Source organism: Argiope bruennichi, chromosome X1, assembly GCF_947563725.1.
Source record: "Argiope bruennichi chromosome X1, qqArgBrue1.1, whole genome shotgun sequence".
Lineage (NCBI taxonomy): Eukaryota > Metazoa > Arthropoda > Arachnida > Araneae > Araneidae > Argiope > Argiope bruennichi.
The window spans coordinates 59,537,282-59,681,460 of NC_079162.1; the positions used below are offsets into that span (position 1 = coordinate 59,537,282).

Here is a 144,179-nt window from a genome sequence, read left to right on the forward strand (position 1 = left end):
TTATTTTATTAAAAGTTGTTAAAAATCGTTTTATTTTTTCCCTGAAAATATTTTTTAAAGCTTAAAATTAAATTAATCGTTAAAACTTTTTAAAGTTTTGATGATTTTTTTTATTGTAGTCACAATTAATACATGTATTTTATAAGACAACATATAATTGCTTACTTCTCAAATTACTTATGAACTTTCAAATAAAATATTAATGTATTTAATATAAAATTTAAACTTTACACCAACTAATTCTGTTGATAAAAAAGAATTACTTTCACAGCTTGTTTTTTCACATTAAGAATTGTTTTCATTTAATATATTAGTAATTCATACAATTTAATAAACTATCTTTTATTATATCTGATTTCACATTTCAATGCATTTATAATTAATTTCAATTCAATCTGCGCAAACAGTAAAAGAAAACACAAACAAAAAAAATCACACTATTTGAATCATAACATTTTATTTTCAGAGAGACAATAACAAAATACATTTTGTTTTCCAACTTTATTATAAATTTCACACAGACAAATAAAAAGTATAATATTAAATAAAGTTAAAATACAAACTTACAAATAAAAGTTAATTACAATATTAAAAGAAACAGTTGTGGTAAAAGTCAATAATGAGATTTAAAATCAACAGAAACATTCATTCATCCAAAATAAATAGTTCAATATTATGTTAATATATCTAAAATAATTATTAATATCTAAAATAATTATTTATACTACCATTGAAGTAATACAATATTCTACATGAATTAATCAATTGATTTTACAAGGTATGAAGAATTGATTGAAAAACAGTAACTTTTCATTACTTTCTTTTTTTTTTTTTTTTTTTTTTTGATATTTTGTAAAAGTTGCGTCCATTTATAATTAAAGACTGAGTATAACTAATAATATTTAATAATAATAATAAATATAAATTGTTTTATATATAATCTGATGATTTATAGATAAACAAATAAAAACTACATTTTCTAAATCTATATGAGCATGCAATTCATTTTGTTTTACAACTATATCTAACTTTTTTACATAATATTTTAGAACAAAATATAAATTTAATTTGCTTTAATCTACAGTCATGATATATATAATTCAAAAGTAAGTTTTATTATTTATTAGATGATTTTAAACTCTTTTTATAAGAGCATAATAACAATAAATTACTCAAGTACTTTGTAAGATTTTGGTGATAATTATTAGACATTTCTAAAAAATTTACCTTTTACACTCCAGTGGTATTTGAATAAGTTCTCCTGTACTGGTATCAAACGCTTCTCTTGAAAATGTTTAGCACAGACCTACATATATGAAATAAATATTAGGCCTAAGTCAGATTTTAAAAAATATGTATGAAGTATAATCAAAAAGACACAGAAACAAAACATTTTAAATATTAAGAACAAATAAAAAAAGATTATGAGAAGTAACAATAAAACAAAACAAAAATTTTATTTAGCTCAAGCAAACAATACCAAAGTAATTGGAAGCATAAGCAACTAAATGTAGAGCAAACAAAAATGACAGAAGATAAATGGAAGTTATACATAATTTTAAATGTTTCGCAGTTCAAAAGAATTATTTAACTAAAAACTGTACCAAAAAAAAAAAAAAAATCAAACTTACCTTACTATATTTAGTTGGCACGAAATTGCCCCGCTTTATTGCAGAGATCCATGCTCTTCTAGTGTTTTCATCGCTTGGAAACGAAAATACAGAAACATTGGGGCTATTTTTTGTGTAATTACTTTTACAATTGGGAACACAGCACGCACTATGCATCTTTATTACGATAAATTAAAATTAATATGAAAAAAGATCAGAAAACTTTTAAACAAAGACAATAATACATTACCCGTACTTCACTACGACAACGACTAACGTGACTAACCGCACCCTTTTACACCACTTGTCTTCAGAATTTTCTACAGAATTCATCCAACCTCATGACGTCACGCGCTGAAAGCGCTGGGAGGCCTTGTATTACGAAGGTCGTGAACAGACATCCCACTCGTGTGCTTCTGTTGACTAAGCGTCAATTACGCCTACAGTGGGCCAGGGAACACTGAGACTGGACATGGATAAGTGGAAGAGAGTTTTCTGGTCGGATGAACAATGGATGGTAGTGCCAGGGGTCTATCCATCGTCTTCCCGGCGAACAGTTACTCTCCTCATGTACAGCACATCATACACAGGCTGGTCGTGGCGGTATTATGCTTTGGGACGTTCTCATGACAGACTTTGGGACCTGAAGTTATGGTAGAACAGACCATGAAAGCTGCGGATTACCTGAATCTAATTGCAGATCAGATGTACCTATACACGATGGTTGTCTTCCATGCTGGAAATGAAATCTTCCAGCAGGACAAAGCTGCCTGTCATAAGGGTCGAATTGTGTTTGCGTGGTTCGAGGAGCATAATGACAAATTCTAGTTAATGTCCTAGCTACCTAATTCACCGGATTTTAATCCGATAGAGCACATTTGGGATTTCATGGAAAGGAGGCTCAGAGATCAAACACTATCCTGTCGGAATATCTTGACATTGCGTGACCGCAGCAAAAACATTTGATACAACCTGTCTCCAGTCATTTACCAAGGACTTGTGGCATCCATGCTAAGGCGAGTTGCAGCTGTTTTGAAGGTCAGAAGTGGTGGAAAACGTTATTAAGTAGATGGTCATAATGTTTTGTTCTTCAGTATATGTTCCACCCTTACAAAAAAGCTTTTTTTGCTTACGTGTTTACGATTGCTGATTCAATATAATAGAATTCCGGATAGAAACTGTTTTCAGTATAAGATTAAAATGTATATTCTATATAGGATGGCGCGGATTTACATATAACTGCCAATAAATATTTCTTCAAGACAAAAATACACTATATTATATAGGAAAAAGATAAAAACAATTAAAAGTTTGCTGTAATTAAAAGTACAGTTAAATGATAACCTGAATGAAAATAACCAATAGTATTTAAGCAATTAATATGAAAATAGAATAATTCATCAATTTGTTTTTCAAAATTTAAGTTGAGTAAAAAATTATGACGAATTTTTAGGATCAATCATTGCATGCAATATAAAATCTTTGAAAATAGGAAGTTCGAAATACTTTTTTTTTATGCAGAGTTGGAGATGATTGTTATAAGCCTTTAGAACTCGGTACAGTTTCAAAATATATATATTTTTTTTCCCTGCTATGTATAATGAATTAGAAAGTTCTTTAATGGTACATAAAACTTAAATAATTCTTTTTAAAGATAGATTAAATGATATTTTAAAATGAGCTTAAAATTAAATGTTTCGAAAGAATTTCCTTTGGAACAGAATAAATATGTATAATTTCGGTAAAAGGATAATAGACCGGAAAAAATGAATATTAGTTACTTACTATAAAACAATGCATCCTCGTCAGGATCGCATTGTTTACGTAAAATACAAAGCAATTACAGATTTAAAAACAATTTTAGAACGTACAAAATGAAATTTATTTAAAATTCTCTGTAATTGATTGTCATATACTGTTAAAATTTTCACATTTAACAGTTGAATTCTTAATATGTTTCAAAAACAGAATTTTTTTCTTTTTTTTTTTTTTGCCACAAACATTTTAAAAGCTTTAAATTCAAGAAATTCTGGGCAAAAACCTTAGTTTTACAGATCATCGTAGTTTAACTAAATTATTTAAGGAAAATTTTTTTGTTTTCACAGTTTATTTAATGGGCGTTTGTTAAAACGGGATTTTGTAATCAATTTTTTTTATTCCATTCCTAATGTGTTAGAATTTTGTACTCGTGTGCATTCTCAATGGTAATAAACTATTTCAATATTCTCAGAATTTCATTGTCAATTAAGTTTTGATTCCATACAAATGACTGAATTTAAGGAAAAAAACTTCCTTTAATAGTTGGTACTATTGAAAATAGTAAATTATAAATTAAAAGTAAAAAATAATTTAAAATTAGATTGTATTTTTGCTAGATTAATAAAAGTGTGTATAAAAAAATATTTTTATTCATATTGAAGCAAATTTGTTTCTGAAATTTTACTAAACCAATCAAAGTAATGTTGAATATAAAAACTAATTTAATTAAAATTATATCTTACTAAAATAATCAGTAAGTTCAAATTAATTAATAATTACAGAAAAATTCAATATTGTCTAAGTCACAATGCAGATAATCACGCATAGTTGAAGTTTTGATAATGGCCCTAAGAACTTAATGCCAAGACAGCCCAACTGGCGAATCACATATGAAAATCACACCTTTGAACCCTAGGAACGGGACTGTTACATTCAACTAAGTGGCATAAGGTCTAGAAGTGTGCACTTTGGCAAGTTGTTCACAGTGATGGAAACCAGAAAAGAAAGAAAGAAAGAAAAAATATTCACAGAGGAAAAAATTCAATATTAATAAAAGAAAAAAACTTTTATTAAAACACATTTCCTACTTCATATTTTAATAAGTGTTTTTTTTTAATAAAAACTTCCGTTTTTTACTACAAAGTAACGACATTCAAGATATAATCACTTTTCCAAATAGAGAAAGTTCTAAAATAAATAAATGAAATTAAAAAAAATAATTAATTTGAATACAAAACTTCTGTTATTAATCTGTTAGAAATTTGTTTCAAAAAAATATGTACAATACTGCATGAAATGCACTTCCATGTACAAAAACTCGCCATAACTTCTTTGTAAATGCATACAAATTTTTAAATAATATAAAAGAAAACAATATTTTCTTTCTACAAATTATATATCAATGGAAAAAAATATCTGAAATTAAAGTCATTTAGACAGTAAATGACATTTAAGAGTAGGATATCATGATTTAAAAATGTTATCAGTATTCTGCTTTCTAATGTTCACTATATTGGGAGACGTGTTTATTTGAAACTTGTACAAAAAAATCATTGTAATAAATAGAATAAAGAATACATGAAATAAGCTTGATAATATCATCATAAAACTGAAATAGCAGTTTTAGATTGAATATTACAATGGCAAATCTGAGATTGTTGCACAATGGAAATTTTACAAAACCAAGTAATATATCTATTTTTTTTATTTTTATTTTTTTTGTCAATAAGATTTTCAATATTATATATATACATATAATGTAAACACATACATTTTTTAAGCAGTTTCATGGCCGAAGAGAGAAGACACTTTTGTAATTTTAAAACTTCGTTTTATTCCATCCCGGGAGGTATAATTCATGTACAAGCAAGCAGCGACGAGGTACGTCATCTACAGCACGACACAACAGTGAAAAGAGACTGAAATATTTTTCCCGGTAGTTTGATACTATGAGATTCTAATAGGGTTTTCTTTACACATATCGATTTAGGTAAGGGGAATATAGGTATCTTTTAAAAGAATTCGCTCTGCTTGAAAATTTTTTATTCCTTCACTCGGAGTGTGGGAACTTGTCGATTTCAGCAGTTTTACAGAGCTTCTGTAGCATTAATTAAATAAAAAAGGTGGAATTGGGTCAGGAAATGAGAGAACATTTTAGAATTAAGTTAATATGGGTTAAATTAAGATAAAAATTAGGAAATTAATTAGGATTTAATTTAGAGTATCATTACACACACACACACACACATAAAGATACCTCTTAATTTAATTTAAATTTTAAACTGGCCCATGTTAGTTCATTCCAAAATTTTCTCTTATTTCTTTATCCAAATCCTTCTTATTTATTTAATTACTTCTAACACGCGCTCTACAGAATTACTGACTCCTCTGTTTTCCATGTCACGAGAGACGGGACAATAATCCCGAACACCTACGCATTGCTTTCAAAGATACTTAAGATTCCCTTTCCTAAGTCCACATGTGTCAGAAAAATATTTATCAGGGTCTCAAAGAACGAATGAAAATAATTAATGAGATAAACTCTATTAATAACAAAGATAAAGAAGTGAATGTCAGCACTCTGCAGACTTGACTGCTTGTGACCACAAGCAATCAAACTTAACACATATATACTTTGGAGGGTAAAAATATGGTTTTTTTTAAAATTTTATTAAAAATTAAATGAAATTTAGCAATTTTTCCGAGATAATTTCGAAAATATAATAGCATAAAATAATTTACATCATTTTCAAATTAAAAAAAATATATAATTTTTAATGATACCAATTTTTTTTTCTGTATAGCTTTATTTCCAATTTTAATTCCTTTTAAAAATGTTTTAAGCATATTTTACAATACATTTCATTGCTGCTACGAATATTTTTTTTTTTTTATCACTGTTGATGATCAAGACACGTTAGGCTTAATTTTCAATACTGAGTAGAATAAAAAATTTTTGAGATGTTGTTATACATTACAATTAAGGTATCAATACTTCAATATCAAGCAATGGTGAAAAATTTTTTAAGCACCCTTATTTTTAAATAGTACCTTTTCTTATAATATAAGTGGGTGTATGAAGACATAGGCAGAAAATTAGGTAAATGTACATTACAATGAGCAATTTACTGTAAGAATTTTAAAATACTATGTTATATGAGTATAAAAATTTAAAGATAAAAACATCTTGTGTGGAAGCCATTAATGGCATAGTTACACAAAACATTTTTTTGAAATTTTTAGAAACCATTAATCCAGGCTGACACACTAGTTGCCAAAAACAGATAGTATAAAATGCATGAAGATCCGAAAATACAAGGATGAATTTTTGAAAAGTTTCTTCAGATGAGAAAAATGGTGTATATACAAATTATGAAGTCAGCTAAGAACATCTTATACAATGATTTTGTATTAAAAAAATAAGTAAATGTTACATGATTTTAATGAAAACTATTAAAATCAATATAATTTAAAACTGCACTAAATGAACTAGATAAAACACCATGAATTGCAAGAAAAAATATATACAATATCAAATCTTTGTAATCAGATGAAAATTATAACAAAAGTCATGCATTAACAGACTTTAAAGAGATTATTGGTTAATTTTGGTTTCAAGGAGTCGACATATCTCCAAAGTAAAACAGAGGAAAGTTTTCAATAAAGGCCAAATATTCCATGTTTTTATTTGACAAGCCAGACATATCTTCTTCATATATGAAACCAAATTGTGTAGTTGAAAAATTACACAAAATTTTGCCAGCAGGATTAAAATCAGGATTCATTTGGGTTACATAAAATGAAGGCTCTTCTGAGATTTGAGATGTTTCCGATACTTGACTGTCGAGACTCAATTTCCGTTTATAATATTCACACATCATTTCACACTCCAAGTCCATATAGCCATATTTGGTGTTAAATATAAGATGCTTTCCAGCTAAGAGTTTTTCAAATTTACTTTTTCTTTCTTTCAACTTATCATATTCTCCACTGAGGCAAAAACACAATTCTTTTCCAAAAAACTTGTAACAAGTAGTATAAAAAAGGTACAAATTATTCTCGTTAGATATTTCTTCTACAAATGAATAATTTTCAATAATATTTTCAAATGTAATTTGAACAGCTCTTAAAAGTTGAAAATACAAAGTACATTTTGGATCATCATGTATATCGTTTACAGCTACAGCATGAATCTTTTCAAAATATTCAGGTAAACAGGCTTCAATCATTGTTATTCCAAGAGATGTTATAATATTTAGAATCATACTGAAAATATGATAAGCGTCTTCGCCCTCATGCATATTTAAAAGCTCATCAAATCCTGCTACAATAAGAACAAGATAAGACTTATGTAATTCAGCAAACCTAATGATAGCTTCTGTACACAAATCCAAAATACTTGGCGCAAAATCTTTCCATATACATGTACGTTGTAAACAATTTATTAAGTATTCAGCCATTTGCTCTTTTCCATAAGTTGATCCTGGCTCAAAATTGAATTGAATTTTACGATAAGGATGGTCAAGAAGAGCCAAAATTAAATGTATGGCTTGATAAGGATACCGACAGCCAGTATCACTCGCAATAAAATCTATAATTGAAGGTATCATCGAATTGATTGCCAAATCATGTCTCAAATGAAAAGCAAATAAATCAAAGTTCGCACATACAGCTTGCTTCGCAATATTAAGTTGTATTCTTTCACTTATAAACTCAACCCTTTCCTCAATAATGTCGACATCATCTTCGTCTTCAGCAAATGCACCATCCACAAATTTAGGTGAACACAATTTTTCACACAATGAAGGAACAGCAACAAGTCTGAAAAGGTTTAAACCTAAATTCTCATCAGGCTTCAGATTATCTGTTGAGATTTTGCAAGAAGTGTCCACATCTTCTTTAGTCTTAGATTCGGGCTTAAACATTCTTTTATACACCATTCTTAATTTTGCCTTTCGATTCGAAAGTTCATTCTAAAGAGAAAAAAGAAAATTCATATTATAACTTTAAAAAATTAATTAAATAGTTCCTTAATAATTTCTTCACCAAAACACCTACTAAAAAATTTGGTAAAAGTAACATCTTAAAAAACTAACTTCAGAATACAATAATTCATGAATAAAATTTTAAAACTTTCTATGAAATCTATACAAAAGGAATTTCAAAATGCAATTTAAGTCCTTCTGTATAAATAAACTTATCAAAATATTAGACACTGACACCTAACTACATTCATGCCCATATATTACAGATTATGCCAGCTAAGGAAAATAAAGATTCAGAAACACAACAAAAGTGACTTAATCATAAAGCCCATTTATTAAACAAAGATAATGAACAAAAAACATAGTGCATGCATGATAACATTCATAAAAACTATGATTTTTGTTCTCTGGAGCAATTACAAAAAAATATCTCCCTTACAAAAACTTAACTTTACATGGTTGGCATGATGGTTAATACATTGTTATGTCTCTCAGAGGATGAAATACAGTCCGTATATTGCCATCATACTGAGTATCACATTATGAAACTAATCTCGGGAAGATTAATCCATTAAGCAAGCAATATTCTGAAGTTCCAGTACATATGTAGGAGGTGGTTGACAGGCTGCAACTTGTGGGCCAATTATACCCCACACCCCACACATACTTTATCGCATTCAAGTCGAGCGAGAATGTTGGCTATTCCATACGGATAACATCTTCAGATTGAAGGTATTCGTTTATGATGTTTGCAAGGTAAGGACGGGCGTTGTCATCCATAAACATAAATTTTGCGCCCATGGCACCCCTAAACAAACGTACATGCTGCTCCAGAATGATGTTTTGATAAATTTGGCCAGTCATGGTTCCGATTTGAACATGCAGGTCTGTTCTTGAGCCCAATATAATTCCACACCAAAAGAGAAATCCTGCACCACTGTAATGATGTTCTCTTGATGATAACAGGTACCTAGGTTCTTCATATGAAAGTTCAACATGAATCAGACTGCAAGCTAAACCTGAACTCGCTGTAAAACATCACACAAGCCCACTGTGACGATGTCCACATTGCATGTTCTCTATTCCAGGCTGACGACAGTGAGTTACCGTGAGCGGAAAACATCTGACAGGCCTGCGAGCATATATCAATATTTTCCAAACGTTTGAATACGGTTTGCCTTGAAACTGTCGTACCTGTGGCTAAAGACAGTTCACGAAATAGGTCTCACGCTGTGCTCCAACTGCTTCTTTTGACAGTTACTGTTACATACTGGTCGTTATTCGGCATCGCAACTCGGGGGCGACCTGTACTGTAACGTCTACTGATATTCAAAACATCTTGAAATCGTTGCCAAAGCCCAGGACGATTCCAAGTTTCTCGTATATTTCCATTTGAGTATGCCCATATCCCAGATGGTCGAAAATTCCACCATGTAAAAAATCATCTACATGCATTTTCTGTGGTTACGGCCCACAGCAGCTTACAGGATTCTTGTGAACAATTTTACTTGTTTGCCACCATTCCTTATATACCCCTCTCTCACATTCTCGTCATTGTTATGTGCTATAGAATCATCTGGTGGCATCCTGCAATTTTCATATTATTCTTCAAGATGTATGTGATAATTCTACAGGTGAATTTTTTATTTTAGAGTTCGATTTCCTTGTAATTCTAAATTATGTTTAATTATTTATGAACATCAGTATATTTTATACATGCACATATTTATTTTCTAAGAACTTCGAATTTTATTTTAAATAAATGAAAAATATCAGTATATCAACCTTTGTCCTCGAGGCCGTTTTCGCGTGAAGGAATAGCAACTCGAGAAGTTATGTAGCGCTCTTAGTGAATTTCTTACCTCTAACTTAAACTGATTACACATACAATTTAGCTCATAAAACTTTTATATTCACACACTTAATTAATCTTTAAATCAACGCGCGATATTTCAAATGTACCCTGAGTTTTTAAAAAGGAACAATAGTTATCGCCGCGCATCGAATTTCGCACCAAACAAAGTGGTGAGCGAGAGTCACCTCTCAAGTTGCAGCATTAAATCATGTGGTGAGTGAGTCACCTTTCGAGGGCAAAGGGTTAAAACATGATATTAAAAGTTTCAATTTCTTCACTTAAGCAATAAATGCAAATCATTAAATAAAAGATATATATTTTAACCTCCCCAAAACCGTTAAGTGGTAAAAAATAAAGTTGCCCTTCAGAGGACAGTGAAAAGCATGTTTTTTATAAATTTAATGTACAAGGGGTGTTCACATGAAAAGGTACGAAACGACACTGTGGGTATAAATGAAGACTTAAATCAAAGTATAAACCATAGGCCTGAGCACAACGAATCCAACGATTGATTAACGAGCCGAAGTATTCCTTGTTTCCAAAATTCCTGTGGCCGTGACACACAGCGACTTTGAGTGTGACACACAGCGTCCTTGAGTTCGCCGTCCAAGTTGAAGCACTTCCCTATCAGATGTTTATTCAGGGGGAATAAACACATGAAAATCGCAGGGCGACATGTCCAGGCTATAGGGCGGATGATCGAGCTGCTCCCACTTGAACTTCGCCAGTTCCGCGTGTGTAACCACGACCCCCGTTAGACAAGGCCGGAAAACTTACGTCACAGAAAGTAATGACGTCGCTTCGAGAGGTTACACGAGTGGGTGCGAATTGGGGGACCGAGGGAGGAATTTCACCCTCTTCAAGTTTACTGATAAGAAACGAACTCTTTTCCTCCCACGCCATGTTTTAGCCAGTGGCCCTCCTGTGTTTGAGTAGACAGGAAGCGACATTTCTTATTTGCAAGAAAAATCATTTGGATTACTAAAAATAAGGAATAGAAATGCCTTTGATCTGTTGTGTTCCAAACTGTAATGGAAATTACAGGAATGGCCCAAGAGTAAGTGTTTTTGCCTTTCCTAAAAATGAAGAGCTTAAAAAGAAATGGTTAAGTGTCATACATCGTGAAGGATTTTATCCGACGCAGCATAGTAGGGTAAGCTTATTTAATTATTTTAAACTAATGCTTAATGTTTCTAAATGAAAAATCATTTATTCTCACATTAGAAATTTAACAGCTCAGTAATATCCATTATTCGTGATTTTAATGAAGTGCATTATGAAAAGAATTATTTTATAAAATGCTGTAATACAGGTAATAATGTCTGTAATTATTGTCAATAATAATTATAATATTTGCCGTAATTATGTTTACATGCTTTATTTACTATTATATCTATAATTACGTTTATATAGGTAAATTTTATTATATAACATAACGATAAAAGCATGAGAGTAAACAATAATAATTATATATTGTTTTATGTTGTATATTTGTTACTGTATTTAAATTAAACATTAAAGGAAGTCAATATTTACGAATAATTTCCTTTACTGTAGGTCTGTGAATTACATTTAAAAAAATGACATTGAAAGAGAAACTAGTCTATTTGATTCGAAGTCAGGAAAATTATTAAGTGCCCCTCTTAAATATCCGAGACTAGTGATTGGAGCAATTCCATATATTTATCATGTAATAACCTTTCATTTCGTGGAAACCATGAAAATAATAGAAACTTCTAATAATAGAAATTTTTGTATGTTTAATCGAATAATTCAGTAAATACAAACTGTGCTAATAAATCATATAAACAGAATTAAAAATTCGAAAATTAGAATTGGGCATCATTTAGCACTGCGATCAAATGAACAAAATATTCCTGCATTATGAAATGAAATCCTTAGCAAAATTAAAGTCTATTCAAAATCATCCAAGTACAGCAGTAACCAAATGGAATATAATCTTGATTTTTCCCCATTAAGAACAAACGCACTTCAGTCATTATTAGGTATGAAAATATTGAAGAGAAAAGATTAAATATAAATGCGTCGTTTATAGGGGTTATTAAAGTAATCATTGTGACTGGAGAAGGATTAGCAAAACCTCTGTTGAAAAGATTAAGTGAGCTGGATTTAAATATTATGAATTGTAGAGGATATGCGTAAGGCAAAGATAGCAACACGAAACGGAAGTACAAAGTTTTGCAATTTAGAATAGTTGCTCTAAATCCACATGCAATTTATATGTCTTGCACATCATACTTTTTAAATTTATTAATTTGTGATACCATTTCCAGCAATATATATTGTAATTTTTTTTTTGGATATTACAACTTCTATATGCTTTTTTATACCCTTTGGGAAGCCAGAATGGATTCAGTTAAAGCAATGTATACACAGTTTGAAAAAATTTGTAATGTCCTAGAAGAATTTATTGAGGTAAATAGAGATAGTACAGTGGTATGCGAAGTAAAAATATTGGAATCAATAAAAGAAATGCCATTTATTTTATACTTAATAGTATAGTTTTCAATATTGCCCAAAATTAACACTACCAATGAACTATTTAAACTAAAAACAGTTGTTTTTTTATTCGGCTTTTAAATTGATCAGTAAAATTAAAACTGAAGTTCAAAATTTAAGTACAAAATTCAACACATTTTTAGATGAATCAAAAGTGATAGAATGCAATTTGAATAATTCAGAAAATTTTCTTAAAACACGAATTTGAAAAAGAAAAAGATCATATTCCGAAATAAAAGAAGATGAAGTTAAAGAATTTGGGTATTGAAAATATCACAGCAATTGATACTGTTATTGTACAGAGAGAAGGTAGATTTAAAAATGTGTCAATTTAATCACTAATATAAAAAATTTCAAATTAAATTCAGCAAATTAAAAGTAAGGAAGAAGTGTAGTTGGTCAAGGCGTGAAGAAGCTTACAAGCATTTGCTATACAAATCATCGAAAAAAAAATGGTGATTTTTCTAAAGTAATTAAAAGCAAAAACAAGTTCATTTAACAAATATACACGCAATAGCATTATATATAATGTTTGTAATTTTTTTTTTTTACTTTAAAAAAAATTGCGGCTCCAAATGGTTTCTTGCACCCAATCTCTTTTATATTTAAGGCCGGCTCTGATTATAATTCAGAACTTCTGTACCTTATGTGAATAAGAAATTTTGAAATTTTCTAATCAAAAATATTTCGCAACAGATATAATTTTTAATGATGTAGTGAATGAAGAAGAAGTACATCATTATGGCAAAGGCATTTCAGGACATAAACCGGAAAATGTTTATAGATTGGCAATCTGGTCTGCAGTCAATGCATTATTGAATAATTACATGATAGTTTGAAAAGCTCTTCTAAAACCGGAAAGGAAAGAAAATTTGATAAATTTAGTAAAGATATTTCTAACAAAGTAATGATAAAATATATAGTTAAATAAGAAAGCTCTTCTAATGTTTCAAAGATTTATTGGATATTTTTTTGAATAGAATACTGTTTCGTGAAATATTGTTTTTATTGCTTTCTTGGAGTTGACGCCACGGCAAATATTCATAAAACCATTATTGTATGGAATTGTTTTGAAATTAATCAACAAAAGCATTGCAAATATATTTTTTATATTATAATTTAAAAATTTATGTACCATATATGAAGAAGACATTTTGAAATTTTCTAATCAAAAATATTTTACAACAGATATAATTTTTAATGATGTAGTGAATGAAGAAAATAGTTTTAAATCTAAGGGAGATACACCTACTGGGAAACCTGCCCTGCACTTAATGCAAAAAAGGTAATGCATACCAAGCACCGTACCTCCAGGGTGATGTGGAAAGCGGCTGCATTTTAATTATTAATGAATTCTACAATATATGTGTGTTGAATTGCATGATATGGAAGTGTATGAAATGATATTAACAAGTGAAAAGTAATTTCTCTTCACTCTCTAGCGCGCAGAGACTTGACGTTAAGGGAATGGAGTGTGCCGTCTCGTCGTGACGTCACGGAAACCCGCAGAGGCCTTGTCTATCGGGGGTTGTGGTGTAACCCTGGAGACGTGTGGACGAGAGTTATCATGAAGCAGAACCACACTCCGTGAGTAGCCCCGGTCTTTTGTCCTTGATGGACCTGCGTAGTCTTCGGAGTGTCTCACAGTACACATCGGATTTAATGGTTCTTCCGTGCTCGCCATCCTGTCTTCACATGCACTGCCACGTCAATTGGACGGCGCTCTTTATAAGAGCCTCTGCTCTCTTCTGCACATGCTCCGAACAACGCCGGAGACTCCAATCGAATCCCTAGATGTCTCGCTACATTCTCCCTTAGCGGCATAGGCAAATATGTTAATGGTTACGTTGTTACGCTGTTTCGTACCTTTTCATTTGAACACCCCTTGTATAATCACATACAAATTTCAAACATTGAAGAGGAAGCAATTCTTTTTACTATTTTAAGAACCAAAATGAACACATACCGTTTTCTCATATCCGCATTTAGTAGTTCTTTCGCTCTCTTGCGCTTTATCTGTAGTCGCATTTTCAGAATCTTTAAATACCATAAAGGTTTTAAAACAGCTGCTATATCTCCTTTCTACAAGGTTATGATGAGGAACTTCCTTTAAAAATAAAAAATAAAAAGGATAAAAAGTTTAATGTCTTTCCATTTTTATTGCTATAAATTAATATACATAAAAACCAAGTGAAAAATGTTATTAAAGAGATGCCAAGTTAGTCAATCTCATATATATATATATATATATTGAAGAGAACAAAATTTACTTCATCAAAAATTATTTTCATACCCTAAGTTACAAACACTGTTATTCATGTATAAATAAATAAACTAAATTATAATTTGAATAAAGAATGTTTTCAAAATATATTCTTAAACCAACTAGAACAAAAACAGCCCTATAAAAAGGATATTTTACAATAAAATAAATTTGAAAGAGTACTGAAATTCAATAAACAAATGTTAATGTACAGTAATTAAAAAAAATTAATAAAAAAAAGCTCTAATATATATTTAAATCTGAACATACACTAAGAATAGGACGAATACGGAATTCTTTCTTTTCTGGTTCATATTTCTTCTTTGCATATTTTTCGAGATCAAATTCTATACGGCCCTTTTCATCTACAGATGCAAACTCCCTCATACGTGGACCGATGTCATCAAGAGTATACCGAGTTAGGTCTGTATAACTAATATCCTATTAAGATAAAAAATGCATGAACAATGTGAATTTCAAGCAATATATCAGGAAGTTAAAAGAATAAAAGAAACTAAACTATACAAAGCAAATTTCATCAATATAGCATAAAAATATACATACATCATCCAAATTCCAGAAAAATTAAGATATGTTTATCAAATCAACACTTAGCAAGTTAGATAGCTACTTGCAACATTCATACAGTTTTGAGACTGATTTAACAAACTTTACTATTAGTTAAAATTTCTTTCATCAAGGAATCATAATAAAGTGATAAGTTACCAAACATGATCCATACAAAGGTTATGTATCTTAATTCATTATTTTATATACCATATTTTTAAGGGATGTGATTAATTTGTCCTGAATATTCCCCCTCCCTCTCTCTAAAAAAGTTGAAAAATTACATAATTTCTTATATTTATGTATGCATATTAATGATAAGCATCTGTTGTTTGGTTTTCATCATTAGCCAGGCATTTGACAGTATAATATTTTCAATTTCTATATCTTCAAGCACTTATTCCCTTCCATTACCTAAGAGAATCAACTCTCATGGTAGTAAAGTCTTAACCTACGGTTGTAGAATCTTTTGATGATAATCCCAGGAAAGCAAAATCTGAGCATGAGTTGGAGCTATAGACTCAATTTTCAAACTTCACCACATTTAAATAAAAGCAAGTTTGCATTAACGTAGTAATATAACACACTTAGAAACAGTCACATATTTCTGGAATTTACATTATATCTCAATCAACAATAACAGATTGCAATATGCTGGATAATACAAAAAACAATAATAACAATATGCAGATAAAATCCAAAAGAATACAAAACAAATAGTACAAACTTAGAGGAATAAAAATAAAAATTACACTTACATGATTAACCCTTTACCTAAATATGAATTTAAAAGTATGCAGAAATTATATAAATCAAACACGTTTTTATAAAAGTAGTAGAATATACAGGGTATATTCTACTATTTTATAATACTATTTATACTATTATAAAAGTAGTAGAATATAAATGAATATCCCAAATTTTTAGATCTGTTAAAGGAAAACAAAAAGTACAGCCTTGTTGTTCATCAGAAATCAAAACTAATGAAAGTTTAAATTCAACACAGTTGTAAATGTTCAATTTGAGCCCCTCTTGAAAAGCAAAGGATATTGAAGCAGTATGCTAATTCATCTCCAAATTTTTTCTGCATGCCTGGTTTGAAGTTTTGAAAGGATGCACACATGAGTGCAAGGCAATATTTGATTTTAATAGGGCTACCTCAAACAGTAAGTGTTTATTTCACCGCTACCAAGTGACGTTGACGAACTTAAAACATGGATATATGTAGGCTTTCAAAATGTCACAAAGATTCTGAAAAAGTATGGGATGAGCTAACGTATCACTTTGATATTATTCATATTTTTGGATGGGCTTACAATGAACACTTTTAACTGTGTTGAATTAACTTTTAACTGTTATTTTTAATTACCGACGAACAGCAAAGTTGGGATATTCGTTTATAATTACCCTGTACTTTTCAAACAAAAACTTTAAAATGAATTCATAACATCTTTAACAAATAGTCTAGAGACAAGAAAAAAAAATGTTGCTTAAGCGATCCTCCAATACATATCCAAATTACAAACTCTGAGGGCTTGTAATTCTACTAAATATTTGTTTAAAAATTTAGAAGGACTCAGGACTTTTCTTTTTTTAAAAAGTTACTTTAAAATGTGAAAGAGGTTTTGTTACATGAAAACAATGGATAAAAATACACTCAAATAAATAAAAATTGGCAAATCTTAACCAATACACAAACATTTAGAAAAAGTAGAAACATGAAAATAATTTATATGTGAAATGAAAATATCATGTTCAATTAAAATATATGTTTAGAACTGATTAAGGGTCAACAACTCTAGAATCATGGGAAGGTTTAAAATTTTCAACCCTTCTTCCAATGCTCTAATGTAGAGTTCTGCTAATACAATGTTCAGTTATTTACATGTTTAAAGTGCTTTGTCACAAAAGAATAAGGATTGGTGATAATTTTAAATATTGTTATTTCATTGGAAAATTTGGCAAAGTGGCCACGCGTCTCACAGCTTGAGTGATTGGCGTGAGCTTTTACTTCAAAGAAACCACCTGCCATCAAAAATTTGTCTCCAGTTTTAAAGATGAAACATCAAAACACCCATTGTAAAAAGTTGAATCATTTGAAATATTAATTTTTACAAAATCTATTTGTCTAATCTACCTGTTCATATCCCTCAACCCAAATTTACAATTTTGCTAGATATTAGAATCATCATATATTTCCTTATGTTTAAAGCTTTTACTTTCTTGCAATCATAGTTATTATTTTTCTTTTTCATTTTTTAGCAAAGAAATGAATGAAACTTCTTTAAACTAATAATATATTCATTACATTCAGTTTCATAAAAAAAATTCAATGATAACTGAAATTACAAATAAAACGAAACTAATAATAAAGTATAAACAAAATGATCACATTACAGAAAATGCTAGATATGCAAACTTATAGTCAAATAATAAATTTGCAAATATTACCAGAAAAAAAAAAATAGGTTAACAGTCAAGCTCTGATTTAACGAACTCCTATTTATCGAATTTTTCTTTTTCCCCTATTAAACTGAAAACAAAAATCCTAATTTAATGAATAATAAATATGTTGTCCCGGCGGCGCTCACGGCATTCCTAAACTCAGCCAATAAGAAGCCCCCTGGTTCGCGCCGGCAGAATCCTGTAAATTTCGGTCATGTAAAAAACGTTCGTGAAGAATGTAAAACGACCCAGCCATTCGTTAAGTTCTTCATTAAATTCATTTGTTACGATATAGAATGTAATTCTTGAAGTATGATTCATTTGTTTAGTATTAATCTCAAACGGACTTTCCCCTAGGACCCATGAGAGATATTTGCGTAATCCGTTTAGTAGAGGCCTGTTTTTCAAGCCATTTAGAGTTACATGTCTCTACATAAATCCCGTAGCAACAAATTATTTCAACAGATGAAAAAAAAAAAAAAATTAGTAATTAATAATTTTTTTTGTTAGTTTGGGTAAGAAAAATATCGGATTGATTTTCAAATGACTTCAGTAACCTAGAGTATTTCAATACTGTGGAAGAGTGCCGCCAACCGAGTGGCGAATTCTGACTGGTCATTTACTGCCCGTGCACTTTGGTAAAATTCCCCGTACAATTAACATGCAAGGCGAAAGAAGCTGCTGAAAATCAGCCATATTATATATATATATATAATTAAAGATATGTATCATTTGGAAACCTTGATAATTTCATAAAGAAATGTTCCCTATTTGAATTTTATCCTAAAAAATTCTCTAAAAATACTGATTTATTTTGCTTTCTTCATGATTTTATCCACGAAAACTACAGAATTGGCCGAAAACGTAATCAGAACGTTAATTGCAGAAAGATATTATTGATATCCCCGAAATATTTTTTTTTTTTTAACTACTTCTACTCGCCATTTTTTTTGTATTGATTTTACCATTGCTAAACGCGTTATTTTAAAAGTTGTTAATAACGGCCATGTGATTGAAAGTTTGGCGTTGCATTTTTATCGCCATTCGCCAATGTTTACTTTTGTTGTTTAAACTCATGGCTCTTGTTTCCTTAAAAATGAAACAGACTTTAAATGTTTTTCTGAATATCGTTTGAAATTTTATTTTTCTTATTTAGATTGATGTTATTTCATAATAGTAATTAATCTGTTTAATTTTGCCTGCTTTAAGATGTCGCTTTGTACTTATCTTAAAAGACGGTCAACTAAGACTAAAAAAAAAAGTAATTTTCTTCTGTTACCTCGCAAAAGAATTTCCTGCATAATTGCTAAATGTATTAATTGATTCTATGCAGTTTCAACTTATATGACCCCCCCCCCTCCTCCGAAAAATGAGCAAAAAGTTAGTAAAAAGTAAATTTGTTTTAAAAAAGGCTCTACAACATCGATTTTTTTGTATTATAATTCAACTTAATTAGCTCTGGGGGTGGGAGGATTAAGTCCTAAAAATTTCAAATTTCGATTTTTTTTTGTTGTTGTTGTTTTACAAAACAAAAGTATTTATTAGAAGCAGAATTAAAGGAAATGAAACTTCTCACACAAACATAATAGGATAGCATCATCCATATAATGTAGATACCCACACTTTAAAATGATTATAAATTTTAGAGTAGCCTTAAAACCCTTGTATCCTATTTATTATTATTATTATTTGTTTGTTTTGTTTCAACACTCGATTTACGAAATAACATCCGCAAGAACATATTAATTAAAGCATGAAATAATGCTAAAACTCAACAGATATAGAAATTCTTGAAATGATTACAAAAAAGTAATAGCAAATAAAAATAAGTAATTTATTTTTGAATGAGTTCACAAATCATCAAGAAATGATGTCAATACCTTTCAAGAAAATATAAGTATATTTCTTTGAACTCTTCATAAATACTTTAAAATGTGGGGGAAAATCGCCTTTACAATGTTTTTACAAAATTTCATAATATTAGAGTTCAGAAGACCATATCAAGCCCGCTATGCCGCTCGCAAATGAAACAAATAAAATAAATGCTCAGGATGCCTAATGGGTGATGAAAATCCAGAATGGCAATAGAATTTACTCATGAATTGACGTCACACTTTCACAGAACAATTTCATGAGGAACAGATGAGTAATGAGTCATCACGTGTGCTTCATTTGGATACGACAATGAATTCCGTTCTTATCTCTCTCCAGTCCGAAATGGAGAGAAGTGAAGCGTATTGGATATTTTTTGCAGAATATTTGATTTTTGAAGCATTGCGAGGCAAGGCAGATTGTCAAAAAACGAAAACGTTTCTTGTAGAGTAAAAAGCTCAATATTTCGTACGAATTTGTCAAATGTTGGACCACAAATCGTTTTAGCTGAATACCTTGAAATCTCTATGTCGATTTCAGCTACAATTGTTAAATTGAAAAATCATCTGCAGAAGGGGGTCGAAAATAAGAAAGCAATTGAAAGCCACTTCTCTTTGTTCTTGAATCTGACGTTGTGGAATGGTACAATATTATTCGCACCAAGAATATAACCATTAGTGGGCCTCTGATCAAAGTAAAAGACCTTTAACTTGCCGAAAAGCATAATTTGATAAACTTCTCTGCATTCAATAGCTGGAATAACCATTTTTAGAAAAGATACCATAGTCCAAAAAAAAGTATGCGGAGAATAGGCGCATGTAAATGAAAATGTAGTTAAAGATAGGGAAGAAAAGTAATTCATCCTGATTAAAGAGTTTTCACCATCCAACATTTACAATACAGATGGATTGCTTTATGATTAAAACTGACCAAATACTTTTCTCTGAAATGAAAAATGCTTTGGAGGAAGAAAAGCAAAATGTGGTTTACGGCTTTGTTTGCAGTTAATGTTGACGAAACTGACAAGTCATTTGTGATAAGACCGGTAGTAAAGTCATGATGTTTTAAAAATTTAAAGACATTACTGACAAAATAAGCAGAAAAAAAAAATCTGGATGACTTTTCTCCTATTTACAAATTTTTTGACGTTATTAGCTAAGCTTATGAATTTACAAAAAAATTAAGATTCTTTTTTACATTGGTCAATGTCTTGTACATCCATAAATTTGCCAATTTAAAAAACGTCAAAATCGTGTTTCCCTTTCAATTTGTAAAAGAGCATTTCAGCCACTAGACCTTGGCATCATTCGTTCTGTAAAATTTATTAAAGAAAGTTGCTTATGAGAAAAATTATAGCATCACTGGAAGAAAATAGGGAGAAAAGATGTAAAGTTAATGTTTTGAATGTTCTATATTTTGTGAGACAATCTTGGGACCTAGTTTCTAAAAATACAATTGAAAAATGCTTTCACAAAACGGGACTTCCATGGCAATAAGTAGAAAGAGATGAAGTCATCTTTCTATTTGAGACTTTAGGAGAAGTCATATGGAAAGAAGTTCTTTCTAGGATAGATTTTAATGATTATGTCATGTGATGACGAACTGTCTATCTGTGCAACTGAAATCAATGAAATTGTTCATTTGTCGGAGCCAATAAATAGCAATTCTGATTCAAAAATCCATTATAAAAATAAACTTACTTTTTCTGAGGCCTTAAATGGTTTGGAAACTGTGAAAACATACCTAATGTAGCAGGATATAAATAACGCAGTATTTTTTTCTCTCCATAAAATCGAAAAAGAACTTTTTCAAGTCAGAAGTTAAGTTAATTGCCAACGATTACACAGTATATACTTCAGAATTTCAAATTTAGTGAGTAATTATTCGATGTATTTTTAGCTGCTCAATAAAAAGCATATAATTTCTAATTATGGATATTTTTGTGTCATTTCATATTAGTTCTGTTTCATAAAGAAAGTGCAGATTTTTTTTATTTTGAACTCCGATATTATGAATAACACCCTATTTAATGAATAAAATATTCTGTTCCAATAAATTCAATCAATCGGGGTCTGACAGTATAAGCACAGTGATAAAGACTGATGCATCTACTTTGGTGATCTAAAAAGGTATATTACTACTGTTAAATCCTTTCAAATAGTTCCCAATCTTTATTTCTACTTATATCTCTATACCAATACCTTTATTACTAGGCATCTGCATTTCATTTAGATTATCCCTCCAGACAATGAAATTTTTATTAATAATTGTAACCACCTTTGGCAACCAGTCGATTCACCAAAATTAATTTTCCATGAAAACTTCAGTTAAATTTTTTTTTTTATTATGTTTTAACAGTTTGCACAGAAAAATATTTTTAAACTTCAAATTTTAATAGACATATAACTCATGCTATTTTAAAGGCCTTACACCATTACTTCTATTCATTGTGCTTTGCATTTCCCCAAATTTCTGTCATTATCTTTATGCCTACAATTACATTACAAGAAAGAATAATAGTATTTAAAAATGAGCTCAGTTTAAAATTGTATAGCCGTTGCCAGATTCGAAAATTTAAACTTAATTTAAAGTACAATAAAGTTTGAAATGTTTTATTAAAATCATATCTTAAACTGAAACCTATTCAACAAGGAAAAGTAAGCCAAATCTCCATGATCATCAACAATGGAAGAAAATCCAGGATGAAATAGTAGCAGTAAAAATAAAAACGATTTGATGAAAACAATGAAATGCTTAGTTGTAAAATGTGCTTAAAATATTTTTTTATTTCATTGAAAAAAACTATGAAGTTAAAAATTGGCAGAACTAAAAAAACCTTTTTAAAAAAATTAAAAGATGTTAAAATAATATTTATGCTACGACATTGTAAAAATTTATAAAGAAAAAACGTCAAGTAAACATTTCGAAAAAATCACCTCAAGGTGTACATTTTCACCTTCCATAGCGCGCGCGCGCACGCGCACGCGCACACACACACACACACACACACACACACACACACACACACACACACACACACACACACACACACACACACACAATCTGTTATCATTACAGATGATGAAAGCTGTAGTTAGCTTAAGAGTTAAACAAGTAGAATCAGCTTAACATTTGTTGAATTTTTAGTTTATTTCAACTTTTTTTAAAAAAAAATTATAGAATTATTTTCATGTCCTAACAAAATAAATAAAGTACTGAAATAAATTCACCTTAACCTCTGACGAAAAATAACAATTACTCACTGTACTAATCAGTTATTGAAATAGTAGACAGTTTCAATATTATCTGGAAATTAGTTGTTTGTACTGAATTTTATAAATTAGGTTCAAATCAAAATAGTCATAATATCTAACACAGCATTAAGACTAATGTAATATTTGCTGTTAATGTTTGCATAAGGTAAGTATTTCTTTCTAGAAGTTCTGTATTCATAAATGCATTACTTTAAGAATAAGTTCTTGGTACTCCTCTTGCACTCTAACTCGGTAGACTTCTTGATTTGACTTTTTCATACAAACTTGGGGCATTTGTTTTAATCAAGAAATTAAAAGCAATTTTTTTAGCTTTAATTTAATTGAGCAAAACAAGGCTATTATAATTCAGAACAATTTGTGAAATTAGTGTTGCTATTCCTGCTTTGAAATTATATTATTCTTAAGAAAACTCCATGCCTACTCGGGCACTGCAAAATCTCTCCCATAAAAAAAGGATAGTTTCGGATTTCTATGTCTCTAAACACTCAATTATTGTTTCTCGCAAATTATCTACAGGGTCCTAGATCCCTTTAGCTAATTAACCACAGCTGTTCACCTAAGTAAGGGGGAAGAATCATGTTTATATCTCACAAACATTACAAGGACATTCAGTTTATTTAATTCAATTCAGTTATCCATTCAATATTTATTCAGTTCATCTCTGCTTCATTTGTTGCTCACCAAATGTTTGCTTTATATATAATGAAAGTCTCATGTTGCTAAAGAGATAAAAACCAATTAATCGGCACTACATTTGTACATCACTATTTTGAGATTCAAATAATCACTTGTGATTATTTAAGCTTCAAACACTACATACACATGCAATACATTTCAGAATAATTTTTTGGGGAAATTTTAATTAAATCTTAGTTACTTTAAATTTAAATAGAATGTTAAGAATTTGTTATTAACAACTTCCGAAAGATTTATTGCAAAAACGTATCTAGCAGTACCACAGTGATACGACATATATTAATCATAGGATTGCTAGATAATAAAAGCACTGGGACAGTGGAGGTTCATTTGAAATTAAATATATACTAGCCGCCTTTGGCGACCAGCCAGTTCGCCAATCTTAATACTCGTTAAAATTTTAATAATTAAATATTTTATGTAAATCCTATTTTAATAGCTTCTTCATCAAAATGTTTTAAAGCGTCAAATTTTGATAGTCATATAAGTCATTCATAATATTATAAAGGCCTTCAGCCATAACGTAATATGTATTTCTCTAATTTTCTGTTAGCTCCCATAGAATTTATGCTTTAAATTAAAGTGGAAATGGTTAAATTACAATTAATATAAGAAAATTTTTTACTGAAACGAAGCATTTTTTAATATGAGTACTGAAAACAGAGTCACTAAGTATTTAAACCTTATGGGCACTAAAGAATATCTTTCTTAATTTATGTAATATCTCAAGAAGTTTTCTACAAAATTTTCTAAGATTCATCATGAACAAATCAATTAATTAACAATGTTTAGTTAGTCGGTGTTAGTCAACACAAAAAAATATTTTCATACATCCGTGCATTTCCTTTCCTACGAATATTGTAATGAACTTTTTCTCCATTTATTTCCTCCAATGAAATCAATATTTCAAATCTACGCATTTTATTAAGTTACAATATTATGATTTTTTGTGAAAATAAAAGAAATCTCGTAGATAAAAATGAGATTTATATCCATCTACCGACCAATCAGGAATTATCCATTTCAGACCGTTGCTTTCATGCACTTCATTTTTGAACAATTCAAGCGATTTTCACAGGTTGTATTTACAAGTTATTTCATTGCAAATGAATTTCAAAAGATGGATACACAACAAAATAAAAGAAGAAAAAATTCTAGAATACATATTTTTTAAACTTCAACAGAGTTTAAAACACGTAACTGAAAAATAAGGTTTTTGTTTCATTACAATTATAAAAATAAATGCAACAAAATTTAAAATGTTGATTTAAAATAAAATAAATTATAGATGTTAATGAATCTGAAAGGGTTTTGCCAGTTTTTAAAGGGGGAGAAGGGGGCGTGCTTTATTTAAAGGTTCTTATACTCTGGTCATAACAGTTGGATGGCAGAAAAGTGGTTTAAAATAACATCACATAGTAAAAACGTTGTGCAATATCAGAGATATCAAAGCTTGGTTAATAGATATAAAATATATGTAAGGAAAAAAAATAGAAAAATAAAGAGAATCATGAATTTTTACATTATAGAATTAATAGATAAGGAACGGGTCAGAGAATCATTTTGGTGTGGTAAAGCAGCAAATTATTGATGGTCTAGTCACAGATGACTCATTAGGGTCTCCTGAAGTTAAAATCTTCTTAGAATTTGCAACTTTATTTTTTATCAAAAAAAGGGAAAAAATTAGCAATCACAAACAACTTTTAATAAAACCAAAAACTAATATTTTCAGGAATTATCAATTTTTTGAGCATGATAAAATTTTTAATTACAATTGCCTTGTAGTAACTCGAAGGAAAGTAAATTAATTCATTTGAAATATGTATTTTAATTCAGCGTATTTTTGTACGTTTTACTTCAATATATTTCATTAAGTATGTGAAATTAAATCGTCTTCACTGTTGCTACAATTATTTCAACCAAAATTGTTTTTCCCTTGTTGATATCAAGATATGATCCAAGTTATTTTTTTAATGTTGAGTATGTTTAAGCAGTTTGCTTTTATTAAAAGTTTTATTACACCTTAAATAAGATTCAACTGCAGAATTAAGCATTGGTGGAAAATTTTTAAAGTTCATCCATTTTTAAAAACCACTATTAATGCCTTAAAAGGTGCATTAGAATTAATTTTCTTATTGGATACAGTTTTCAATGGCATCTCATCAAGAGCAAACTTTCATCCATAATATAAAATAACTTTAATAAAAAAAACTCTCTTGCATTTTATTAATTAACAGTTGTTTTTATATTATATATTTTACTTTTTGGTCATTATTATTAGATACATTAAGAAGTTCACCTTTAAATCTTCCATGAAGGGATATAACTTTAGTAAAATAGACTTGAAGATCAAAAATAGAAGAGTATAATTTACAGAGATTATTTCTTTACAGTATAGCAAATAATAAAAAGCAAGGCTTAAAATACTTTTTTCACAGACTATTGCCGATATATATTCTGCAAGAAGGACAGCGGTTTCAAGAGTGATAAATTAACCTTTTGGAACTCAAACTTATAAGTTTGAACCAAGATTAAAAGAAATATTCAGAACATCCTTTCGAAATTCATTTGTGTCTTGTTGAATGTATGCTCCTTTAAGCAAGGGAAAATATGCTCCTTTCCAAAGCAGGACAATCTGCTTGGCACATGTTCTATGTAACCCATCTTGTAACATAAATTTTCCCCGAAAAAAACTGCTTTCGTCAGATGTAACACTTCTCATTGTGACACAGATTGAACATCTTTTAATATTAAAGTTACCAACATTTTACTGATTGATTTGACCGTAGAATTTCTATTAACAATACATACAAATTGGAAGACTACTTTCACATAGAGAAACATGAACCTTCTTACACAAGACACAAATACTAACAATAAAACTGAACTGATTCTTGTGAAATGTGTTTTTAAACTCTATACAAACATTTTCATTTAAGACTTCTATAATGATAGAAAATAATTGCCAAATTACACTTATTTTTATCACTTTACAAATTATTTCTGATGAAATATTTTTAACAATATTCAATTTAAAAAAAAAATCTTTTGTAAAAATTAAACAGATTTTCTTCAAAACTGTATGTGTTATATTTATTATTGTTAGAAATTGTATTATTGTTATTGTTGTTCTAGAAGGTATTTAAAAATATTTATATACTTCCGTTTTTCTGCAGCTACATTGTACATACAAAACAGAGTCGCCTACTGTAGTCTGTGTATTTTCTGTAGGCGGTTCAAGGTCTCATTTTCTACCTCGTTATTGGTTGTCTGGTACCAGTAACGCGGTAGAAAATGTCACCTTGAGCCGCCTACAGAAAATACACAGACTATAGGTAGAACATTTATAATGGTATTCATTCATTTTAATATTTAAAGAATGCATGTAAATCAGTTCTCATTGTTCCATAACATTAAGTTATAACAAGTGCAAACAGTTAGAAATTGTATCAAACTTTAATCGAGGCCGTGCGCGAAAAAGACAAGAGCGCTACCTAGAGGAGGCCATAAACATGAGAAATTTAGCTGCTGTGACGTCACAGCGTAAAGCCTTCGTTTGAGTGCTTGCGATTGGAATGCGCGCGTGATTTAAAGAAATACATATCGAAATTCCGGTGTATTCTTGGATTAACTCATTCTAAAGTAAGTTTTTTAAATTTATGTTAGTTCCATACAAAAATATAATCTAGTTATATTTTAGAGTTAACTTTGATTGCAATATTTTTAGATATAAAGTTGTTCTTGTATTTACTCACGTGGTGACAAGTCTAATTTGATGCTTTAATTGTTGATTATATTATCTCTACATTATCGTTTATTTAATTATGTAATTTAAGCATTTCTTAGGTTCTTCTAAAGCTTAGAAATTTCAATAGCTTCTTTTAAATGTAAGCATTTCATAATGGTTAGAAATTAATGTTACGTTCCGAGATCGGCTAAGCCTAAAGTACGGAAAAAATCAACTCGCTTGTGCGGGCCGAGCAAAACGAAATTGTTCGGCTGAAAATTAACGGACTTTTTCTCTTTTTGTAAAGTATACATAATTTTTTAAATTCAATTGTGGACAAAAGAAAATAATAGGTTTTCGGACGAAATCGCAAGAAAATTATTCAGAAACGCAGTTATTTTTTAAACATACAGAATGACGAATTTTAATTTGAAATAGTTTAATGAAATATTTCCTATATTATTTTTATTACAGGCAATAATTTAAATTTGTCGAGATCCTTGAACTTAATGCTAATTTAGCTTTTTTAATTTTAGTTAGCTTTAATCTTACATTTTTTGTAGAACCTGTGCCCCATTATTAAGAATGACCAGCTTAGAGCTAAAAATTTGAAAAGAAAACTGTCAACTTTTTCTTAGTAGGATAAACTTTAGGATATTAATCTTTTAGCAAACGAAGGAAATAGACCTACTGGGGAACCCACCTTCGCTTAATATTTCTGAAAAGGGGTAGTGCATCTAGAAACAGTACCCCCTGGGTGATGTGGAAAGCTGTTTCTAACAATTTAATTAGAAATTTATGTAAATAAAATTAAATAATTTATCGTTTTTGTATATTTTTTCTAAAACACTGGATTATCCAACATCAGAATTTCCTGCTTTGAATTAATCTTTTTAAAATTGATTTTTTAATGAAATATAAGTTTTTTGCATATGCTATTTTATGAATATGAAAAAAAAAAATGTTTTTCGGTTTCTGGTACTTTTTCTCTAAACAATGGGTGATCTTCTATCAAAATTCATTTCTTGCAATTGAAATTTGTGTCAAAGCCTCTTTAAAAGTTTTTTTTATTTTACTTGAACTATTTTTTTCAAATATCTATTTTAATTAATCGTCGATGTAAAAAATTCATTCAGTAATAAGTAAATGCCAAAAACTTTGTACTTCTGTTGTGTTTCTGTAAATGCGATTTGATTTGAAAGGAAACTTATGGATTTAAAGATACAAATCCCCTATTCATTTCAAAGGTCTTCTTAATCCGCAAGAAAATAAATGCTTAATTAAAGAGGTTTTATGAATTCTTAGTTTTTACTGGCTATTCATTCCGAGGTTAGTTTGAATCCGTAAAAAAAGATAGAAAAATTTCTATCGAAAGACGTAATAGTTAGTTTCTGCATAGGAATAGCGTTTCCTAAATCACCAACAGAGCTAAGCAGAGGCTTTCGACTGTGACGTCACGAATTCAACCTTTCGGCCTCCTGCATAGCTACTTCTGTTTATCTTTTTCGCGCACGGCCTCGCTTTAATGCAGTTATTTATTTTCAAATTTAATACTGTTTTAATGCAAGAATTTAATTGCACAGTTGCATTTATTCATTCCCTTTTTCAAAGCAATATCAATTCAATATTTTCATTCATCTTCAAATTTTGTTGATCATAAATAAATGCTTCTATAATGATTTTCCATTTTTTAAAATACCATAATAATTTTCCATTTTATTAAATATATTTTCTTTCTTTCAGATGCATAACTTTTTTCAATAGTCTTTATTTTACTATGTAATTTATATCACTTGTGTTCATCGCACCCCTTCGCAAATCACAAAACTTCTTACCGTTAGAAAGTAATTTTTATATATATTTCAAATGTATATTATTATACATTCAAAAAATATATATATATATTTTTTTTTCTATTTTAGCTTGAAAAAGAAAGTTGTTTTTCAGTCTGATCCACAGGAAAAAGACAAAGATGAATTAAGATATGTAAAAAACATTAAACAAAGCTTGTATTAAAATATAATAAAATAAAAAATATTAAACAGTCAAAAAAATCTTAAAAATAACTACTTTTTATCAAGATACTTTAAATAAAACACGTTTACACAAAAAAAGTATAAAAATAATTAAAAACCCTTTTACCAGTGTTCACTCTACACAGTGATAAATAAATAATTATTTTTAAAAGTTTTCAAAATGGCCTTCACTTAAGCATTAAATGCTTGGCAAAAATCTATATAAGTGTAAGCAGTAGTTAAAATAACATTTATAAATAAATATTTGTCTCACTTCATAAATTAGACAAAAATAAATTTTAAAAATTTATGCAAGGATTTTTTTCTTATTTTATTGCATTTTAATAAAAATATTATTAAGTTAATACACACTTTTTTAATATTTCATCAACCAAGTACCCTTTTAAACCCCTTTTTGCAAAATAATCACAATTATTAACCGTTAAGGATCGCTGTAAACATGAACGATTCCTTACCTTTAATAAGAGTAATTGTTTTTGCATGGGAATTAAATTTGCTGTGAAATAATCAAATATTCAAATCACAGCTGAAATTTACAGTTTATGTCATAAATCAATCCCCAAACTGCGAATTCTTATAAAAAACTTTATTTCCTTCCTCGTGAGTTCATTCCTCAAAGTGAAGGGACCACCCAAGTTCAGCGATAACCACAAAATGACCTTAACAAGCAGCTGACCCATCTTGTTAATTACAGTTAAGGGGGAAAGCACTGGTGACTTTCTACATCGGAGCCAGTTTTAAAGCAGTTTGCAGAAAGAAACTTTCTACATCCCAGCCGATTTTCGACAGATGCATTGGAGCGACTTTCTACATTCCTGCTGGTTGAAAAGTTAACCTGTTTTCCCTTTAACATTCCACACTCACTCTTTTATAAATACTAGACTACTGGAGGGATAAAAGTGGTGAACTGCTGGATTATACATGTTATTAAATCTTTTAAAATTAAAAATTAGATCTTTAGCTCACTGCTTTACTTTTAGAACATTTAAACTGAATTTTTAAATTAACTTCAATATTTTTGAGAATTATGATGAAATTTAAACAACTACAATTTTATCGATTTTTCTTTTAAACAAACATTTTTTAAGGAATTTTTTCCCCTCAAAAATAAAAGCATTTTCACTATTTGAATAATGCTGCTGAATAAATTATTATTTTGTGTGTGTGTGCGGTGATTACAGAAGCAGTACATTTAACCACTAGCATTAAAAGCTTTATAAATACTGAATTAAAAAAAAGAAAAAACCTTAACTCTGCCTCACAGTGGTCCACTACATGGAACACTTAAATTTGCTTGCATTTCAAATCACTAAATTTGATTATAAATGGAAAATAATAAAATAAGGTGGTCCAAAACTAGAATGCTGCATTGATCATAATATAATTCAGGATGCCAAGATGGAAAGAGAACATCTGTATCTGTTTTTCTCCCCTTTTGAGGAAAATGAATGCTATTCAAGGAATATTGTGGGGATCAAAATGTTTGGAAAAGTATGACTCTTACTCTGGAGTTCTGAAATTTTTCTTTTACCTTTAGTTCTGATCACCTTTACTTAGAGCAGCACGAATTTGTTTCTTCTGATTTTAAATTTTGTTACTGTTTATTTAATATAATTGCATAAATATTAATTAAATATAATTATAATTTATTTTTTAATGTGAGATAATTGTAATTAATTTTTTATTGTAAATTTACTGTACTGGAAATAGAATAAACAAAATCCCTTTTTTGAGGAGGGAGGTGTAGAATAGCAGATTTCCTTGTCATGCACTGTAAGTCATGCTAAATCTGCTAAACAAGTATAAATTTTTTCATTCACATGCAAAATGTTTCATTTATTTTTGCCTTTCACTGTACAACTCATTTAATCTAACTTTTCAAAGCTCTAGTGGTGCATCACAGTGTTCCAGATGATGGAGCATCTACAGGATCTAAACAGGGAGTGCAATTTTTATGAAATTTTGTTTGCATACTCCATCAGGCTTATAGAAATTGCCTGCAACTTTCAGTTTAAACTTTAAAAGGTTTAATTAATTTTGCTTATTTGTTTTGGAGGTAACAGACAACTGACAATTCAACCTAATTTCACCTTGAGTGAAATATTGAAGTCTTAAATTATTTATTAATCAATTGTGTTAGTTTCAATCTTGCATATTGTATTGTGTTATTACCTCTTTTGATTAAGTTTTACATATAATATGGAAATAGATTATTTTATTAAATTTATTTCTAAATGCAGATTTTATTTATTTATTATTTTTTTAAATACAATAGTTATAACATGTAATTCTGGCTGAAATAGTCATAAGATAAAGGTGATCGTTTTATTACAACCAAAAATATATCCCCAAGGTTTTTTTTTTTTTTTTAGTTCCACGTCTTGCAAGAAATAAATATACATATGAGAAGGGGTGGGGCAAGCATGAATCACATTTTTAATTCATTAGATTTTAAGGGAACAAATGAGATATTTCATACACATTTGCAAATCTTTTGAAACCCAATTTCTCATTGTAACACAAAAAATTTTGATATATATTTCTTCCAATATTTTAAGTATTATCTTCTTTCAAGAACTAACTGCATGTTAAGTATTTTTTCAGAAGATTATTGAAAGATTTCAGATATTTTATCATATTAGAAAAGGAAAAACTATAACTTACATGTCTTTTACCTCGCACTTTTCCAGCTTTCTGGGATGTATGCCTCTCAACCATAAGGTCGAAGAAATCCGAGTTATCAACTAACATACTGTCACATGATCCAGGTGCCAAACGATAGTTCTATTGATATAGAAAATTCAAATCAGTCACACTTATCTACACTGCTGGTATATAAAAATTTATTGAAAAACCATATTTTAAATATCACTGATCTATATTAATAAACTGATTAACATAGATTTAATTCACGACAAAAACCTAGATGAAAATAAGAAATTTGCATGAACTTCTAAAGTGTAGACTCAAAGTTGGTTTTAAAATTTGCTTGGATTAATTTTTTGTAATTCAGAAATATATAAAACATAAATTAAATTGCTTAATTTCTGTTATTGAAATTAATTGTATCTTTTCACATTCAGCTTTACTGACAGTGATCCAAGTAAATGTATAAAAATATGACAGAATATCAAAGATGAAATAAACTAAAAACAATTTATATTAATTAAATTTAAAAAATTCAACAAAAAATTGTGCTGTAAAATGTTGCATTATATTACATTATATAATTCCATCATTATCATCATGACAAAATGAAATTTTCCCAGTTATTGAATATTTTTTTAAATAAGAAAGTTATTTTTAACATACTTCATAATGCCTTAACACATTTTTTTTTCAATTACCATTAGTATTAATGTATTTTAAGGCATATAACAATATATATTTTGCTACAGCAGGCAAGTCATATTTTATAATTGCAATTGATATCAATAATTAGCAAAGCAAACTTTCATGTCTTCTTTGCAATTTTTTTCATAATAGAGAAATGTGACAACATAATCATTGCAAATGCCTTTCAAGTAGTGGAAAAAACTTTCATAAACATTTTAAAAGTAGAGTCTATTAAGTTATAATTTGACACATTGTCTCTAAGAAAAGAGATTAAATTATTTAAAGACAGCAAGACAATACTAGGAACTTGAAAAATAACCAGACGGGTTCAGCTAAAAATCTCACTACTTCATTCAATGCCTCTAAGGAGCTTCCATTGGTATTTATGTATTACCACATGCTATAGGTAAATTTTTAGCTTAGCCATAAACCACTAACTTTAGACTTAATTACATTTAACTGTTGAACATATTAAATAGAATAACATGACAATCCTTGATGATTTATTTGATCATTATTCACTATTTGCAATAAACATGACAACTTAGGTGATAAAATGATGACATGCAATTAAAACAAAAATATAATCATTCTTTTTTGCTTAAAAGGTTTCTTTTTTCAGTTATCTTTGTTTTTAATTGAAAAGTTGCATGTGCCTTGAAGTTCATTCCTTCGTGTCAGAACAATTAAATATGCAAGATTATTTAAAATAGATGCCTTAATTACAAATAGCTATAACTTCCTTGAAAACAAAGATAGACTGCAAAAATTTGAACACTATACAGAAAAAAGTTTCATGTTTTGTTGAGTAGGCAATAATTGCTCTATGCATTTTAACTTGATCAGAAAAACAGAAACCAAACAGTTGTTTATGCTATACCATACTGTAAACGTTAGTAGCCATTGCATTCTCTATGTGCATCATCAATAACTTCATTATTGTTGTTACTGATTTATGACATGTACACCAATAACTTAACTTTTGATAATGTAAATCTCCCCTCCTTTTTATCTTTCTACTCTCTTTTCAATTATCAATATCATTACTGTTATATAAAATTTTCCTTATCACTTTTGTATTCAATCTTCATAATGTAATATTAATATTGCATATATTAAAATTTTTTCTTTTCTTCTTTCCTTTTAAATATTGTAATGTTCGAAGGTTACAAACCATCGAGTTTGCACACTCTGTCTACCTTCATACATATCATTTATTTAACTGTATCAAGTTAAAACTCCATCCATAACAAAATACAGTTAAAAATAGAATTTACAGATTAATATGCAACTTCCTATGATAATTAGAATTCATTATAATAATGAAATAGATTTTTTAAAACTATTTTTTAAGAAAGATTAACCATTTAGCATCAATTGACTAGAAAACTACAGCCCTAGTAAAAAAAAAAAAAAAAAAGTTTGAAAAATTCAACTGAAAAAAAGGGACAAATGGTTATGTTTTCCCAAGAAACAATAATAATTGACATGTTAAATAATGACATATGAATATAAAGTTGATTACCGATTGTAAAGACCTGCCCAATAATTTTAAACAACAGAATTAAAATTTTATCCAAAAAATATTTATGGTTGAAACATTTTAAAAGTAAGAATAACTTTCCCAGGTATCAATGGGATGAAATCTGATCTCAAAATTTTAATCAAATTCAAATAATAAATTTTATAATTAATTTAAAATTGAATTTTGAAATACATTTTACATAAACATTTTTCTAGAATAATTAATATATTAATAAGTTAATTGAAATTCCAAAATACATTAGATATTTATCTTATTACTAGATTTATTATTTTAAACTGGAAAAAAATGTTTGAAAATGAACGTCCAAAATAAAAATTTTTATCTAGTGTATACATTAACTATTTTAGCCATCTTAACTCAACAGAATTTCATGATGGCATTTGATAACATACAGAGATTGTTGTTGATGGCACATTCAAAATAAACATTCATAGCACTATAAAGTATGAAAATTCCAAAGCTTCAAATAATCAAAGAACACATTAGGTTAGGTAGGCATGTTTCTATTTCAAATTAATCTGATTTGATTTTGAAAAGAAAGTGATTTCACATCATATTTACTCCTTTATGTTTCATTCATGAGCACTTTAAGATTTCAATATTAGAAGCAAGTTACCCAACCCATTCAACAAATATAATTGAATTCAAATGAAATATCATTAATTGTAAAGGAAGGATTCAGACTAGAATCAAAACTAGTAAACTTAAGAGAAAATAAAATAAGAAACATCTTAATCATACAACACAAATAAAATAATCTAAGAGTATTATTTAGCTAATATTTTGAGAGTTTTTGATTATTTGGCATGATTTGATAGATACTGGCAAAAAAAAAAAAAAAAAATGTACCATTTTCTTTCGTTTTCCCATGAAAAATATGTTGGCTAACAGTCAAGCACTTTAGTCATTGAATGTTTATGGAAGCATGTCTTAAATATAATACTGTTTAACAAGTAAAACAACAGTATTATCAAAATTTTCATGAAATATTTTTATACTTTCGTTTTATAACACCAAGCCCCAAATAAATATTTTATCAAGATATAAATGTCAATTAGAAGCTGTGAACATTCAATAAAAAAAAAAAGGCAAGAAAGCTAGCTAATGTTTCAAACTCACCTTCACAGGAAGAACATCCGGAACAAGCATTTTAGTAATACCAGATGAAGAAGATTCTGGATTGACAGATGAGCCGCCTTCGGCCATTTTTATACAATTCCGATAATTAAACTGAAAAAAAAGAGAAGACATAGAAAAATACTGCGCATTTCCAATAGTTCTTAATGAATAAGTAGTTTTTTAAAAGCATGAGACATAAAAATCGATTCTTAAGTACTTTCTTTTAATAATTATTACCTGATTAATAGGTATCAAGCAGTGTTTACATTGGGTAACGTTAACTGGAGGACGTATTGGAGGATCAAGTTAGGTTTCAATTAGTGCCTGTAGACGGCGCAAGCAGTCTACAGCCACCTATAGGCGCTAACAAGAACTATCCGGATTCCAGGATTAGCTGCAATAGGGGTTATAAGATTTGGCAAATAAGCATATTTGTGGCGAGTTATGCCAATCTTTTTCATTCCTATTACGCGATTTTGTTTTTTATTTTATTTTGCCAAAACTTTGAATCATCAAACTGTTTTGTTTCTGATACGTTAATCCTTTTATTAATAAATAAGGTCTGCTTTCTTCATATATCCGACCGACAGTCGTCCACACTCAACCTTATGTATTCCAAAAATGTGCTTCATTTTTGGCGTGTAAATAAATGTTCACCTTTTGGCGCAAAAAAGCTTTTCCGTAAGCAACCATACATCTATTCCCCCATTTCCATCATTACCGGAATGAAACCCATCCTCCAGTGCTACCTCCAGTTCCCCTCTACAGATTCTAATGCTTCCTTCCCCCTTTGAACTTCTAATGGGGGTTCAAGCGTCCTCCGGTTAACGTGTCTGGCTAGAACATTCGGCCAGCTAATTCAGCTGAGTTCAGTTCAGTTTGGTAGTGCTTTGAGATTTGTGCTTGCCATTCATTATCTCCATTTTTCCCTCTACCTATTAAATGATGCAGTGTTGAGTAGAGATGCATAATCCACGATTTTTTAAATAACAAATAATTTTGTATTGTTATTTTTAAATATTCGTTCCAAATATCTGTTATTTCAATCATATTATTAATTAAAAATTATAAATTATTATTAAATATAAAATTTATTAATTGTAATTAATACTTAATTTACTATTTTAAGTAACGTGTGATTGAATTAATTTATCTATTTCAGTTTACTTTTTAATTTTTTTCAAAACTATTAATTTAGTTTATTTATTGGAGTAAACCATTTCTGAAAAGTTCAATTTTTAAAAAAGTAATTTCTTTAAAATGTTCACTTTAGTTCTATATTTTGACAATAGATGGCGAATGCAGAGTGAAAGGAATGTATGCCTTTACAGAGTCATGTCACAGTCAATTAAAAATTGTCTTCATGCGAATATCGGAAACTCAAGCGGAGCGGTGACTTCACAATTATGAACATGTGATGAATAGCATATAAGCCAGTTAACAACTCTTCTGCCCGGACGATCGGGTTGGTATAATAGTTTAGTTACTGGACTACTAACCACAAGGTCTCAGGTTCTATCCTAGCACATCACATATCGCTTCAAACACTTTCCTGTAATAGCTTCACTCTCAGTGATATGCGATTCAATGATACGATTCTTCTACGATAATTCTTTTCAACCCATTCACAGATTGCATAATTGAATTCTTGTTTGAGAGCTTCAAGTAGACAGATCGTATCGATTGTTACTTTCTATCGTGATCCAAGACCTTTAGTCGAAATATCACCTGTAATATCATGTCAAGGATATGAACCACACCCCTTTTTGAAAAGTATTGATCACTGGTATTTGTGATTTTTTGATATTGGCTACGTAATAACCGCTCTTAAAATATTCGTCATCCCTAGTGTTGAGAAGAAGCTTGACCAATATCAGCATAGATAGAGATGCAAAATCCACGATTTTTTTAATCACAAATAATTTTGCTATTGTTATTTTTAAATATTTGTTCAATATTTTGATTTTTTTTCAAATCTATTTATTCAATTTATTTATTGGAGTAAGGCATTTTCTAAAAAAGCTGAATTAAAAAAAAAAAAAAGGTCACTTCTTTAAAATTTTCACTTCAGTTCTATATTTTGCCAATAGATGGCGCTTGCAGAATGAATACCATTAAAATCTGTTTCGTCTGAAATATTTACACAGAAATATAATAAAAATACAAAATATTTACAAATTTGTAAGAGTATCGATATTTGATAAATACTAAAGCATATAAGAATAATTTTAGATTACAAGTATATTTAAAACCAGTGAATAATTCTGAATTTTATTTTTTTTATTAATCTACAAGTAATTATGAGATTTGACATAATAGATTATGTCATAAATCCTAAATATATACTTAAAATGAAAGAATATATTGATATTGGTGATATAAGATTTTAAATGTGAAATTTGCGTTATAAGTAAAATAACCAGAAAAGCTCATCTTAATGTTGCCATATGTCAAAGTTCAGAAATTCTTGAAACCTGATTCATTCGGTGGTATAAACTATTTTACGGCATTGGTGGACGACTTTTCTGGCATGTATTTTAGTTATTTCTTACAAAGTAAAAAGGATGCATTTGATATATTTTCTCCTTTTAAAATTAAATATGAAAATCTAATTGGTAAAGGAATTAGAAAATTAAGAATTGACAATGGCCTAGAATTTGTAAATGAGCAGTTTGATATCTATCGTTCTAATTCAGGTATATTTCTTGCTACGGGGAAAAAATTCCATTTCATACAATAGTGAGAGTAACGGTATAGTTGAAAAAGCAAACTATATCCTTCTAGAAAGAGCTAGATCATTGCTGAATGTAATTAAACTCCTATTAAAATTTTGGGGTGGAGCTATTTATTGCAGTTCGTGGGTGTCTAATCTAACACCATGTAAAGGAAAAGAAAAGAAAGAAAGAAAAAAAACCCTTGAAATTTGGACAGGTAAAGAGAACGAAATTAGATCATCTTAAAAACTTGGTTGCGCGACTTATGTTCACATTCCGGATGTAATGAGAAATAAATTTGAAGTCCGGGAAGACATGGTATAATAGGATACGCTAGAGAAAGAACGGGTTATCGAATTTATGATATTAAAAACAGAAAAATAAGCGTGGAAAGACCAGTTACATTCAACGAATCTTTAAAAGGTAGTAACTATTTAGGAAAAAATGTAAGTGGATACGTGGAATATTGATTGTTGCCAGAAACTTTTTCAGGAAGAAACGAGATTAATTAAAAAAAATAAAGTGTCTCACTCGGTAATTCTTGACGTATCTGCAGCGAGTGAGAGTAATATCTCAACTCCATATAAGACTCTCACACTCCATCAGCCAAAGGGAGGTATGGTGGATGAAAACCAACTTCGTTTTTATTGAGTTGAAGAGTAATGATGTAAATCAATTCACACTTAGGCGGTTGAAAAGGCTCAAATCTAAGCAAATGTCAGCTAATATAACTCATAAAATTCCGAATACCTATATAGAAGTAATAAATAGTACTTAATAGAAAAAATGGGAAATGGTAATGAAAAATGAAATGGATTCCTTAAGTGAACACAAAGTTTGGGAAATAGTAGAGAATGCTGCAAAAACAAAATTAATAAACAGCAAATGGGTATATTCTTTAAAGCAAGATAACTTCGGTGAAATAAGAAATAAATCAAGACTTGTTGCAATTGGTGTTAATCAGATAAAATGTAAGGATTATACAGTCATATTCTCCTATTGTAAATATAGAATCTTTTCAATTGCTAATTGCACTTGAATCAAAATTAAATTTTGCTTAATTCTTTAATGCAAAAGCTATATATTTGCATACAAATCTACAAGAAACTGATTATACGTTACATCGGTTATGAATAACTAATTCGAAAAGGAAAAAGTTTGTAGACATTATTTATAGTTTATCACAATCGGGTAGAAATTGATGTCCGCTTATAAAAAGTGAATGAAAAATTTAGATTAATGCAATTGGCTTCTATCAATTGTGTTCTCATTAGGAATGACGATCGAAATTACCTTACATCATGTATGTAGGCTATTTATGTATTAATGATGAAATGAGTTATGAAAATGCAATTAAAATTAAAAGTGTATTTGAAATGCATGAGAATAAAACTGGTAAGTTTATAAGTATGGAAATTGTAAAACAAGAAAACGGTATCAGTTTGTCACAATCTGAATATATTGATTCATTTTTGATTAAACATAATATAAAAAAAATGCAAGTGTCCAAACTCCTATTGTAAAAGGAAAAAAATAAATTTTCCTTCTAAAAAAATGAACAGATTGATATTAATTAGCAAACATTTATATTTTGCTAATAGAACGCACCCTGATATATGATTTGTAACAACTTATATTTCACAGTTTAACCATAAACCAGAAAAGAGGCATTATAATTTAGCTAAAAGAGTTTTTTGAGATATTTGAGGGGTGCAAAAGATAAATTGTTTTATGAAACAAATTTGGTCTTCTGAATGCTAGTTGAGGGAATGCAGAAAAAAGTTAATCATTTTCTGGTGGAGGATTTTTTCTATGCAATTAAATAATTTCCAGAAAATGAAATAAAGAATGTTAGTCTCTTAAGAGAGAGTGTTAGTCTTTTAACATGTGAAGTAGAGTTATATGCAATTTCCGAAATTTGTAAAGATATTAATTGCATTATAAATTTATTATCCGAGCTGAAATATAAACAATATATAAAAGATGATGAAGCCTTAAACTCAGATAGTCATGCAACAATTAAGTAGATTAAATGCTTCAGACCTTCATATAAATCAAGGCATGATGAATTTATGTTTTCATTTTGTGAAAGATTTATTGGAATACAATGTAGTTACAATAGAATATTGCTAATGTGATTTTACTATTTGTAATTTTTATTTTCATTTAATTATTTTATTTGTATTTTTTATTCTTTGTATAGTTAATCATACAATAAATATTAATTAATGCTGAACATAGATGGCGCAGTATGCTCTAAACCATATGTATATTTGGAATGTGAGTGAAGCGCACTTAAGCTTTTCTACTTTTATTGTAAACACTTCAACTTGAGAGTTGCTGTGAAACTGGTGCAAGGAGGAACCGCTCGCTCTTTGTTAGCGGCAAATTCTTCATTTAAATATATATATATATATATTATATATTACCTTATATATGTGTGATCATCATCCATGTATGTCGTTATATATGCGTGTGTGCGAAAATAAATAAGAAAAAGACAAGAAAGCACCTTTCCTTGGATTAAACACACACACCCAGCTATAGATTGGAGGCAGCAACGAGATGTCAGCATGAGAAAAAGTTAAGTTTCTTTCATTTTTTTGTTCTTATTATTGTTTATTAGTTTTTGATTTTTTTAAAGTAAAGAACAGATTAATAAGAAGATATCTCGAATTGCGAGCGAACTTAATTTTTCTTTATTTTCTGTTTCGTTTCGCAAACGATTTGTTCTTTAATTTCTTCTCAACATAGACGATCCGAAAAAATATAAAGAACACATAAGGCAAATTAAAATCACAAGAGGCAAGGTTAAGGCCTCCTTGACTAGAGTGGAAAATACTGCAGACGATTTAGAATCAAAGAATGAAGTAGTGATTCGTTTTCAGATTGGATTCAGAATTAACTGTTGAGGATTCTGAAATCGAGGAATTCGAAAATTGATATTTTCCCTTGAAATTAAAGTTTCAAAATAAAATTGATGTTTTTAATACATCTCAATCTACTTCCACTGAAACACAGAATTCTTCAATTAGTGTTCAATAAAATTCGAATTTTCGTTTACAAAAACTTAGTATACCAGTGTTTTTTTGGTAAATTTGAAGATTGGATGAACTTTAACGATTTATTTGTATCCACAGTTCAATCGCAAATTTCACTAAGCAGTAGTCAAAACTTTCAATATTTAAATGGCTTGCTGTAAGATGAGCACGCTTCTTTGATTAAACACATACAGTTGTCCAATGACTCCTATGAACAAGCATGGGAAAAATTAATGGACAGGTATGATAAAAAGAAGAAAATCATTCATGCATTGATTAAAACATTTATGGAACAAAAAGGTATCTCTCAAGCCAATTCAATGAATTTGAGAAGTATAGTTGACACGAGTGATGAGGTTTTGAGAGGGTTAGGTGAATCTTTAGGAGAAGAGGCATCTAGCAGAGATCCATGGCTGATTCATTTGTTATTGCAAAAATTAGATCCTGAAACAAGAAGACTTTGGTCTGTGAAAACTTCAGAAATAGAATTTCAGGGTCGATTTGTTGTAAGATTACCTGTTTATAAGGACATTAATCAGTTAGGAGATAGAAAGGGAATGACTGTTTCCGGGCTTCCAGCAATGAAAAAAAAAAAAAAAAAAAAAAAAAATTGACTTAGAATTTGAAAGGGAAAACAAGGGTTTTATGAGTGAGTATGAAGAATTGGGGCATATGTCACTTAATAAAGATTTTGATTCTTCTAAACCGGAATACTTTCTCCCCCATCATACTGTGAAAAAAAAAAAGACAGTATTACAATCAAACTTCGAGTTGTGTTTGATGGATCCTGCAAACCGCCTAACTCTAATTCGTTGAATTCAGTTTTAGGGGTAGGACAAATATTGCAACCAGATATTTTTAATATTCTTGTCAGATTCAGACTAAATAAAATTGCTTTCACTTCCGATATAAAGCAAACGTATAGACAAATTTTAATTGATACAAAAGATCAAAATTTGCAAAAAATAATGTGGAGAGATTCACCTGATTCCACTATTAAGGAATACAAACTTTCTACTGTAACTTATGGAATTTCATCCGCTCCATTTTTAGCTACTAGAATAGGCTTGGATTCTTAAATTATAAATTCTGAAATATCTAAAATAATTCAAAATTCCTTTTATATGGATGATTTGATGGCTGGAGCAAAATCTAATGAAGAAGCAATCGCATTAATTCAAAAATTGTCGGAAATTCTAGATGTCCGAGGATTTCGCTTAAGAAAGTGGCGTTCCAATTCTCCATATGTCTTAAATAATTTAGCTGAAAGTCTATGCGCTAATGAATCCAGTGTGGAAATCCATCCCGAAAACTGTTCTAAAACTCTTGGATTTAATTGGGACTCTTTTACTGATTGCTTTGTTTTTAAAATTGACTTTGAGAATGAAATCACCAAAAGATCTTTTCTATCACAATCAGCAAGGCTATTTGATCCTTTGGGTTTTCTTTCACCTTGCACAATATTAATAACATTTTTTTTTATCGGCAGTTATGGTTGCTGAAACTTGATTGGGTCAGTGCCTTACTGGAAAATTTTGCAGATAAGTAGCATTAATTCAAAAAGGAATTTCAGCAAATGTGTCGCATTTCTATTCTGAGATGGCTTCAAATTGCAGAAAAGGAAATTACTCTTCATAGCTTTTCGGATGCGTCGGAATCAGCATATGCCTGTGTAATTTATGCGGTTCAATGAACTGATAATGGTGTTACTAAAGACACTATTTTAGCAGCTAAAAGCAAAGTAGCTCCACTCAAGCCTGTATCCATTCCACGGCTAGAGTTAAATGGAGGTCACCTGTTAGCACGATTATTTTCTGTTTTAATTAATACTTTTCATGATCATGTTATAAATTTATGTGCTTGGACAGATTCCCAAGTTGTTCTTTCCTGGTTGTCTTCACTTCCTCGGAATTGGAAGCCCTTTATTGTCAACATGATTTCATAGATCTTGGACCTCATACCTCCAAATAGATGGAGGTATGTGCCGTCTAAGGAAAAACCAGCAGATATGTGTTTTTGTTTAGTTATATTAACGTCCCGATTTAAGCTACACTAGGGCTATTTTGGGACGGACCTCGTAATTTTGAGCCGCGGTCAGATGACGAGGACACCTGAGCTAGCACCCCCTCTCCACACCACGCCACACAAGCGGGAGGACTTTTGGCCCTGACGGATTTAAAGTGCAACAGATCCCCTTACACGACGGTTCTTCGGTGGAATCGGGTCTCGAACCTGAAACCCTACGCCTCACGAGCTGAGACCTTACCACCGGGCCACCGCAGCCCCCCAATAGATATGGGATCCAGAGGTTTGTCTCCTAAGGATCTGCCAGACTGTCGCCTATGGTGGAAAGGCCCTCCTTTCCTATCATAATCAGAGGCTGATTGGCCAAAACAACCAACATTCAAGGAAGAAAGCTGCATATGTATTTGCTGTAATTTTGAAAAATGATTTAAAAGATTTATTAACTGAAAAATATTCGTCATTTACTAAGTTAATTAATGTATCATGTTTTTGTATTAGATTTATAAATAATCGTAAGCTGGTAAAGTTAATAAGAATTCTACTCGTATAATTGAACCTTTAACTACAAAGGACAGAATTTTTGCTCGTAATATTATTGTAACATATGTTCAAAATGTATTTTTTGATGCTGAAATTAATTGTATAAAGTCAAACCAACCAATGCCAAAGAAAATCCACTATCAGCACTTTGTCCATTCATTGATAAGGACGGGTTACTCAGAATGGGAGGGCATCTTCAAAATGCATCTTTGCAATATAATGCAAAACATCCTATCATATTACCTAACCAGAATAAATTATGTGTTCTAATTCTACAATATTTTCGTATTTTAAATTTTCATGCATTTGGTAATTTGTTAATAGGTATTTTGCGCCAAACATTTTGGATATTAAATGTTAAAAGAATAGTTAAAAAATGTGTATTAAATTGTATTGTAAGTTGCAGATTTAAGAAGTAATATGTAAAAAAAAAAAAAAAAAAAAAAAATGGAAGATCTTCCTGAGGGACGAGTGACTCTCAATAGACCATTTTGTGTCTGTGGTATTGATTATGCAGGTCCAATTTCTATATTGAAGCACGGAGGCAGAGGAGCCAAAACAACGAAAGGTTATATTATTGTATTTGTAAGCTTTACTACGAAGGATTTGGGAACTGATTACACATACGAGGCCTTTATCGCTGCATTGAAACGTTTTTGCTCAAGAAGGAGCACACCTAAACATATTCATTCGGACAATGGAACTAATTTTTTAGGAGTTAAAAGGAAGTGCAAAGATTTATACCAACATTTATCTAAAATTAATCTAGATCAAAAGGTTTCCTATTTTCTTGCTCAATAGGAAAATGCATGGCACACCATCCCTCTTTTGAATCCGCATTTTGGTGGACTCTGGGAAGCTGGTGTAAAATCTGTAAAATTTCACTTAAAGCGAGTTTTAGAAAATTCAAACTTAACATTTGAAGAACTTAATACATTATTAATTCAAATAGAGACGATATCAAATTCCAGTTAGTTTAGATAATGATGACGTAAACAACTTAAATGTTCTAACACCATCTCATTTTATAATTGGAGATGTAATTACTAGTCTTTCTGAGACACTGGAAATGTCTACACTTTCATTGAAGAAAAGCTGGGATATTGTCCAAAAAATGAAATTAAATTTTTTGGAAAAGATGGCATATGGATTATTTGAGCTCGTTACAAAATAGGAGAAAATGGAAAGATTGTTATCCAAACATTAAAATCAGTGATATTGCAATTATTAAAGAATACAATATTCCCCTAGCAATATGTCCTCTTGGTAAGGTTGTGGTTACACATCCTGGTAAGAATGGACCATAAGTATTATTACTTTAAAAAATTTGAAAGGGCTTTTTAAAAGTTAACTTTGTATATTATCTGTGCATCCAGAATGACTTCTTGATGGGTGGGAGTTTATTTATGTGATTTTATCATTTATGATTTTTGTTTACATTTAATTATTTTATTTGTATTTTTTATTCTTTGTATAGTTATTCATATAGTAAATATTAATTAATACTGAACATAGATGGCGCAGTATGCTCTAACCCATATGTATATTTGAAATGTGAGTGAAGCGCACTTAAGCTATTATTGTAAACACTTCAACTTGAGAGTTGCTGTGAAACTGATGCAAGAAGGCACCGCTCGCTCTTTGTTAGCGGCAATTCTTCATTTAAACATATATATTGTGTTACCCTATATATGTTTGATCAACGTCCATGTGTGTTATTATATATGTGTGCGAGCGGAAATGAGAAAATAAATAAAAAGGAAGCATTTTTCCTTGGATCAAACAAATATGATCAAACTGAAATATTAATTGCAGATTTTCTTATAAAGGCTGTTAATGATGAAAAGTTAAAATATTCCAATGAAAATAATTCATTGATTTCTAAATTTTGTTATAATTATGTTTTGTGAGTATAATATTGTAATTATTTGAAAAATGTATTATTTGTAGGGAAGTGAGCTAACGACTTTTCTGTAACTATTTTTCTATTTTTGCGCAGATGAATATCTATGTGATTACTTCCTCAATTCCAATCACTTGCACACTGCGAATACATGAAGATGGAGTTATGTGCTTATAATACTGAACTGAAAATGCTATGCGATCTTTTATTCGCTTTCCATAAGTATTTGTACATGTGTAATAAATGCACTGTCTAAAAGAACCATGACAAGATCTTGTTGAAAGACAACAATATTCAAATCCATCTACAATCTGACTTTACAATGTTTTCATCTTCAGCTGAAAAAGAAGCTGATAAAAAAAAAATCAAAGTTACTGGAGAGAAATTTTACTATCTACTCAGAAAAGCTTCATCTCTCTTCCAGTATTGCGATTTCATGTTGTCTTTTTTTTTTTTCTGTTGAGTATATGCATTTACATATACTTTTTTTTTTTCAGTAGAGCTTTTCACTCACATAAGTATTGTCTTGCGCATAGAACAAATAACCAGGGGTGTTTGTGGGACCCCAAAAAATCCCCGGAAACTTTTACGGACTTACTACCGACATTTTGCAGTTTCGAGAAGGGGGGGGGAGAGAAATGAAAAATTACGATTATTAAGTATTGAATGACCTAATTATAAAAGTTCAATGAATTACTTTTTTTGCAAAATTAAGACCTTTGAACCCAGGTCACGTGATCGCACATCTGGTCGAACGAAGTCTCTCCCTTTTTTTTCTGCCGCGCCTACTTGCCGAAAAGAATCCAGAAGAGAATGTCCGAGAACCGGGGGAATGAGTCATAACTCGCAATAAGGAAAGAACAAAAAAGAAGTTTTTTCCCCCCTTTTCACGCATTATCACTGCCTTTGGAGAAAGGAAAAATTTTCACCACACACACTGACCTTGCGCTTTCTGCTTTCAAAGCAAACAAAATTACCCAGATCAAAATAAATAATTCATTATTATTCCTACTTCCTTTTGAACGATGATCCCCGGAATTTCCGGGTATCGAAGTTCAAAATCCCCGGAATTCCGGGGTTTCCCCGGAGCACAAACACCCCTGAATAACGTTAAAAACTGGCTTTAAAACCATTTTCCATTGCAGAAATAATTTTCTAGACGAAAATAGAAAAATTATCGTAAATAATGTACATAACTAAGAAAAGTGCACATTCTTTTTGGATACAAAACAATTTTTTCGAGATTTTACTAAAAATTGCGGAAAATCTGAAAGGAGGGGACATCACAAATTTTGTAATCCCAATATTATTCTAAGCCATCTTATTGAAATGGATTGAAAAAGTTTCGACTAATTTCAAGGAACATATTTTATGAAGAATATCGAATATAACGGTCTGATACATAGTCTGAGGTTGCATTATTCACTCAGAATAATACGCAATAAATTTTAATGAATACAAGATCTTAATGTAAAATGCATTTTTATTGAAAAATATCGCCGCCTACCAATAGATATAAAAACCATAAATTACTATTTCGTTTTAGAATTTGAAGCCTACAAATAGGAAGATTACCAAAATTTTCACCTTCAAGATTTCGAGGAATATACATATTTTAGAGTTTCCTTTAATCCTCTCCCCACGAAATACTGGGAATTATGCTGTATATTATGTATATAAAAATAATCCAAAAACCGAATCAAAAAGAGAAATGAAATTCCGTAAGAGGTCTTTTAATACTCAAAATTTGGAGCTGTATCAAACTTTGAGTGAAATCCATCAAAAGGAATTTAATTCTCTCAACACATGATCTGATAGTCATATAAAAATGAAAGAAAAAAAATTATTGATTTTTTGACTAGAAATTAAAATAAAAGACTATACGAGTAGAATACATTTTAAGTAATCTTCATTACTGTGTCAAATAATTTTATATTTTTTTTAACATATGAATTTATTTCAATTTAAACTTTTAGTGAAGGTTCTCCATGCTCAGCTGCAATAATTTAAATTCTTATAAACGACAGTAAATGCTGTAGAAAAATAGCAGAGGGCATTAATTTTGAAGTCCATAGAAATCAGTCATTCTTAAGAGAAAAATCTCATAATTTTTTTATTAGATTTGTATACTTTCAAATTATCAAAATTTTTCAAAAAATATATAAATATTTAATCACAATTTGTGTTCGAAATTCCTATCTTCACTTCGAATCTTTGCTGTTTAATAATAACTATTTAAAATCTGTTTCGCATATGTAAAATTTCTAGTGTTACACTGTAAAAGTTACTTCTACAAGCAATTTTTACAGCGTAACATTCACTAGACAGATTGCAAAAATAAGACAAAAAGCACAAAACACAAGTATATAAGGCCATAATGCAGTATTAATAAAACTGAAATCTAAAAATTCACTTGTTAGTCAAACTGCTTATCTAATGCACAATTCCTTTGTCGGTCGAAAGCAGATTTTTTAGATTCTTAATAATATTTGGGTATCGTTATAAATGATTTTTGCAGGTAAAAAAACTGTCAGGAACAGATTATATAAGATTTAAATAGTTAAGTTTAGGTTAGGTAACAATAAGGTGGATAAACACTAAAGGTTATGAATTTTTTAAACAGCTATAAAAAGTGCATTTTGCTAAAATTTCAGCTACCCAAGAATGAACTAGCATAACGTTATTTTATAAACTATATCACTAAAAAGGAGATTTTTTCAAAAAAATATTTTCCTCCAAATGTCTTAAAATGAAAATTTAAACAAGAAATGCCATATTCAGTAAGGAAAATTACTTTTATTAACACAGGTATAAATATAATGAGGCTAAATGACAAAATGTTTAGTTTATAATATAGATATATAATCACAGACGGCATACAATGTGAAATAGCTTTTTTCCTTTTTTTCATAAAAGGAGTTGAAAATGACTAGTCATATATATGGTACAAAATAGCTAATAAGAGGATTAGGAGAAAAAAAAGTAGCTGATATATAGATATATAGTAATATAGATATATAATCACAGACGACATACAATGCAAAATAGCTTTTTTCCTCTTTTTCATAAAAGGAGTTGAAAATGACTAGTCATATATATGGTACAAAATAGCTAATTAGAGGATTAGGAGAAAAAAAAAGTAGCTGATAAGTGGAAAACAGTAGTATTGTTCAATAATTAATATATTTTTAAATGCAAAAAATAACACTTTCACAAAATAAAAATACTTTGCGTTTGAGTACAATGAAACTGAATAAAAGTTAAGGCACATGGAATATGTTTGAGTAAATATTTTTAAAATCCTAATACATTTCAATGAAATGCACTGTAAAGAACTGAAAAAATACAAGGTGCTTTACTTCAAAATGGAAGCAACATATAAATTTAATTTTTAAAGAAAATCTCATAAAAAGAATGGCAATATTTTATACATAGAATTAAAAATAATCAGGAAAAAATAAGCAGTTTATTCGTTTCAAAGACTAGATTATTTGTAGTATAGCAACCGTTTGCTTCAGTTATTTGTACTAACAAACATTCCAAGAGAAACGTTTTGTCCTAAGTTACTACTATAATAAATGATAACACATGTTAAAACAATAAAACAGAAGTAATAGCACTTAATACTTTCTAATGACTAAATAAATCAGGTAAACAGTCCATCACAGTAGTATAAAAATTAGTGAGCATGGGTAAAAAATGGCTTCTTAAAATGAGATCAATAGGATTCATATTACAATGGCAAAATATGTTAAAAAATTTTATAATGAACTTTTTAAAAAGTTATCTCAGATCATAAATATGTTTTTATAAAAATCTTATTCTTGAGGACCGACTTTAAATCACAACAATCATAAGGACTCTACCATACTAGATGAAATCGGAACAGGTTACCTAGAAAATAAATATATATTGAAATAAGAATGCTGTGTATCAAACAGTAAACAAATGAATTCTATTTTATAATTGAATAGAAACTAAATTTTGATTAAAAAGGACTGTGAAAGATAATCATTACAAGACAGTTTTTATATCACACTGTAGATATGATATAGACATGACACAAACTTTGAAAAAAAGAGCTGAACTTTATAAATACTGCGTATTTACCAAACATAATCACAGAGAAATAAAGCAAGTTCGAATAATTGAATAAATTTCTACAAAGTGCTTGAGATATTAAAAATATTGTAGAATTATTAATTACCAATATAGAAAGCACTCACGTATGCTTGTAGCTGCATCAAAATTCAATAAAAATTTTATAGTTTGCCAATTTTTCAAAATGTTTTGCAACACTAAACTACATTTTGTAGGACGCAGAATTTCTACATAATGACCAATGATTTGAAGTTATTTTTATCTTTAGATAAGGTCTTACTAATGTATTGTAAACATCTTCTACATGCGATTCTTTGTTTTTATATAATCAGTTACTGCACCAAATCTTTTGTTATAAACAAAGTTATTGCAGAGAAAGCAAAACACTTTTCTACTGATATCAACTTTTTTATATTTTATCCAATACAGATACATTAGCTACCTGTCCCCCGATTTTTTTTTCTAGCCAGTTACATAGAAATTTATTTTTTATTTTTATCAATGATCGGCAATCTCGCTTTATCGCAAATGAAAATTGCCACCCTGATGTAAATAAAAAAAACTAGTAAAAATGATATCGAAATAACTAAAAAAGCAAAAGCATCTTTTAAAGATTGCAAAAGTAAAAACGGCTCTTTTTATGGTGACAATCTTTTTCTTTTACGCTCAATATCATACAGATTATATTTCGTTCTATTTTGATTGTTGATGTGCAGATTGTAATTTCCCGAATTCCTCGCATCCCCTGTTGGAAGCAATCAGGCCAATTTTGGCGCAATTAATACACCCTGGCATTTCAATCTTTTCTTTTATTTCACATGCATTTGTTTCGTGATTAAACATCTCGGGGTGATATTACAATTTTGAGCTGTACGGTGAAAAAGATTACAGCGGTAGTACAAGTTGATCGTATTTCTTCCACTGTAGGATTCTAAAGTTATACTTAGGCAGTATAACCTTAGAACTACAATCCAATCCTTAGATGAGCTAAGTTAAAAATTTCTTCTGCCTTTCCATTTCTATTTAGTTCAACCACGAAAAATAGTAATGATCTTGTTCTTATTTGAATGATTATATATATATATTAAAGCTGTTTGATATGTCCTGGATGTCATGTTCGAGGGGGAATTCCTTAATGACATCTTTAAGAGGTCTTCTGCTCTTAAGGGTGATTATGCAGTAATTGTATCCCTGCTATTTAGAAAAGGTTTGTATTGACTGATTTTGCTCTTCTGAGTTTTGCTATACAAACACGTACTCTGAAATCTCCTTTATATGCCATCCAACAAACAGATTTCTCAGTCGTACCAGGAATTGTCGAAGACTGTATTTACGCCAACCTGCATGGTGGTCATAATATTTTTAATTTGGCTGGGTGTTTTGATTCACTCAAATTAAAGAGTGCATTTCAAATTGAAACTGAAACAGAAGTCCTATCATTTAATGAAAATAGAATTCGTTTACGCATAGACTTTTAAAATTACGTTAGATTATGGCATAGCATCAACAGTGAAGTTTTCTAATGTATGCCAACATTTTGAGAGCGATTTTATCAAATGAAATCCAGAATACGACGACAGCAAAAGATTCCCCACCCCCTTCGATATATGTTTTCTCGAAAACATGTAAGTGGTGGACGAATCAAAAGAGAATGGCTTGGGAACTTTCAGCCAACAAAAAATGCATAGTTTTTCATGCGTACTGTTTAGTAAAGTTCAAAACCGAACTCAGTTTTCAAGTGGATTTCACAACTGGAAAAATGCAAAGCAGGGAATCTAATTACATGAAGATAGTGTACTGCACTGAGCGTATGTTTGGACACTAATCACTAGATGCAGAAATCAATGGTTAATCGTCAATTCAATGGAATTACTATTCAACAAATAACGGGATGGATTAAGTTTTAAGAAAATATGGTGTCAGTCATGAAATATCTTTCATTACATGGATTAACATTTCGCGGTGATAATAAACTTCTTCGTTCGCAACATATTGACAATTATTTAGGAATTTTAGAGTTAAGCGCAGAATATGATCCTTTTCTTAGTTCTCATTTAGTCAAATATGGTAATGAAGATAAAAGGAAAACCATCATATTCTTTAACAATTTGCGAAAAATAATTGACACAATGGAAAATAAGGTTTTTAAAAAAATACCGTGAAGGAAATCTCGACGGCAAATGCTTTTCATTAAATGGCAATTCGACAACAGATATACAGGGTGTCCCATAAATATTGGGACAAACTTTAAGGGGAGACAGGGGACATCACAAGGATTCAGATTTGCATAGCAACCCGTGGTCCGAAATGCCTTCCTTCGGCGCTAGATGGCGTTTAAGAAAGCAGACATGTAATCCCTCAGTCATTTGAGCTGCAATCGCCCGCAAAAGAGGATGGAACGTTTTACGAACACGGAGCTGGCAGACATGCATCTGATTTATGGATTGGCAGACCCTCTTCTGCTTTTGTGCCGTGCTGCGAACGGACGTGCCTTGTGCCTCCCAGGATAGAAATAAAACAAAATTAAAAATTCAAAGTTTTCTTCTCTGTATTCGACCACGACTCTGCTTCAAAAATTATGATTTTTATATATATATATATATATATATATATATATTGAAAACTGCATAATTTGTATAGCAAGATTTAATTCACAAATAAACTTGCAAGAGATGTGACTTTTACAGTGCACTGACCTTTTATAAATATTCTAAAAATTATTCTAAAAAATTCTTGAAAAAAAAATTGCAGAATGAATTTGAGAACATTTGATATTTAATACCGACATAACCAGGCAAGTATGGAAACAGTAAAGAAAGATTAGGAAAAATACCAATATTTTAAATTAATTATGTATATGTGAATGCAAAAGCCATTTGATGAAATTCAAAACAATACTGTCAATCACACAAATTTATTAAATCAACATGAAACATATGAATCATTATGCTATACTTACATAAATGGAAATCAATGGGACTTCAATCAACTTTTGTCACATTCTTTATGTTCAATGACCGCAGCACATTGGTAGTTCTTTCTTTACGCTGCAAAGAAAGAAATATTTCAAATAAAACACTATTTTTGTCAAGTTATAAGATTGAGTAAACAAAATCTTAAAATACTCAGTATAATCAATAATACAAAGTAGTTAATTATTTTTTTTCTTAAGCAATGTAAAGATTTTCTAAGAAGGGATAAAATATCCAATTTTGAAATGGAAAAAAACACCATTGTAAGAGAATAAAATATGAATTGTTAAAATACACTAAAGAGTGATTTCAAACAAAACGTAAATACAAAATTGAAAAATTACAAAATAAAGAAAAAAGTTAACTAAGCAATTCATTAAATAATTTAATAAGCAATCAAGTTCATGTGAAATTTTGAAATGTACATTATAAGTGATCAAAATGAAACCATGTTCGAAATTCTAACTATCATTATCATATTAGACTTAACTTTAGAACTTTACAGTAATACACAAAATCAAAAACATACCTCTGATTTTAAAACTTGCATAGATTCAAACTGAGCCTTCTGAATGTTTACCGAAACCCATTTAGGAACATCAGATATAGAGTATGCTAAAATCATCTTTGTAGCTATAATGATATGCTGAAAGACACGTTAATAAAATATCTCAAGCGATTGATTTGAAAAGCAATAAAAAAATTTTATTCAAAGTTTTTGAATACGAATTAAATGAAATAGAGACATTTCATATTAAATGCAAAGCATCTGAAGTTATAACCGGCAGTATGAAAAAGACTATAAAGATAAAAAACAAATACGATTCAAGAGAAATCACACCCAAATCACCATCAAAAGTAATTTTGCTATTACCATTTTAGTATAACTACGTCAACAACTTTTATTTGGGCCAATAACTTCAATTGTTTTAAACTAAATCAGAATGTAATGAATAGGTAAGAAATTAGAAGAAATTTGGAAGTACAGAAATTAAGCAAGTTTTTAAAATTAGGATCAATAATATAATTTGAACATGGAATTGTCTAAGTAGAAATCATATGCGAAACGTAGGTTTTAATTATAAGGCCGTACTGCATCAATTAACATTATTTACTACAGAAAGTTACATTTAGAGAGTATCAAGCAATAATAAAAGTTTTCTTCTAGAAATTTTGGAAAATTCCCGGGAAAAAAGAAATTCACTGAATGTTTAAGCATTGTTATACTATGAGCAAAAATTATAAACAGTGGCAAATTTTATATATTTATTGATTAGGAACTGCTTATTTTATATTAAACTAGCCGCATTTGGCAACCAGCCGGTTCGCCAATATTAATGCTCGCTAAAATATTAATAATTAAATATTTTATGTAATTCCTACTTTAATAGCTTCTTCATCAAAATATTTTAAAGCTTCAAATTTTGATAATCATATAATTCAATCACAATATTATAAAGGCCTTCAGTCATAACGCAATATGTATCTCGCTAATTTTCTGTTAGCTCCCGTAGAATTTATACTTTAAATTAAAGTGGAAACGATTAATCTGCAATTAATATAATAATATGTTTTACTGAAACAAAGTATTTTTTTGTAATATGATTACTGAAAACAGTCACTGAGCGTTTAAACTTTATGAGCACTAAAGAATATCTTTCTTAATTTATGTAATATTTCAAGAATTTGTCAACAAAATTTTCTCAGATTCATCAGTAGCAGATCGATTAATTAACAATGTTTAATTTTAAATGCATCAAACGTTAAGAAAATAAAACGAATAGTTTAAAATAATCGGTTGAAAACAGGTTAAAAAAACTACTTAAAAGCACACAACTAACCTAAAAATAAGTTAAATCAAGTTCGAATCCGTTGAAAATAGTTATCATCAATCAGAACACAATGCGCATGCGTGAATTTTCAACGCTAGTTGGGGTAATGCTATGCAGATTAGAAATTTTAATTTCCTTTATTCTGTTTTATTTTAATTCAAAAGTACTTCAGAATGAATCTGAAAGATCGATTAATTAACAATGTTTAATTTTAAATGCATCAAACACTAAGAAAATAAACAGAATCGTTTGAAATAATCGGCTGAAAATATGTTAAGCCTATCCTTGTTAGCGTGGGGAAAAAAAATTGAAGCCTTACTCATTTGGCAGTAGGGAAATGAATTTTTTTTGGCGGGAAAGTTAGTCCTTAATTAATAATTAAAAAAGGGACAACAGGTGCACATTCCCGACCTCCACGGTATGCATGAGCCAAATTTGGTAGCTGTAAGTCGGACGATCTGGTCTGTAGAGCGCCAACACACACACACACACACACACACACACACACACACACACACACACACACACACACACACACACACACACACACACACACACACACACACACACACACACACACACACACACACACACACACACACACACACACACACACACACACACACACACACACACACACACACACACACACACACTGAGTTTTATATAAGCATAGACAAGGAGATTTCTTCATTAAAATCAAAACTAACTAGCACAAATAGATTTTAAAACTTTCGATTTGGAAGAATTACATTCTATCACTATTAGAGCGTTTTAAAAACATCACTTTTGAAAAAGAAAGAAAATATTAATCGAAAACTCCAGAAATCGTTTGCGAAATATGCAAGAAAAGAAATCAGAATCACTTGGAAGATAAGTAATCTATGATTAGAGTGAACTGCATTTGAAACCAACAGTATATTATTAATGAAATTTTACCATTTGTAACTTCAGATTTTCATGCTTCAAATAAAGGCAACTAAGCCACTCTCTTAAGTTTTTAAAGATATTTTTTCTCATTTTTCAAATATCATACAATTAAAATACACACATACATTTAAACTGATAGATACTGTTAAATATATTTATTTTAACTAATGGCAAACTTATTAAGTAGAAAATTAATATATGACAAAATTGCATCACTTTTATTTTACTTTACACAGAAGAATTTCTAGTATATTACGCACAAACATATTTTACAAATGTTCCTGAACATGGTGATATATTAAACACATTCTTTTGAAGTTGTTGCGTCAAGACAAACTTAAAAATGACCGGAAAATAAAAGGACCAATTTTTATTGAACTATCTGCAAAATAAACCTATTGCAGATATGAAACAGCGAAGTTAAAAATTTAATATAATAGAACGCATTAAAAGTTTACCAAAAATATCTACTGACAGTAAATCAGACAGGGCTAAAACTAACACCGAATCACTGAGGAGGTAAATTATATAGTTCTATATTGGTATTTTATTAAAAAAAATGGAAAAAGCAACTTTGTTAACTTTATTTCTAATTTTAACTTTCAAACAGAAAAAAATATTCATCTAATTAGAAACAAAGTTTATTTCTAATTAAATCTATACTTATATAAAGCTCAATATGTGTGTGTGTGTTGGCGCTCTACAGGCCAGACCGTTTGACCTACAGCTACCAAATTTAGTACATGTATACCTTGGAGGTCGGGCATGTACACCTGGGGTCCCTTTTTTGAATTTTTAATTAGAATTTTAATTATTAATTAAAAACTTATTTTCCCACCAAAAAAAAATCTTTTAATTTTCCCCACCGCAAAATGTGTAAGGCTTCAGTTTTTTCCCTCCACGCTAATGAGGCTAAGCTGAAGATTTTTCGGTCGATTATTTCAAATGATTTTGTTTATTTTCTTAATGTTTGATGCATTTAAAATTAAACATTGTTAATTAATCGATATTTCAGATTCATTCTGAAGTACTATTGAATTAAAATAAAACAGAATAAAGGAAATTAAAATTTCTAATCTGCATAGCGTTACCCCAACTAGCGTTGAAAATTCAAACCTTCGCATTGTGTTCTGATTGTTGACAACCATTATCAACGGATGCGGACCTGATTTAAATTATATTTAGGTTAGTTGCATGCTTTTGTAATTAAATTGTATTTATATTAGTTATAAATTTTTTGTATATGCTTATAGTTTTAAGTACATCGTTTAAGTTGTTTTTGTAAACCTGTTTTCGACCGATTATTTTAAACGATTCGTTTTATTTTCTTAGTGTTTGATGCATTTAAAATTAAACATTGTTAATTAACCGATCTCGTCATGATGAATCTGAGAAAATTTTGTTGACAAATTCTTAAAATATTACATAAATTAAGAAAGATATCCTTTAGTGCCCATAAAGTTTAAAAGCTCAGTGACTGGTATTAGTAATCATATTACAAACAAACATTTTTTTTCAGTAAAAAATATTATTATATTAATTGCAGATTAATCCTTTCCACTTTAATTTAAAGTATAAATTCTACGGGAGCTAACAGAAAATTAGAGAGATACATATTGCGTTATGACTGAAGGCCTTTATAATATTATGAGTGAATTATATGACTATCAAAATTTGAACCTTTAAAATATTTTGATGTAGAAGCTATTAAAATAGAAATTGCATAAAATATTTAATTATTAAAATTTTGACGAACATTAAGATTGGCAAACCGAAAGGCGGCTAGTAAAAAAAAGGGATACACGCGAAAGCATCGATGACTAATAAGATCAAATCAACCTTGTTATAAGATGGTATCATTATACAAATCGGTTTGGATTCAAGACTTTTAAGCGAAGAAAGGGATCATCAGAAAGTATTACGGAAAAAGGCATTAATCAGGACAGCGTTCTGTGAGAATCCAAGTGTATAAATGAACCGATAATGTTGAATATTTACATTATTTACTATTTCAAAGGATAAACAGTTTGGTACTGAACCATTAGACGTGCAAGTGCAATACTGCAGATTTCTTAACTGCACTAGAAACTTTCCAATTATTTGTCCCAGTCATCAACACTATTAGTTGTGTTTAACATCTTGATTACCGTAGGATCACCGGTGACTTTCGTGCTCATATTATATTGTAAGGAATTCATCGCTGCTATCAATGTGTTTATACCACTCTCCTATTATAATCTGAAATTTGAATAATTCTTTACCAAAGCAGCAAAAGAGAAAAATAAGGTTTTAAAGGAAAATGCTAAAAATTTTAATTATTCTTTGGCACTTTTTGAATCAATGAGTTGGACGAAATGTGTGTGTGTGTATTATATATATATGGAGTTGGACGAAATATATATATATCAACTATAAGTTATTAATATATATATATCAATTATAAGTTACTTTTTAATTCAAAATATTTATCTTTTTAGAATACTTACTTCAATGGTAACAACAACTAACAACCATGACTGAACAGACATGTTTGGCGCATATGATCTTACCATGGGCGACATACTTATTAAGGCACAGTTGCTGATTACAGCAATAAGGCTTAGAGCTTCAAATGCAACCTAAAGGTGTAACAAAAATTTAATGTGCAAATATATATTCACCAATCCAATTTATGAATTCATTAGTTACAAAATATAAAATTGTGGAAATGAATTAATTATTAACACTCTTGATAAAGGAAATAAGATGCTGCATAACACAATCTACAAAAAATATAAATTAGCACAAAATTATGTAAGTATATTTTTAAATCAAATTCTAGATGATATTATAATTTGTTACTGTAAAAATATTTATTCTTAATCGTAAAAACTTGGTAATTTAACCATTTCTAAGGCTTAAAAGATACTTGCCTTCAAATACAACTATTTTTAAGAGTCTATAATGAGCATTTCTGATAAGAGCTATTATCTCTTAAAAAATTTTAGGATCTACAAAAAAAAATTAATAAACACTTTGAACACATAATGTGGTCTTATTAATAAGATGAATAAATGATCATTTACTGTTATTATTATTGTTTTAAGACAGAAATGTATAAACATATAATGCTATCGAGAAGATTGGCATATGCGCTCGTCAAATTTTTTCGACGAAACAAAAACCACATGCTCCAATTTCTTATTTCAAACAATGACAATAAGTCTTATATGTTTAATTATTAACCTTTTTCTATCAAAGTAAATTATTTCTATCCTAAGTTAAATGAATTTGTTTTCCAAATCAATCCCACAAGGGGCACGAGGTTGAAAATTCAGTTCGGGATGAGATTTAATATAAAGATAATATACAGGGTGTCTATAAATGATGGACCCGATTTTAAAAAATCATATTTTCAAAAGTTCTCGACGGAATAAAATAATTAATGCTAAAAAATAACGAGAAAAGCACGAAGTTTTTTTTTTGTTACCAACAGAAAGTATTTTTTACCTTATAAATGTTCGATATGGGACCCTTTTGTCACACGGCATACGTCCAATCGATAATCTAGTTCATTCCACACATTTTGTAACATGTTTCTGGTAATGTTTTGTAATGCTGCAGAAATGCATTGTTTCAATTCTGGGAGTGTTTTCGGCATTGGCTGTACGAAAACACGGTCTTTCACGTAACCCCATAGAAAGAAATCGCATGGGGTTAGGTCAGGAGATCTTGGTGGCCATGTTAATAACGTTAAATCATCGTCACCCGCACGGCCTATCCATCTTTGTGGAAGCACATTGTTTAAGTAACTACGAACCGTCAAAGACCAATGAGGAGGTGCTCCATCTTGTTGGAAGATAAAATCGGGACTGTCCTCAAGCAGTTGCGGAAATAACCAAATTTCCAGCATGTCGAGATAATTGTCACCTATGACAGTTTTTTCATCGAAGAAAAAAGGCCCATAAATTTTTTCACATGACATTGCACAAAAAACGTTTACTTTGGGTGAATCTCTCATAAACTGTTGAAATTGATGAGGATTTTCACTTCCCCACACTCTCACATTGTGACGATTAACATGTCCTGATAAATGGAATGTCGATTCATCTGAAAATACCAATTTTTTGGCAAAATTTGGATTTTGTAATTCCATTAGCATGCATTCACAAAAGTCTAATCGACACACTTTATCATTCTCTGTTATTTGTTGCAGCAACTGTAAACGATACGGTTTAAACTGTAATTTTGTACGCAAAACTTTCCATACCGTTTGATGTGGCATTCCTAATTCTCGGCCGTCAACTCTCGTCGACTTCCGCGGGCTGCGAACAAAACTCTCCCTCACCTTCTCCACTGCGTCGTTCGTAAGGCTTGGCCGGCCGCTGCTTTTCTATTTGCACAAGCAACCTGTTTCTTTAAACTGCTTATACCATCGCAAAATGCTTTTGTTAGTTGGTGATTCTTTACCGTATTGAATTCTAAAAGCACGTTGAACAGTAGTAGTCGAAAAAACCCTTGCGTACTCCAACACACAAAAACTCTTCTCACTCAATGTCGCCATTTTGGGCTTCTTACTCTCAGCGATCGTAAATGTGCTGCCATCTGTTAGTAACAAAAAAAAAAAAAAAAAAACTTCGTGCCTTTCTTGTTATTTTTACGCATTAATTATTTTATTCGGTAGAGAACTTTTGAAAATATGATTTTTTAAAATCGGGTCCATCATTTATAGACACCCTGTACATTTAGAATGCTGATTCACGAAAATATTAAAGCACAATGGCCAATCAGTTTCGGGAAAATTGTTCTCAAACTTTCTGCATAGCTTATATACTAATAAAGTGTTACTGTTGTCAAGGTGAGAATAGTATAGAGGTTAAGACGTTGGCTTAGCAAACGGGAGATCCGAGTTCGATCCTGGACTAGCATTTTTTGCTTTTTTAATTCGTTTTTTTTTTCTAATTTATTTTAAATTAATATATTTTTTTTTCATTTTTTTATGCAAAAATAAATATTATTACAATTTAGTTTTTAGAAAAAAAAAAATAATTAGAAGTATGAATACATTTTTTTAAATATTCAGAATTACTTAAATGAAAATAACATTTAAAAAATTGTTTCAGTTAATATGATACTAACATTTATATTGGAAAATAAATGTATTTTCTCTTAATACTTAAATTATAATTAAAAAAAAATTAAGATATGAATGAGTTTTTTTTTTTTTAAAAATATTTAAATAAAATTACAGACAGTTTCAATTAATATGCAATTAATATCAATCAAAAATGCATGTTTTAAAAATAAGTACTAAATTATAATTTTATTTTTAAGCAGGAAAAATAATTGCATATATAAATTAAATGATGATAAATGTTAATTGAATTACTGGTATCATAAAAATATTTTATTAATTTTTTTATTACATAAAGAGACATGATGTTAATTATCATAAAAGCATTTCAAACAAGATAGATATATTTTGAGATCTTGAAAAATTCATAAATAATGATTATTCACAAAAGAAACCTTAAAAGAATCGATAAAAAAAAAGTTCATTTACCTTCAGAAAATATTTTTCTTCAGAAAACTGTGCAGCGTACAAAGCATATCGTATGTTACTACAAATTTTGAACCTTCTGCCTATGCATTCCAAAACTTAAAACCTGCTTTCTACTTTTTCTTTTCGATTATTAACACTTTGAGTGTTTGCGGATATATTTTTATTTATTTCAGCTGCTCTCTTTAATTCCCAATATAAATACCGCTTCGTTGAGTGCTATGCACCGGCGCCCCACTTTTGAGTTGGCCCTAATATGATGAAAAACTAAAATAATGTTCTGAACAATAATAGCACTAACACATATTGAAAGTATACATACTAAGTTGTTTCTATGTGGCTGAGGGTTTTTTGACGTCCTTAACAAAAAAGACGAAATAAAAGTAGCCACGTATTATACTATCCAAATGGATTGTACTCCTGATACTTATCAGAAGGAACAGACTTTAGTCATTATTAGGTATGCAGAGAGAAGATTAAGTATAAATGAGTCATATAAATGGTTTATTGAAGTAATTGATGTGATTGGAAAAGGACTAGCAAAAATTATTGAAAAGAATGTGAGCTTTATTTAGATATTATTAATTGCCAAGGGCAGACAATAATTATAGCAACATGAAAGGGAAATATAAAGGTGTACAATAAAGAATAATTGCTCTAAACCCTCATGCAATTTATGTGCTTTGCATATCATACTCTTTTAATTTATTAATTTGTGATGCCGCTTCCAGCAGTATATATTGTAATTTTTTTTGGATATTGCAACGTTTATATTCCTTATTTTCTGCATCTGCAAAAAGATAGGAATTTCTACCAAGTATTTAAACATTATCCTGAAATCAGTATGCGACACTCGTTCGATAAAAGCAAATGGTTCAGTTAAAGTTACAATTTGAACAAACTTGTAATGCCCTAAAAGAATATATTGATGCAAATAACAATAATGTAATGGTATCTGAAACTAAAATTCAATTCAATAAAATAAATGCTATTTATTTTATGTTTAATAGTATGGTTTGCAATATTTTCCAAAATTAACACTATCAATAGACTATTTTAAGCAAAAACAATTTTTCTTGAATCGGCTTTTAATTTAGTCGATAAAATTAAAACTGAAATTCAAAATTTAAGAATAAATTGTAACATATTTTTAGACGAACCAAAGTATTAGCGCGTAATTTGAATCGTTCAGAAAACGAATTCGAAAAAGATTATAATATGAAATAGCTGAAGATAAAGTTACAGAAAACCCTGCACAGAATGTTATTTTTAAATATTATAATTGATACTCTTATTGTACAGACAGATGATAGATTTAAAAGTATATCAAACATTAGATCTGATCTCAAATTAGTCACTAATATAAAACGTTCGGAAAACATGAATGATAATGTTTTAAAAATATTTTTCTAAAGTTTTATAGCAAAGACATAGATGAAAAATTAATCCAGGAAACTTATTTGCTACGGGATTTGAAAGAAAATGATGTAAATATCCCACAAAACATATTGCAATACATACTAAATTATTATAACGAGTTATTTCTAAATATATTAACTGTTTTTAAACTATTCTTTATATTGACAGTTATTATAGTAAATGCTGGGTGCTCTTTCAGCAAAATAAAACTAATAAAGAATTGTCTTCGTTCATGCTTGGGTGCAGAACGTTTAGATGCACTTGCTATACTAAGCATCGAAAAAGAAAATGCAAAATATTGTATCTTTTTCTGAAGTAATTAATGTATTTATACAGAAACAAAATCACGAATTAAATAAACATGCATTAGTAATATATGCTTTCGTGTCTTGTCTTTTTTCTTCTTTTTTACTTTACAAAAAATTTAGGGCCCCAAATGGTTTCTTGCACCCAAGCCCCTTATAGAGAAGGCCGGCTCTGCATAATACTACTTACTACCAAAAAAATATTTAAATATACCATTACTAGAAAAAAAATCTCTTTCAGGGTTCTTTTAAAAATATTCCCTTAAAAGACCTTCTAAGGTTAAATTATAATTTATTACCAACTTAGGAAAAAGATACTGAACCTGCCAAACACCAATTCCTTTCACTGGTCTTGCTTGTGGTCTTTGGTAAGCATAACATAATTTGAATCCATCTACCCATACTTCTAATAAATTGTTTAAAAGAGCCAACAAAGCAGCGAGTGGAAATACAGAAGAAAACAAAAACACATAGCCAAACTGTGTAAATACTTCCAGATAATCATCATATGTTCCCTAAAAATAAAAGGCTCGTATAGGTGCAAAGTAATCATTAAAAAAGATGAATAGGCTAATGTGTAAATTTTTTGAATTCACTATTTTAATCTAATTTAAGCATTATACGAATAACAAGTACAATCCTCCGAATACTCCAATCAAACAAAGTAATCAAGAAATACAGCTATACAGATACACCAATTTTTTAGAGGCACTACAAAATTTTAAAATAATTATTTGAAAATTTAACAGTTAAAATATATCACTCAATTAAATAAAAATTTAAAGATTTCAGAAATAATCACATCAATAAAATTTAAGATATTTCTCTGTGAAAAAAAGTGAAAGAAAATAAAGACCTACATTAATATATAAAGCAGAAATTAGTTTAACTGGTAGATTGAAACTATTTAACAATTCAAATACCATTTTTTATATTTATGATCTAATATATTTTCATACAATTAGAAAAAAAGAAAGAAAATAATAATTACTTCATAAGACCACATATCTCGCTGATCTAAAATAGATCTCATCGTTGGTGAAATGTCAGATGAAGATCTAGCTCGCCACATCCGACGAAATTTCTGAATTAAAAATGGCAAAACTGCTTCTTGAAATTGATTGAAAAGTTGATTCACAACCATCATTATCAATATTTGCTGAAATTTGCAGAAGGAAAAGAGTTTAGGGAAGGGGGAAAAAAAAGTGCCACAAGCATATCTATTATTATGAAAAATATTCTATACAAAAAGCCAAAAAAAGTAAGAAAAAAAAAAAAATCTAAAATTTAAGACAACTTTAAAAGACACTAATTTGAAGATATGCAACAATCATGACAAGTAAAATGGCACTTTAGCTGACTTACGGTTTTCAGCATATCCAGATCTTGTTGATAGAAGGCAATGTATCCCATAGCAATGAAGTTATTCACAAATTCAAACTAAAAGAAAATAAAAGTATATTTGATATAAAAAATGAATTAGGGAATAAAGATGACTGAATAGCTCAGAATTTTCCTTCATTACAGCAACTTCGTCTTTGAAAGTACGAACCTTTAACAAACATACAATTATAAAAATTAACGTATTTTTAATAACGTTAATAGAATAGAAGTAAAGAAATGTAAATAACTGACTGAAGCATGTTTAACAACTTATTCTGAAAAGTTTGGACAAACGTTTGATGGCGTTGTTAAAAAAATCCGATAAAAAAGCAATAATAAGACATTCACATCAGAGTAAAAATTAGGAAAAAGGATTCCAACAGAGTATGCAAATGACAAGAAGTTTCATCAAAATAAACCCACACCATATTTTATAGAAATAACTATTAAATAATCATTTGAGTTTTAGACTGCAGCTATACATAGCAGAGATCAAAGAAAAAATCAATCGATTATTATTTCGGTTTTGATGAATCATGGATGATATATTTATATAATAATTATACCTTAGCAGTAAATTTTCTTGTATATCAATTAAAAATATATAGAGGTTAATTTCTTATCCTAACACATACCCACACTAAAAGAAACAAGGCACAACGAAGGTTGAACATAAAAGGAAATATTAATTTCTTCATTAAATAGCCATTTCTTTCTATCATCAAATATGAAAATATCAATTTCAAAAATTTCAATGTAAAAATCATGTAACAGTAAAATGCAGACGTTTATTAAATTAAATTAATAATAATTAAAACGAATGAAATTTCTCATGTAATATTCTAAAATCCAATTCTAGTCTAAATTAATCATATTGGATAGAATGAAAATGAATTAAAACATAGAGAGAGACATAATCATAAAAACTAAATATTATGGTGAAACATTACACAGCAAAAGGACACTAAGACACAAAATATCTAATGTTAATGCTTAAATACATGATCTGAGATATTTCCCCCCTTGTATTGTGATGCTCCTCCTTTTGATTTTCCCTTTCACATTTATGAAACCTAAAACATAATTTTAAGTAGATTTACACAACTATATCAAAAACCATTCAACTGTTAGGCATGTAGACAGTAAGCTCAGCAAGGGTATATTTAGAAGAATAAATACCATTTACGGAATTTAAAACAACTAATTGTTGAATGATACAGATTAAAATTTACAAATGAAAGAGGATTTCGAAAATAATGTATTAAGAAGCTGAAGCACATGTTAAACAGTGATGTGCTTTATATATTTTTCAAAATAATCTTAGGTTAATGATTACAGAACAAATAATTCTTATTTTAGAAATTCTGTCTTTATTTTTACAAGCTACTGATGCTGTGGAATTATATAGAACTATCGAGCTATTAGGCATTTAAATTAACTTCTTCAGTAACACTAATTAAATCATCAACTGAAGAGAAAATAAACTAATACACAATTTTTAAAAAATTAATTCTGAATTATATATTTTTTTCTGCAAAATAAATGCCATTAAAGACGAGATTATTTTTTCCGAACCAATGAGATATAATTTCAAGTTTGGTCTGGTTGTGTTTTACGGCGCGAATAATTTTTGGTCATTTTGTGTGATATGCATGAATTATTTTCCCTTATAAAAAATATTACTTGCCCAAAACCTTCATTCCTCAATGAAGTTCAAATAAGATTTTGAATACAATCTTCTAAGATGATATTTTTCAATACTCACCGAATGATTGAATTTGCGAAAAGCACGGCTTGCGTTTCAAGCCTGGAAGCTGTGAACATGGAACCTTTTTAAAACAGTAGAAATAGTAGTTGAATCCAATACTTCCAATTTTAATCATTAGGATAATTAGAATTGGATTGCATGATCTTTCCCATGGATAACTGATAATCTGTGACAACATTCCAACTGATGATATATAGCAACTTGAATTCCAAGATCTTACAGATGAATTTGCATCAGGAAATTTCATTAGCCATGGTCCAAGAGGTCATACTTGCCTCAACACAGAGCATTTGAAGCGCGCTCTAATCAATTTCTTTACTGATTGTACTTAAAATATCAACCTAAAAGGAAGATTCTGAGTGAAATGGTTTATGCGTTCATCCCTTTTAAAGCATGATCTCAATTCGTACAGTAAGACCATTTGTTCCCTGGAGGTTGTAAGCAGATGTTTTAAAAGAAATTAGAAAACAAATAAAATTATTGTAACTGCTTTAATTATTAACTATACTTTAATTATTACTATAATTTTATAATAATTTCTTACATTGGTGCATAATATTAACTTAACAGCACTTATAAATTTAATTTTAAATTCAGACAAGATTCAATTTAAATATCTTGCAAATTCAGTTGGTGTAATTATTTTACAAATAGGAAAGTTGACTCACCAGTAAAAGCTTAATAATCCTATGGTTATCAAAAGATTCTTGGGTCTTGTGATTTTCTGAAAATATTACAAGAAATACATTACATTACAAGAAAAATGGTTAAGACACAGATGTACACTACTAATATATAGATGTGTATCAGAAAGTTAAAAATTATGTTTTTTATGACTGTCATTTTTAATAGTGTATCAAAAGTAATTTATATGATGACACTGATTTATATGATACACTATTAAAAATAAGTGTAAGTTATCTTACAAAAAAGCATAAATAAAATTTTAATGGAATATAAGCATAGTAAAAAAACTGCAAAATTATTCTTTAGATGAAAAAATGGCTCATTTTATTATGCATTTCAATATTAACCATAATATGATGCAATAGCACAGTACTTATACAGATAATTAATTCATGATATAAATGAAATCAGAACTCAATGAAAAGTTATTAAAATGGTTGCTTGCAAACACTAAGATACAGTTTGTTTGAGAATGAATATAATTTTTTAAGACTGGTATTTTAAAAAGTGTATCAGTAATAATTTGCATTATTTTTATGATCGTGTTGGGAAAGCTAATTTCTATAATTTGTTTTGCCCATCTTTTCACTAATTTCTATATGACCCGCACAGAACTCAAGAAATACTAACATAGTAATTTTAAAGCAATTAAAATATTATATTTATAGGAAAAAACTGCATTTAAAGAAAAACATAGCTTTAAGAAATGCAGCCATAACATTATTCAGCACATTGATATTAAAGAATTTATTTTAAGAAGTGCTATTTAGAGTTTTTACTGACTTCTGTAAACAAATAATATTGCCAAATTCTCCCCCTTTTTTTAGGCCCGCTCATACCAAAAATGCGCCCATTCTTACTTTATGTTGATTTAATTTTTAAACTGATTCGTCTAATTTTAATGGTTATATATGACCATGACAAAGAAGAGCAAAGAAAGAAAGATTATAGAGTTTCATTCAGTTGTTTTTCTTCTGGGGCAGCAAAAGAAAATACAAAAGAGGGCGAAAGAGACGAAACGCAATTTTATATTTTCTTTCCTGGGAAAAAATCGATATCTGTTTATAAATGTTCTGAATTGTAAGTTTTAAAGCAATGGATGATAAATATCTTCATAATAGCAATTGTAACATGCAAAATACTCATTTGAAGCATAAAGGCACCAAGTACTATTACAGCTAAATCTATGTAATATTATGAAAAATTAAAATTCTTTATATCGCAACCAGGAAAAATGAGTCAAAAGCAGTTCAAAATTTCAAGTACTTATTATTTATATTGTCCCCCCTCCTTTAATCACATAAAAACTTTTGATTTTAAGCATTTCCTATTTGAAACATCGATATTTACAACATTTGATTTCAAAAAATTATAATTTGAATGCAGATAAGACATAAGGAAAGAATAGAAATTACCATCTTTAACAATGAAACGATACAAAACATTTAATCACTTACCCCATTCAGTCAAAATATTAGCCAGATACCCATACATAAAATTCATTATATAAACTATAATGGCGTAACATATTCCTGGTGACTGAGTCATTACCAAACCGTGAAAAGTTGCACTATCATACTCTTGATACATACATTCTTCAACTTGGAAATAAAAAAGCATTACAACGACTGCAAGAACGAGACAAACACCGATTATTGGAAGAGAGACACAATAAACCTGAAAGAAGCAAATACATGTACTTTGAAACATTTACTATTAAAATATTCATGAATAGATATAACAATAAAATAATAATGAAGGAAAAGTATATTTTAATGTATAGGGTGCCAATATTTAAAGTTCTACAAAATTAATGACAGATAATAAAAATGTTCCAAATATGCCCATCGAAGGGCGTATTATCGTAGCAACCCGCAGTACACATGCGGATTATTTTCAACATGTAGTAGAATTTGTCATAACACCTACAAACATTTGTAAAGAACTTGTTCCGGACACTGATGCAGGATTGAAAGCTTGGAGCTCCCTTCCTATATTTCTCCGCTACAATATCAGCAGAAATGTCCGCTACTATCTCAGCAGAAACGCATTTTTTTTTCCCTTCATCCCCCAGGGTCCGCAACAACGTTTCTTTCATTTTCCTCACCATTTTTTGAAGTCCTTAAGCTGTCAGCGAACCTAACTCGATATCTATTCTAACCGAAATTTCCACAGAGAAGCAGAAAGCAATGTTGCGATAAAACCAATCAAACTAACAAAGCGTGATTTCAAGCCCATGCGGAATGGCAAGTACTCTGAAAGCAAGTTCTACGGGAATGTCTCTAAGTTTCATAACAAATGGGTCATGTCGAAAAAAATCCTTTGTGTCCTCTGATGACCTTATTTAAAATAAGTTTTTTTAAAAAAAAAATCCCTGATTTGTTTTTTCCATCATTCACACTTTTATGATAAATGGTTAAAGCTGTAGGCAATGCTAAACGGGGAAAATTTAATTATGGACCCTGCATAATTTACCTACTCTTTTTATTATATTATCTTTCAAAGTAATAAAATTGAAAAAATTAAACATGGTATATACTAGCATTAAGAAGTAGTTAGGTTTGATTTAAGACCATTAATATTAAAGAAAGATTTATTTTGGGAAGGGTTTCTGAAATTTCTTTACAGCGGTCAGATGACTCTCCATTCTCCTTAGTCATACCAACATGAGAATGTTTGATTCACAAGAACATACATTTCTTTTAAAGATCGTGAAGCCAGTAAAAGATCCATGGTAAAATCGGACCTCGATTCTGACCCAGCAACCAAAATTTACCAATAGCTACCGCAGCTTTCATTACACAAAATAAAAATATCTAAATTAAGTATAGCATCAACAGGAATAATACATTACATGCAATTTCCAAAGTACAATGATTAAGGCTTAAAAATAATTAAGTATCGACTAAATAATATTAGATATCGGATATCGATGTATTTCAGCTTTTCATTTCTCAAAACTGAAGATTCCTCGTTTCACCTACGCATAGCAGTATTTCTATCTTTTTTTGTTGGAAAATAAGCTATCAAATAAAGTAACTGTTAATGATAAAACTCAAAAAGCACGGCCTATTTTTTAAAATGATAGTTAAATTTGCATTGAACAAACTATTTTTAATAAGGTTAAAACTTTATATTACAAGGTTAGATCACATGCAATGAATAAAAAAACAACATTACAAGTATTTGTCAATAAAATGCTTTCAAATTACTTGAAACAATTTATTTTAACATAATGATGAAAATTACAATACTTTTACAAAACAGTGGATGATTTTGTGAGTAAACCATTTTACATAAATTCTAACAATATTTCGTATTAATTAAACTAATTAATAATTTTTTTACTTAAAATTTACTATAAAAATTAAAATTATAAAACTTTATTTTTGGTATATTGTTATCGTATGATTATTTTGTATATTACCTATTCTTTTCATACTATATACAATTGTGTTCAAATATTTTGTAGATTTTAATGAAAAGAATTGAACGAAATGTGAAACTACTGCTTCGAAAACAAAGATGCTAATCTTGTACATCGAATACATAAGTGTATTCTTATGTGTAGGTGGAGATAGTCGAGGAACAGGCTTTATAAGCGTGCATGCCAAAAGCCGCATTTCGTCCGCTAGCAAACCTCGCCTACCTTTTTTTTTCCCCAACAATCGATTAAATTAAAATTTAAATAGTAAAAATGAGTAACCACGAAACTTTTGATGACGAAATGAGGCGGCGAATTCCAGGTAGACTAGAAGCAGGCCAGTCTCAAATCTAGATTTATAGAGAATTCAATTTAACACCCAGCGTCGTGTCCAGCTTATGGAAGCAGTTTCAGGATAACGGATACAGAAAGCTTCGGAAAGGCCGTCCAAGAGCTACGATGGCCAGAAAAGAATGCTATTTGTCCACTACAGCTAGGCATAACATGAATGCAGCAGCTCCTTAACCCTCTCGTGAGTTGATGAGGCCACAGGAACTCAAGTTTCAAGGGTGATTGTTTCCAGAAGACTTCATGAAAGAAGGTTGTTTACAAGAAGACCTGTTGTTTGCTCAGTTCTGCAAACAGGAGAGTTCGTTTAAAATGGTGCAGAGATCATACACATTGGAATATGGATCAATAAGCGACAATTCTCTTCACTGATGAGTCCTGGTTCAGCCGAATCAGTGATTCTCGCCGTACTTTCATATGGAGAGAACTAGGGACCCGCTACCTGCCCTCCAATATCTGTGCAGACATCATTTTGGATGACCGCCCATGTTTTTGGAAAAGGTACTGCGACTGGTGTGAGGTATAGGGATGACGTCTTGAAGCCCTATGTTTAACTTTTAAGGGATACAGATGGTCCAGATTTCATTTTAATGGATGACAAAGCGAGGTCACATAGAGTTAATCTGGTCGACGAATTTCTGAAAAATGAGGATATTCGCCGAATGGATTCGCCTGCCAGATCTCCAGACCTAAACCCTATACAGTACGCCAGGGCAGTAGGGGGCAGAGCAGGGAGCGCAACTGCAATTCGCAACCCTCCCTCCGAGAACCATCCAGGCTCTGAAAACAATGGGACCAAATTGCACAGGATTTGAAAACTTTATTTCCAGAATGAAATTCCGGTGCTAGGCCTGTATATCTGTAAGAGGGGACCATACCCCCCATTAATTCATTTTTTGTCCTATTCAACAACCGTTGTTACCTTCCGACTCCAAAGACTGTTACCGCGAGATCATGCGTGTGTATTATAAATGTTGAATGGTAATTTTTAGTAATATATTAAAATAAGTACAACTCAAATATCATTAAATTCTGGAGTAGTACTCTGACTTACGACTTCTAATCGACCAAATTTGAAAATTCTGTTATTGTTGAACACATGTATTTATAAGAGAATCATCGCTACTGCATAAAATCACAAGTGAAGTTTATTAAGCTTTTCACGACAGTGTTTTGCTCCTCTAAAATGCTGCTCCTGGAAGTCGCACATTGTAAGTATACACAATTCATTCCTCAGTTTCAATTCTTATTCCTGGGATACACATCTTCGCAAATTTCTTCCAGAAAATGTCGGCTGACAAACTGCATTTGAAATGCTGACTAAAACTGGTATTTATTTATCTGGTTGCTTTGTGGGCAGCGATTGTAATTAGCTTTAAGAGTGAATGAGTCAAGGGAAAGTCTAGGATAGTTTTGCAAACTGCTTCCTTCTTGACCTACTTTAGACTGCAAAAATACTCTACTATTAATATACGAGTAAATAGAACAACCTTAAAAAAAATTAAAAAAAAAACATTACCGAAGTATTAATTTATGATAGACAAAGATGGAATGCAATCAAATACTTTTTTGTGATATTTTAATGACATTTTTTGAATTAAAATGATTTTGGATAATTCCATTCAATCAAAATTAGAAGAATTTGACAAAAGCAACCACTGAGGATGTTTTTCAGACCCAGAAATTCACATCCGGGTCAAGATCCATAATTATAATAATCCTAATGTAGGTACACGTTTCACACATTTTGCCATTGCCATTACCTTCCTAAAATAATGCCCCATTCATGCATCGTTACCATAGCAGTAAATGTCATATTTTTAGAGAATATCGAATATTACAACACAGGTAACGAAAGATTTATAACTCAGACAAACTGGATCAGCAATAATTTTTATTTGTAAGACATTATTTCACTGATTTGTTACTACAGCATTTACTTCTTTTTAAGTGAATTATAACTGTGTAAATAATATATATTTTTTAAAACAGAGGTTAATAATAATATAAAACAGAAACCGCATAAATAAGCAATCAGCTATGAATATTTTGTTAAGCTGCAAGAAAAAAAAATGAAAGCAATTTTGTAAAGTTAAATTAGCATCAATTTGTATCGAAAGAATAAAATGATTAATAATAATAATAATAAAAAAAAAGTTTAGAAACTTGCACACACAAAGCATGTGGTAATAAATAAAAATTTAAGCAGGATGAAAGCAACAGTAAACACAAAAATAACAGCAGTCAGATTGTTCCGATTCTAACAATCTGAACTAATGCACAGACTCATCACATGCCACTATGGTAAGCAACTTAAAAAAACGTACCTATTCTCCATTTTTCAGGCTCAGCTAGCATGCATATTAATTTGTATATTCTGAAATTCACAAATTATACTAATAAGGTTTTAGTTAAAAAGACAAATAGTTTTTATATTTGATTTTATAGCAAGAGTTAACCTGATCAGATATTTCAATTTATTTTACTTTAAAAGTCATTTCATTCCAACAAGATTTTAATCTACACGCTCTAAACTTCTTGGGCATTATCTAGAGAGTTTAAGTCTCATTTTGTCGCAGTTTCTCTAGATAATGAAATACACAGCGAAAAGTTAACTAAATATATATAAACTGCGAAAGTATATATATATATATATATATATATATATATATATATATAGAGAGAGAGAGAGAGAGAGAGACGATTATATAAGTGGCAAGTCATAAAAATATTTTTTTATGCTAGGTATTATTGATTTTTGGAATATTAATTTGTTAACAGTCCAAATACTAAATATTTTTCTATAAATGAAAACCATCCAAATTTCGAAAAAACCTACATTGGCTTATTTCAGAATTAATTATATATATATAAGACCAGTTAAATACATCTTTAAATAACTGACTCATTAAAGGAGGGAAAAAGATACACAGACTACTATTAGTAAGTTCAATAGTATCCTAATAATAATAAAAAAATTCCTACACAGTATTGACCTACTATATTATATAATACTATTACAAAAGGAAAAATCTCTAAAATGGTGGTCAAGCTCTGAGAGAGGGAGGGGAATGGGGTTTTGGAAATATGTGTACTAGCAAAAAAATCAAAGAAACAGAAAGTCACGAGCAAAATCAAATGCAAAAACTTTCAGACAAGAAGGAGATATCCGAATGTATAAAATAATCATGTTATTTAGTTCTGAATTTTTTAAAAATAGATAACTTCATGTTACTTAAAACAGAAACGAAAATGCGAAATAGTTTGACATTTTCAAATCTTCATTTTCACTTATTGATAGATAGCAAACATTACGGTATTGTGAAACTTGTCTTGAAAGCTTATAAAAATATAAAGGTACAAAAACATTGTTTGATCGGACAAATATCTGCATAATTGTTTAGGGATATTTAATTGCATCAAATAAAAATCTAGAGATGCCAAACAGCTGGAAAAAACGGAAACTACATAAAAAAATAATTTTATAAACCGAATCGGACCTATTTTTTGCATGCACTATATTAGATTTATTTTAAAACTAGCATATATTTATTTTGTATTATCTTTTTCAAAATTAATGCAAAGCTGTTGTAATTTCAAAATTGTACCATGTTTTAAAATTACAAATTACTAGTATCGAAATTATAGTCTTCAATTTATCTTGGTGATTAATCCCCGGCGAATGGTGCAACTGCCGAGTTCAACTGAATGGAAATTAAAACTGCCGCAGGTGGCATTCTCCCTCTCAGGTCAGAATAAAGTATAACTAAGACTAAATCCATGCTTTGATCTGATACACAGTTTGTTTCAAACTTATCAGTTTCTGCAATGCTTTAAACATAAAAGAAAAGAAAAGAAAAAAAAAAAAAAAAAAAAACCCGACTTTGAACATACTTTTAAAATGGTATAAGTCCAAAAGTCCACTCTATGCCTTATCTCAAAACTTATCGGTTTGTTTATTTCGTAACATTTGCCTTTTTTTTTCTTTCTGATAGTACATGAACATAAAAAAATGTATATTACTATGAATTTGTAATACAGCTTTTCTTGCAATAATAACATTGTCACTGAAAATAGAGATTTACAGATCTTCTCAATAGCTGCCAAGTCAATGACCATTGACTTTGCTATCAAACGTGGAACAAAAAATGTTCTATGAAATATAGGAATTTTGAGGATATCTCTATTAAGAATCGAGATAATTCAAGTAAACCCTACACCTTGTCACGGAGACTATATAAGCGAAGACACTCATAACAGTAGAGTGGAGTCTCTTTTTAGAGTGTCGATCACGGAGCGAGCACTCTAGCTATGCACTCTGAGCAATGTCGCTTTTTCTAATTAGTAACTCTGTCTCCTTTTGTTGTGAGTTTCTACAAGTTCTGTTTTTTGTATACGTTTCGGGGCACTTTTGCTGGAAGTACTTAGTGTTTCGTTGGGGAATAAAGAATAATTTTCTATTACCCAACGTGTCATATTTCTTTCACTGTACAATTTTAATAACAATATTAAGCCTTCTATTATTCACACTCTGTAATCGCAGTAAGTATGAGAAACATTTTTCGTAGTCTCCGATGCACGCGGCGATAGGATTTGAAACCACGGGCTATGAGGTCGCATTTGAGAGCAGAGCTAAGAGAAAATAAGGAGTGGCGGAAAGTTCTTTCCACAGCTGCTTTGGGAACAGCCCTTCTTTATCATAAGGAAAATCACAACAGACTGTTCCTTTTACTTTTCTCCTTTCTCATCATCTAACCTATTTCGCTTTAACATTCGGCGAACAAAATGCTGACAGTCTGGCATTCCTGTACTAAAACTTTTGTCTTCACTTGTCTTTAAACATATAATTATATGAATAAAACTACTTTACGTAACAGGGTGAAATAAATGTACAATAGCGATTTTTTTTTTTTTTTTTGAATTGAAAACGTGGATAACGATTTACCAAACATGTACTTGTGGTTTTTCGATGCGCTTGCTTAAAATGTAGTTCTTAATTCAAATAGATTGAAAATTCATTAAATGTTGCTTATTTAATTAAGTTAAAATGTAAAAAAAAGTATCTTGTACAGAATTTTCGTTCAATAAAAGTAAACAGCATTTTCTCGTTTGCAGAGTGATATAGTCATCAAAAATTATTTCGATGAATTAGTAAGTTTCACAAACATTATTGACCATTTAGAAATCCTTTTTTTTTGGGGGGGGGGATTACATGCGCTTATTTTTCTCTGAACACTATAAATCAAGAACGCTTCAAGGTAGGTGAATTAAAACTTTTATATGATTTTTAAACCAAAATGGTAATTTTTCAGCAAAATTAATCGACATTTATTTAAAAGAAGCCTGTCTGTCAATGTGTATGTGAGCACGAAATGCAGCAAGATAAATGTTATTCAGCATTTATTTTTAAAAGAAATTTAGATCTATATCAAATTCTGGGCCAAATTTATCAAAGAATGGATTGTTTGTCTATTCCAGGGGTGTTTGTGGGACCCCAAAAAATCCCCTGAAACTTTTACGGACTTACTACCGGCATTTTGGAGTTTCGAGAAGGGGGGAGGGGAGAAATGAAAAATTACAGTTATGAAGTATTGAATGACCTAATTATAAAAGTTCAATGAATTACTTTTTTTGCAAAATTAATAACCATAAACTTTCAAACATATAAACTACTACATTTTATGCAAATATTTTAAATTACCTGAATTAATTCTTTTAAAAAAAATTATCTAATTTCTGCTGCTTTTTTTTTTTATTTTCTGATGTTTGTGGGCTTGTCTTTCTTTTGTGGTGAACTTCATAATTGCAGGAAGGTTGACTTTTATTTTCCTCATTTACAGTTGAAGAAATTTCCTCGAGAACTGCACATGCAGAGGTAGAAGCAGTTTGCTTTTCTCCTAATGTAGAAGGTTTTTCGGAGACTTTTATAGGTGACTCATCTGAAATACATGTTTTTAAGTCCTCTTGATATGTTTTCCAACTTCTGTTCATATTCAGTAAGAGATCTTTGTGAATTGGATCAGTCATTGGATTTTTTGAGCCATATTTTTCACATGAGGTTTCTTTAGAAGCCATTAAATCATATTTAATAGTCTGCACTGCATCTAGGGAATCAATCTTAAGAGAGGTTCTATAGTCAGTGACAAGTGTATCCATTAAGTTGAATGCACTTTCCACTAATGGGCCATGGAAGCAGCTAAGGCAGGCTTTGACCAATTTAGCCAATGTAGGATACTTATAATCATTTGTGAAATCATCTTTTAAATTAAAAACTTTAGACCAATATTTATCAATTGTACACTTGACTTGATTTCCACTTTCATCAGATGTGTAGAGTATTTCTTTGGTGTTATCAATATCACTCTGGTGTAACCTTATTTCAGCTTCTACTTTTGACTTTTCATTATCACTAAAAATATGGGACATAAAAGATGATAATATTTCAAAAGCTAATATTGTACTGGTTTTACCTCTTAGCTCTGGATCTAATGCTGTAAAACTAATTAGATATGAATTTTTAAGGGGTAATTTCTCTTTCATATGCTGAAATTTCAAAGTAAAATTCTCTTGCGTACATAAATAAAAAAATATTTCAATAAGCGAAACGAAAAATTTACACGTGCATCAATAAATGAAACGAAAATTTTACACAGCGGAGAAAAAAAAGTTGCGAAGCGATCAATGACAAATAGCTAATACGGCGACAAATCCCCCTTCTCTACTTATTGGCGCCACGCCAGGAGAGATAAGACCTTTGAACCCAGAGTCACGTGATCGCACATCTGGTCGAACGAATTCTCTCCCTTTTTTTTCTGCCGCGCCTACTTGCCGAAAAGAATCCAGAAGAGAATGTCCGAGAACCGGGGGAATGAGTCATAACTCGCAATAAGGAAAGAACAAAAAAGAAGTTTTTCCCCCCTTTTCACGCATTATCACTGCCTTTGGAGAAAGAAAGGAAAAGTTTTCACCACACACACTGACCTTGCGTTTTCGGCTTTCAAAGCAAACAAAATTACCCAGATCAAAATAAATAATTCATTATTATTCCTACTTCCTTTTGAACGACGATCCCCGGAATTTCCGGGTATCGAAGTTCAAAATACCCGGAATTCCGGGGTTTCCCCGGAGCACAAACACCCCTGCTATTCATTCATATGTTAAACATGATAATTCTTAATAGCAAAAAACCAGATGGGTGATTTTCAGATATGATCTTTACAATAAAGTTATAAATGTCTCTAATTTAAAAATATATTCACCAATGGAAAGCCTTTCCACGAGTATTTAAACATGATAACTTCTAAATGCAATTAAAAAGATAAATGACGTTTTATAAATGGTCTTTACATCAAAATCATACATTCTAAAATCAACATGCAAATGGGAAAGCGGTTCAAAGGCATATTTGATTTTCTTTACTACACTATGAAATTAGACACAAAACGCGCCGCATTGTGCAAGCATATGTATAGTTGACACTAGATTGAGAAGAGCTGCTGAGAAAATAACTCACTAAGTATTATCCCTGGATTTTGAGCAGACAAGTTACCATTACATTTCCTATATATTTATAAACATCTTTTAAAGGGAAATATTTTTTGTGCATCGTTTTTCAAATAAAAAAAAAAATGTTGGCTAGTAACTAAAACAAATTGCCACACGAAAAAACCTTCTTCAGCTTTCTAAACATAGAGAAAAACTTCTCAAGATAATGAGACTGTGACCTAAAAAAGGATAATCCCTTTTCTTATAATAAAAATGATTATTTCCGGCTATAATGATTTATACCCATTCTTTCCTTCAGAGCTATTTTGCTAATAACTGCTTTAACAGATGAATATCTATCAATCAAAAAGTGCATTTTTTTTTTTAATTTAAGGAAAATGCAATATAATTTTCTATTCAAAGAGATGTAAATATTTTTAAATATATTTCAAGGTATTTTAGTAGAAATAATCTTCAGCAAAAGGTTGCTTGGGAATGAGAATGAATGCTACTAAATTCTAGTCATAATAAAAGCACGAATAACACATTTTGCACAAATTTATGAAAAAAAAAAAAAAAAAACTCTAGATATATAAAACAAACTTACTTTTAGATGTCTTCTGTAAGCTGGATAAACTGGAACACGTTGTTTAGTTACAGGATCAATGTCCATATGCAATCCCCGAAAGGTAGGATGAAGTTTTGGTATATTTATTAATTTAAGTGTTCCCATAATATATGCTAGCTCATTGCTTTTCCTCTTCCACATCTCAAGAAATAAAGTTACCCATATCATCTTAAATAAGGCAAAGAAAATGTAACAGCGTGAGATATCCATAGAAATCGCAGTTTGAAGTATACCAGCAATAGCAGTTGGCCAAAGGTAAGATGTATAAAAAGAAATAAATGCAAAATAAAACGTAATAGATTCTCCAAAGTAATTTTTAACATCCCCTGAAAAACAAAGAGTAATCGTAAGAAAATTAGAAAACAGAAATATAAGATTTTTGAAATAAAAACGAAGTTAAAAAATGGTCAGTGATTAAAATAATTCAGTTTAAATACTAACAGCTTCAGAAATTATACAATTCACAGAAAATACAGTTTCAAAAAGAAAAATAATGATTTTTTAAATTTATTTCATAAGCACATATTATGAACACATTTAAAGCAACTTTAGTTTCTTTTTAATTAAATAAATAAAAATAATTATTGCAGCAATAATGATTAACAAATCTCTAATTTTGTGGTTTTCTTTGATGTTAAAAACGCATTATTTCCCAGAAATATTAAAAACGCACAAAAATAATAAAAGTGCACACACACACACTACAGGGTGGCTACAGAAATTGTGAAAAAAATTTATCTTACTAAATTTACAACATTTCTCCGTCTTAAGGCTACTAATTATATTAATTTCTCGGCTTTTTGTTTGTCTCGGCATGGATGTTAGCTCTCTGTGATGGAAATATTGAAGTCTATTTCGAGAGCAACCAATCCGTTCATCGTATCCTATAATTGAAGAAAATCCTGCTACAAATATCAGAATGGTTTTCATGGAGACTAGAAATTTAGATAAACGTAGATATAACCAAACAATTATAAAAACAGAAGTTGCAGAGATTTGTTGGAGATAATAGCTAACCACCTGCTAATCGGGACATCTGTATTTATCCTGTAGGTGATAGCTGCAAAAATATTTCTCCATTAAACCAATATTGTGATCCCATGGTCTATCCCTTGCTGTTTCCAAGAGGAGAATTAGGTTCAATTTTCGAGTGCACTTTTTGCACTACATTTTTAATTTCCATCATTGTTTCATTATATTTTGAAATATATTGAATCTGAATATATCTGTTGCTAGATTAAAGTGGTTTAGTAGATGGCGAGCGAGCGAAGCGATCCGAGAGGACCTGCATTAGTAGTTCCTGGAGACTGGCGAGCAAAAGCGAGCAGGGGCGGAGCCCCCTAGTAATACATATTTTAGTAAAGATTTAAACAACAACAACAACAACAACAGAAAAAAAAAACCTTAAAAAATGTTGCTTCAAATCTTTTTTCTTTCTTTTTTTTTCACAAATCATAAGATATAACTTGATCTAACAAAAACCTGCTTTTATAAATGAATAAAAGTATTTTTAATTCAATTTACTATTCGAATTATTAATTTCAAAACTAAAAACAACCAGTCTTAATTTAAGTGAATTTTAAAAAAAATGTTATTTCTAGAAAATTTTGAGACTTGCAATTTCTTTTTCAAATCTTAAAAATTTTCTTTTTAAACTGCTTTAAAAATTATTATAATTACTATTATTTGCTTTTAATTCTTCGAGCTGATGCTTTGCTTCCTTTTTTTCTTTCCAAATTCCTTTCGTTTCTTCTCTTTATAGTTGGTTCGTGAATTCCTCAAACTTAAAATCAATTGCTTTGACACTTCAAAATTACTTATTTCATTATTTATTTGAATCTTGTCATAAGCATTTCTTGCAACGAGTGTTTGCTCGTTCATATTCTCCCACCGACAATCTTTATTCATCGAAAATCCTCTCTCAATATTACTGTCACCATTAGAAAGTATTATTATCATTTTTTAACAATGATATGGCATCACAGCAAACGTTTGAGTTGAAAGTAGGTCGAACCACAATTTATTCATACTTTATTTTTTGAAAAGTGATAACCGATGTTTCCACAAGTTTTATTAGGGTTGCTGTTAGCAACATTCGTCAGCTTATCGCTCTTTTTATCCTAATGAAATTCCAGAGTAGCCATATATTTTAAAGAAAGTTGTTCCGAGTTTCTGTAGCTATGATCATTTTACTAACATTAGGCTTCGGATGCAGAGAAATGATAGCGTGATATCAGCGATTTCGCGCATGCTTGCCCCAAAATGTTCTCGTCGGCAATTTGCCCCAATTTTTAGATATTTTTACGAATTTCACTGACTTTTCCCCGATTTTTTCAAATCGATAAAAATCTCTAACTTTTCCTTGATATCCCTGATTTCCCAGTTCTGTAGCCACCCTGTAATAGTCAAAGCATATATTTATTGTATATCTCAGAAATAATAGATAAAGAATATAAGAAATTGTATTACATAATGGAAATGAAGAATAATTCCATGACTGCTGCTTTAGTAAGTCCAACTCAGATGGCTCATGAAGTGGGTACATGTGCGAAATAATTTTAGAATTCTTACAAACTTGAACTAAAATATAGAAATTTATATCAAAAAGTAAAAATAAACATTAACCAACATAACAAAGATAACCAATACAAATTTCAAATGCATCTTATAAAGATAAAGAACTATATTATACAGTGGTGGCTAAAATTGTGGACACTTTTGAAAATCGTTGATGTTTTCTAACTTTGTATGCTTATAGAAAATGTTACATTTCACAAAATGCAAACTCTTAAATATAATTTTAAAGAGAATTTAATGCTGATTTCAATACAAAAAAATTATTTTTACTTTAATATGAATAACAAACACAGTGATGAAGTGGATTGTAATTTCTAACTTTCCTGACCAATCACTGCTCTTATTCTGGTAACCAATAAAATGTTAATAACTGCCAGAAGATGACATGTTTAAAGTTGGAACAGGTCATTATTGTGCTTTTTTCTATAGAAGGAAGACTGTTTTTTATGTAATCAAATCACAAGTAAGAAATTTTGTTAGGCTTTTAATATTTAATAGGAATTATTGTAAATATTTTTAATATTTAGTCATGAAGCAATGCCATCCAATAAAAGAATAGATTAGACACTTTGAAAGAGAACTAAGATTATTGTGTTACATGAATGTGGTCTTTCCAATGCTGAAATTGCAAAACCGGTGGGTGGTTCAGTAACTACATAAGACGTCTGAAAGTTTTGTTTACAATATCAGGAGACAAATTCAATAAAAACCAAGCAGGAAATAGTTGAAAACGGTACACCACATCTATTCATGACAGAAGAATAAAAAGACTAGGTCTCTATGATCAAAGAATATCATCAGAGGCTACCAGAAGTGAATTGAATGATGCTGGCATTTATGTCAGTTCAAGAAAAATCAGGAGAAGATTATTAGATGTTAGACTAACAAGTATTCAACGAAAAATTTACAGCAGTGTATAAAAAGATTACAGTTGGCAAAAGAACACATTAATTGGCCAGATGATCAGTGATTACAAGTTATACGGAGTGATGAAACAAAGATATTGTTATTTGATAGCGATGGCGAAAATAGGTAAGACATAGAATAGGCGAATAGCTACATCCTGACTGCATTCAGGCAACTATGAAGAACTCATTTAGTGTAATGATTTGGTCATGCATGTCAGCAGATGGCATTGGTCTCTTTCATGTTATCGATGAGACATTAAATGCAAGAAAATACATTGACACTATTCTAGAGCCAAAACTTACACCTTCCATCAGTGATCTCTTTCCCATGCAGCAAAAATATCGAAAGTGTGATTTAGTACAAAGAGCATTGAATTGTTATCATGGCCAGTAAACAGTCATAAAACTCAAGATTATTGAGAACTTATGGGATCGTTTGAAAACTCTTTATATATGAAGCGTTCATCAAATAAAAGAGGATTAATTGAGTCTATAATTGTTTCCTGGCATCAAGCAATAACAAAGGAAAAGCTTAAAACTGTCGTCAGCTCAATGAAACATCAGTGTGAAGTTGTAATAAAAGATAAAGGCCACCTTACTAAGCACTGATAACTCACTGCAGTCATCAGCATCTAATGTATCTCGATAATTATTGCCTCTTAACTTTTTTTGTATTGCAAATATTTGAATTTTGCTTTTGGTATTGAAATCAGCATTAAATTCTCTTTCAAATGATATGTAAGTGTTTCCATTTTGTAAAAGGTTTGCATTTTCTATAAGTATAAATAGTTAGAAAACATTAAAATATTCAAAAGTGTCCACAATTTTGGCCATCACTGTATATATATATATATATATTACATTTGATCAAAAAGTTAATGAATTTTATTGAATTGTTTAATACAGCACCAACTTGAAAGCAGTTTATTGTAAATATTTTCCATTAACAAATATTCTCAGTGTAGTTTTTTTTACAGAATTATAACTGCATTACAAATTTATACTATTTTAAAATATATTTTCAAAAGGAACACCATTGAAATGAACACAATTTTCGTTTAAATAGATAATATTCTTAAACATATTTAATATATCAGGTGACATGTTGAAATAAATATCTGTTTATTCTGGCATATTGTAGAATATATGAAGTCATGAAAAAAATTTTAGTTTTCACAAAGTACTTCAATTACAAAAAAAATTTTGAGATTAAAAAAAATCAAACAGCATTAAAATGTAGAAAGCATGCACAAGATAGAGCAAAGTGCAAATAAAACTTCAAAAGATTGTCTTTGGAACCTGATGTTCTAAAATTATTATTCAAGTCTCACAACTGACTTAAGATAAATAAACATACATATATAATTTTGCTTTATTTAATAAACTTTGTAGACTGATACTTTAAATAATTCTATGATATTCATTCAGATACAAATGATAAAATTTATTCATAAATTTCCACCGCTATTAGTAAGTGTAGTATTAAAATAAAGATTATTTACATTATAGTAAGGAACAAGCAAATTAGCGTATTCAAGCGGGAAAAATCATTCAAAAATACACAATACAAATAAATGCACTGTATCTCAAATAACGTTTTTAATTAATTTTTTCATTTCTTCTTCAAAAAATTCAGCAATGACAAACACATTCAATTTTTACTTCCTCGTATATGAAGTATAGAGAAAGTGTTGTATTCACCAAAAAATTCGAACTCGAGATTTCGTCGTATCTACAGTTATAGAATTCTCTGAGTTCCAAAAACACATTTTTGGAATATCTCTCTCTGTGATAAAGATACCTAAAAAACGCTTTGAGCTAAACGGATGAAATTTAGCTGATGACTTTTATGCCAAATTTGTAGATTTTTTATTAAATTTTCTACAGAATTAATTCAAAAGAAGTTTATCTGGCTATTTGTGTACAATAAACTTAACATCTTTAAAAAGCAAAGCGCTAGAAAATAAAAATAATAAACTCGCATCTAAAATATAAATACTAATCATACTTTTAGCCAAAACCAACAAGAGATCGAAAATCTGTCAGTCTGCACTTTCAGAAACATGTAAATGAGATAACACAAAAACACAATGACATCAGATTTTGTGACTACAAGCGTAGTTCTGTGTCAAATTTTAGTTTCAATCAATTGGGAAAAACGTGTCATAAATTCGATTTTCGGATACTATTAATGCATACCAGAAATTAATCGCTAAGGATCACACAATAGATAGAATAAAAATGCTGAATTCAGGCCAAAGGTAATATTTTGTAACTACTGTAAGCTAATGCCACCCAAGGCGTTCTCTAGGATGGCATCTTTATTAGAGAGTATGCAAAAAAGTTTTGGGTGACACTTCCGCTGGCTGTTAGAAATACATTCTGAGAATAAGAAAATCACAAATACAAGAAATGTTCAGAATTCTTCCAAGAAAATCATTTTCGATAATAAGTGGGCGTAATTTTTTTACTTATTAAATGTTTTCAAAGAATATTAGAAAACAATAATACTGATAAAAATTACTTTGTTCAGAACAGTGCTTAATATTAACACAACACTAAATGACTCTTCCTCATATCCAACATAAAGGGTGAATAATTTAATTCATTTTGACAAAAATACTGGTAAAAAAACTACAGTCGTCAATGTAGGTATAGTAAAATAGATATGAGCTATAATATAAAGTGTCCGTTAGCCGAAATTTCAAAAATGACAGTCCTAACTCGAAAACCGTTTAAAATGTGGCAAAATTTTCAATTAAAAATTTGTTGCGTATCAATGATTTCATAAGAAAAAAAGGCATTATGCTTTACTCCTCTGTTTTCCGAAATATCTGAAACCACACAAAACAACTGATTTTCGCAAAGCATATACAATCAAGGAAACTATCTAAAAAATAAATAATAAAAAAATAATTACATATCATTATTTTATAGCAGCAGTATCAGAGCTCTAGTGTGGTGCAGAAGTTCGGAAAGGGCATTCCAGCTAAGTCTTACTTAACTGACCATGGTACAAAATATTGAAATCCAAACTAAAATACTTTTAACGGAACAACGTGGCTTCTATACGAAACATTAATGTAACTTTACTAAACCAATACCAGGCGAGTATAGCAAATTTGCTGCTGTTTCTCAACTTGAATCGAAGAAGGAATAGTAGAAAACCTTGATATGAATCTTTATATTCACTAGCGCATATTTAGAAAGAACAAAATAAGTAAATATATGTAAGAGAAATATAAGAAAACAAGAGCGTGTCATTGTACAGAGGCCTCAGTTGAAAATTGGTAATGAAAAAATTCAAGAGAATCCGGAAGTTCTTTTCTGCAAGATCGCTCAGATGAAGAAGTTAGATGCTGAGTAGAAGGGTTACTTTTTGTATGACTTAGCACTTTATCTATTGGTACTTTTCAATGAATGTGGCACGAGAAAAGTTTTAAATTCGTATTTTACGATATATTCATCCCAATAATTCATAATATGGTGCAGCCTACGTTATCGATGATGGATTCCTCCTAAACTATGTAATTTGGAAGTAACTGATAAGACTTTTTTAAAAAAAAGGAATTCTACATAAATGCGTTGTATACAAAACCAAAATGCAACAAAGTTGGTTTTGATGGATACCTAGAAGTTTTAATGAAAAGAACTAAATCATCGGTATGTCTTAGAGGTGCTAAGATATACATGCACCGGAGGTAATTTTCATTGAGCTGGAAACAGTGACCATGCCCCAGAGCAATTTCTCGTATGCGATTGTAACAAAGAAAAGCCTATATTTAAGCTGAATAAGGGCCCATCACAGGGCTAAAAGTTAAGGAAGTCCCCGAATGAGAAGGAAAAATGTATCGATTTTTCTTTAATTATTTAAGAAAAATTGAAGCATTAAATTTCCCAAAAGATATTCAGATTTTTCTGTTTCACGACAATTATTTATTGCTAATTAAATAAAAAAATTATACCTGAAATTACACCGTTAACTAATCAAATTACAAAACCTCAAATAAGTTCGGATATCATATTCTTTTTAACATGATTCAGAAACAAGATACGGTAAATACATCAGCGAGACATTTATCAAAATAATTTTTATTCTATTAAAGCGAATAAAGCTACTTCAATTATTAATAAATTTATCAACCATAACTTGAAAAAAAAAGTGGTTGAGGTGGAAACAATAAAGAGGAGACCCTATTAACATTTGTTTCTCTGGGGTCTTAGTCTCTAGTTACGGCTCCATATTCATTGATAAACTTGAAAAAGAGTACTTTTCATTTGATTGTCATTAGTGCAACTACTGTTGAAGAACAAAAATGCGCATCACTAGCAGAGAAGACATGGATCTCCAAGTCATATTCACAGTATCAGTTTCATTATCTACAATATTTTTTCCCTCCTTCTTGAAACCAGGAATCTCTCTAAAGCAATTGGCAACATTTTCAAAGCATGTAAACGTTCTTCTATATCTTCACGCTTTTAGTAGCTGTGATAAGACCTGCACAATTTAGAGGCAAGAAATGAAGTATGTTCAGTCGATGTTTTGTAATGAAGTAAATTTCTAAGAGAAAACACGCTTAACTAGGTAGTACTGTATGGAGCTAAGAATACCACTGACTTGCCTAATTTTTCGTTTACTAGCAAAATAGCCTGTGAAAACTAATTCCAGTTTCGCTTTACAACCTCCAACACTGGAAACTGTAGATCAACATTGAATATATATGCAGGTTCAGATTAGATTAGACAATGAGATAAATCACTTGAATTAGATTTAGCAAACTAACAAATATGGTTTGGCTCCAATAACCACAATAAAGAACCCTCTCAACCCTCTTGCTTTTCATGGCTAATCCTGCAAATGTGTCAAAGTAGAATCATTTGCAATTGTAGTAAATTAGGGATTAAATGATCTATGACTAATTAACTGCTATGGGCATTCATGCATTATCACTTCTAAAACATTGTAGAGGTTATAACAAAAGACGATGATTATATTAATGAACAAGAGTTTCAGCTGAATGAGAAAGATGAAGATCCCCACGATGCAGAAGAAATGGAAAGTCAAATGATATTACCACTAAATGGTGCATGACTGAATCGATCACAACAAATATTGTTTTCTCACTTTCCCAGTTTTATCTCACTCTTAATTTATTCATATTTTCTTTCGTACTTTGTATATATTTAATATGGAATTATAATACCAACTAAACGAGAGCGATCCAGGGGAAAAGTGTTTCAGGATTCACAGGAATTTCTTCATTACTGATTTTCACTTTGGATTTGAATCTTCGAAGCAATGAAACCAGCCTGTTTTCATACACGTACTGAACTTATTTTGCACATGTTTAATCCTTGAATTCCTAAGATCATTTTAAAACAGGTACGTCAGAATATTGGAATGCCCGAATTTTTCTTTCAAAGATAAGAAAAATTCCCCACCCCCCTCAAAAATCGCAATGACAACAGAGTCCTAAAAGGGTTGTTATATAAAAAAAAAAATCCACTTAACCGATAGCTATTAAGCAAATGCATGCTCGGATACCCTTTCAGTGTTCCTAAGCCTCGTTGCCTCACGGATATGGTAAAAAATCGGCTATTTGACCCACTCTCGTCAATTGCCTGTTACTACGCCTATGGACATCGGTCGGGACCTTTCCACAAACTGTTGGTAGAATAAACAGACATCACATAGGCCTGGATAACCACAAATGAGGGGAATGAAGGCAAAATGCGTCGGACGCAAGGCGCACACGGGCCATGGGATACGAGCTTTAAGTGTCTAACACATTGGGTTAAATTATGAAAGGCGAGCAATTTTTCGTATTATACGAAGGGAATGACGTGCCACTGTAAAAGGCGAGGATACAAGTATTTAATCTGACAACGCCAAAACGAAAGGTTCGTTATAATAATTTTTTATTGCTTCTCAGGAGTTTATTATTTTTTCCCCCCATTTTCGTGGGTTTTTCATTTTCATTTCCGGTTTTGGTTTGTAACAAAGTTAATTGTTACTAACTGTTGTAATAAACAGTACATCTCATTCACTTATACCTTTTATATCATTTTTTCTTATTTTATGTCTTAACTAATCGTCTGAGGCGACCCGCTGTTTCGCCGGGAATAATGATTTGATTTCAGATAACTTGTTTTTTATAACTTCATGTTCATGATTGTGCCAAATTTGTCCGGTATTAAAAATTGTTTTACATATGCTGTGTTCATTGTGTACATGATCCCTTCTAATGGATACCGGCCCTATGAAATCATAGCGCTATTAAAAACGTTAACATCCGCTTCACCTATTTTCTAGTTTTCGCAGTGCTGTAACTTCACCAAACTTTTTTTGTCTTTTAAACTAAACGGATATTAAAGATAATCCTATGTCTTAACTTTTAACATTGAAAGAAAATTGGGTGATTAAACATTTGACGAAACAACGAAAACGGGTTGAATTGTAGGGTAACAATGTAATCTTTTGTTGAATACCAAGCAAAAAGAAAGAAAGAAAAAAAAAGCTAAATATAGGAAAAATTTACAAGACTATTGAATTGTTATCATTAAAAACTAATTTTTAATTTTTTTGTGCTAAGTAAAAAACATCTACTCAATATGTTTTGCAATTTTTTTTTTTTTTTTTTTTTTTTTTTTTTTTTTTTTTTGTGCTGTAATCAGCACATTTCCTTCCATCGAATCTTTCTGGCTTATATATCGAAAATGGTACATTTAGTTAATATCTGAAATATACAAAATACTTTCATAATGTGGTTCACAGTATAAACCCATATGTTTAAAAAATATCATTACTTAATCAAATGACCTAAAAACGAAACTACCATGCATTAAATATTTAGTTATAAAAGGTTCAGGAAATAAATCACCTTGCTTGAAAGAGTTAAATAGTTTTTTTGAAATCTCAAACTATATATAAAGGAAAGGCAACTGAAATTTAGTAAGTTAACAACTGTGAGAAATCAACACAAATAAATATTGAATAAAAACGAATGAAATTTAAATAGTTTTTATTTAGTACAATTAAGACTTGATGGATCTTTAAATCTTTCTTCAATGACCATACAAAGCATTTGGCGTGAATTGTATATCTGAATTCAAAAGGAGGATGATATCCGATTTTTCTCATGTGATGATATAGTAGAAAATGATTGGTTCATTTTCGAAAGAAAAATATTTCGACGGACACTTCCTGACTTGAGTGAAACGAACCGCTACCCATTTCTGTAATCAAAACAAGGCTTTTGACGGACAAAACTAAAGCTTGCACTTGCTCGCCCATCCCAATTTCCCAAGTGTGCTAAGGCTCTTAGAAAACTTTCCTAACCACCAAATCAAACACAGAGAGATTGTCTGTGTCTGTGCAAGCGTCTCGAGTATTCAATCAATCACACTTAACGAAAGGAAGAGGAATTTAGCATTGATTTTAGAGCGACTCGGACGAGCTTCGTAGATTCGTTGAACAAGCATTCGCGGCTTATCCAGTTGATAAGAGTTAATATATCCTTCTAATACCTAGTGAATGAAAGACTTCATGCACCACAACTTTATATTTTCTCATACCTGTTTTTCCATTCAAGTTGAAAACAATAGCAAATTTATAAGCTTGTCAGCTACTGATTTAATAAAGTTAGATTAATACCCCGTTTAGAACCTACAATATATATAAATATATATACAAACAGGATTGCAACGTATTATCTTCCATTGACCTTTATTTTTGCAACCATCGGTCATATAAAAAAGAATTAAATAGTGAAATGAAACAGAAATATAAGATCACATTAGAAAACTGCCTAATGACAGAATTTTTTAGAATACTGCTCAAAAAATTTCATAAGTGGCAGTGAACACCAGAATGTGTGAATGCACTGAGAATTGGGCGCATTGGATCAGTGTTGGAGCAATTTTGTGACAAGCATGGGTGATGCTATGTTTCAGGTAATTCAGAGAGGTTGTCTCAATTGCATGTACCCGTGCCTTTGACATAACCCCAGAATCATAGTATTGTACAAATTAAAACAAACACTGAAAATTGCACATATGTAGTCTGATTACCATAAGTTCACTTACAGGCATGGCATATCAACTTAGCAGAAACTATGTCCTCTTTTAGCTTTAATGATATCATGCACATATTTTGACATGGATATCACTAATTTAGTCGCTCTCCTGAAATCAAATTTTTATGCCATTCTCAATTTTTTTCTTTTTTAACCAGCTCATCTTATGTGCATGTCTCTTCACAATACTCCACAAATTTTCGATGCTGTTTACAACTAGAAAATTAACTGGCTAATCCTTAACAGTTAATTTTTTTCCTTGAATAGAATTAATTATGGTAGGGAGCAAGATCTTTCTGAAACACACTATAACACCATCAGCGAATGTTTATATAAAAGACAAATTTTGTCTCCAAGTACTGAAATTTATTTTTTGGAGTTCACCATTCCCTCAATTGGTACTAAGCTGCCATGTTCACCAGATGTAAAATAATCTCAAATATCTGCTTGTGTGAAAGCTTAACTATTAGATTAAAATGTTCCCTAGTGGTTTTCCAGTACTTCACCTAACAAATGATGATCGAAACCCTTGCATAAAAAAGTATTTTAACACTGAATACATTTCTTTCCCCAATTTTGTGTAGCCCAGGACCGATATCTTCTGACACAGCACAAACATTTCCTCTTCATTGCAGGTGGTAATAGCTGTTTTTGGATTGATGTTCTTACCCTCCTATTTACATAAGTCTTGTCGATGAATCAATGCTCATACCAGCAGTCAATAATTCTCTCTGAAAATCTGTACTTAATTTGTAAGGATGCATTTTACTATTTCGTACAAGATATTTATCTGTCTGAGATGTTGTCTTACATTTGGGTCCACATCCACTTTTTTGTTTTGAAGAAAGAATACCAAACTCGATTCTTTGATTAATAATGTTGGAAACAATGGGTTTTCTACGTGCAGCAGCAATGTACCTCATTGTCAGAAAGGTAATGATTCCGATTTTTCTCCTAGGAGTGATATCTATTTCTTCTTCATAACGTCAGCATCAAATAAATCACACAAGTGATCATTGCTAATAGCAACTGAAACACAACCGACACATAACTACTACACTTGTCATGATTTCGTGTTCAAGGCAGTTTAGGCAAATCTTCTATCTTAACAAAATGCAAATGAATTGATTTCAGGCAGGGAATCCCTGTGGGAGGTCGAATTTTATGAAAAATGAAACTTGTCCCAATTAATTTACACAGTACCGTAGAAGTTCACGGGAGTACAGTTCGGTGAATATAGTGGTCATTCTACCGGACTGAAATATCCGATAGAACATCGATCGAATTCAGTGACCTGATACACACAGAGATTTGCCACTTAATGCGGGAGGGCTCCCTTATATGGAAACAACATTCGGTAAGCGTCTCAATGAGGTAGCTCTTCATACCAATCATCCACCTTGTCTTGTAGTAAGGACAGGCAGTGGTCGCCCTTAATGCCCTGTCACTGAATATGGGTTCAACAATTTGTGTTGCTCAATGTTCATTGAACAGCCTACCTGGTGTGATGCTGTGCGGCCGAAGTAGAGAGTTTTCAGAGCCTGGTAAAGCACACTGTACATATTAACGGTACTATGTCATGTAAACAGTGGTCCACCTGTCCACGGAATATGGAATAATGATGACGGATATTCATGAAATGTTACGAACATGAAATTAACTGAATTAAATCGCCATACGTTGTCATTCAGCATCAAAATCTGCAACAGTACCGAGGGTATTGATGCGCATATGCATGTAACAATCACCAGGCATGCTGACGTGTGTATCCGAGCCTCACTCATTTCCGCGCGCTCAGGTGTGGATTTGCTATAGTACTTCCCTACCTTTTCCGGCATTACTCGCAGTTCGATCTCGTCCATTTGCTTTACCAGGGTCGTGGTACATCAGAGTCGATCTTCCTGAGATGGCGAAGTACAATAATTGTAGTTTGCTCCATTGGGTGTAGGTCCATACGGAAATGTTCATCATAAATCTTCACAGTCGCTATAAATCACTAAAATCCCGGCATACTGCAAGGATGTGTGGCAGGCCAACGCCATAATGATCGCTGACTATAACCCTGAGACAGTAATTGCAGAGTAATAATTGAACAGTAATAATCATTTAACCAAAAAGTTTTGCAATGATCCTATGCCTTTTTATAATACATTTGTACAGAATTTTATTTTAAACACAAATAACCAATATTCCAGATAATAAAAATTTATTGTTCAAATCGAATGCTTTTCCATTTTCTGTCTCAATTCCAAAAACAGAAATTTAACTTCGTTGAGTGGGGAAAAATCATTTCGCGCCGTCTCTCAGAACTTATGTAACGTTTATCACTTTCGATGGTATCAAATTAATTTACTTAGAACATTTTCATAGATTTATATTTTATTTTACACAGACAGACAGAAATGCACCGTTAGGTTCCGAATTCCTTGACAGTGATTGAACATGCGGTTTTGCCAAGTTATTCAGTCAGAAGAGAAAAAAAAATAAAATAGTACTTATTAGTAAAGGAAAATTTACCTGCAATCAAATAATGCAACTTTTTTCTATGCATAATATAAAAATTTCAATTTCTTTAATAAAAATTTAAAAATGCTCTTTCTTTCTATTAATTTTTTTATTGTTTATTGGCATTGAATAATTCGGATATTTTTTGAGTAGCCCATATCTACTTTTGATAGTATATAGGTTAAACTAAATTTGATTAAATTTAATAACTGATTTATTGGTTTAGTAATCGTTAGTAGTTTTTAACAGAGAAGATAAAATGATACCATAACATATTAAATTTTTGTCAATTAGTTTTATTTCAACTTTTCACGATTTGTACATTGTAGTGAAGTGTGATGACCTATAATTAAAGTTAATTAAATTAAAATAAAGCAAAAGATATTTTATTCTAAAGAGGCAATTTAGTTATTTATATTTCAATCAAAGAATATACAATATTATATATATCATGGTTGCCACTCAAAACTGGAAGAAAAAAAAATTCCCTGTGTTTTCCCTGTACGTATATTCAAGATACGAGGAAATGCGCACATAGCACTCATGCTAGTTATAATGCTATGTGATTTTAAGGAGTGGATAAAGCAAGGAAAAGAAGCAACAATTTAATATTATTCGAAATAATAGCATATTAAAAGGAAGTTTAATATATAAAAAAGCATTTCCTCTTTATTTATTATTTAGAAAGACAAAATTTATATATTATGGGGGGCGGGGGATATTACCTCTCATGTTCTTTAATTGCAAGTCATAAAATTAAGGACATGGGTGAAATAAAACACGAAACATTTGTTATCACGATACAAATAATTTAATGATTACATTTTTTATTTATTCCTTTACTATAATGTTCATGTATTTAGGCATCAATTTATGCAACTTCTGCAGACTTCTCAACCATCAATTTCATTGAGCTAACCCGTAACAAATAAAGCATGACATTTTTGTATAGCCAAATCTACATTTTTTAATTATTTCACTATTAGTGAACGTATGTTAAAATATTTCCGACATATCATTGAATGCATAAAAGACAAATGTGACACAACAAGTTTTAATATCCACAAAAGTTCTACTTTAAATTATTGCTCTTAAATTAAAAAAATTTCGAAATTAGCTTATTTTCGGATATTAAATTTGACGCGGATATGACGTGTCATCTTCTGTATTCCTTCTAAAAAACATCAATGATGACTCTTTTGAATTAGCATGAAGTCTTAAATTTCCCTATTTTGACATGACTAATAAGTGCATGTTTTCCTATATTATTTAGGCTTATTATCTTCTTACAAAGCGAGAAACGCAATAAATGGATTTTGCAGAACTTCTCAAGCAAAATCAGGATTTTTTTTTATCCATCTAATTCGTATTAAATACGGATTTTGAGGCGCTCATTGTTTTAAATAAATTCTCTAACCTATTTTGAATAAGCTTACAGTTTCTCAAATAATAAACGCACCATTCAATAAACTCAACTATGTTAGACTAAACACCACTGTGTTGCTTCCGCAGATTGAGTGTTTCTATTTCTGCCAGAGAAATGCATTCTGGTTTTTTACACGTTCTTTTACGCAGTTACAGAAGTCTCGGGCATGCTCATTAGCTGTAACTCAGAAATTTAATGGAAAAAGAACAACTAACTCGCAAATCGAAACTGAACAGATCTATACAGGGAAAAAAAAAAAAGAAAAAAAAAGGAGGAAGTAGAAAAGGGTGAATTTTCACATTACACAATCGCGAAAGGTTTTGTTTCGTTTTCGGAAACTGCGACTACGATTTTTTATTCACGCAATCGTTTCTAGACGGGGAAAAAAAAAAAAAAAAAGAAAAACCCTGAGAAATTTAAAAATTCTCTGAATTTTCCTGGTTTTTATGAAAATTTTCCATTTTTTCTGTTTTTTTTTTTTTTTGTAGTTTTATAAATTCCTAGTGTTTTCCCAGTGGCGTGGTAATCCTGATCTCTCTCTCTCACTATTATATATATATATATATATATATATATATATATATATATATATGTGTGTGTGTGTGTGTGTGTGTGTGTGTGTGTGTGTGTGTGTGTGTGAGATAGAGAGAGAGAGAAAGAAAGGAAGAAAAATTAGTCAAATGATCAATTTTAAATACAAATATTATATATTCTTCGTAAATCTTAATTTTGCATCATATTTTTCTTTACTTTTGATTCATTATTTTTATTTGATTTAATTTATATTTTAATGGGAAATACAGAATATCTTAGATTTAATTGATAAACTGAGATGAAAATATGGTCGTAAAATTAATAATGATTCAAATTGTAAAATATCTAAATGAGGATATGATGTTAGTAATTATTCTGTATAATAAAAGTGTAAAATAACTAATGCACATACTTCATTAGTTTTTAAAAAATTCTAATAACTACATACCAGAAGAGTGACAAAAGTGTTTATTGTGTCTATAGTTCAAAATGATTTATACTGCAGTTTGAGAAAAACTGAATTCACGTATTTTGTATTAAGGTTTAATTTTCATAATAATTAAATGTAAATATTTTAAATCATATTTTACTTTCTATTATTGAAAAATGTCATGTTTTCTTCACCAAATAACAATACGAAAGAATAGTTCAAATAATCCACTGACATATTTTTCTTCCATAGAATTTTTAGCTACCTGCAATTTTAAACATGCCATATTTCTATTTAAACTGGCATTCCATTTTAATGAAACATTCGCAAATTATATACTTAACAGGAGGGTGGAAAAACAGTAATTTGGTCCACATAATTATTTTTTCTTTTTGTAAGGAGACATTACAATGATTTGATTAAAAAAAAAACTGCTTCTTATAGTTGGCAAAATCTAATAAAGAGTAAGCCTAAGACACATAGAAACTGAAATCCATCATTAGTTGGTAAAGTACCCTGATATAACTTTCTCTGTTCTATCCGAGTGAGCGGATGAGGTATATTTCTATGTAATTCCCATAATCTTGATTTGCATGCATGTTATAACCCCGCTTATAATTTGCATTCTGCAGCTATTTATTTTGTTCTTCCCGAGCACTTTTTCATACTCAGGGTGTCGATGATTGGAAGTATACGTCTGCGACTTACGGTTGAAAAAATAAAGATAAGGAAAAATAACACATTGTATCCTATATGCTACACTATATTTATATATAAATTTCACTGCAAATAAAAGAAAATATTTTTGCATAGAAGTCTTTTTTGAAATCTTTAATTGCATGCATCATCCTTTAGAATATTATATATGTATATTGAAAAATCACTGCAGTTTTTAATAAGAGTTAATACTCATAGTTTAATAGCAACTTGCTATAAAATGTCAATTTCTTTCAATCATTTTTAAAACTGAATGTGCTGTTTTCCAGTAATATAGGAAATCTTGAAAAGATTATCTCATTTCATTTTACTTAGAAGCAAAGATTACTTGGTTGGAGAGAAAAAATTTGACGAAGTTATATTGAACTTCAACCAATAATTAAAGCAATAAAACCTTAACATAATCCATCAATTTTTCCCCCCAATTTAAACTCCTTGATTACTGGCCCAGATTGCAAAGGTGCAGTTTTTGTTACTCTTCCAAAGCAGAGAAAGATTACATCAGAATGTTGTTGCCGTTGGAGATAAAAACTTGGCTTAAAACTGTTCCAGAGAAAGATGCTGAAGTTAGTGGCTTATAGGCAATTTTTGTATTGGTAAAAAATAAGGGACTTGGCAAAGAAAAAAAAAAAAAAAAAAAATAAAAATAAAAATAAAAAAATAAAACACGATTTTTTTTTTATTTGATGGTAAAATTATGTATAATTTCTCTCAGTAAAAACAAGTTTGCATCAAATTAAAATGACTGGTCACCAAACTATTTTTGATAATTAGATGAAACTGAAAACACTTTTTGATATAAAAAAAATCTGCCAAAGATATAAAAATATATGCCAATAAGAGGGAGAATTATCATATTTTATTAAATAACCAATCTAAAGTAAGAAATATTTTGAAAACGAAACTAAAACTAAAACGAAATAGTTTCGGAATTGCAACTAAAAAATTATTTTTTTATTCAAACTAAAACCAAAAAAGGAACAGGAAAAACATCATAGCATTTAGAGAGCGCAAAGCAGCTACATCTAAAACACAGATGAATTGAGACAAAAGTAATAAAAATCAAGTTAATAGGAAAATCAAATTTAACCAAATAAAAAAAGAATCCGGCCTGAAGACTTTCTCAAGGATCACCCTCGAGCAGGGATTCAAAAAAAAAAAAAAAAAATTCTGTGAAGGAATGCAGACTAAACAGTCAAATAATGATTCCTCGTGACCCGAAAATCCACTGAAATTAGGCCCAAGAGATATACCATTTTAACAGAAAGGAAAATACAAAACAATAAATTAGAAGAATACATCCACTAATATATATATATATATATATATATATATATATATATATATATATATATATATATATATATATATATATATATATATATATATATATATATATATATATACACACAGAGAATTGAAGATATTTTATACTCTATAAAGTATAAAAGTTATTCATTATATCAGACAAATTTTAATTTTATCTATTGTTTCTCTTGAAAATATTTAGTATCTAAAACATTAGGATATTATATTTTCAAGGATTTGTTTACATTCATAAATACAAAAATTATAATCTAACACTCAGTATATAAAACTTTTACAAGTAATCACTCTAAATTTGCAATCACACATAGATTACTACAGAAAAAGATTTAAGAATGTTAATAATCAAGAATGGATCATTTTAAAATGCAGAATAAATTTAAGATTTTAGCATTTATATATGCATGCTTTTTTTATCTCTTAAATTTTATCCAAAATTTTGCTGCATAAACAAGAGTTAAATGTTATTCCTTTGCATATATTTTGCTAATTTTCAACAGACCTAAATATTTTAACAATCATGAAAGCATTCTTATGTAGTTTTAATTCAAAATTTGCTAACACGGAAAAAAAAAAAAAAAAAACGTGCTGTATCTTATTTTAAACGTTCGGCAGACAGTAACATCACCCCCCCTTAAGAATGGCGTGCATACTTAGACAGTTACTGAATTAAATAATAATGTACTAACAAGGAAGAGAAAACTTACGAATAGACTGTCCAGGATGAAGCGTGATGTCTGGATAACCAATAAGTTCTTTCATCTCCATGGATCTTATTCCTATTATTATTTCATAAATAATCCTTTGTTTTTCAGCAGTAGTCAATAAGTTATCAAATGTCATACCTTGAATAGAATAAATTAATACATGCTGTATTTTTAATAAGATAAAATACACAATGATTATACTTAAAACAAAAATAAAAACTTATCACACACACACACTCTCTCTCTAAAAAATTTGATGACTATTGCAATGCTCACACTCCAAGTGAAGGGATAAAAATATCTAATGCTAATGGCATTCCTTTAAAAGATACTAGATTCCCTTTCCTGAATCAACACATGTCAAAGAAATTTCTAAATGGATCTCGAAGTAAAAACACTAAGGGGAAAATTTCTCACACTCTCAATCTTTTATGAACAGATGTGTTTCAACTTTGATCCCCATGTACAATCCATGCTTCCCAGTAAAAAAATAAATTGAAGTTATTTCCAAATATGTCTTCTTTTCGGCCACTCATCTGCAAAACTGTTACATACTCACATGTAACATAGCATTAGCAATTTTTTAGAGCACATGTTAGATATAATTAAACAAAAGAATGGGATTTGGATCAGGAAACAAGAAATTTTTTTAGAATAAAATACCATAAGCTAATTTAAGGTAAATGACAGGAAATTAAGATATCATTACCATTTTTTCTCCCACTGCAAGATGGGGAAGTGTGTTGATCACAACTCTATCTTACAGTGAGGTCACTTTTAATATATATTTCAATTTTAACAAATAAGAAGCTAAAACTGAAATGTATATTAAAAATGACACCTAAGTTTTCGTTATTTTTACATTCAGGTAAAAAGTATTTTGAATAAGGAAAATAAAAATATAAAAAATAATATACTCGCAAAAATATGCAAACTTAGATCCATAATAATAGCAAAATATTAATAAATTAAAGGTATAATGTATAGAGGAGTGTTCCGACCATTTTTCTGAAAAAACTCAGTTAATTGTCTTTACTTGGGAAGAAAGGTTATCTATGGCATGTTTGCCTACATTATACTTGAATATATCAGAAAATCTGACTTGCCAAAATTATCTATCAAGAAATAACATAATAAAATATCAACATAATTATAATTTCATATAAAAAGCTTGGAAATGAAAACAATAAACACAATATTCAAAGATTTCCTATTAATTATATCGACATCTGCATAGAGGGAGCTTGGGAATGGATATTTCTTCTTCAAAAATCATTGACAGACAGCACATAACACGAAGCATTGTACATGCAGTGTAACAAAATATAGGATACTCAGGTTGCAGATGTAGCATTCAGCAGCGTGCTGAAGACAACATTCATTCAACGATCATTGTAGCCGAAAGGTAACGAAGAACATGATCCCTCGGGAATATATGGTATGGCTTCGGCTAGGCAGATGCGGATAATCAAAAGTTGGTCCTTCGCCTCAGCGAGTCGTTAAGTCGTCTTTCAAAGAGTGTAAACGCCTTATCTACAGCACCCATCGAAATTTTATTAATCTTTAGATATTCTTAAAGACAGATGACCATCCTGTGGACTTATTTTGTTGTAACAAAATTTTGCAGATAATTGGCCTAAAAGAAGACAAATTTGGAATTTCAGTTCAATTTATTTTTCCACGGGAAGGCAAGATTTGTATATGGGGACCGAAGGGATAACTCAGATCTACTCTATTTCACCCTAATTTGGCAGTATTGTAAAAGGCAGAAAATGTGACGCTCCGCATTGGAAAAGAGTTCCCCATCAATTTTGACTTTAAAATACTAAAAATGCGCAGAAATTTATCAAATAATATCATAGATTACAGAAATCCTTTTTTTTTATTAGTAAGTATTTAAAATTATTCTCAAGTTACAAGTGCTTATCTGTTAAGTATTTTGTAAATAAACCGAACGAATAAAACCAAAAGATTGGCATAATACTTCCATTTTGGCTAGAACCGGTCTTCAAGGTAAAATATTTGGCGCGCTTTTCTTGTACGTCTCCGCCAACTTTGCTTCCTTCAGCTCGCAATTGTTATTATCATCACTCGTACTTTTTTATTCTCGCTTTTTTTACCAGCTGATATTTTTGATACTGTTAATCACATTAGTAGTTATTTGTTTTGATTGTTGAATATTTATTCAATTCATCATTTCTATTCACTTCTAAAATGTCTGAAAAAGTTATCACCGACTGCGCTGTACACACCTTCAAGACGAGTGAAATCAACAAAAAGTGCAGCACGCAGAAACATATTAAATTTTATTCTCGACTCCGAGAAGAAAACCCTCAAGATTCTATCAATCAATCAAATCGTCGATAAAGTTTCCCATCTTACAGATGCTTCGCAAAGAACAGTTTTCCGTTTGAAAAAAGAAATAAAGGCATCCAGTCTTTTAAGAACCCCTGGAAAGAAGCGACCAGGCTCAGTAGGTAAACATTCAAGTCTTGTAAAATATGATGATTTTACATTATCCTGTTTTTGACAAAAAATCCATGCATTTTTTCGTAGAAATGAGATCCCAACATTAGATAAAGTTTTAAAAGATGCTAACGATGATACAGATATCTTTGAAAAACATTAGCCGAACATTAGAATATTGAAAGATTTGGGGGTTTCTTTTGAAAAACGATGAAACGAAATGAAATAACTTTAATGATTTATTAAAATAATGTATCAATAATATTGAACAAAATAATGAAAACAAGGAAAAAATTAATTCTTTGATTCAAAATGATAATATAATAAAGTTAATAAATATTTACTATTTGGTGAAAAATTTGCGAGATAAAGTCTCGCAAGCGATCTGCATTTTTAGTAACCCAGTTCCCCTAACAACGACTGCGATTCGGCATGCCTAGAATATACACTACTGCCATGTTAGGGTGGGACAGATGTGCAATGTACAAATTTTGCCAGATTTTAATGACTCCTTCAGATGCAAGAATCTTCCATTCTATGTCACATTTGGTTTTGTTGTCTACAGTCATTCCCATGCAATGTTTAATTGTCTGTGATGGCACCAATGTGGAAAATGCGGCATCTAAATAAGTTTTCTTTTTTCTGATCTGTTCTGTCATTAGTGACTGGTGTCTTTCCTCTCCATGCATCCATTCATGGTTCCCCCCCCCCTCTTGCCATTCGCAGTGCTGTTTTTTTTTTTATGTGTGCGCAACGTCTCCATTTTTTATGACACAAGTATCTTTCTAACGCTCTTTAGGTTTTTCCCCATGCCCTGAGAAATTAGCGATGAGAAAAATGGGCGTTGCCATTCGAAAATTTCGAGTTTCCGTATCTCTAACCGCAACCGTGAACGTCACTTTCATAATCATTTTCATGCAGTAAAACAAGTCCAAAGATTAATTTTTTTAAAAATAAATATAAATGCTTTACTTTAATTAATGCATTGGATTTCATATATTGTCAAAAATATCTTTAATAAGCATGTCAGATTCAGCATGTATCAAATACATACTTGTCAATTGTTACCATTTAAATTGTAAAATTTTACACCTGCTAATAAATTTCAAAGCAAAATTAATGTATTACCAGGCTTTAAAAAGAGATGCAGATTGCTGATTATAAATTCTCTTCGAACTCCATTTTTATCTTCTTTTGTAATTTCTAACGTTTCAGCACCCTCGAACAATCTACTATGACTAGCTCCTATTTCGACAATTGTACCCTAAAAGGGAAGATTTTTTTAAAAAAAATATTACATTACAAATCAAGAGGTAAAAAATATTCAACCATTAATATCGTAGGGTTTCTTTTCATAATTTTTAAAGGAATTATTAATTTAATAAGTGTTTGTCACAGTTTTAAACAATCATCTTTATTTTACAAATCATCTTTATTTGATCAGCAATAATTTTCATGTGAGCATATATTTTTACTGCAAAAGCTTTTTTTTTTTCAACAGGAAAATTAAAGATAAATATAATTATACTGGTAAAATATCACAGATTGAATCAGTTTACACAAGACTGAGAAGAAATTAATTAGAGAAAATCATATACAAAAAAAAAAAGAGTAAATTTTTATTAAAAAACTACCACAGATAACTATTAAACATTTGACTTATAAATTTTTTACAGATGAAACTCTTTATGAATTCAGTAACACATAGAAAATTTTTTGACTTAATTTATACTCAAAAAGAAACTTTTTAAAACAGTGCCATAATAAATAATAATTCATATTTATTTGTAATGTTTTTATAATAATTTCTAATAAACTTTACATCTGTTGGCATATCTCTGTATTTAAAATTTTTCAAAATTCAATGCCAATATGCCATGAAATTTCAATCTATCATATGTAGGCACAGTTATAAATATTTAGTTTTCTCCAGTAAAAAAAAAAAAAAAAAAAACCCTTAGTTTTTTCAAGATGAACTAACAGAATTATTCATTCTTTAATCATCTGCATCCAGATACGTTGCTATTTTGTAACGATAAGTACAATTTGAACACAAGTGATGACATGTCTTGATTATTTAAAAACAGATAACTCTGGTGGTGGCAAATGGCATCACTAGGCCAGGAAGGGCACAGACAGCATATAAAAACAATGAAATAATATAAATATTTGCATGTTTCATGAAAATAACAAAAAGACCCCCCCCCATACACAAATCGAATAATTTAATAATGAAAATCCCTCCATAAGGTCACCTATACCAGCAAGAAATAAATCATACATAATTTTAATTTTCATTTAGATTTCACACTGATATTATTGAATTGGATATCTAATATTCTTTAGCAACATTTTAGAATGAATAAATACAGAATACAACTCAAAAAGTTTCATAATAAAACCTTTTTTTTCTCTTAAATATTATTTATATCCTGAAATGAGATCAATATTAAAGAAATTTCAGATTAAAAAGGAAAATCCACATTATTTTTTAGAATTTTAATTTGCTTCAAAACATCAAATGCGAGTCATTATATGTTACCATTAACAGATATACACTCAATGATGTTACAAATAAGAAAATTTCACCTCATTTTCTATATGAGAAATTCGAACCAATAATTCACCACCACCCTCACGTTGGGAACGAGAAAGTAAATCTATTATATATCGAATTGTTTCTGAAGAAGCATTATCTTGAAATATTATAATGTAAAGAGCTTTAAATGCATTGTCATCTTCAACATTATCTGACGAAGCATCAGAAGATCTTCTCTGACGCAGCATCTGTGAAAAAGAAAATATGGTTATAAAACATAATATTTCCAACATTCATACATTATCACATAAAGTTAAATGAACTGATGTTTCTTTATTACTAATAAAATATAGAGTAACAGCTGCATCATTAGGAAGATATTGTGACCAATATAAGAACTTATTTCTTATAGTTTCCACTAATTCTTAAATTTACTATTTTCATTTTAAAAGCAACATTTACTTATTTATGAAATATCTTCGTTGAAAAAAAAATATAAATGACTTGTATAAACTCTTGAATACTCATACCATCTTCTGTGTTTCAAAAAATGGTCAAGGTCAGTCTGATTCCATATTTCAAATGGTTCCTGGGTTTCCCTGATGCTTTAATAAAATCTTACATGCTTTCATATTATTAGAAAAATTTAACATCCAAAATAATGATACTTGAGGTAGTAATTTAAATTTAAACAATAAGAAAAGAGATTATGATGGTTCTGCTCTTTTTCTGCATTTTTAATGGCCTTTCTTTTATGAGAAGTTCCTATACTTTCCAGATGCATTTTTAGAAAATTTTCCAAGTACGACAATAGTCTCATAATAACAAATAATACATGCCTGGCGTAAGTTTAAAAGTTTACAGGACATGAAGATTAGACATTCACTTCTACTAAAACGTAATCACTGCAGAAGTTACATTTATTCATTTAAGATAGATATTGCATACTGATCCCTTCTTATTTTAGAAATATGAATGTGTTACTTTTTCAAAGCATGCTGAGCAAATAATAATCGAATGTGTTAGTATAAATATTTCTTGTAAGGTCCAAGAAAAGTATTAAATCTTTCTATTCATCTTCCTCAACAATAATGTTTTGTTGATTTTTTGGGGGGAGGGGGGTTCAGTCTGCAAATCAATTATTTGTTTGAAATTTGATCCAACATAAAATATTTTCCTTGCTAGATCTCTTTCCTAAATCAATGGTTCAAAGACTTTTATGAATTGAGATACCCTTATTGATTCCATATTTTTCCTATGACACAACTGCTTAAGAATTTATATTTTTGTATTTGATATGTAAAAATAGATCAAACATATTTTAAATCCCATAAAAATGTGAAATATAATCAGAGAGATGGATGAACCTGTTAATAACAACACATTTTCTCAGATCGTGGAATTAAGCTGGACATAGATACCTTTATTTCCTTTCCCATAGAGATTTTTGAGAACTAATTAGATTTTATGACAGAAACTGCTAAAAATGCATCTTTGCGTGAATGCAAAATAGAAAATGAATTTACAATTCTGAGTTTTAGCACTTATAAAATTAAATATCTTGCAGCACCCTTGTGTGTACTTTGGGACACAATTCTAAGCAGACAATAATGATAATTTCATAAAAAAAGAGATGGAGGGAATACTGGTTAGGACTTGATCACTAAATAAGCATCTAATTCCTCCCAAATGAGATTAAGTTGTATCAGCCAGTTCTCTGATTCTCTCCCCCCCCCCCACTCCAAGGAGGAATACTTATATCTTCTGTTATCATAATAAAAAAATAAAAAATCATTATTTTTTAAAAATTAATTTTAAAATATAAGAGTGCATCTTCTTCAAACTTTGCTCCATGTTTACTCTTAAACATTTTAACAACTTCAGATGTGTGTGTGTGTGCACACGTTCATGTCTCAAGTAGCATAGTATTGTGAGATATTATATGATATTAATTAATATTCCACAATGATACAATATTGCAAATATTGATCAACGTGATGCAATATTGTACAATATTTGTGTGCTACTAGTGGTGTGTGTGTAAAACACGAGTTTGAGCAATTTCGTGGCTGGAGCGAGAGACCTTTTGAATTTTTGAACATCACCTTTATTCCATCCAGGGAGGCATCATTTATGTAAAAGAAACAATAACGAGCTGGCATCTGTTCACAAGCGATACAAGAGCAAAAGAGAAAGAATTTGCTTAGCCTGACAGATTTTTATCCCTTCACTTGGAGTGTGTCAAAATGTAGACTAAAGCTGTTTTACAAAGCTCGTGTAACATTAATTTAATAAAAACAGTGGAACTGAATCAGGAAATAAAGGAGCATTTTAGAATTAAGTTAATATGGCTTAAATTAAGATAAAAATTAGGAAATTAATTTAGATTTAGAGATATCATTATATATATATATATATATATATATATATATATATATATATATATATTGCAGTGGTGCCGTTTAATACAATTTATTTAGCTTAAGGAGTTCATCTCGCAGCATTTTTCAGATTTGTAAAGATCCCTTCCCCCAAGCAAGATAAAGTTATTTTCTGGTCATCCTATACATAAAAGGGTCTTGACTATTTCTTCCAGTTTTATAGTTTCTGTGTTTCATGGCTTTAAGGAGATCATTTGATCTACAAGAATAGAGCAATACTCTACATAATAAGAAAGATATTTCTCTAAGCATAAACATTTATAAAAGAAGAACCTAAAATGCCAAATATTGTTAGTTTCAAGAAACAGTGAATAAATCTGGAAAACAAGTGGATCATCTTATGACAGATTGAAAACTTTTGTTCTCCCATTTTGTGTAGTTTTATAACAAATCTACACACACATGTATTTTCTGCTATATAAATATTTGGCTAATTAAAAAAAACTTCCAACAATTTTATAATCATTTATTTATAGAGATAATACAAAATGAAACTGATTGCAATTATTTTCGAATGTGAAATAAAACTGAAATTTATTAAATGTCAGTTATTGGTAAAACTATGAATTCTTTTAAAGCTTAAACATTGCAATGTGAATTTCATTTTATTTCTATACTTCTAGGAAATGAATTTTTTATAAACAAAGCATGATTTATGTATAATAGTTTAAGAGTAATTGCTAGTATTTTCTATTTAAAAATGCTCACTTTTTTCCTTGTGTATCATATAGTTTACACTGTTCTTCTATTCCATAGACTAAAGGCATAATAGAATATTTTGATATTAATATATTGTGTACAAAATCGATTATAGTTTTTACTTAACGTAGTTCGAAATTTTGTAACATAAATAAATAGTAACATTTCTTATAATGTTTTTAATGCTCAGCATGCACTTTGAAAATGTAATTTTTTAATGATAATTTCAATTATTTATAATGTATATTGCTTTTAAAAAAATACACTAAGAGTTTAACAAAATCAGAAATTGAATTTAAAAATATATTCTTCCATCCAAAAGTTTTCTAAAATGCAAATAATTATCAAATTTTTAAAATATAATTCAAAAAAGTAAAATTAGATATGGCTTAATTAAATTTTTTTATTCAGGTGCTAATAATCACTTATATGTTAATTCATTCATTATTCATAGAAATCGATATAATAGGTAATTTGTCTATAAAATTACTTCTTAACGCAATATTATAGCTGCGACTATATTACGTTGAAAAGTAAATTGCTTTATTTCTGAAAAGTCTTCACTTCTTTTTCGGCAAACATCATCATAAAGCTTTAAGCTACATGAATTCTTGATTTAGGTCAGCATTCATCATTAAAAATTAGTAGTAGGTAGGAAGAAAAGATATCAATAAATTATAGAATGGGTAAAAAAAAATAAATCGATTCCATCTAGCATAATTCATGGATGAAATTAAGCTTACTCATTCCATATATCTTAAGACTTTCTTTTTTTTTGGGGGGGGGGGGAGGCATCCAAAAGATAGATCTGAAAACTCACCAGTGCCAACCTTACTTTTAAACTTCTGCTGGCAGAAATCTCCTGACCCTATGGCATACACCACATTAGGGAAATGATTTCATGGGCAAATCGAGTATTGCTTAAAAGTTTACTTGTGGGGGAGGGGCAGGAAATCCTAACTTGTCACAGATATAACAGTTATATCAGCCTGTAAACAAAAGTAAAAAATTCTGGTACAGCAGCTGTACCACACATAAGCAAATAGTTAAAAAGATTTTCTAAATTCTAATTAAATTTCTAGCAATGAATTCATATCTTTCAATTTGTAAATATGTTGAAAAATGTGTCATGACAATACTATAACTTACAGGAAAATGAACCCTGGATTTTCATTTGTAAATCATACATGAAGTATTGTTTACTAATTAACTCTCCTAGTACTTGATATTGGCATTTAAAAAATAAAATCTGGCAGATTTTTAAAAAAAGCATTTTTATCATAATTGAAAGAAACTGTTCATACTACACACTAAATATATAAATGTTTATGAAAAATTCCTTATATTAATTTAAAATTATAATTGGTGCATCTGTTAAGTTAATTGTTTTGATTCAGAATGTCAACCAAATTTAAATTAGTTACTAAACTTATTTAAATTTTGCTAAGTAAAAGCAGTAATTTCTTTAAAGAAAAGAAATAAAGAAAATACAAACAAAACCCCCAAGATATCACTGTTGGAGCTAAATTTTAATGCATAAGCAAAATGAACAGCAACAATACAATAGTTTCTGCAGCAACAATACAATAGTTCATGCCCTTATATTTACCTTTTGAAAATGTACTAAATAAAATGGTTTTCTAAAAAATATATGATTTAATTAACATTTATTTTTTAGCTAAGCAAGGAATTTATTCAAATTTTTTTTCATTACTTAGTAAATTAAATTGCTTACTAAATGTAATAACTTAAATAAGCAATTCTTGTATATATAAATTTATTTTGCGCATCTCGTAAATAGTTCCAGCGATTTGGATTAAATTTTATATTTAGATAAGGTTTTGCTTTTTCAGTTTATCTATATAGATGTCTTTCCTGGGGGAAAAAAACCATTTTTTTATCACTAAATATTAACATGTGGCTATTCATGACCTGTATATCAGAGATGGAGTAGTGATTAGGGCTGCAGATTCTCATTTTCGATCCTGCATTTGCAATTCAATTATAATTCGCTTATAACTTTAAACGAATCATAGAATAGGATTTTATTTACGATCTTGCAAAAAACAAAAAAATCTCTAACGAGCAAGGCCTGGTCTCTGAGGTACTATTACAAATATGCAAAAAAATCGATATAGAATTTTTTCTATTAAAACGTGCAATGCTTATATAAAAAAATAAAATAACTATGATTATGATTATAAATACATATTTGAGAAAACTACGCAGTAGAATGTATAAATTATTGGGAATGCTTTGATTCTGAAACTATGCAAATATAATGAAATGCACATGTATATATGATTGGAAGGGAAGGAATAGGAGCAATCATGGGAGTCATTTCATTTATTCACGTACATGAAAAATAAGCCTACTAAGTATAATTATCCTATAATTATAATATCAATCACAGCGAAAAGATCGATACAACCATAAATTGTAAACATCTAAAAAAGTAAAACCCTTGGTAAATAAATATATAAATATGGTATATATAACAGTTCTTTTTAAGTGATTAGAAATTATATATATAACTACATCACATAAGTGAATAACATAAAATAAGCACAGATGGTTCAACTCTTATAATAAGAAGAACCACTATTTGCCTACAAAATGCAAAAGCTTTAAACTATGAAGATAGACTAAATATTTCATGTTCACTTAATAAATATCATGATTGATTTAAATTTGAAACAAAAATTAGCTTATGCAGATTATACAAAAAAAGAAAAGAAAAATCTAAGATCAAAAATATCACTAACCATGTCTTTATTGCTACAAAGTAAAGTCAAATTCTTAATTAAAAAACTTATTTGAAATAGAGTGATCTTTTTTAACAGGGAAGAAATGATTTAAAAATTTGATGAAATAGGTTTGACTTGAATTTCAATAACAAAAACTACTTTTGAAACTCAAAGGAACATTAATTTTTAAAAAAATGCAAAATAATTGAAATTACAATATTATTGAAATGCTGAGATTTTAAATTTTAAGATGGTGAAAAAAATTTTGTGTGATAAGATTTTCAGAAGTTATTGTTGCAACAACCAATTTTCGTTTCACTGATTAAAACTTTTACTAAACTTTTGAAAAAATCATTTAATGCCTATAATGCACCAACAGACAGGCGTACATATACATTTACACTTAGAAAGGTAGTGAGAGGATTTCATTAGATCACTGCCCTTTTTACTAAGCTCTGGAAACATTACGATTCCAGGTGACAAAATGTAAAATATTATCAATTTTAGGCATGTTTTTACACCATTTCCTGCAGTTGGCTGCATCTTGTCAGGTATTTTTGAAAATCCCCCCACATAATGGGAGTTTCTTCCTTTTCCCTAGCTTATCTTAGACTTAAGCACCCCAAACTGCTTCAATATATCTTAATTTGACATTTATAATGGTTTCCATCAATCATGCTTAAACACCTTTAGATTAAGAATGAGCTTTTGGTTAAAGTGAAGATTAGTGTGCCCCCGAGTGTGTCAACAATATGGCAACCCAACGAAACACTCTTCTAGCAACCCTAATGCTGTTTTATTTAATATTTTTTAATGGTCGAGTTCTACATGAACTACAACTATTTTATGAAAAATGTTAAATTAAAAATAATATTGATTACAGATTTTAATTTTGTTCTTTTTATAATTAAAAGTTTTTTACAACTAATAAGACACTGCAATTTTATTTTTAACGTGAATACAAACAGAAAATATGCATTCTTTTCCAATTTTTAATTATCAGAATGCACTTTAAAAAATTGTCGGAATTTTTACTTTATAAAATCGTCTGCATTCTTTGTTTAAAAATCTTCTGCAACGGAATTCTTCGCAGTTCTCGTAATTCTTTTGGTGCTCTAACAGTTGGTTCTCTTGATAATTTGTTGTATCGGAAATTGTGCAAGAATGGATGTCTGGTGAATGGGATAGCATTAAGTATTTTGAATCAGCAGAATGGATGAAGGATGAGTGAAATATATATATATATATATATATATATTTACGAGTTCATGAAGTTAGGAAAGGATGTTTGTATGTACTGTTCCTGTTATCCACACAGTCCTTATGTTCAATGTGCCAGCAAAGCTACTAGATTCCCGCCACTAGCAAAGCGTAGCATATTTTTTTTAAGTTAAAAAATTCTGCCTGGTTCCTTCTTCAGATGCCGATAGACATCGCATGCTCTACATTTTGCTCTTTACACAATAAACCGGTGCAGCTGGCTTGAAAAACTTCTTTGAAATTGTTGATAAGAAGCGATAGTAATCCCAAAGGTTAAAAAAAATTTTAATAAAAATCTCAGATACAAATTAAATAAATCTCAGATTAAAATAAAAATTACACTACTTATCACTAAAGATCATAATTTTACTGCATAAAGTGGTATCCATAACTGTTTCACAGAAGTGTTGGATCAGATTTACTGTACGGTCACCCTTGGCGCGATTTTTTTAGATTGGCGATAAATCTTTCTATATGGCAACCCCCATCCGACCGACAACTAATTATAATAGGGTAATTGCATTAACCCTATTGGTCAACTGGTCAACTGAATGTCCAGACGCCATTATTTAATTTTCGTTTGACCACGTTGCACGTGTGCTTTTTCAATCTTCAGCTCCCGCGTTCTTTTATTTGGATTTTTTTGTGATGGCTGCTGCATGGGGAATGTCTGAGGTAAGTGCGAGAATGTTTGGTGAGAATGATGTTATGTGGTATGATGAGAATGTTAATTTAAGATATTTGTATGGACTAGATAAAGGTAAGGAGACGTTTGAATTTTGTATGAAAGCGGGTTTGATTGCGAATAAATATGAGCGTTGTAAGTGTGGCAAGGACATGAAATTGGTTGAAAGGCATGATATAAGTGATGGTTTTGAATGGAGGTGTAAATCAAAGGTGAAAGGACAAATGCATGACGTCAAAAGGAGTGCGAGAAAGGGTTCTTTTTTTGAATTGAGTAGAATGACATTGAATGAGATTTTAGTTCAGGTATATTTGTGGGTGACTCAGAGTAAGGTTGATTTTAATATGAAAGAAAGTAAATGTTCTTCTAAGACTGTGTGTGACTATCGTTCTTATTGTCGTGAGGTTTGTGTGGTAGAGATGATTGAAAGTAGTATGAAAGTGGGTGGAAGCGGCGTGACTGTTGAGATAGATGAAAGTAAATTTGGAAAACGTAAATTTAATCGGGGAAAACGTGTGGAAGGTAAATGGGTGTTTGGGGGAGTTGAGCGCGAGACGGGCAAATGTTTTATGAAAGTTGTGGATGATAGGACGACTGATTCTTTATTAAGTGTTATAAATGAGTATATTCTTCCGGGTTCGATAATAATTTCAGACTGCTGGAAGAGCTACGATTGCCTTTCTAATGAAGGCTTCGTGCATCTGAAGGTTAACCATAGTGTGAATTTCAAGGACCCGGATACAGGTGCCCACACTAATACCATTGAAGGAACGTGGGGGGCAGTAAAACGCGCCATACCAGCTAGCAAGGCAAAAACACAGCTCGATTACTATCTAGCCGAGTATGTGTGGCGCAAAAAAAACAGGCACATGTGTAACAAGTTCATGGCCTTTGTCGACTCCATCATCCGCATTTACCCTCCTCAAAGAGCCGACAAGGAGCCGGAAGACGGAACATCGTCATCAAAGTGAAGGCGGAGTGAGGTGGAAGGGTGTGAGGAGTCGAGCGATAGCGGCTAATAGGAGAGAGGTATGTTTATTGTTCATTATTAACGATTTCAGCGATTTGTTTCTCGTTTATACAAACTCGTTATACATGTTTATTGTGTTATACATGTTTATTGTTCATTATTAACGATTTCAGCGATTTGGCCGCCATTTCATTTTTTTCCGCAGGCAACATTTTCACTACGCTGTTTTCTTTAAATCTCGTTTATACAAAAAATCGCCATTTTGGCGACTTTTGGCGAGATTTTGAAAAAGTCGCCAAGGGTGACCGTACAGTAAATTTTTACCAAGTGTTTATTTTGTCCGTTATCTTTATTGGCGACTTGGCATCCTTGGCGCAGCAAAGGGGCACACTAAACTTCCCTTTTACCGAGCTTTTAACATTATCACCTGTTTTGAAAATTTCAAAGAAAAGTTTTTTTTTAAAGGACACTTTATTACGTATCAATAGAGTTAAAAGCATTTAAATATAAACTTCGATATTTCGTATAACATAATGGTAAGAATAGTACCATTCGCCAGAAAGTAGAGCAATGAAATGTAACTCAAGATACAACGAATCCATTAATATATATACCATCAGACCACTGTTAACAAATTTGAACAAAAGGAGCAATATCGTAATTAAAATGACTCTTTATGTAAACAGGTGTTATGAACAAAAACGCAATACATGCTCTCAGCTGTTCTCTATTCAGTGAGCGACCAAAGAAAACCTGCGCATGTTTGAGCACCAAATGTTCTCGCAAGTGAAATTTATTTGAAAGATCGAAATTTAAAGAGAGTTTTTGAGATATAAAGAAACTTACTTTTAATTTCGTGCCGGCATGCAAATACCATAAGCTAACAACAAGCTTGTTGGAATTTATTACTTGTTTACAGAAGTCATCCAGCTATTGCCACTCCAATAAAACGTATTTCAAACTCCCGCCTTTTTTATTAATATGTTGTTTGGACGTCCAAATGGCATAGCAAATAAAACATTGAAGGATTGTTTCACTATGCAATTGAGTCATTTGTCTGATGAACTAAGAAGAATACGGGTGAGAAATCGTTGCAATTACATTTTTTTTCAGTGAAGCGATGGTCGGAAAAGATGTGCAGGAAATTCTTCCATTTGATAGTTCATATTCATAATAAAATAAAATATTAAATTTTCACAGATCTCTAAATAGCTGCCTCTGCTACTCTGAATTTAAACTTTGAACATTAATACTTAAATAAAAGACTGAAGTTTATTAAATTAAATCACAAAATTGGTGTATTGGATACACAAGAGCTTCAGTCTAAGAACTTTCAAATTCTACCCAGAAATTAGTGAACAAATAAAAAAATAATAATAAAAAAAAAAAAAATACTTACAAAGAAACACCAAAACTTCGAGGTTGCTTTTTCTTTTTTTTAGGTCTGCCTACTGGCTGATGTTCTGGGTTTTAGTTCTATTATATCAATGGAGATCTCTATTATAAGACTAGCCCTTTAGAGCATTAAGAGCATTTAGAATCTTTTTCATTTTTATGATTTAAAGATGATTTGAAAATGTTATAAGCGATATTTTGATCTCTGTTGAGTGGGATATTTATATAAAATACTTCGAGATTTACATTATGGCTGTTTTAATAAATTTTTTATCGCCTTTTCCAGCGAAATATAAGCTAAACTAAGAATTGCAACTTGCATTTTTAAAAAATCTAAGTTTGAATAAACTTTTTCATTAATTGCAAAAGTGATTAATGGATGTAAAGAATTGTTATAAGACTGCGAATTTGAATTCTCAACTAGGAATAGAAGCCAAATGAATATTACTATTGCAAAAATTGGAAGACTATGAGGGCTGGAAGAGACGGACAGGAAAGTTAACCGTTTGATTGTCATATGCAATTTCAAACATATGTTTGATAATTGGAAAGCATAGGGTTTTTGATTACCTTTTATTTCATAAAATATAAAAATATCTAATCTCTCTCACAGCATAAAATATAAAATACATAAATACATCAATTATCTCTCATTATATGAAATATAAAAAACATCGAATTGCAGTTCCCATTCCAGTATTTACATTGGAATGCTTACACATTTTTATTATTATTCCTGACTTTTGCCAAAAACTTCTCCCAAAGCTTAATATTTTGATTTTTTTTATATAAAGTTTAATTTGTCTTTCTTTAAAATTGATTTTTGGCGATATATATTTGATTAAAAAGCATCTAAAAAGGTCTTTAAAAGATCTTCAAAGTCTTCAGGCCGTATTTCCTTCATTCAAAATTTTGAGAAATAAAACAAAACGTATTAAAAAATTGTCAAATTTTTTGCTAAAAAAAAGTTTTTTTTTTCTTCCAGTAAATAAGTATTTTAATTATTGACGAAAAAAGGAAACAGAGAAAAAAGGTTCCATAAGAATAATGATAGAGCATTCCTCTATTAAGCCAAAATACCCAACAACATTATGACGATATCTGTACGATGTTGGCCGTCATTCAGAATATTGAATATCATAGATATATCATACAATATCTCACTAAAGATTTGTTTTGTTATTTTATTTTCTGTATGGATCTACATAATATGAATATTTTTTACCTACCTAACGCGTATTAATTTTTGAAGCCATGGAAAAATAGAAAAAATGAGTTTCTTCGTTTTCTGTGTGAAAAATTACTCATCCAAGCCGTCCTATGTCAGTAACAGTGGCGGTTCTCTGCACAGGCGTTTGTGGCAGTCAGGTCGCTTTGTGGCTCAAAACGTGGTGGTTCTCAAATTCTATATCGCAGTGCTGAGCTAACGGCCGAAGATTTGCATTGAAAACTTGTTCTTAAAATAGAAAGGAAGAACGGAAATGAAGGGAAAGAAAAGAATCAGACAAAATATTGGAGAAAATAAGCATGAAAGAAAGTGCCAAGGGAAAGCATACGCACACACACACACACACACACACATACACACACACACACACACACAGAGAGAGAGAGATAAACAAATAATTTCAAAAGCAGTGATATTCAGTTACTTAATTATATATATATAAAAAAATTAAAAACACTCGATGAATCAAAACCACTTGTTCAAAATAAACTGTAATATCATTAGCAATATTATATGAATAGAATATTATTACCTCTCTGGTTATCCAGAAAGGAAACTGGCGCACAAGGGTCAAAAATAGAATGCGGTGGAACAGAATTCAGAGGAAGGCACTGGCTCACCCTGGGCTGTCTAGTCAAATATGATGATGAGAATATTATTATTAATCGATAAAGATATGGAATACTTTTTTTTTCACTGTTCCAACACGATTATTCAAATGCTTTTTTCCTGGAACGCAGGGCCGGACTATTAAATAGGTAATGTAAATCACTACATTTAGGTTCCCAGAAATTTTTTGTGGTGCAAGGAAATATTTATTTAACTATTAATTTCGATTTACAATAATATTGTGCTCGAATTCATTCTTATTAGAATTTACTTTCGTTTAAATTTCAGAATATTTTTTTAAGGCTTTATTTAATTTTTTCATATGTGCTTACAGATTTATGGTGTCCAAATTGTTTCAGTTGGTTGACTCATAAATCTGCAATTCCCTGTTATCATAAGATGAAGAAGAAAAAATAACTTCTTTTACAAGAAATGCCAATACCATTACCTTCACGAAAAAAAGGGAGTCTTACATCCCAGTTAGACATTGAACCTCCTTTACCATATGCTGAGGAGATAATATGGCTTTGTAAAAATCTCTGAGCATTTTCATTTCCTGTCCGTCCACATTTTTTATAGGTGACGATTCTCACAGGATATTCGAATTTTTTTTAAAACTGAATTGCAGAAGACATCTAGATTTTGGGTAGCTTTTGAAGTGTAAAGATATATATATGCAGTATTCTAAAATTAAAAATGCAATTTATCTCAGCTATCATACTTTATTAATTTTTATTTCTGAATGATTTAAAGAGAACTCATTGATAGTATATCTTCTGAGTATGTTAAAAAAAAAATTCTGTTAAAAAAAATATTTATCGTAATTTATAACAAAAAACGATAAATAATAATTTAAAAATGAAATAATTATTTTAATTTTGATGCTTGTCATCTACTTGTTTTCACATTAATTTAATATCTTTAAATATAAGAAAGCATTTATGAATTCTTTTTTTAAAAAATTCCATAATAAACAAAAAATATATACTTATTTGAACTCTCCCAGGTTGAAATTTTCGAAAGCACATAAACAAGAAATTTTGCGACATATTATTCTTAGGATTTATTTCCAACACGGGGGGGGGGACCCATTAAAATACATTTCGTGTAATACATTTCATTAAAATATTTATTAAGAAAAAAACTCTCTCGGAGGAGCTTGTAACCTCTGGATAGCGCGACCCCAGGTGGCGGATCGAGGAATGTATCCACTGGATCTTTCTATGACTAGTGGAAGCGAAAGGCAAATTCCGGGGACCAAAAGGCAGAAATCGAACCTCTTTAGGCTCTGGCACCTTTTCCCATGGATATTGCAATATATATAAAGATCACGAATGCTAGTGTTAAACAGAGTTTCGATAGTTTTACGGAACTGAAGCTACTGAAAAATTATTACAGATAGTTGACAAATCAAGAATGTCTGAAATCTCTGGCTGTTATGGTCAATAAATGTGATGTATTAGAAAAAAATTGATTTCCAAGACATTTTAACAGAATATGTATAAAACAAATTGAAGAAATTGAATATGAAACTGTACAGCACGCGATAGAAGAGATAGAAATATAAAATTTGAATTGTTTCATAATTTTTTTAAATAAAACTGTTTTTATTTTTAAAAATTTCCAATCCTACAATTAAACTCTTAACTGTAGATTCTTAAAAACTCTTAAACTCTTTTATTGAAAACTACTTAAGTAAATCAACACTTTTAAAAGTAAATAATTTATTTCATTAAATAACTTAAAATTATTTTTTAATAATAATAAATTTAACAATTAATTTAAAATAAATTAAGTAATAATTAGTTTAAGTTAGGTAATAAAAGTAATTTAATCATTTTTAAAATGCATTTTTACTAAAAAATTAACATATAAATTGAACATACAAATATGAAACTGAATAGAAAATACCATGTACTCTTTTGGACAAAGAACGTCTACGCTGGTTATTCCAGTGCGAAGTTCGGAAGGAATATAAATAGGAATATTTTCCCTTGATGTTTCTAGGTTTTGAAATAAAACTCTTTAATGTTCATAAAAAATTTGGAGATTTATATACTCAATACAAAATTTAAAGTGAATAAGGTACATTTTTAAAAACTTAAATAAAGTAAAGCAACAATAATGTGTTAAGAATAAGTTTTCAATTTTTTTTTCTGTTTGAAAAAAAAAAATTTGAATGCTTGATGATTGTTTTTGCCATTCTATTTAGAAAATACTAAAACACAGAATGAAATCACTACCACTTTATGCTTTTTTACCATCAAATTTTCTTGTTTGAATAAAACATAACGATAAATGACAGTAACTTTACATACTCACACACATTCACACCCACATTCTATCAGCAAACCATTTAAACACTTATTATTGCTCACAATTACAACTGTGTAAATCAAAATGTATTAGGGTGTCACATAAGTTTCTTTCCTATTTCTAATATGAAATGAATACACAATATTTACTGTTGAAGATATTATTTATTTTGTTATATAAGAACCCTTTTGCTCTATTACCTTCTAAGGAGGCATCATTATTCCTTCTTTCCAAAATTGTTGTGTTTTGGAAATGAAATAACACACACACACACACACACACACACACACACACACACACACACACACACACACACACACACACACACACACACACACACACACACACACACACACACACAGAAACGTATAACCCCCAGCATCCACCCCCCTCCCCACACACAGTGTTTATAATACCCCTTCAAGAAAAAAGTTGCTGAACATTATATCTCCTACTGTTTCAATTTAATAAACAATTTTAACTTATTAATAAAACTTATTTCTTAAAAATGTGATTTACCTTACGTATATATATAGTTTTATTGTTTCATTTAAGTTTATTTTTAAAAGGTACTTTAAAAAATAGACTTAAAAACGTGATGTGATGAACATAGACTTTTCTTTATTTAAAATTTTGTACCAAGAGAGAGAGAGAGAATATTATGAAACGACTGTGGAAGATTTCAATGATTTGTTTGGTCTAGAACATTCAAGATAGAATATTTTTTTTCGTAATTGTAGGTGCACAATCACGTTTCCCTGAAAGTAGCAACAAATGCTGGCAGTCACAAATTGCTTGTTAAGTACTTGATTGGTGAATGTTTCAGAAGCACAGAGCATGTTACTATTTCTTTTCGAACTCTAAACGAGACTTTTTCTTTGTGTAGGTGGAACCTTCTTTCGATTTATGATGCACGAAAATTTTCCATTAATACTAAAGTAGAAGACCTTTTTTTATCCACTTCGCAAAGATAATTATATTCTTGGGAAGTTACATAGCTTTGCTACATATGAATAGTCTATCTACATTTACGCAGACTTAGAAAAGAGAATGATACAATATTTTTAATATTAAAAATAAAGTTCCTTTTGAGCAAAAAAAAAAAAAAAAAAAAAAAAAAACGATAATAAAAGGATATTATATTGTTTTGTCTTTTTTGACCATTTTGTGATAAAACAATCACTGTTGAAATCAAAATTTTTCAAACGTTATTAGCGATTTACTCTAGGAAAAGCTCGAGTTTTTTCTTTCACAGACTTATACCAGAATATTAGAGGAAAAGCCCATAAAACAAAAAAATCATGATTTCCAGAATTTTTTTTCTGCATGAAGATTGTTTTTATAAAACCAATTTCATGCGAATGTTTATCAAAGATTATAGCATGAATTTTCTTAGAATAGCATCAAAAATATTACGCATTCTATTAAAATAAAATATTCTTGCTCATTAAAAAAATACACTATGTGGCCAAAAGTATCTAGACACTTTCGGTTTTACGCATTTTTTCCGAATATCTCTAGAAAGGCTGATCAAATAGTCTTTGATCTTCGACCGTGTAAAAAATGAATTTTAGCTGGCATTTCATCTTGACGATTCGGTCACGGAAACGTTTAGGGAACCGACCAGAAATTAAGGAAGGGGGAAAAAATCGGTTTACCTATTTACACAGAAACCAAATATTAATTTGAAAATTTTAAGTTTTTTTTTTTTTTTTTTTTTTTTTTTTTTTTTTTTTTTTTTAATATTTGCTTTAGTTAATACTTCCATGCATCTTAAAAATGTATCATGTATGTTTGGAAGAAATAAAAATGTCCTTTCTTTAAGAAATCTCAATATTTTCTCAACCTTTTTGCTCATAAAATGCATAATTTCTAACTAATTTATTCACAAAAATGTGACAAAGTATGATTAAAGCATGTATTGAAATCTTAAGCGATTTCTTTGCATATTCGGAACATTTTTACTAAATAAATTTTAATTGCACATGTGCGAACACACGCACACACATGCAAACACGCCAACATCACATTTGCAAAGTCGTATACAAAAGGATATAGGGATAGACTAACTATGAATTCAATTAATCTTGCAGTTTTGTCATCATTTAAACCGGAGGTTCCCAAATTTTTTTTTCTCGTTGACCACTTTCAAAGTTTTACTATTTTCGGTAGACCCCCTGCTGCTGCATTTCTACTGTATTCCCAAAACTCCTAAAAAATATCACCCTAAATTGGGGTTGTTAAGAAGAAAAAAAAAGTAGCACATTTTCTTGTGTCCTATTTATTAAAATAATACTTGTGGTTATACAAAATTATAAACATTTATTATTGCAAACAATCAACAATTGACAAAAAATCAACAATGAACTCTGAAATGTAAATCAACAATAAAAAATAGTCATACTTTTAATGATGTACTTGAGGAATTGACAACAAATTATCAATATTCGGCTTCAATTTTATAAGAAGCAATCTCAAATCTCCCCATTCTGTGAGGTTCAATCTGCTCCTTTTTTTGTTTACAGGTTGGTAACGGCACTAAAACTTCTTTCGACAAGATATGACGAGGGAAACGCTATCAAAAATTTTCTCGCAATTTCCCACAGCCCAGGGCATTTTTCGCGAATTTCTACCTTCAGCCAAAATGTTTGATAGCCTTTTTTAAATTTAACCTTCAGTTCCACGTTGGTGCAGAGCTCAAGTAGCTCCTCTTGTAAATACCACATTCGCCTCTTCCGTTTCATCAAATGGGGTTATGATCTATGGTGGTATTTCCATCGTCAGAATATCTTCAAATGTATTTTTGAAGTCATCATGCAGGGTATTTAAATGTTGAGCGTATGTCTGAATATCCTCATCAAGACATTCTATCTCTGACAAGTGCGGAAACTGGGATAATTCGAGCCGACTAATATTTTGCTTCATTAATTTCAATTTACCAAGAAAAGCCGAAATTACACCCTTTGTTTTTATTAAATTAAGGCTGTCCCCTTGTAACTGCAAGTTAACGTCATTGAATTTTATGAACAAATCTGTTAAGTACGCAATGTTCGCTTTATATTTGATCAGATTTTCTTTTAAATCTGGTTCTTTAGTTTCCAGACACTCTATCACTGATTTGAAAAGTGAGTAAAATCTCGATAAGCTTGCACCTTTCGATAACCAGCGTACTTCAGTATGTAAGAGCAGTCGTTGGAAATCTTCATCATTTTCATCGCACAATAGTTCAAATAAACGGGTATTCAAAGCATTGCTTCTTATTTTATTAACTGCGTTCATCACAAATTGAAGCGATTGGTTCAATCTATCACTTAAATTTTTCGCTACAAGGTGTTGTCGGTGGATGACACAGTGAATTGCAATTAGTCCTGGTATTATTCTTTTAAGATGGCTTATAAACCCACGATATCGCCCGAACATGGCAGGAGCTCCATCTGCTGCCACCGAAATATTGTTTGTAAATGGAATAGATTTTTCTGTAAAAAAATCACTCAGGACATTGGATATCAATTCGCCTTTAGTGTCCGACTTCAAAGTTTTTGCGGATAGCAGCTCTTCATTAATTTCTTCGTCCATAACAAATCGAACATATGCCAATAACAATGCTTCATTACCAGGCAAAGTAGACTCGTCCAACTGAATAGAAAAATGAGTGGTTTGCCGATAATTAAAAAAGAAGCTTTCTATATCAGAGCTCATTTCATCAATACAATTTCGGCATTCGTATTTATACTAAGGTAGATTGCAAGCACAGCTCAAGTCGCATTTCATCCCTCCAGGTCTAAACAAGCATCCCGGACGAGCGGGCGCACGGGCGGCACTTTGCAAGTCTCGACATGTGGTGTACACTTGTACTATTATCTATTGTTCTATTCAATTCTGTGTTTGAACTGAGTCTCGAATATTTTTGAGTACCTACCTAGTGAATGATGCTATCTGCCTACGTTGATAGGTAAATCCAAGCCAAAATTTTTGTTCTTTATTATGAAAACCAGAAAATTTTTCGTGGACCCCCACTTACAACTTGTGAACCCCTATTTTCTTTTCACGTCTACGTGGACCCCCGTGTGGTCTCCTATGGACCCCTGGGGGTCCACCTGGACCAGTTTGGGAACCTATGATTTAAACTGAGATAAAATGATTTTCAATTCATTATTCTATCGGAAAAATGAGAAATGATAAAACAGCCTCGTTTCATAACTCGATGATCAGCAGTCTGCTTCCTCTTCCCCAAACTTCGATATTACATCAACGAAAGGAAGTTACGAAGTACACTAGGACCGAGTGTAGGCTAAATTTTTTAGAGGAACAGAATCTGAAATCTGTGCTTCTCCTGTTCTAAATCAAAGACAAGTGACACCATCTCAATGAATATTTCAAGATATTACACTTCTTTATTACGTCTAAGTCTATGAATGGAATTTAATTTCAAACACAATTTTATCTAAAACGTTTCATGGAATAATTAACTACACTTGTTAAAGTAAGTATTTGCATATTAGTGTTTGTTTAATGTACCTCCTGAAAATTTGTAGGCGCTTTACATGATAGATTATTAGACCAAGAGCTACCTAATTCCGTGCAGATATATTTTGGAAGATAGGATTGCGAACCTTGACGAGGCTTTTTGAAATTTTAACCAATTAAAAATTAACCGAAATTCTCAAGTTTTCCCTCCATAACTTGAGAAATATTGTTGTACAAAAGTAATTTTTATATTGTTTTAAAGTTGAAAAAATATCTTTCCAATTTATTTGTTGTGTCATTTTTTCTGAATATTGAAATTTTTTAAAATTATTTTTTGCATAATCTTCCAAATATATGTTTCATTGTTACAATAAAATTCGAACTTTCATTATTTTTATCAGATGTTTAACAGCGTAATTTTCTTCCTTTGTTTAAGAGGATTGTGTACTTTATTATACATTTTTGTGAATTTTTCACTTCGAGTTATGAATTTTTTTTTTGTATATGTCTTACAATAGAAATACGTTAAATACTTTTTAAAAATCTTTTTAAAATAAAACGTATTGTTTTTAAAAAATCAAAAACCATATGATTTTAAGATTTCAAAATGCTCCTGGTGATGAAAATTTTAATTTTCTTCTATTATTTTTCCTTTTTATCTATATAACAATATTTGGCACAAAATGGTTATGATTTTGCTATTCCAATTAAAAGTTAATTTTTTAGAAATATTTTTATGGAGACGTACATATTGTTCATAAGAATTTTGTGTTTTTATGAACAAAACTAATTTTTAACTATCTAAAAGAATTCAAAACATGCAATGCATATCAAGTTTTCTTTTAATGTTTAACCAGAATCTTTATTATGAATTTTATGCAATTTCCTGAAAATTTAAGACATTTGGAACATTTTAAAGTATTCCAATGTAACTAGATCATCATTTTGTGAAAAGCTCATGAAAAATATTATTCCTCTATGCACTTCAAGCATTCATTTTATTGAACAATACATTCCATAATGCTATTTTATTTGAATATAAACATATACTTTGGTGACGAAACAATAAAAAAGGAATTGCATATTTTCGTCATTTTTTACTAATTTTAAAATTCACCATCTCCTTACAGCAATGAAAGAAAAATTCTATTTATTATCTGTGTAGTTTACACGAGGAATGAAAAAGGGAAGTTACAGTACAGTAAAAAATAAAAGAGAAATAAAGCAAACAGAGATATTTTCAACAGAGCTATAATGTTATGAGATCGAAATCCATCAGGAAAGATCATTTATAAAATAAATAGATTAAGAGTAAAAATAACACGGCTAACTAACAGATCGCCAAAAGCAAGTAATAATTTTATAAAACCTGCTCATAATTTCACAGTTTTTAACTAACCGCTTTTAAACTTGTCGGCACAAGTGCTGTATTTTATATCTCTTTCAAAATTTTATGAGGTTAAAAAAGAGAGAGTCTGGTATTATAGGATAATATTTTTTCCCTTGATCTCTATTTGCTCATATGATAATTTGAACTATAAAATGCGTAGCTCATTATTTTTATAAGGAGAGATTTATTTAAAGCTCAGAAGCTTTAAAGTTGCGATTCAAGCAGTTTTTTCTTCCGAGTCATTGACGACGACCTCATTGTTTCTGTTTCAGTGCGTTCGATTCTCGCGTCTTTGGCTCCCCCCCCCCCTTTTTGAGTACCTTTAAACCGCAAACCATGCACATAAAACGATATCATACGGCTTCTTTAGAAGAAAAATATAAGACTAATTCACACTTTATTATAGCTCGATTGAATGTAGAAACGTAGTTTCAACTCATTCTATTAACAGAAGTGATAAATTGAAATATGATTAGCTCAACTGAAAATTAAAGAATGAACTTTTAATTTATTTCTAATAACAAAAATGAAAAAAAGATACTTAAAAACAAGACATCAGTAGTCCACTGAAAATACCAAAATAAAATCTCAAAAACATGCAGTGGTGGAAAAAATATTCTAAGTAGATTGGAATTCAAAATACATTGCATTTAAAATAATTTTTTTAATTTTTAAGTATTGTTGATAATTTTTTACATCATATTTATTAAAGATTAATTTTCTTATAATATTGTTTTGAAAACATCTCCACATATTTGATGAAAAAAATTATTTTCTACCGTTTAGCATACTAAAAAAGAGTGTTCTTATAAATTCATATATTTTTATTATTTTCTATTTCTTTAATCTTTATTATGTTTCGCATTTCATTATTATTCATTTTTTTTCAGCCTCGAGTTTAATCTTTAGTTAAAATTACTATCAGATGGCATTTCTGATATGAATTCTAAACTCAATTAAAATTCATCAATTTACTGAAAATTATAAAATATTACATTTCTTTAGGGAAATCATAACTGCACAAAATTTCTGAACTATATTCCATAAGAAACTGTAAAATGCATTACAAAACTATCAAGAAACAAGTCAAGTAAAATAAAAGCAACTAATAAAAAGAAACACATCTCTGCGAAATTTGAAATGATTTTGTAAATTTTTAACTGACCAAATATTCAGATTTTTAAAATTTGGTCTCTAACAGTAAATGACTAATGAGGCTGTGAAAGTATAATTTCTTCCATAAATTTGTGATTTGTTTAAAAATGATGTAAAAAAAAAAAAAAAAAAGAAGGAAATAGAATTTTCGAAATTTTATTTGTGTTGTCACTTTTAATGTTGTTACCATTGTAATACAGCTAAAAACTAAATGACTAAGAATGATAGAAGAAAGGAGCAAAATAAACCGAATAAAACTGAAATAACGAATGACCCCCCCCCCCAAATAAAACTCTGAATAAAATATAGAATCTAACAGAATAGAATAGAACAGCCAAATATAGCTGAAATATGAGAACAATTTTAACGCCAAAAGAAATGATCTAAATATAACTATGTAAATTTAAAAATTAAGCATTATAAATGAAAAAAACCAAAAAGTATTAAAGAAAAACGTATTAGTGAAGATTATGATGGATGTTAATTAAGTAATATAATTTAAATCTTAATTAATTTTCGAATTTTTATCTTAAATTAACCTATGGAGCTACATTCTAAAATATTCTCTTATTCCCTGATCGAAATCCTAATTTTTATTTACCTATTTCTAACACGCGCTCTAGAAAATTAATGACTATTGCCGAGTGAAGGGATAAAAATCCCTAGCATCAACGCATTCCTTTTAAAGATACCTAAGATTCCCTTTTCTAAGTCTACACATGTCAAAGAAATCTCTATCTGAATCTCATAGTAAAATCACTGAACTGAAAAATTTCTATCCCTATTTTGTTTTTGTGTCACGATGTAGACTGACACATCATCTGATCAAGTCTTCCCTGTGCATAATATGCCTCCTATGTAAAATAAATTTCAAAAGCTGCAATTGATAATAAATTAATAAATAATAGTAAAATAAATTTCAAAGCAAAAATTTCTTAAATTGATTGCTTTTAATTGTAGACCTAATGTTCTATATTTCTTCAAAACAAGACGAAAGATGCCGTTCTCTTTTTTAATACCTACGAAAAAAAAGCAATTCACTTTTCTCTTCCACATTTGTCCATCCTCGCTGACTGGGAATCTTCATTAATCTAGGTGTAGGGGCATGCAGTGGCGTTAAAGTTCCTAGACTTTCCTTGAAGATTTCAAAATAAAGAGCAATGTTATGGGTACACTTCTTTTTGGTTAATCTCACTTTTTAAATACTTTCTTGATTTGAGCTATTTAATGCTTGTAAAGATGGAATTTTGTAGTAGAATTTCCATTCACTACCTCATATGCTAGGGGTCTGAAATTTTGCACATTTAAGTATTCTCGATGACAATATATTACTTTATTATTTTTAGAGCTTATTTATCAACTAATAATTGATTAAATTAAATTCGATTTCCAATCAGTACTGCCAAGTACTAATGAGTTTAATAGATCTCAAAATTGAAATGTAAAAATAAAGAAAATAAAAAAAAATCTGCTGTTCAGTTTATTCTTGATGGCAATATATTACTTCATTATTTTTAGAGCTTATTTATCAACTAATAATTGATTAATTAAATTTCGATTTCCAATCAGTACCGCCAAGTGCTAGTGAGTTTAATAGATCTCAAAATTAAAATGTAAAAATAATGAAAATAAAAAAAAAATCTGCTGTTCAGTTTCTTAATAAAAGTGTGCTTTAAAAAGCTGTTTTTTACTTTCCCGTATGCGAAGTTATACAAAGAGAAAGCGCTGTAATCGACGAAAAATTCGACCTTGAGATTTTGATAAATTTCTACGTTTCAAACTATTCGCATACAAAAAACGTTTTTTTTTTTTTTTATTAGGTCTGGTTGTCTGCCTGTCTAATAAACGGATAATCAAAAACACTTTAATTATCCTATTATACTTTGAATGCATTTGGTATATGGACTTAACGCCAAATTTGAAGATTTCTACCAAAATTTTAACGAAATTATTCACAGAAAGTTTGCCTTTCCAGATATCCGAATACAAGAGAGCATGATAACTACAAAACGTAAAGAGCTAGATAAATGAAATTTTGTTCACAGTTTTAAGCATCTAAAGATCAGATTTTGAATCAATTCTGTCAAAGGGTTGACAGTTTGTCGATCAGTTCTTTCGCATGCATGTAAACGCAATAATCCTAAAATGAAATGATTTAAATGAATGAAATTTCGTATGTGATTTTGAAATCTTTTTGGTTGAGCTGAAAAATAGAAAAACGCTACAAAAAGAGAGTTACGAGAGAGTTGCTATCCAAACATAAATAATTTGGGATTAATTTTAAAAACACATGCTAATTTAAAATAAATAAAATGTCAAAATAAATCAAATGAAATATCTAATATTTAGAGAAAATAACAGTTAGATTGAAACTCAAGCTGGTATTTACAAATTTCACAGCATTATCCTTAGAGTTTCAAGCTCACATTTCATTTCTTAATTTTATCGATATCTACCAGATAAGTATGAATATTTATCTTTGAATAAGATATTATCCTATGTTTCAAATTTCACAGCATTATCTTTCTACAAATTTCACAGCATTATCCTTAGAGTTTCAAGCTCACATTTCGTTTCTTAATTTTATCGATATCTACCAGATAAGTATGAATATTTATGTTTGAATAAGATATGATCTATGCTTCAAAAGCGATGCTATTACCAGAGATTAAAAATGAAGAGTTAGTTTTGTCTTTAAAAAAGATAATAAAACTAAAGTGAGCTTGAATAGAATTTGTATCTAAAAAAATCAAAATAAGTATCCACACGATTTAGAATCGAGAAAAAGTGCCTGTAAGCATATTCTTTATGATATATGATCCATTAAACGTCTCTGAAGTGATGATAAAAATACACTAAATTTTATTCCGTCTATAAATATTAAGCTGTTTATACGACATTTTTCTTTTTTATTGTTCTGGTATTTATAAGCAGCCGATTCCTTTGTGTGCAAAGCAAAAATTTATGACTTTGGACACTACATTTCAGACTCTGCGATAAGTCCCTTTTCTTCTTTTTCGTATTAAAAATCATGCCAGGGACTTATATAATATTTCAATCCCCGTATTTAAATCAACTGGCTTGTGGTTTTTAACAGTAAGAAACAAGATTTGGGCCATGCTGCACCAACTCAGAACATTCACAGTTATTTTTTATCTGGATTTTTTTCTCGTATATGAGGTATATATAGGGAAAATATTAGAATAGTAAAAAAAAAATTGAAACTGAATTAAAATGTTCCGAAAAACGCATCTTTAGCAACATGTTTGTTTTTGAATACAAGAACTCAAAAACACTTTGAATTAGACGGTTTAAATCTGATATATGATGTACACACCAAATTTACAGATTTCTGTCAAATTTTGAAGGAAATCCATTCGCTTGAAGTTTCTCTGTCTATTTGATCGTGTGCAAATTAACACTATAACTACAAAATGGAAAGACCCAGATAGATTAAATTTAGTTCGCAGTTTTAGCATCTAGAGCGAGTATAGATTGTGTCAAATTTTGAACTAAATCTCTCAGTGGATTGATTATCTGTCAATCAGTGCATTCGGATTAATCTAAAATGCGATAACTGAAAACAATAATGATTTAGTTAAATGAAATTTGACGCGTGATTTTGTTTCTAAAATTGTAGTTTTGAGTTAAATTTCGGTTACAGTCGATCAAACAAAAAGTTTCTAAAATACATCCTCATTTTTCATCCCTAAACTACGAACTGCAATATAAATACTAAACTATAAAATGCAATATTCATACTACTGTGACGAACTCCGAAAATAAAAATTTGAGCACTCGTGATGATCATGACTTTGCCAATAGTTCACAGTGTTTATACGAGGGGGAGAAGTGATAAAATCTTTATTAAGAGATATGAGAGAAAGTTTTTGCAAGAGCACTTCCATTTACTTAAGTATAGATGCGAAAATAGATGTTAGACTGAAGTGATGGTGGTCTAATGCATAACTCAAAATACATAATTTTATTACTATTGTTTTTGTTTCAGTGAAGAAATGCATTTATAAAAATAATCATAAAAGGAAAAAAAATTCTAGTTTGTAAAAGGTGATGGATATAATTTACTGAAAGTCTGTATTGTCGGTTAAAATCGGGCATTGTACAAAGCGCTTATACGTTTTTAAGCATGGAGCAATTAAGATTTCATACATTTACCAGGCATTCTATGCAATGCTAGATAGTAAACCGACTAAGAATGAAATAAATCGCTGATTCGTTTCGAAATTTTATTTATACGAAATGAAATTAAGCGCAATTCAAAATAAAATCATTTCCCTTCTCGATGCAGTCCTATATTTTATTTTGTTTTCTTTAATAAAGAAGAATTAAACTTCATTTTGCATAGCTTTTATTTTCCCTTTATACATTTTGAATAAAAAATGAATTGTTAGCACTTTATTATTTTTTCTTCGAAACTGTATTTCTATTTCTGTCGAATGCACGTCCTTTAAATAAAAACCTTACTATTACTTCTTTCGATACTTTTCATACATTCTGTAGAATGCCTAGGCTTTGCATATAAATACATATAGAAAGTATGTAATATATTCAAATAATTATCATATTTCAATCTTTGCCTAAAAATGCCTAGGCATTCTATAGAAAGCAGTGTTTTATACATTACCGGTAACATTTATATTAATTTAGATTAAAAGTGAGAAACGTTATCAATACTAAAAGCGAAAATGTTAGAAAATCGCAAATAAATAAATAAAGAAGAAAAAGAAGCAAAACAACTGTTCTCTCTAGCTGCGTGAATGTTCTCTCAAGCGACTATTTAACACGGTCTTTTGAGCTTTTAAAGCACTATCGACCTTTTTTTACGTTTACGAGGTTGTAAAATATTCCTCCTTGTACCTTTTAATATGAAAAATATTTGATTTTTTTTTGCACTTACATTATTTACCAATTTTAGTCTTCAGTTTATGTTCATCTTTAATTGATGATTTGTTGTATTATCGTTTTTAAATTCTTTTTCCCATGATGGAAAAGGTAATTTTTTTCCAGTAATACGAAATTTCTTTGCTGGGGAGCAGAATTTACGGAAATAATTTCTCTGAGAGATATTATCCACCTAGTCTGAAGTTCTGTACGTTCCCAGCCTCGAATGCTCTCAAGACTTTTGTTAGTTTCTTAATTTGAACTGGAATGTTTGTTTCCTCTTCATTTTCAGATATTAAAAATTTTATAGATCATATTTTTAAATTGGAATTGTTTTTAAAGAGTGAAATTCTGATACTGATTATTACATTTTGCAATGCCATTCAGGATTTTATTCTATTGTTCTTTCAATTAATAAACGCTTTTTTGAACAAATCAGGTTTTCATTATTTTTAGTATTTGAAATGAAACAGATCATGCGATGTATATTTATTGATTTTCTTTGTACTGTTATTTTTTGATTGGGAAATTTTTCATCTTAAATTTGCATCTGCTATTCATGCATAATTAATGAAAATATTTATTAGTCTATTCCAGGACATTTTTTGTTGTGTATTGCAATGCTAAGCGCAGTTAGATAGAATCTGCAATGCCATTCAGGGTTTTAGTCTATCGTTCCTTCAGTTTATTCGCTTTTTTGAACAAATGATATTTTCATTATTTTTAGTATTTGAAATCAAACAGATCATGCGATTATATTTATTGATTTTTTTGTATTGTTCTTTTTTGATTGGGAAATTTTTCATCTTAAATTTGCATTTGCTATGCATGCATAATTAGCGGAAATATTTATTAGGCTGTTTCAGGAATTTTTTCGCTGTGTATTGCAATACTAGACGCAGTTTTATAGAATACCAGTGAGGATGAAAAACTTTAGCATTAATTTTTTTTCTGCCATATTTTAGTATATGTAAACAAAAGCATCTTAGAAAATGAAATTGACTTAAAATATTTGCTTAGTTTCCTAAATAGTTATTTTAAGTTCCATTTTTTATCTGCTTCTATTTATTACAGGATTTTATTTAACTAGACATATTGAGAAAAATCGATTACAGAATTCCATTATAATCTTAATTATTAATTGTAAAATATGTAAAAGTTTAAAATAACAACAATTAAAGAAAATTTTTTTAAATATCTTTATCAGAGTACTAATAAACAGAATTTTTTTTATCATTAATTTCGAAGTCAAAGCAAAATACTTAAAAGCGTTCGGTCTTAAATTTAATATGATTAAGCCACAATAACAACCAGAAAAAATATTCTTAAATATTCATCAGCAAGTTAAATATATCCTGAAGGGGCTAAAATTCAATTTATTTAGAGTACAGTACAGCTTAAAATCAGGTCGCATCATTTTAGCTTGGTCCTTCAGATATTTGATTAAAATAATATCTTCTACATTTTAGCACATTAACGACAGTGTGAATTTTAAAATCTTTTGTATTTTTTTATCATTCTTTATTTATTTCAACTTATTTTCAAATTATGAAAGTATGATAAGTTTTCATCACACTTTATGACAGGTTTTGTATGTTGTGATTTTTTTCCTGGGACAAAGGAGTTGACAGGTTAAAGAAATCTAAATAAGAAAAGTTTAAGAAATCTGATCTTTGTATCTGTTCTGCAGCAGTAGAAATTTATTTTTGTAGTGACAGTTTGTAACTTAGACAAGGTAATTACTTTTTCTCATGTCTTGAAGTTTAACCTTCAGGGCCTGTCTTTTTTGCATTAAAAAAATTAACCAACAAACTTTAGAAAAAATAAGACAAGGATCAAATTTAAACATATTTCACCTCAAGCAATCCTTACTGCAATTGGTTATGTGGCTGTTTTAATCTGAAAGGCATATTTACTTTTCCTTAAATCTTACATCCAAAATTGAGAGCAAAAACCTCTCAAGTATAGGCCCAAGAAAAATATTTAAAATTCTTGCTGTTGAGCGAAAGTACTTAATATCCGGTTAAGATTAATGGCTGTCTTACAGAATGACAATCAATACTTGGCTTACAGCAACTAGAATTGCAATACTGATTTCTACAAAGACGTGTCACTAGATCTTTAAATTACTCTAAGACATATATCACTTGGTTATTTTTTCCCTTTTTTTATTGAAGATGCTGGAAGAAGAGTGATATTCTATTTTCCCTAAAATTGATGCCTTTTTGTAGAAAATACCACAAACAAAATATATTCTCTTATACTTGTGACTTTGACATGAAACTAATAGTTATGAAGAATCATTAAACTGAAAATTCATGGTTATATGGAAATAGTTTGTGTGGGAAGTTATTTGAAATTGTTGATGAGAAATCCATGTAAAAAGTAGTCATTTATATTTTTATCCTACAAAACTGAAAAATTTATAATAATGTTGTATTTTTTTGTAGTATTAAGCTAGATATGTGACATCTATAATTATCCATCTGAAATTTAAATGCGTAATAAAATGGTACATGTTAATCATGACACAGCAGTTAATATCTGAATCTATGTAATCTATCGAAAAGCTTACACTTTCAATTTAAAAAAAATTCTCTAAATGACATAAATTATTATATTTTAGGTTGTTTGAATCAATAAATTTATTGTAGAAAAAAAACTGCAAGGTTTATATTTTTACACAGTTCCCCAGTTTTATTTGGCATATTTAAGAAAAAAATTCTCGACACGCTAATATTTTAAACAAACATTCTCCTCATTTGCAACCAAAACTGACCGAGTTCTGAAACTTTGATTATCAATGTTTCAGACGATTTCAATCGCCTCCTTGAGGAAGATCCGCTAATGTAAATAATTATGTTTATGTAAAAGTACTGTTTATGTATGTATTGTTATTATTTTATGTTTATGTAAGTAATTGTTTATGTATATATATGTATTGTTTATGTAAAAGTATTGTTATGTAAGTAATTGTTTATGTATATATATGTATTGTTTATGTAAAAGTATTGTTATGTAAATTATTGTTTATGTATGTTATGTTTATGTTATGTTGTTTATGTAACAACATGTAATATTGTGGTTAAAACAAAATACTCCTCTAAAACTTAATAAATTTTCTATGCGATTAACAATAATTTCTATTGAAAATAAAATTCCCGCCTTTTAATAAATACCAATAATTTCATTGGCTTAAAATGTCCTTACGGCATTCGAAACTCGCCAGTTAGTGATTAAAAAAATTTTTTAACAACGTATTTTATTCGGCATAAAAATTAAGAGGCGGGTTAATTTCTTAGGTAAAATAAATTCATTGTATGACTAAAGGCGTTATGCAATGCATTTATTTTAAAAGTTATGGAAGTGCTTCAATATTTAAATATAAACAAAAAAATACTTTTATCTTGAAAAATCCTGTTTGTACTCTTATTAAGAATAAATATAAATTCTGTTTTTTATTCTTTCGAAATTCCTGTGAATAAAAACATGAATTTGCTATTAACAAGCTGAAATTTACTTAATATGCGGTCCCAGGTGGGTTGTTTCTTTTTGGGCGAGTTTTCAACAAACAAATTTAAATAAATCTCAAGAACTACTGCGAATTTCAGAAGGAAATATGATGTACACATACATAAAGAGACCTACTGAATCGAATTATTAAAAAAATTTCTATTTCCGTGATGGAAAAATTTCGAGATAGTAGTTAATTAACTATGCTAATTAACTCGATCAATGAGCTTGTCTATCTCAACAAACCTGTCCTTTTAAGCTACTTCCATCGACGCCATATTGTGAAGATCCGATTATAAATAGAAAAGTTACAGAGATGTTCCTTTTTTTGTGTTTTCTTTTTCTGTTGACGACTGTACACACCATTGCAATGCAACGATTTTACTGCACTTCCTGAAAAATAGAGGGCGCTGGCTACTGGTAAATTCATTTGAAATTCACTTGCAGTGAAGTTCAGATGCAGTATATGTGAAAGCGATGCGAAGGTCGAAAAAGTGTTTCTACATGTTATTTTGTTCATATTTTCATGAGATGTTTTAATAAGAAAAATAATTGATTCAGAATATTTCATATTTTTTAGATTTAATGGAATACTTTGAAGCAGTGTAATATAATATGTCATTAATGCCATACCAGTGACGTATCAAGGGTAACTGGCGCTCGGGGAATAATAAGATAATTTTGCTTCCAATCACAAAGTGGTGTAAATGCAGTAATGTTTTGTTTTCGTGGAGCCTTCTTGGAATGTCATACGGTGTATCTATACTCCCTTTTCCACCTTCGCTTCGCCACTGTTTCACATGCACCCATTTTTTGTCTTTTCATTTCATTATTAAAACTTTGAAAATCAAAGAAATATGCGTTTTATTAATATTCGTGAAAATCTGGTCAAAACACGATATATTCCCATTTTTAAAAAGTTGATTTATAAAGGTCAAATGATTGTTCCAAATATGGATTATTTTTGTAGCGCAGATCTGACTAAAATATCAGAATTGTGGGCAGCATTCTTTCCTGTAACAATTTTGTAAGTTTTCAGTAAGATCGCCCAAAGGATTTTTTTGTGTTAAAGAGTTGATTAAAAAGTAAAATAAATTTCGCTGACCAAGAAAAAGAGTGCAAATTCTTTGAGATTTAACAGAATTAGAGAAAGGTTCATTAAGAAGTAAACTCTTAAATCGAAACAAGATTTGTAGGACATAAAAGCTTTAGAACAGTTTTCTTATTCTAGAAAAGGAGAAGAAGAAGGAGGGGAGGGGGGGGGTAAAGATTTCAAAGCAAAAGATTTCCCAAACGCAGCTACTTTTCTGAATTCTTTCTTCCCTGAGTTAGTCAATTAGGCGCGTCTCCAGCGAATAAACTTTGAAAGTTCAGTGAAGATCGGATTAAACCCTGTGCCTCCATTAAATAACTATTTACATTACAAAAAAATAATGTAGATATTTTCAACGGAGTTAAAAAAATAATGAGTTTATAATAATTACTGTATGTGAAGAATGAAATATACAAATTTTATAGTAGCAAGAAGTGAAACTTTAATTTTAAATATAGGAAAATTAAATATTTTAAGGGGAGCACATTGTAAAAGGAGATTAATTATTCTTGTGTTAAACTGAACTTAGCTATAGTAATACAATGTAACTATAAGTCACGTATTAATTAACATGATTTTTTAGGAAAAAAAAGTTTTTAGTGTGTATCCTGAATTTTGTTACAAAGGTCGTCCATTTTAATCATGGTACAAAGCTAGTTTCTAAACTGTTAGACGAAAAACATACACTTTCAGTTGGATTTAGTTATATTAACGTCCCGTTTTAAAGCAACATTAGGGCTATTTTGGGACGGCTCTTGTAACTTTGAACCGTGGCCAGATGATGAGGACTGCATATGAGCTGGAACCTCCTCTCCAAACTTCCACACCACACCAGCAAGAAGACGTTTAGCCCCGATGGATTTAAAATGTACCAGACCCGCTTACACGACGATTTTTCGATGGAATCAGGTCTCGAGCCTGAAATCCTTCAGTTCGAAAGCCGAGACTTTACCACCAGGGCAGCGCGGTCTCGCTTTCAGCTGGAAAGATGTTGTAAAGGATGTTAAGAATTTTTCTATATCGATTCATTTAATAAATATACTGCTGAACACCTTAGGGTTTTATATAGTCCATCAGTCAGATAAGTCATATTGTTTTACAATAAAACTTGGATTATCAGTCAATTTGTATTGACCATCATACAAATACAAAAAATATCAGATAGCAATTGGTCAGTAGGAGATGATATATAAATTTAAAGTAACGAAAGTTTATGGTATTACGATACTTTTTTTATACATTATTACTCTTATATTGAAGTTTGTAATTATCGTTTTGTAAAATTAAATAAAATATACATGTATCATTTACTTCCAAAGGATTTTATTTTTGTCCCAAGGCAGCAATGAAATTACATCCTTGTATATATGTATCAACAAATTTCTGTGATCCTTCTATTCGATCCCCCTTCCTGGTCTGGATGGTGACGCGTAATCTGTTTTACAGCATTATATTATAATTTTTATTATTTAAAATATTATTGAGCTCTGAATAAGTTTCTCTTTTCTAGAGTGAAATCTGGCTGAATTATGAAGGTTTAAATGTCATTATTTTACGCGAATCAATAACCGTTTCTAGAAACGCCGTGAGTTCATTGGCGGATCTTCACCGAGGTAGCCATTGAAATGATAGGAAATTGTAAAAAAAAAAAAAAAAAAAGAAACTTTGTAACTGAGCCAGTTTTAGAAATAGAAGTATAGAGCTTTATATGTCAAGAACTGTTAGCGAGTTAAGAATATTTCGCAAAGTACAACTAACCGGGGAATTATATTAAAATTTAGATTTCTTAACTTTTCACTATTACATTTATTGATTAAAATGACATAAAATATAATCCTTTAATTTATTTAAAGCCCTCATCCAACTGGAAGTAAATGGGTCTCTCTAATGGCTTAGAAATTAGCTATTGTGCCATTATTAGAGTGGACAACCTGTGTACCGACTTAATTGGCCATGAAGGTGAAGAGAGAGAGAGCTTTTTCATTTCTTTCTTTCTATTACGTTACTTCTCGACTCTCTTAACTTCTTACGAAATAAAAAAAAATGAGAATGCTGAAAAAGCCTAAATAGCAAGACAATTTGACTATAATGCTTTTATAACGACAGTTGATTTATAGGAGAACGAATTAAACGAATAAAAATTATTTTCCCACTAAATTCGGAAAATATACATTTATTCGAAATGTAAAGGCTCCATTTTTAGAAGCACGCTAATGTGGCATTCAAAATGAGTGATTAAAGAATTTGGTCACGGATCGGTAATGACATAGTTAAAGGGCGAAGGGAGGCTGCATGACATGGATAGGATTCTAAAACCAGATATGCAGAAGAGCAATTTTAAAACTTAGAAAATAGATATTAATTGCTCTTGTTTTCTGAATAAGAAATTATTTCTTCATTTGATTAAAGTGCAAAAGGTCGTATGTTATAAATTTCATTTGGTTGATATCCATCTATATACGAAGTCGCTACCGCATGTTAATAACAATCGCCGTTGCAATTCAATGGCGTTTTGTTGCTTTATTTGCATTAGCAGCCATCTTATTTTCGGCTTTGGCGACTTGGAACCCATTGGTAATGTGAAGAGGCATTGAATAATGAATTTCAAACATATTAGAATATTTTATGTATCATCTTTTGCATTTCACGTGATGATTTCGTCGCCGAGAAGTTTGCACTTCGTAGGCCATCCAATTTATTGAACAGAATATCATTTACATAATAATAATGACAAAAAACTTTTTCATATAAGAAAAAAAATCCTCCAAAATTTTATTTCCGCTATCACTAATAAAGATCAAATGGAAACGCCGAATGAAATCTCTCTTGAGCTCTTTATTCTAGATTATAGACTAGAAAATTCCATTCCTAATATAATCGTAATTTAAACAATTGCTATGAGTGGCGAAAGTCGCAAGAAAGCTTTTTTGAAAATTAAAATACTGAAAAAAGTATCTAAAATCATTTGTGGAAAACTTGCGATCAAGGAATTTTATTGATATTATGAATGATTGTGTTAGTAAAAAAGAAAAAAAAGTTTCAATTGCATATTTTATATAAAAAATAAAATTATTTTCTCTTAAATTTGTTTTTTATTTTCAGGTTCATGCGCTATACATATATTGAAAAAGTTATCTCCAGGTGGCAAAAGTGGTATTATATCTCTGCGAGTCGGAAAAAGATTTGTAATATCTATTTATCGATTTAGAATTTCAGTTGATACATTTTAAAGAGATATACTACAAAGGCGTGAGTTCCAAAACATAGAAATAATTTTAAAAACAGACTCAGCATATTTTAACTTTTAATGTTTAAGAATTTTCTTTCTTATTATATTCATGATGGCTTCATTTATTTAGGTGAAAAAATTTAATGCTTCATGCATTTACGATCTTTTTTCGATAACTGTATTTTTGAATGCAAAATATTTTCTCCTTTTCAATGCATGAAAAAAGTGTGCCTTAAAATATATTCTGTTTCTATTATTTTTTCCTTTTCATTCTTTGATTTATTTCATAATTCACTATTTTAAAAACTATAGAAGTGAAAAATAAATTTTTCCGAAATTCAAACCAGATGGCACTATTCGTATAGAATCAAACTTTAATTTTATATCAGCCCATGGATTAGTAAATAAGTTCTGAAAATATTAAAATATTGTATTATGATCTGAAGCATACAAACATCTAAAATTTTCAATATTCTAGCATAGTAAGAAGCAAAAAAAAAAAAAAAAAAAAAAAGATTAATTCAAAATTAATTAATTCCAAAATTCTATTTTTACAAACATTAAATAAACTAAATGAAAGTTCTTGCATGTATTAATTATATATAAAATAGAGAAGTTTACAAGTTTTTTACCTCGAGAATTCGCAGTTAAGTAGTAACCCTTGTTATGTAGGAGACATTCAATCTCTTTGCACTTTAAATGACGAAATTGGAAAGAAGTATCTTTTCAAATAAATGAAGCTTTAGCAAATATTATTTACATTATTAGCAATTGCCAGATAGTTATTCTAAATAAGAAACACTAACCGTTATCAAATTGTCACAAAATGGGAATAAACGGACCGAATCTGAAACAAAGCAAATTGGTCGGCCTAAGTGTATTTTCAAGTTAAAAGAAGTTTTAGATTAAATGAAAGAAGAAAGAACTGATTGTTCAATAGAGATAATCAAGCAAGAGAGAAAAGTACTGTTGTCATAATGATATGAAAAACATGGCAATTTTCTTTTTTCTTATCAAAAAAAAAAATTCTTATCGTTATTGCATCCTTACTTGATTGATTTCCTATTCTACTCTTATTGAATAAGGTTAACGGTATGAATGCCAGCAAAGAAAAGTTAAATACGACATGAGGTAAAATGTGCGGGAATGGCCTTAAATTATGGCATTAAATTATGAGCCTTAAGGAAAGCCTTGAACATCAGAAGTTCTCAGATTTTTATTTTCAGTCCAGCACGTGAGCATTGCGTAAATCATAATATTGGGAAGAAAATAGGTTATGCTTTTTGAAAGCTTTCCTTCTACTAATTGGTACCAAAATTTAAAACAGGACTATAATTTTAGTTATAAAATCTCATAATAAATTTCATTTATCTATGTTGTTGAGTTTTTGAGTTATTGCGTGTACATGCTTGCGAATGCACAGATAGATAAATGGTTGACTTCTTGACGGATTTAATTCAAATTTGATATGGATCAGTCTACGTTTCAGATGATAAAACGGTGCATAAAATTATCCAGCCTTTTACGTTTAGTAGTCATCATTTGGATAGATAGAAATTCATTCGTACTCGGATAGATAGACTTTATGCAGATAGAATTTCGTTCAAAATTTGAGAAATTCATTCGTACTCGGATAGATAGACTTTATGCAGATAGAATTTCGTTCAAAATTTGAAAAATTCATTCGTACTCGGATAGATAGACTTTATGCAGATAGAATTTCGTTCAAAATTTGACAGAAATCCTTATAAATTCAGTGTAAAGACAACACTCCAAATTTCATCCATCTGAAATAAAAAAAAGTTTTTCAGCTATCATGTACAAATATACAGGCATAGTTCTAAAAATGTGTTTTTCTAATTCAGAGGGGTTTGAAGCACGGAGATTCGTTGAAATCTAAAGTTTTTTTTTTGACGATTATAATGCCTCTTCTTTCTATACTTCGTATATGAGGAAGTAAAAATGAATTGTTTGGATTTAAAAATTATGATAAACTGCTTTTGTTGTTGGAGGGAGTTTGAACATATCGTCACTGTATGCCAAAATATCGTATGTCAAAGTTTATAAAACGTTTTATTGATATAAAACATTTATATTAGTGAACTAGAACACCCACTTAAAGCTATGCTAAAATAAGCCTGAGAAATTCGGAAGTTGCTTTGGTTGTCGAAAGGCCTTTGAGCATATCATCAATATTACATAAAAATTTCGTATGTGAAAGTTGCAAAGCATTTTATTGAGTCAAAATACTTGTATAAGTTAGTTATAAAACTATCAAATTATGGTATGTTATATTCGATTGTTGTATGTTGTCACAAAATGCTATTGGTTCTAGCTGTTGCATCAAAATTTCGAATGTCAGTATCATTTGTATGAATTACATCAAAATTTGTCGAGTGTGTTTTTCTGACATGCAATAATTTGAAATACATAAAATACAATAAATGATACAATAAATAATTAAAATTTATTTTATATATGAAATAATACCAAATTAATAGAAAAAATTCAGCGATACAATTTTGTTTTGAACTCGTGCATTTGTAAGAATGAAATAAGAAGGAGAAAATAGAATCCCAAAGTGAATTGAAAAATCTATTGAGACATGAGTTTTTATATTTTGGTAAATGTATCCTACGCACAAAAATAGTGATTTCACAATTGAAGCAGAATAAGTCTGGAATTTTACTTATCTTCACGTTTTTATAGGTATTGAAAACACAATTATGCCTACACATTAAAAAGCTGAAAGTGAAAGTTATTCTTTATTTATTTTCTTTAATTTAATTTTCATTTTTATGCATTTTATCAATATTATGGAGGTTTGCTATAAGTTTTTACTTAATTCACTTCTAGAGAATGCCTCCCATACAGAATCAAAAATTAATTTAAATAATCGATTAACTAATAATTAAGTCCTGAAAATTGGTTGTACAAAAGTTCAGAAAAAGAGTGAAAGATCAATAGCAAAATTCTATCCTTACAAACATGAGAAACGTTAAATTAAATAAATAAATACCGCAAAAGAGCCAAAAAAAGCTATATTTTATTACAAGCTATTTTCATCTCAAGAAACAGTGACATAAAACCAGCAACTAATTTGAAAATCAACCTACATAGAAAAAACAAACTTCCAAATATGCCACTTATTTTTGTTTTATTTGTATTGATCTTGCCTTTGACATCTTTGTTTTATCTCTTCAAACTTCAAAGAAACCCTCATTCTTTACTAAAAATAAACGACTCATGTAACTTGGGGATCATCTGCTTTAAGACCTTTGCCGAGTCTTGTTAGACAAGGATATTACGTTACTAGTCTTTCGAAAAAAGAGGAATTGTAACAAGAACCGAGCAGACGTTCATTCCTTTTGTGTCTAGACGTTAAATGTCTTGATACAAAGTTTTTCTCACAGGTTTGTCGTAAAAAATAGAGACACCTGTCTAAGAGAGAGGGGTGGAGTCTTAGTTACGCTGCCCTATACTTTACAGTTACGACGGAACTTTACGTTTGACTTCGCCGTCAAAAGAAATAAAACTTGGGCGTTGTCCAGCTAAATGGAATAGCTTGCATGTATCTAGCTGAGATCATCGGAGTCATTATCGTCATATTACGAATATTTCTTCAAACTGGGTCGACGAGTAAGGGTTGTCGATCGAAAAAGATCGATTGGGCAAAATCTTTATTAAAGTTGTTAATAGGCACCCCAGGAAAGAACGAAGAGCAAAGATTAATTGCTCGATGTCTTTTATTAAAGGCTAAATATTTAAGCAGATGAGCTGGGAGGTTCCATTCAGTACATCGGAAAGATATCCTCTTTTCCGCAGTTTAATTCACGGCGGAATTATTTCTTATTGTTCTTAATAGGCGGTCAAACATTTAAATTATCTCATTTCTTTTTCATTGAAGAATAAGTGTTTTTGAGAAGAACGGTTGTTCAAGATCCCACTGATGGATTCAACCCACGAATTGATTATGAGTGCATACTCATAATCAGTAACTTTCTTGCATACTCTCTAATGCAGGTGCTATCCCCCCCCCCGGCCCCATGAATGAAATTGTGGACTTTGAGTAAAGCCGTGAATGCCACGAATACTCAGACTTTTATTTTTTGTATATCGTGCATAGGAATTATGTGCTCTGAAATATAGTTAAGAAAGCCGGCCTTGTGCATTAACAGTATGTAATTGGACAACAATAGTTATGAAAGATCAATCTTTAGAGTGATACAGTTACCAGGAAATCGAATATGTATTCATACTTTTTGTTGACAGATTGAAACCATAATTTAGGAGATCATAATATAAGATTTCATTTATTTAAATCAATGCGTTTCAGAGTTTTTGCTTTTACATCTATGTGAAATCATAGAACGACATATGGCAAAGCTCTTAACGGGTGATCTACATTTTACATGCTAAACTTGTGTACTAAATTTTATTTCTCTCTCTCTTTTCCTTAGTGATTGTGCTCATTTGCACGCAGCCGAACGGACTTCTTGCAAAGGGATTTCGTTCAAAATTTGACAGAAATCTACAAATTTGGTGTGAAGTCCATATATCAAGTTTCATCTTTCTAGATCGAAATGTTTTTGAATTATCGGGTCCACAGAGAGATAGATACAATTCCGAAAATGTCTTTTTGAATTCAGGAAGGACTGAAGTATGCAGATTCGCCAAAATCATGAAGTCTAATTTTTTAACGATTACAATATATTCTTTTTTTACACTTCGTATATGAAAAAGTAACCAACTGGCGCGGTCTACCCTAAACTTTCTAGTATATTCTCCAATAAAGGTCTTATCCCCCTCGCCCCGCATAAAATTGTGGACTTTGAGAAGGCCGTGAATGTCTAGCGTAGCATTGGAGAATAATAATTACGAAATATAGATTTTTGGCGTGAATCTAGCAATGTTAATTACGAAATATAGATTTTTGGCGTGAATCTAGCAATTTTACTTAATTACGAAATATAGATTTTTGGTGTGAATCTAGCAATGTTACTTAATTACGAAATATAGATTTTTGGCGTGAATCTAGCAATGTTACTTAATTATGAAATATCGATTTTTGGCGTGAATCTAGCAATGTTACTTAATTTATCGGGTGAATATGTAGTTTGCACGATCTTTTTCCATCAGAATGAAATTAAAATTAGACAAAGAAATACAGTTGTAGTCGCAAGACCACATACCGAATTTCCTTGATATAAACCATTGTAATTTTCACTTATTGGGTTCACTATATGGATACGGAAGTATACACCGAAAGAAGGCCAACCGTTTGACATATTTCGTTCAAAATTTGATAAGTATCTACGTTTTAGATGCTAAATTTGTATATCAAATTTTATCTATAAATTTTAGTTATAGAGTGCATTTGTATTTTAAAAGCGGAAGAGACAAACTCCTGTAAATGGATTTCAGTGAAAATTCGGCAGAAATCTATATATTGGATTTAAATTCCAAATACTAAATTTCATTGATCTAGCTCGAAGTATTTTTGAGTATCGTGTTGACAGACAGACGAACATAATTCTGAAAATATGTTTTTCGAACTCAGGGAGATCAGGAACACGGAGATTTGTCAAAATCTCGTGTTTTTGATGATTTTGATGAATTTTTTGATGATCACAGTATTTTCGCTGCCGTTATGCAAACACGAGAAAGTAAAAAGGACAAGTACTGCTTAGGCACTCGATGAATTTAAAATTACAAAATTAAAATTATTTAAAAAGGAAATGCATTTTTGGAAAATATTTTCAACGGAAACAGCTGGATTCGAGCATAAAATCTACTTTTCTAAGTCATCTGGATATGATTTTGCCGAGATGAAACCTACCAGGACATTAATTAAATACTAGATCAAATAATTGTTTAATAAGATAAGAAATAAAGTTTAAAGTAAGGAACTATGATTCCCCATGGTGTTTAACGATAGGAAAAATGCGATATAATTTTGCTCTTTTAGCAGCACAATAATTATTATTTAAGGTGCATGTTTAGATTTAAAGAACAACTATTGCATTCGAACATGGACTCCACAAAGTCAACGATATAGGTTTTCACTGAGATGAAACTTCCCAGGTCACTCAACAAGCATTAGAATAAATTAGTGTTTTATGGGGTTCGATATTTGTCTATCTGAGATAGTTTTCATTCCCAATATGGCAGTCGGAAGACTTATAGGGCTACCCCAAAGAATTTTTTGTCTTTCCACCCGATTTCTCAGGAATGGGCTTTTTCTTGAGGGGTCATACAAAGATCCTCATCAGCGATGAGAGAGTTCCGTCGATTCTGGTATCTGTAATTGCAACTGCCATACTTGAAGGGCTTGATGTTTTTTCCAATGAACGCCGATCCTAAAAATCAAAGATGTGAAATTTGCATCATTTCTGACGGTTGCACATTATACTTTCTGTTAATTTTTCCAAAATCAATGTATTTACATTCATCGTCTGTCTTTTAGTCCTTCACTATCACTCATGAATTAAATTTTTTCAGGACGCAGCTATTATTGTCCAAAGCGCCTCCCTACTTGATTTACAATAAGGCGTAGTAAGGTGCTTTGCACTTATCTAGATGTGCTCTAAAACCTCTGAATATTTTTATAAGTCGTTTTGAAACATCCCGTATTTACACAATATGGGTATTACATCAAATACACATGACCCATAATTTCTTAATCCGAATTATCTTCAATTACACGTCAAATTTCGGAACTCGAATTTGCAGATTGAAGTATAGACAACTGAAACTCCGCATCACCCAGTTGCAGTTTAAGAGGTACTAAGCTACATAGCTTTGGATGTTAGGTACCGAATACGCAATCAAGCACAATGATCCCTACGTTAATTTCAGTCCATTAAATTATTTCAGCAGTGAAAGACATGCTCCTTAACGCCAGGGACGTCAAGCTTGCTGTCCAGCAATTTAATAGCTTAAGTTTTAAATTCCTAATTAAATGATTATTAATAATGAAACACAACATTTGGAGATGAAAGGAATGTGTTTTAATACACAATATTTTTTAACAGACCTTAAAGAATATTTTATAAATAGATATCTTTTTTCTTAGATTTTATCCATAGATATGGAGTAAATCAGAACTGCTTATAGAAGTTTATAAGCAATCCCAACAACTGAGTTTATAAGCAATTTCCAACCATTCTGTTCATTAGCAAGAGTACAGCTAAATAAATAAATAATTTTTTACTCT

At 29.9% G+C, this 144,179-nt stretch overlaps 3 protein-coding genes across 3 annotated transcripts; 1 reads left to right on the forward strand and 2 right to left on the reverse strand.

The window, feature by feature from the left end:
- Window positions 1-4,038: 4,038 nt before the first annotated feature.
- LOC129959030 (uncharacterized) lies at window positions 4,039-35,928 on the reverse strand. Its single transcript, XM_056071802.1, has 6 exons — window positions 35,848-35,928; window positions 35,611-35,721; window positions 32,274-32,393; window positions 15,262-15,432; window positions 14,695-14,835; window positions 4,039-8,341 (listed from the first exon to the last, which is right to left on the reverse strand). Exons 2-6 carry the CDS (start codon window positions 35,695-35,697, stop codon window positions 6,983-6,985), a joined length of 1,878 nt encoding a protein of 625 aa, XP_055927777.1. The 5' UTR covers window positions 35,698-35,721; window positions 35,848-35,928; the 3' UTR covers window positions 4,039-6,982.
- A 12,714-nt stretch (window positions 35,929-48,642) lies between these two features.
- LOC129958694 (anoctamin-10-like) lies at window positions 48,643-112,596 on the reverse strand. Its single transcript, XM_056071341.1, has 15 exons — window positions 112,513-112,596; window positions 102,915-103,112; window positions 101,454-101,589; window positions 97,860-97,997; window positions 81,124-81,234; window positions 78,634-78,980; window positions 68,227-68,446; window positions 66,751-66,806; window positions 64,297-64,371; window positions 63,923-64,090; window positions 63,231-63,446; window positions 58,155-58,286; window positions 53,436-53,552; window positions 52,894-52,981; window positions 48,643-49,727 (listed from the first exon to the last, which is right to left on the reverse strand). Exons 2-14 carry the CDS (start codon window positions 103,110-103,112, stop codon window positions 52,916-52,918), a joined length of 1,980 nt encoding a protein of 659 aa, XP_055927316.1. The 5' UTR covers window positions 112,513-112,596; the 3' UTR covers window positions 48,643-49,727; window positions 52,894-52,915.
- On the forward strand, window positions 110,660-111,667 carry LOC129959240 (uncharacterized). The gene has a single exon (XM_056072064.1). It carries the CDS (start codon window positions 110,660-110,662, stop codon window positions 111,665-111,667), a length of 1,008 nt encoding a protein of 335 aa, XP_055928039.1.
- Window positions 112,597-144,179: the final 31,583 nt, after the last annotated feature.

What these genes read in the sequence shown, in the direction of transcription:
- LOC129959030 (XM_056071802.1), bottom strand. Translation starts at nt 35,697, where the DNA reads ATGGCCGAAGGCGGCTCATCTGTCAATCCAGAATCTTCTTCATCTGGT. An exon ending in CGGATGTTCTTCCTGTGAAG is followed by an intron (nt 32,394 to 35,610) that starts GTGAGTTTGAAA and finishes CTATATCAATAG; the next exon opens with AACTATCGTTTGGCACCTGG. An exon ending in GTATTCGTCCTATTCTTAGT is followed by an intron (nt 14,836 to 15,261) that starts GTATGTTCAGAT and finishes TTATTTTTAAAG; the next exon opens with GAAGTTCCTCATCATAACCT.
- LOC129958694 (XM_056071341.1), bottom strand. Translation starts at nt 103,112, where the DNA reads ATGCTGCGTCAGAGAAGATCTTCTGATGCTTCGTCAGATAATGTTGAA. An exon ending in TTTCTCATATAGAAAATGAG is followed by an intron (nt 101,590 to 102,914) that starts GTGAAATTTTCT and finishes CTTCCCTTTTAG; the next exon opens with GGTACAATTGTCGAAATAGG. An exon ending in GGATTATTAAGCTTTTACTG is followed by an intron (nt 64,372 to 66,750) that starts GTGAGTCAACTT and finishes ATTTTCTTTTAG; the next exon opens with TTTGAATTTGTGAATAACTT.
- LOC129959240 (XM_056072064.1), top strand. Translation starts at nt 110,660, where the DNA reads ATGGCTGCTGCATGGGGAATGTCTGAGGTAAGTGCGAGAATGTTTGGT.